We start from the raw sequence: 142,319 nt of genomic DNA on the forward strand, positions 1-142,319 counted from the left end.
GAGCCCTGTGAACATAGTCCTAGATAAATGTCACTGTTTTCCAGGGAGTCCTGGGACCATGGTCCTAGATAAATGTCACTGTTTTCCAGGGAGTCCTGGGACCATGGTCCTAGATAAATGTCACTGTTTTCCAGGGAGTCCTGGGACCATGGTCCTAGATAAATGTCACGGTTTTCCAGGGAGTCCTGGGACCATGGTCCTAGATAAATGTCACTGTTTTCCAGGGAGTCCTGGTACCATGGTCCTAGATAAATGTCACTGTTTTCCAGGGAGTCCTGGGACCATGGTCCTAGATAAATGTCACTGTTTTTCAGGGAGTCCTGGGACCACGGTCCTAGATAAATGTCACTGTTTTCCAGGGAGTCCTGGGACCACAGTCCTAGATAAATGTCACTGTTTTCCAGGGAGTCCTGTGAACATAGTCCTAGATAAATGTCACTGTTTTCCAGGGAGTCCTGGGACCATGGTCCTAGATAAATGTCACTGTTTTCCAGGGAGTCCTGGGACCATGGTCCTAGATAAATGTCACTGTTTTCCAGGGAGTCCTGGGACCATGGTCCTAGATAAATGTCACTGTTTTCCAGGGAGTCCTGGGACCATGGTCCTAGATAAATGTCACTGTTTTCCAGGGAGTCCTGGGACCATAGTCCTAGATAAATGTCACTGTTTTCCAGGGAGTCCTGGGACCATGGTCCTAGATAAATGTCACTGTTTTCCAGGGAGTCCTGGGACCATGGTCCTAGATAAATGCTTTTATTTCTTTAAAGCTGACTGACATTCATCAACTTTCTGTCTCTCGTCCTTTGATCCCAGTTGACCTGGAAATGAACAGCCTTTTCTTCCTGTCTGACCTGTGCGCCAGCCTGGGCGACCCCCATGCCGGCTCCCTCCTCCCGCTCCCTGACCCCCGACCCCAACTTGACCCCAGGTTCTGTTCTGACCTGGTGTCCCGGAGGACCAAGGAGGTGTACCCGTACCCCAGCCCCCTCCATGCCGTGGCCCTCCAGAGCCCCCTCTTCACCTACAGTCAGGACCCCTCTCCCTCCCCTCGCCTCTCGCCGAGTCCGGACTCCTCTACCCAGGCTGAAGAATCTCAGTCCACCTCCCTCTTCCGGCCCCCCCAGCCTCCTCAGCCCTCCACCTTCACCCAGCTGGAGCAGTACATCACCAGGCTGGCTCGCCAGTACCAAAGCCGAATTGCCCCCCCTGACACCACCCTTACCGCCATCCCCAGGCAAGGCTCCCACAGGGGCCCCAGAACCCGTGGCCACGGCTCCACTCAGTCGCTGTCGGCCTTTGAGAGCCGCAGTACACCCTCCAACCTGACAGGGGGCAGTGTGACGCCCTGCAAGTCTTTTCTGGGAAACTCTGCACGGGTCAGCCTCAGCAGTATCGGTAAGAAGGCCAGTAGGAACTCCATCAACCTGGGCCACCTGCCCTCAGTGACAGGAGAAGACCTCAAAATCAACCTCCATCTCAACCTCAGTCTCAACCTCAGCCCCAATCTGAACAAAAACCTGGGTTTGGACTCGAAAAAATCCAAGGAAGGTATTAGCACTAGTGGTGGATTAAGGAGTGACCATGCTACCCCCACTGCCTCCCCCTCTCCTTCCACCTCCTCCCTCTCCACCGCCGCCACTCCCACCCCTGCCCTGAGGGTGAGGCCACGCATCTCAACCTGTCCCTCCAACCTCAATCACCGGAGCTCTCTGGAGGTCACCGGGTCAGGGGCTGGGTCAGGTCTAGGATTCTCCCGCTCACTGGACTGGAGTAGATTGGATTCTTCACCAGGGAAAGTGACAATGAGTCAACCCAGCATCACTGCCCCGGACGCCAGCCCGAGTAAGCTCAGCGAGGACTCAGCGATGGTGAGGGAGATCTCCCGTCTCTCTGGCCTGCCCCGGGCTGTGGTGGTGGGCCTGATGGAGCAGGGTGTGGAGCTGGATGTTGACTGCTTCCAGAGCGACACCGAGAGAAAAGGTCAGGGGTCAGAGTTTAAAGGCCAAAGCTCTTCCCCTTCCTCCCGCCAGACAGCCCGGAATGACCACCAGTCTCATCATCATGATTATTCCAGTGTCCGCCAACTCCACGCCAGTAACGAGACTGACCCCGACCCCCAGAGGCCGATCCATCTGTCCCTCAGTGTCACCAACTCCTCCAGTTCCCATTCCAGTAGCCCCAATCACCCTTACCAGTCCACCTCAACCCATCCACCTACCCATCATCATGTCACCCACCACCACACACATACCTTCCACTGCCAACAAACCCCTTCCCCATCCGACCCCTCCTCCTCTACTGCCTCCTCCCCCTCGTCTCGTGACCGCCCCAGGGTACGCTCCCCACCCCGCCCTCTCCAGCCCTCCCCCCTCGCCACTACTCCATTCTCTGTGTTCCGGCGGGATGACCCATTCCAGTGCTCCCTGCCTCGCGTCAGCAGCTCACCACAAGGGGGCGGCATCCGGCCCAGAGGGGGGTCGCTACGGCAGTGTGCAGGGGGTGGAGGGGGTAGATGGAGGGTAGATGGGGAGGGAGAAGGATGGAAGAGGGTGGATGGGGAGGGGCTCTACCGGGGGAAGCATGTGTCCAGGGAGTTGGTGAGGGCATCGACGGTGAGCAGCTTCCAAAGGAAAGGGAGGTGCTACAGCAGCAACTGGGGAGAGGAAGGCAGTCACAACACGGCCCAGACGCCAAAGAAGGGGGCAGACAAACTCTGGAGGGACTTCGAAGGGCATTCATGGGGGAAAGAAGCTGAGGAGGAGAACAAGGAGAGGTGGAAGAGAGAGGGGATCAGGAGAAAGAAGGAAAATTACCAAAAGGAGAAGCAGCAGGCCAACAAAGAGACAGAGAGGCGACAGAAAGAGAGCAGTGCCTCAAAACGCAAAGGGAAGGGTGGTGGTGGTGGCTGGGAAAAGTGTAGCTCCAGCCTGAGGCTGTCCAGACAGGCTCTGTTCCGCAGTGAGTCCCAGGGGGAAGTGCTGGATCCTCGAGCCCTAAAAGAGGAGCATCTGAGGGGGGCACAGTGGACCTCCTCTCTGGACATCGGCAGAGAGCTCAGCGTGGAGGGGGTTCGTCCGTTGGTGTTCGGAGGAAGAGCAGCAGAAGACAAGCGCCTGTCCTCTACTGCCAGCCTCTTCCACCTCTCTAGCTCTCAGAGCCTAGAGGGTAGCTGTCCCTCCCTCTCTCCTCCTCTCTCCTCCCCATCGTTCTCTCCATCCCCTCCAAGTACGGCACCCCTCACACGCTCACGCTCGCTGAGGGACCTGAGTAGAAGGGTGTTTAGCTCAGTGAGGTCTCTCAGTTTGAAACACAAGACGTCAAGGAAGTGAGAAAATCACAATGAATGAATGTACCCAGAAAGTGTTTTTGCCACTAAGTTAGTCTATATTTAGGCAGTTGTATTTTTGGTGATAAGATGGTGCCAATGTTTTCCCTTTCTAAACTTGATTCTGTTGAACTTGACTCTCAGTAGTACTATGCGACGGTGTGTGACTGTGTGTGTGTGTCTGTGTGAGTGGTCCCCTTTGCATGCAGCTCTGTGACTTATCTCTGTGGACGGTCACAGCTATCCGTAGTCTGTGAGCTTGTTCTCCTCTCTGAGTGTATATCAAATAGAAGTTTATACACTGTATGTTGCCTTTGAAGTACAATCATATTGGCTATAAACACCAAAATCAGCAAACAAAATGTTCTATAAATTAATATTGTGCTCAGGATTTTGAAATGGATATCAATAAAGTAATAATTAAAAATAAAATGTTATTTGAAACAAATGTGTGTATCTTGAATTATTATTAATAAAAGGCAACTAATTCAACTTATTTGACTCTGAATACTTCCATCCACCTCACTGCAGTAACGCCAGTGTACCGCTGCAGTAACGCCAGTGTACCGCTGCAGTAACGCCAGTGTACCGCTGCAGTAACGCCAGTGTACCGCTGCAGTAACGCCAGTGTACCGCTGCAGTAACGCCAGTGTACCGCTGCAGTAACGCCAGTGTACCGCTGCAGTAACGCCAGTGTACCGCTGCAGTAACGGCGATGTACCGCTGCAGTAACGGCGATGTACCGCTGCAGTAACGCCAGTGTACCGCTGCAGTAACGCCAGTGTACCGCTGCAGTAACGCCAGTGTACCGCTGCAGTAACGCCAGTGTACCGCTGCAGTAACGCCAGTGTACCGCTGCAGTAACGCCAGTGTACCGCTGCAGTAACGCCAGTGTACCGCTGCAGTAACGCCAGTGTACCGCTGCAGTAACGCCAGTGTACCGCTGCAGTAACGGCGATGTACCGCTGCAGTAACGGCGATGTACCGCTGCAGTAACGGCGATGTACCGCTGCAGTAACGCCAGTGTACCGCTGCAGTAACGCCAGTGTACCGCTGCAGTAACGCCAGTGTACCGCTGCAGTAACGCCAGTGTACCGCTGCAGTAACGCCAGTGTACCGCTGCAGTAACGCCAGTGTACCGCTGCAGTAACGCCAGTGTACCGCTGCAGTAACGCCAGTGTACCGCTGCAGTAACGCCAGTGTACCGCTGCAGTAACGCCAGTGTACCGCTGCAGTAACGCCAGTGTACCGCTGCAGTAACGCCAGTGTACCGCTGCAGTAACGGCGATGTACCGCTGCAGTAACTCCAGTGTACCGCTGCAGTAACGCCAGTGTACCGCTGCAGTAACGCCAGTGTACCGCTGCAGTAACGCCAGTGTACCGCTGCAGTAACGCCAGTGTACCGCTGCAGTAACGCCAGTGTACCGCTGCAGTAACGCCAGTGTACCGCTGCAGTAACGCCAGTGTACCGCTGCAGTAACGGCGATGTACCGCTGCAGTAACGGCGATGTACCGCTGCAGTAACGCCAGTGTACCGCTGCAGTAACGCCGATGTACCGCTGCAGTAACGCCAGTGTACCGCTGCAGTAACGGCGATGTACCGCTGCAGTAACGGCGATGTACCGCTGCAGTAACGCCAGTGTACCGCTGCAGTAACGGCGATGTACCGCTGCAGTAACGCCAGTGTACCGCTGCAGTAACGCCAGTGTACCGCTGCAGTAACGCCAGTGTACCGCTGCAGTAACGCCAGTGTACCGCTGCAGTAACGCCAGTGTACCGCTGCAGTAACGCCAGTGTACCGCTGCAGTAACGCCAGTGTACCGCTGCAGTAACGGCGATGTACCGCTGCAGTAACGGCGATGTACCGCTGCAGTAACGCCAGTGTACCGCTGCAGTAACGGCGATGTACCGCTGCAGTAACGGCGATGTACCGCTGCAGTAACGGCAATGTACCGCTGCAGTAACGCCAGTGTACCGCTGCAGTAACGCCAGTGTACCGCTGCAGTAACGGCGATGTACCGCTGCAGTAACGCCAGTGTACCGCTGCAGTAACGGCGATGTACCGCTGCAGTAACGGCGATGTACCGCTGCAGTAACGGCGATGTACCGCTGCAGTAACGCCAGTGTACCGCTGCAGTAACGGCGATGTACCGCTGCAGTAACGGCGATGTACCGCTGCAGTAACGGCGATGTACCGCTGCAGTAACGGCGATGTACCGCTGCAGTAACGCCAGTGTACCGCTGCAGTAACGGCGATGTACCGCTGCAGTAACGGCGATGTACCGCTGCAGTAACGGCGATGTACCGCTGCAGTAACGGCGATGTACCGCTGCAGTAACGGCGATGTACCGCTGCAGTAACGGCGATGTACCGCTGCAGTAACGGCGATGTACCGCTGCAGTAACGGCGATGTACCGCTGCAGTAACGGCGATGTACCGCTGCAGTAACGGCGATGTACCGCTGCAGTAACGCCAGTGTACCGCTGCAGTAACGGCGATGTACCGCTGCAGTAACGCCAGTGTACCGCTGCAGTAACTCCAGTGTACCGCTGCAGTAACGCCAGTGTACCGCTGCAGTAACTCCAGTGTACCGCTGCAGTAACGCCAGTGTACCGCTGCAGTAACTCCAGTGTACCGCTGCAGTAACGCCAGTGTACCGCTGCAGTAACGCCAGTGTACCGCTGCAGTAACGCCAGTGTACCGCTGCAGTAACTCCAGTGTACCGCTGCAGTAACGCCAGTGTACCGCTGCAGTAACTCCAGTGTACCGCTGCAGTAACGGCGATGTACCGCTGCAGTAACGGCGATGTACCGCTGCAGTAACGGCGATGTACCGCTGCAGTAACGCCAGTGTACCGCTGCAGTAACGGCGATGTACCGCTGCAGTAACGGCGATGTACCGCTGCAGTAACGGCGATGTACCGCTGCAGTAACGCCAGTGTACCGCTGCAGTAACGGCGATGTACCGCTGCAGTAACGGCGATGTACCGCTGCAGTAACGGCGATGTACCGCTGCAGTAACTCCAGTGTACCGCTGCAGTAACGGCGATGTACCGCTGCAGTAACGGCGATGTACCGCTGCAGTAACGGCGATGTACCGCTGCAGTAACGGCGATGTACCGCTGCAGTAACGCCAGTGTACCGCTGTCATTTCAAAAAATATTTATTAAGTTGAATCAAAAACATTTTGTACACAAAAAGTAACACGACTGATCATTAGACCAGAAACAACCACATTCAGAAGGCATAATAGGACTGAGTTTGAACAGTGCACAAAACAGTCTCTTTAGTACCCTCACTTTGACCTTCAACCCTTTTGAACCTCCAACAACGTAGCTTCATGTTGGTCAGCAGGCAAATATCTACTCATTATGTGATCAATATTAGCCAACCGGCCTTGCTTAGCCCGATTCCCTCTAACGTGCTGTAGCTCTTCTTAGGTGTCCAGTCTAGGTTTGTTTCCTCTTTCTTCTCCAGTGCTCTTCTCAATCCTCAGGGTCAGAACAACAGAACATCCCTCCTGATGGGAACTTATTGCTGGGTGACTCCTCCGCTGGCCCCCTCCCCGGCTCTCTGACTGGAGGAGAACATGCCTCGGTACAGAGCCTTCTCCTTCTGGTACTCTGTGCTCAGCCTATCCTCCGCTTGCTGCAGGTGCCTCCTCACATTAGTGTCTGTCAAAGAGACAGTGACAAATAAAGTTATTCAAATTTCAGTCAACATTAGGGGAATGGGAATAGCATAGAGACACAAAAATAATACAATATATTGTGATCTACTTCATTCTGTTGGGGAATAGAATAGTATGCCTATAACACGCCCTCACAACTCATCAATAAACTGTTTTGTTTTACTCAAAGGCTGTGGTAGGGAGAGCAGTCAAAAAGCTGAGCTACCATTGGGTTGTCCTTTGCTGGCCTGAGTGAGGTATTGCTTGGCACTCTGTGCGTTTCCCAGCTGCAGAGAGGCCACTCCTGCTCTGTACAGGGCCTTGATGTCACCCGGACGCCACTGCAACACCCGCAAGCTGTACTCCTGGACACGCATGTAGTCTACACATTCTCTCTGCAACAGACAGGCTGAGAAAGGGGGGGAGACAGAAAAGGGAGAAATGTAAGTCAAGAAAGAGGGGGGATTGTGCATTGTGTTCAGCATTATACATTACTTTAAAAGGATTATTCACTGCATGCCACGTATCGAGGCTTGTAATACCTGCTAAATTGTTGTAGCAGTCGACCTGTGTGTTCCTAAGTAGTTCTTCTTGTCCTGCGGTGAGTACAGGAACCTCAGGACCAAACCCTTTCACTGCCGCAGTGACATCAGAGTCTAAACTACGCAGAATGAGCAACGAACGGTGGTAACGTCCAATGGCAGACCGAAGGTTTTTCTCTTTGTAGAATTTGTTCCCCTCCATTTTTAGGTGGAGAGCATCTTGGAGCTGGGAGTCTACTTTGGCACCTGAGGGGCCAGGGCTGGTAGAAGAGAAGCCTGAGCAGCTTGTCACTGCAGCCCCGGCCCCCAGCTCCATAATCTCACCACCTGGTGGCTCTGGACTCGCCATGGTACTTGATGGCCAGTGGTGATGGGAACATAAGTACATGAGAAGACACGATATTAGATGACTAGATACATTGTTGTGTTACTTGGGTGGTACACACCAACACTAAATCTTAAGACAAAACTTAGTCACTGTCACTAGCCGACTACCACCCGGTTACTCAACCCTGCACCTTAGAGGCTGCTGCCCTATGTACATAGACATGGAACATTGGTCACTTTAATAATGTTTACATGCTGTTTTACTCACTTCATATGTATATACTGTATTCTACTCACTGCCACTCCGACATTGCTCGTCCTAATATTTATATATTTCTTAATTCCATTGTTTACTTTGAGATGTGTGTACTGTTGTGAACTGTTAGATACTAACGTTACTGCACTGTTGGAGCTAGGAACACAAGTATTTCGCTACACCCGCAATATCATCTGCTAAATATGTGTATGTGACCAATAAAACGTGTGATTTCTTATGAGTAAAGAACTGGAGGTGCTATTGCCCTGAAATCTGAAACCTTTCCTTGATGTTAATCACAATATCTTTTAAATGAAAAACTAGCTAGTCATTTCAACTAATTCACTAAGACGTTATATGGGGTGTCCTACCTAGTACGAGCTAACAAGAAAAAACGTTTTTTGTAATGCTAGCTTGCACGATAGACAAGCATGTGAGTGAACAAGATGCAAAGTAACTTCCAATTGACATGGTCATATGTTGACAGTTATAAAAAATTGTAGTAGCGACTCACCTTACAGTCTATTGATCTTTACACAAAAGACAAATAAAATACTTTAACTTGTCCACCTAGCTACAGCACATCCAAACAATCACAACATTGGTGTTCAGGCAGGCACTTCCTGCTTTTTCTTCTTCCGTGGTGAGAGTAACCCAACCTATTTGACTGCAACGGAACAGATTTTATAGTTTTTTAGCGCCACCTGCTGTAGTAACATGGACATGACTCTGTGATGCATCCATCAATGAAAGAGCGTTCATCAATACTGTAAAGTAAAATGGTGTAATGTTTATGTCTTTGGTGAATTAATGAAGAGTGCTAGAAGTTTGTAGAAGTTTGTTTGGAACAAATAAAATAATTCATAAATTGTAGATGACCTAGGCTGCAGTATGTCTTATTTATATGACATAATCCTATAAATGATTTATAGGACAGACTTTTGCAATTGTTCATTGTTAGGAAGGTTGATCGGATTAATTTGGTCCTACTGACCGAGTTTAAATGACAAGAGGTGGGGGTCGGCTTTGTACCCCCTTTCGATCCTGGCGTACATTCTGTCCCATGCATCTTACATAACTAAAAAAAAAAACATATTTGTCGCTATTATGGATAATGGTTGATTAAAAAGTATCATGATTAAAAAGTACCATGATTAAAAAGTACCACTCAATTGATTGAGTCAAATAATACATTTGCAAAATGATAAGGTTTTGACAGCATTCACTGCATCTCTTAACTAGGAAATGTGTCCAACGCACCAATATGTGTCGTATGCAAGTGCGTCACTGGCACATTTGTAAGGGGAAGGGAGTGTTGTAATGCTAGTTTGCGTGCAGGCTGTTCTTTAAATATCCTGTTTTCTTTCAGAAATATAACACATGGTAGTTTAATAATTCAAGATAATACCGAATAAACGGGACGGTACTGCCTGAAGATATCCTGTATTTAGTTCGTTTTGATCGATCTTTTGGATTTAGGATATGGAGCTTGATCGGCGACTGTTGGTGGCTCACTGCGCAGCCCACACCCTGTCAGTACTGGCCGGGTTGATGGTGGTTGTCCCGCTGGCGCTAAACGGCTCAGCTTTCAAAGGGCGTTGTGCGCTTTTCACCACTGGTTCTTGGAGGACGGACAATCGAACCGACATTTCTATGGAACAGGGTGAGATTTCACACTTGGTGGTACAGCAATGGGGTCCACCGGCTGCATGCCAGTTCGCAACTTTTGTCGGTGTTTTCACGGTGCTGTATGGTGCTGCGCAGGGCTGGCGAAGCATCTTCTATCTCCACGGACGGCTTGACGAGTGAGTAGACTTTCTATGGGCTTTGAAATAGTTATCAATAGTACATAAAGTAGGCCTATATATATATTTAAAAAATAACGATACAAATGGAAACATAAATAGCCTGATAATAATAATAATAATGGCCATTATGAAATATCAAATTGTGCAATGCATTGTTAGTCCTATGTGTCATAGGTAACTGCTATTACATCATTATAACAGTTTGTCAAATTACAATGTTTTCAGTAGTTCACAGTCACCAATGTTATTACTATGTTTATTTTCCAGCACCTTGTTCTCTGCCTTCCTGACCCTGATCCTGAGCCTGTGTGTGTTGTTCCTATCTGGAGGGGCTAGTGTCACCCTCTCCCTGGGGCTGGCCTCCTGGTGCAACACTGTCACAGACGACAACACCAGACCCTACAGGTAATGTTCATATACTGAGGCATACATATCAACAGGTCGTACTTTAGGGTCTTCCAGGCCAGGTCATTTGGTCAGGAAAAACCCTGTGCCCTAGTACTGTGCATCGACCGGTGTGTTGCATACATTGCAGTGAGTGTGAGGGTCAAGCTGCAGTGAGTGTGAGGGTCAAGCTGCAGTGAGTGTGAGGGTCAAGCTGCAGTGAGTGTGAGGGTCAAGCTGCAGGGGTTTGACTGCCGCCTTGTTAAGTATTGACAGTTTCTTGTCTCTGTCTGTTTGCGTGCAGCTGTGCAGAATACCAGTCCGTCCCCATGTACCTGGATGTAGAGACGTCCTCCTTCTACACTGAGCTCACTCTGGCAGAGGTATGTAGTCCCCCATAGCCCATATCTCATGCCAGTGGGCTTTCCCTGCTCAAAATAGAAAGTGTCTGCTTTGCATTAACATGAGTGAGTCAGTGTACTTGTGATTTAGTTTAAGTTTTTCTCTCCCTCTCTGCTCTCTCTATTTCCCCCTACACCCTCTTCTTCTTCTTCTTGTTATTATTATTGTTGCTGTTATTATTACTGTTATTATTATCATTGTTATTATTATTATTATTATTGTTGTTATTATTATTTGTGTTATTATTATTATTATTGTGTAATAACTCTTTCTCTTTTTGTTTCTCTATTCAATCATATTTATAATATATACTTTAACTAATAATAATCTTTCTCTCTCCAGGTTGCTCTGTGGAGTGTGACAGCATTGTGGCTGACCCACTCCATCCTGTCCTTCATGCGTCTCTACCACTCCCACAGCGAGCACATCAGCGGGCCCTGCCTGCCCAGGGAAAAGGAGCATCTCCTCGGTCACTCTTCCTCCTCCTCAGGCTCATCAGGATCAGACCGGGGTTCACCCTCACCCGCACAACCTCTATCAACAGCGCCCAGCATCATCTTTGTCTAAACCCCTAATGCCAATGGAACTCCACACAGCTACACGTTATGAGGGGTGAAAATCTGTATGAAACAAAGAAGCTGAGAATGTATTGATTCAAGAGACTGGACTACAGTTTGTAGTTTAATTGAACCCATGTTTAAACCCATTTGAATTTTTATGAGTTCCATCACTCATAACCCGTCATTACCAACACCCAGTGTTTTTATTGAACCACAAGACCTCTGCTAAATCTCATCACCACCACCATTCACCACTTACTGTTGCCTCTTATGTAACAGGGTTCAACCTCCAACCACAAATTGTCATCTATCAATTATTTTTCAGACCAAAGGGGATTAATTGAACATACGGTAACCAAAAAAGGAATAAATTAAGTAATCTTATTGCATTTATTAATTAGATGTTTAACTAGTACCATCTTATCTTAGAGTCTTAGACATATGGTTTAATATGTGATCACAATCAGTATGATATAAGTGACATTCATCAGTGCATAGCTCACTAACTTCATAACAAGGTAGCTGACTGACTGACCTGTCAGTTACATATAAATACTAAGTTATTATTTTACAGGGTTTTCTGTTTCAACAAAACATGATCTAAATGTGTTTGTTCAATATGTATGACTGCTATATCCAACAGTTCCAAAATTGGCAAATGTACCATTTGCATGTTGTGTGCAATAGCTCTCAAGGCAAAAGTAATTCATTGTTTGAGTAAATGAACATTTGTACTGAGGCGCTTTCATTGAGAAGCAAGAAGCATATAGTATTTTTTGAAAGAGAGACACTATATTCAAATAGGATCACTGTGTGAGCAAGACACATTCAAGTTTTATTGTGTCGCAGAATCACTCTCTTCCTCTAGTGAAGGTTGTCGTATGATGCTATTTGTGTAGATGCAGCTGCTTTCAAGGCATTTGAAGCCTCCAGATTTTTCACAAATATATAGCTTTGATGATAGTAGTATCAGAACAAGTATATGTGTGAACTAGGCTGAGCCATGAAGGTTTAGGGAGGTATAGGATATAGACAGAATACACTCGGGAAAAAACGTATTCCAAAGTGTCTTGACCTTCAAACTCTGAACTCTGACGTCAGTAGTCGTGGTGACACACAGATAGCGGAGAAAGAAACCGGAAGAGAGATAGACTGTCTATAATCTATTGCATTTTGGAGTATTACTGGCAATATTGATGTTTTATACTGGTTATTTATGTTCATGTTTTATTTAGCATCCTGTTTGTGTAATTCAAAAATATCTTCCTATGAATAAAAAAAAGCGTTTCATTTTGGGTGTTGTTACTATGTTTATAACTTGTTGACATTGCGCTGGGCATGGAACTAGAAGTTGGCCTGCAGTGCTGATTTTAGATCAGTTTTGTTTGTTTCTAGATCATTCGTAGACAAACATTTGAATTGGTTGAGCAACTTCAGCTGATCCTAGATCTGCGCTTATTTGGTGAATAAGCGTGAGTGGTCAACCCAGTCCAGCGGAATGTATCGTGTCTATGGGCGGCCCCAATTTACACCAATAGCTGGTAGGGCTTGGATATCAAGGCGGGGTTATTTTCCCGATGGACCAATCAGAGAGTAGAACCGTATATTGAACTTTACAGTACAGCAGTCTCTGGGTGTGTTTTGGTTCGAGCAGTTGCTTTCTTAAGCTAAAGTTTTTACTTTTTTTTTTACAGCAGAACAGTAATTTGGAAGCTCACGAGGTAAAGTAACTTTTTAAACTTGATAAAAGCAACGCACATTTCAGTGGAAAATGAAACTGTCAGAAGTCAAAAAGCTAAAAGTGGCCGAACTACGAGTCATGCTCAAAGAGCGAGCACTGGACATCAAAGGACTCAAGGCAGAACTTGTTGGGCGTTTGATGTCCGCATTCGAAGCTGAATTGCAAGCTCCAGAATCAAGCGATCTTGGACAAGACAAGGGAGTCCCTGGTCTTGGAGAAGAGCCGAAGCCACAAGATGACGAGTCACCCAGAGCATCCACAGTGTTAGCGACCGAGAGAGAAGTCCCTCTACCGGGCGAGGAGGCAAAAGCCACTGTACACGATGGAAACGTTGCAGGCGCAGTAAGTTCAGAGATGATGGTGAGACCTAGAGCTGATTGTTCTCCTACGGGTGCAGACACGGAGGCACCTGCAATTTCAGCAGCCAAACTTGATAACACGTCAACAAGTCAGTTGGAAGACCTGTGTGTAATCAGCACTTTTACCGTGAGCCCGTGTGCAGAAACCACGGCAGACAAAGAAGGGTTGATGGAGCAGACCTCGTTAAATCAACAAGTAGAGCAACAGCAACATGTCACCCAAGAAGAGAGCGCTCAAGAACAGGGTGAGGAGGAACATGCACGTGGAGTCTCCAAACGGACTGCCACACAGGAAGCAGAGGGGGATAAAACGACATCAAATCAACAACTAAACACAACAAGCATGAGCACCAGGCCCATTCAAAACACATTTAATTCATCACAGATATCACTGACAGACATCATGTATCAAGACACGAGTATGTTGATTGTTGGGCAGTCTAAAGAAGATCATGCAGGATCAGCTGTGGAGGACAGAGTTGAGGAGGACAGTCTTTCCATGGTGGCCCAGAGAGGGAGCAGCACTGCTTCCAGCCTCAGCCTGGGATCTGTTTCTGTGACCAGTGACCAGACCAGCCAGGACACAGGTAGATATGATATGACACACACTGAATAATGTCATGATTATTTTTATTGTATCCATCAGGGTTGGGGTCAATTCCATTTGATTTACAGTCAATTCAACAAGTGAAGCAAACTCCAATTAAAAACAAATCCTAATTGAAAAGCATTGAAGAGAATTAGAATTTTAGTGTACTTCCTGAATTGACTGGATTTGAAATGGAGTTGACCCCAACCCTGGTATCCATATGTTACAGGTTTATAACTCATCTTGTACATTGGCCTACACTTTTAGAGTAATCAATCAATCATAATCCCATCCTCCCCCACTCTCGTTGCAGTGTTTCACATGGACAAAGACAAGGAAAATAGGGCTGGAGGTGGAGGGGAGAAGCGTGGGGTAAAGAGGCCTGCTCAGGGTGAGATAACCAGAGGCAGGGCCTACTACGAATTCAAGGAGGAGATCCAGTACAACAGGTATACATACACTACCTTTCCTCCATGACTCAAGCTCTGCAGGGTTTTCTGAGTGAGCCTGGGCAAATGATCCTCTACCCATCAGACAGTGTCTTTAAACATGACCAAACTCTCTCTCCACACAGGGCCAAATCCCCACCGCCTCAGCCTGAGAGTAATGGTGTTGATGCCGAGGAAGACGGAGGGCGGGTCAGACTAGACTCTTGTGAGTTTAATTATGAGGGATCACCTCTCTCTCATTGCCCTGGTTGACCAGTGTGGTGTTAACAGTCAGTTGGGCATCCTCTCTAATCTCCACAGATGGCGGTGACCTGCACTTTGAGGTGGGCCGGGACGGCTGCAGCGGCCAGCCAAGGTTCTGGGAGCGCTTCCCTCTCCTGTGGTCTGGATGCAGACTGACACACGGAACTCACCAGGGGAGGGTGGGCTTCGAGGCCATGTTTGAGAAAAAGCTGGTGTCCCCATCACTGGACTCTGAGGACCCTGAGCACCATGGTCTGAGACTGGGCTGGTCAGTGGAGCGTTGGAACTCCAACCTGATGCTCGGTAAGGACTGAACTTTTCCCCAACAGAATATTGGACAATTATGTGGATATGTTCTGGTTATAAATGTCCCATGGTTTAGCAGAGGTACTTCATTGAGTCTTATGAATTAAATGTTTCTGTATGATTTGTGCTGATTTCTCTCGTTCCCCTCATTCAGGGGATGAGGACTTGTCTTACGGTTACGACGCTAGGGGCAGAAAAGTGACGGCTGGGAAAGAGGAGGAGTTTGGAGAGCCCTTTTCAGAGGGCGATGTCATTGGCTGTTATGCTGTGAGTGACATTAGTTTTTTTTTTACCCCTCCCTCACTTTCTTGAATGCAGTACATGTTGAAATGTCATTTTAATGATAACAGTCCGAATCTAAAAAAGACAAACCTTACTACTGAAGTAATCCCTGCCTCGCTTTGTGTTTATGGGTTTGTTCCTGTCCCTGCATCTTTCCATCCATAGTCTTTCTCTAAGGAGGAAGGAGTTGAGCTCTCCTTCCATAAGAACGGTCGCCTTATGGGAATGGCGTTCCACCTGAGTCCGGCTGCTCTCTGCGGTTCTGTGTTGTACCCCCACGTCCTCTGCAAAAACACCTCTATCACCCTCAACTTGGACCCCACCTCTCCCCCCTGGTACCCCAGCCCTGCAGGGTACACCCCCCTCTCCTCCCTGCCTGCTGGACAAAGGCTCAGTGCCCCAACCCCACCAACCTCCAAACTGCAGTGTGAGGTGAGAGAGCAGAGCAGAGCAATGGCTGCCAGCACTAACATGAACTCTATCCTCTGGCCTGTGTGCACTTTATTCATGCTATACCCCTCTCTCTCTTCTCTCTACCCCTCTCTCTCTTCCCCTCTCTCTCTTCTCTCTACCCCTCTCTCTCTTCCCCTCTCTCTCTTCTCTCTACCCCTCTCTCTCTTCCCCTCTCTCTCTTCTCTCTACCCCTCTCTCTCTTCCCCTCTCTCTCTTCTCTCTACCCCTCTCTCTCTTCCCCTCTCTCTCTTCTCTCTACCCCTCTCTCTCTTCCCCTCTCTCTCTTCTCTCTACCCCTCTCTCTCTTCCCCTCTCTCTCTTCTCTCTACCCCTCTCTCTCTTCCCCTCTCTCTCTTCTCTCTACCCCTCTCTCTTCCCCTCTCTCTCTTCTCTCTACCCCTCTCTCTCTTCCCCTCTCTCTCTTCTCTCTACCCCTCTCTCTCTTCCCCTCTCTCTCTTCTCTCTACCCCTCTCTCTCTTCCCCTCTCTCTCTTCTCTCTACCCCTCTCTCTCTACCCCTCTCTCTCTTCTCTCTACCCCTCTCTCTCTACCCCTCTCTCTCTTCTCTCTACCCTCTCCCTCTTCTCTCTACCCCTCTCCCTCTTCTCTCTACCCTCACCCTCTTCTCTCTACCCCTCTCTCTTCTCTCTACCCCTCTCCCTCTTCTCTCTACCCCTCTCCCTCCTCGCTCTACCCTCTCCCTCTTCTCTCTACCCCTCTCTCTCTTCTCTCTACCCCTCTCTCTCTTCTCTCTACCCCTCTCCCTCTTCTCTCTACCCCTCTCCCTCTTCTCTCTACCCCTCTCCCTCTTCTCTCTACCCCTCTCCCTCTTCTCTCTACCCCTCTCCCTCTACCCTTCTCCCTCTTCTCTCTACCCTCTCTCTCCTTGCTCTACCCCTCTCTCTCCTTGCTCTACCCCTCTCCTCTCTACCTTCTCCCTCTTCTCTCTACCCCTCTCCCTCTTCTCTCTACCCCTCTCCCTCTTCTCTCTACCCCTCTCCCTCTTCTCTCTACCCCTCTCCCTCTTCTCTCTACCCCTCTCCCTCTTCTCTCTACCCCTCTCCCTCTTCTCTCTACCCCTCTCCCTCTTCTCTCTACCCCTCTCTCTCTTCTCTCTACCCATCTCCCTCCTCGCTCTACAACTCTTCCCTTTACCCCTCTCCCTCCTCGCTCTACCCTCTCCCTCTTCTCTCTACCCTCTCCCTCCTTGCTCTACCCCTCTCCCTCTTCTCTCTACCCTCTCCCTCTTCTCTCTACCCCTCTCCCTCTTCTCTCTACCCTCTTCTCTCTGCCCTCTCCCTCTTCTCTCTCCCCCTCTTCTCTCTACACCTTTTCTCTCTACCCCTCTCCCTCTTCTCTCTACACCTGTTCTCTCTACCCCTCTCCCTCCTCTCTCTACCCCTCCTCGCTCTACCCCTCTCCCTCCTCGCTCTACCCCTCTCCCTCCTCAGGTGTTGATGATGGTGGGTCTGCCAGGGGCAGGTAAGACCCACTGGGCCAGGGCTCACATGAAGCAATACCCAGAGAAGAGATACACCCTGCTGGGCACCGCAGGCCTCCTACCCTGCATGAAGGTCAGACCACCAGACACACAACTACCCACTATTACAACACCATTATAACACTATTATAACACCATTATAACACAATAACACTATTATAACAACATTATAACACCATAACACTATTATAACGCCATTATAACACAATACCACTTATAACACCATTATAACACCATTATAACACCATAACACTATTATAACACCATACCACTATTATAGCACCATTATAACACTATTATAACACTATTATAACACAATAACACTAACACCATTATAACACAATAACACTATTATAACACCATAACACTATTCATAGTTTTATTCATCTATTGATTATATCAATTCCAAAGGTGTGTGTCTGTATGTTGTTAGCTGTACCTGTGTGTTCCTCTCCACAGGGGCAGGGTCGTAGAGAGAGCAGGCTGCAGCAGGCCTCTCAGTGTCTCAGTGAGCTGATCAAGGTAGCGGCTCAGACTCCACGCAACTACATCCTGGACCAGGTAGGTAGCTATTTGATAGGACAACCAGGGGAGGCAGGGTCTGCTGATTGGCTAGCTCCCTGAAAGAGGGAGGGTATATTAACTGATAGGCTAGGAATCAAATCTGTTCATAATTAAAGGTGATAGTTTAGACAATCTTTCTCTCCTGCCGCTCCTTCTCTTTGTTTCCTCTCCTCCTCCTGCATACCACCAAGCACAAAATATGAATTTGAGTTCTCTGTAAAGACAATTGGACAATAATGTATTGTTCTTCGTCCCCAGCCCAACGTCCACCCCTCAGCTCAGCGCCAGAGGCTGCTGTGGTTCGCGGGTTTCAGGCGGAGGGCGGTGGTGGTGTTCCCATCTAAAGAGGAGTGGAAGAGGCGTCTGCAGGAGCAACAGGAGGAGGAGGGGGACAAGATCCCTGAAACGGATCTCCACAAGGTCAAAGGTCAGGGAAATACAATACAGAAGATAACCAATGAGCAATGACCTTTTTAAGTATAATTTCGTAAGCATTCACACAATTCAAAAACATCTATAGAGTGGCAGCATATCAATCTTTGAGTTGTTCTGAGTTGCATAATTTTCACACAGATTCAGTTTAATGGAGTAACATACTGTTCAAGCCTATACAGTGAAAGGAGAACCTAACTGAAGGTATGGTTGCTTTTGATGCTGTGTTGATGTCCTCTCCTCCCCAGTGAGCTGCACTCTGCCAGAGCAGGGAGACCTGCTGGAGAAGGTGCTGTTTGTGGAGCTAGCCAGAGAGGAAGCACAGGCTCTCTTGGAGGGGTACAAAAAAGAGGCGAAAAGCCTGCTCCCCCCTGTCCCCTCCGCCCCCAAACAACGGAAGAAACCGCGCGTCCGATACAATAACCCCCATAACCTTGGACTTCAGTCTTATCACCTTAACAAGACCAGATTTGGAAGGATGGCCACGCAAGACTATAACCCCCCTAAACCCCTCATCAAGGGCCGGATGGACCGGGGGTACAATCCAGTGGCGGCTGGTGACTTGAGAGGTCAGGGAGAATGATTGATGGGGGGAAAAACTTGAGTGCCGCTATTACTGTGTAATTATTCCTTAATATGTTTGGTCTGGTAATATGTCACGCCTTGGGGTTCTTCTGGTTATAGTAATAACATTGTTTGTCTGTAGGTTGGGACCGCACATGGTTCAACCAGGAGCAGCCATACCCGTATGGTCATCAGCAGTACTGGACACCACAGCAGCTCAGATATGTGAGTCCTCGTCTATCCAATCAACCTCTGATAAGCATACTTCACCTTTACATAGTTTCCTTATATTCCGCCTTATTAATTCATACATTTTGGGGATTTGTTATTGATTTAAAATGATTAGTTTATTGGATAGGACAGAAAAAGACTGGAATGATATAGTAGAGAGTTGCTGATATAGCAGATTGGAAACCATGCTGCAGGGGTATATGATCTAGAGGCAGGGGTATATGATCTAGAAGCAGGGGTATATAATCTAGAGACAGTGGTATATAACCTAGAAGCAGGGTTACATAATCTAGAGGATAATCTAGAGGCAAGGGTATATAATCTACAGGATAATATAGAGGCAGGGCTATAGGATATAGAGGCAGGGGTATAGGATATAGAGGCAGGGCTATAGGATATAGAGGCAGGGCTATAGGATATAGAGGCAGGGCTATAGGATATAGAGGCAGGGGTATAGGATATAGAGGCAGGGCTATAGGATATAGAGGCAGGGCTATAGGATATAGAGGCAGGGCTATAGGATATAGAGGCAGGGGTATAGGATATAGAGGCAGGGGTATAGGATATAGAGGCAGGGCTATAGGATATAGAGGCAGGGCTATAGGATATAGAGCCTAGGCGACACATTTCTGTGATATTTATCTGGCAGGATGAACCGTTCAATGGAGCAAACTACCAGTACCGCAGCAATGACTTTAACCATGAAGCATACAGGGAGTACAACAGACAGCTAAACTACAACAAACAGCTAGAATGCTACAGACAGGAAGCATGCTACAAACAGGAAGCATGCTACAGACAGGAAGCATGCTACAGACAGGAAGCATTCTACAGACAGGAAGCATGCTACAGACAGGTAGTGGTACACACACGCAAACAGGCATGCACATTGGGTACTTGTCAGGGTTTCCATTAGCGGTAATAGCCGGCTTTTGGCAACAAGAAAAGTTTTTAAAAAGACGATAAATAAAAATGTCCCCGGCCAATTGTCCAGAAGAAAACAAATCCCATTGCGAAAATGTATTTTAGCCTATTGATTTTTTTTAAATACCTGTCAATGTAACATGAGAGCTGCTGCTACAGCTCATCAAACAGCTTGTTTATTGCTGCTGGAGTGAAAAGTGCTTTTATAAGCCCAATCATTGTGCAACAATTCTAAATGCAATTGCGTGTTGAAAACTGTTTTCATGGCCAAGATTAAAAAGAGCTACTATTTTTATTTCTCAACTGGTAATTGAAGTGTGCTTCCCATTCTCCATTCAAGTGCATAGGCAATTTGGCAGGCTTCACACCACTTTGCAATGAGCTGGAGGCAGTATGTATTTTGAAAACATATACTTAACTGTTTGAAACCTGAACATTTTACATTATGAGGCATGTCTTACCTTGCTTCAAAGTAGCTTAGCCAAAACCCAATCAAACTATAAAGACTTCCATATGCCATTGAAAACAGTAGCCTATTTATCTGATGTTTTGTTGTTTTTCAAATGTATTTCATTGTCGAGTAGCCAAAGGCCCAATCCTAGTCATATTAGCAACCCATACTAGTTGTTGCATCTTTTTCTCAACTCTTCCTAAATTTCTAATAGATAAGATCATTTCATCTCGGTCTCATGAAACCGCTCGCGTGTGCAGTGGCTTTTAACGTTCCCCCCCCCACTAAATTGCAATATGGTACGAACATTCACGCGTCGCCTACTGCCTGGAAATAATAGTTGATCAACATTTTAAGCTAATCGTTCTAATCTGTTGCATCAGACTCCTTGCTTTTTAACATTGTTTTGGATGTATCCTAGGCCTAGTGGTTGTATGAATTTGGGATCTATTGTCCCACAACTGTCCCAGAGTCTGTTTGGAATAGGCTAGTTCTTTCTTGACAAGCTGACCAATAGAATAGGTTAACTTTTCTACTATGGGGGATAGTAGATTGACATAGGCTAGTGATGTTGCTGTTCCTTACTGGTCTTCTTGGCTGAGGAAAAGTAAATGTGAACAGTTATTCTAACATCTTTAAATTCTGCATTGGAATTCGGTATGGAGCACGTTGCATCCTCGAGTTTCATGTTCTGTTAAAATGAATTACCATCATCTAAATGTGATTTATTTCATTCTGAGCGCCGTGGGTGGACGCCCCAATCAGGTTACGCACACCCAATGCATATGGGTCAGGTAAATTTCTTAAATGTCTGGTAAATTAAAATGCTGCCGGTCAAATGTCCGGTGCCACATTTTTCTGAGACCCTGGTACCGGTGTGTGTGTGCAAAACAGGTAAATGCTAGACAGGGTAGAGGGTAGGATAGAGAGCATACCTGTGTACAGAGCTCTGAGAGGAAGTGCAGTCCGATTTTGCAGCACCATAGACAGTCTCACATGTTAAAAGTCTCAGTCAATGTCTCTATTGAACAGTATGAATGATGTATTCTATTCCCTCTCTCCCCCTCTCTGTTCAGTGGAATCAGAGTTACCAAGACCAGGACTATTACGGCAACAAGAATCAGGTTTACCAAGACCAGGACTATTACGGCAACAAGAATCAGGTTTACCAAGACCAGGGCTACTATGGTAACAGGAACTACGCTTACAATAGTTACCGTTACCAGGGTTACTGTTAAACATCTAAAGAGATTAGCAAAATCAGCAGGTGGTTTTATAAAGATTTATTATACAGGTTATATTTCTTACATTATCTTACAGCATTTTTATGCAAAGTTGGGAAATATTGTTCCTCCACCAGGTGCCTAAGTGTCAAACATCAAGCAATGTTTGTATGGAGTTATCTTTTTCTGTAATACTGCTTGAACTTTATATTCAGGGAATGTTTCCTTACACATTTTCATAGCAGGGGGCTTAAACGTTCTACAACAGTCTCTTAAAGCAACAACATTAAATCGCTGCTTTTTCGTTGAAGAAAATGTCTATTGTATTAATTTCATCATCTGGAAATTTTATCCGGTGCAGTAGCTGGAGTTTGTGTCCAATTGCTTTTGTCTTCTTGGTCAGGCAGCACTAATTGATAGAGCAGCACTGCACCCTTGGCTGAAGGACACAACTCCGACCACAGGGGGGTGCTCTGGTCTAGCCGTAGCACCTCCTTCAAATCACAAGACACACGTTCAGAGATTCATTACACAAGGTGTTATTAACGTGTAATAAACTGTTTACAAACTATTTGTATGACATTGTTCAATATCTATGTTTCAATGATGAACTTTCCATATGCTTTGTTTTGCTGTGTTCTTAGACATTACATTTTCTTTATGCACAGATTACAGTTTCACAGATAACAGTAACTGTTGTGGCGCTCCTTACTGTTTGGCTCAAGAACACAATATCTGTAGACTCCTGGGCCTCAATGCCCCCCTGCCAGTAAAGCTCTCGAACTTCTGTGGAAGTCAGTGAACAACTGGGGACAGACAACACAACATAGGAATTGTATAATACTGAATGTCTTATCATTTTGTGGTCAGTTATCAAACATGGGCCTGATAATGAAGGGCTCTTTTCTATGATGTCATTTCCTTTGTGAGTACCTGATGTAGAACTCTGCACTGGGTCTGCCTGCACTGGTGTGATTCAGAGCGATGCCCATCAGTACCGGTTCACCCAGAGAACACAGAGGAACATTTACCTGCAGACAGACAGTGGGGTCGTAATGAGAGGAATGAAGACGAACTTAATGAAAGAGATGGAGAAAGAAAATGATAGATGGAGAGAGAGAAAGAAAGGGGATAAACAAACAGACTGTCCTTGAACACTCAGTCTCATGGCCAGCAGCTATGTTTCTTTGTCTCACCTCGTCTCTGATCTCAGCGCACACAGAAGAGAACAGCTCTCTGACCACAGCCTCCTCCCTCCACTGCAGCATCTCCACCCTGATCCTGTCCTCCTCATCGAGGCCTTCAAACACAGCCTGGGGGAGAGGGGGAGGAGGCAGCAAAGGTAATTAGATACCATAAGTAAGTTGCCATAAGTATGGCAAACAATGGAAATAGAATGCAGTTCAACAGTCGTTTTGAATAAGTCATAACTTATTCCAACCAACCTCACAAGTATAGCTGATACAATACCACATTTCATACAGTATTGGTTTAACTTTCACCCTCTTTCTCCCGTCTCACCTTTGGTTCTGGGTGCCCCCCAGGGATGTCCAGTAGCCCCCTTGCCTCCGCCACTTGCTGGCTCCTCCTGATCAGCACCACCTGTCTGTCAGCCGTACACAAGATCCCACCCACCCCCAGCGGCTGGGCCAATAGCGCCAGAGGATCCCCATACTCCACCTCTGCACGCTGGCGTAGCTTCCTTGCTCTCTGAGACCAGTTGGTGCCCAGGAAGTCCCTATAGCAGGTCAGGCCCAACCTCAGGGTCAGGATGGGAGTGGGCCCCTCACCCTTCCCACCCACATCTCTCTGTGGGAAGGGTTGAGCTTCTGCTGCACTGCTTCCCACAGCAGGATGTTGGTCTCTGCACCCTGGGGTGGAGGTTTGCGCGTATCTGAGGTTCCCCTCCCTCTGCTTATAGCTACTCAAATCCTTGTCATTATGCTGTCGTTCACCTATGACTCCGTCTATTTGACCTCTTTGGTGTCTGAGCACCTCTGCTCTTCCAGAGTCAGCGTTCCCCTTTGTCTCATTATGGCCCTCTTCCTCCTTCTGAATGCTACATTGCCTTCCATCTCTGTCTCCTCCAGTCATGTAGGGAGGCTGGGGTGTAGATGGACAGGAGGGCTGGGGTGAGGCCAGACTGAAAGAGTGCAGCCTGAATTTGGCCCCATTGAAAAGCCATGGTTCCATGGTCACCCTCTCTGTCCACACCTCCTCTATGTGACTCTCCAGTGCTGGCTCTGTCTGACGGTTAAACCTTGATGAATAGAAAGAGATGGAGTGAGAGGACAATAGATTCATTGTGTTTGATAACTGGTTTTATAGTTAGTTGGCTGTTAGAAGTAGTCTATCGATTGAAAGTAATGAATTCTGAATTTACCTGGCAGAAAGCTCCACCTGCACTTGTGGTTCCAGGAGACCTCCCCAGGCGGTGCAGTGCAACAGCACAGAGACCTCAGGATCCATTCTGATTAAGCCTGATCAAATCGGAATCATATAAATCAGCTCATGTTTGTGTAGAATAAATGAAGATCATTTTCTAATTGAGGAAGGATAGTTTTACCTAGCCCAATATTGGACTAAAGGAGTCTAACGTTACTCCTTACAGTTCAAGGACCTTACATGTTCTGTTTAAAGGGCGAAGTGGCTCTCAAAGTCAAAACAGCCAAATACTCCATCTAAACGTGAATTCCCAATAATGGTACGGTTCTAGCAACATAAGTCATTGATAAATTAGCTTGTCAGTAACAATGTGCCGGGACCAAACGGTTAAACGAACTTTAGAGAGAAACTTATTGAACTAGCTAGTTACTAGCCCAATATGTACTCTTACGGAGCCTAATGTTACTTCTTAAATCCAAGGACCTTCTAGGTTATTTTCAGAGGTAGACTGGCTCTGGCAGCCAAAACTCCATCTAAACTTGAATCAAGTCTCAATTGCGATACGGTTCCAGAAACATAAAGACACTCTACTTTCATATTACAGGAAAATTATTAAACAAATACAAAATATACACTTACTGTACACTGTTTTAACCGATTTTAACACAGATGCAGCCAACAGTATTTTTCAGTGACTACACATTTGTGGCGTCCATCTCCCGTTTACACACAGGTGTTCGGAGACGCAGATAGCTAATTAGCACAGGTAGTACACTCTGTCTTCGGTCTGTTTTCCGCAAACAAGTGCTCTAACATGGAAATATGTGTGGGAACCCTAACCTTATAAAAGGTTTCTATCAATTTAACCTTTAGTTTTTAGAAAAGTATTTCTCGATGATACGAAAGATTAGGTCCTCATGCTTCCAAAACCGTACCGCAAGAGATGCGTGTTAATGTTCAGACCAAGCGTTGTGACTCTTAACAAAACTCCCCCGTACAGAAGATGCCTTCATCCAATGACTCTTAGGTGGAATGGAATGGAACTGAGAGCCATGATCAAGGGCTAAGTTTTACCATGTGACTAAGCCCAGAAGTAGTAGAGCTGTGTGTTTACAAAAGGGATGCTGGAAAAGTTTTTGAATTAATTTTCAGGCTGAATCATAAAACTGTAGTTATGAAGCTGCTGTAAAGTGAATAGCTGGCAAACTGACACCCATCCACCCCAACCATCTGTCTTAAGTAACCAAACCGAACATGTCACACTAATTTGGGTGTCCCGGATTTACATTTACTATCTTACGTCAAGTCTATGAGACCAGGCTGGGAAGGCAGAGGAACCACCTGTGCTAAATAGCTGTCTAGCATGTTCCAAACATCTGTCTGTAACGGCAGAAGGCCGCCAGAAACGTGTTGTCACTGAAAAATACTGTCAGTTGCAACTGTGATAAAGCCGTCAACACAGTGTACATTAAATATATATTTTGTATTTGTTAAATAACTTTCCTGTTATATGAAAGTAGAGGGCTTAATGTTCCTAGAACCATTTTGTAATGGATTCACGTTTAGATGGAGTTTCGGCTGCCAGAGCCAGTATACCTCTGAAATAACCTAGAAGGTCCTTGGACTTAAGGAGTAACGTTAGGCTCCGTAAGAGTAAATCTTGGGCTAGTAGCTAGCTTCTCGCTAAAATTCGTTTGGCCGTTTGAACCCAGCACCTTGTTCTGACAAGCTAATTTATCAATGACACAAACACATAGTTTGAAAGATTGATCCTTACCAATAGCTTCCTTCCACTGCTATAGCATAAACAAGTCAAGCCTTAACGAACATATAGATTACTTTTATGGAATGGACGCTGACTGAACCAAAGCCTCGAGCGTTTGGTAAAGTCAGAAACATATTTAAAAATTGGTCGTTGAGAGACATAAATGCAAAGATACTAGTAACTGACAGAATGTGTGGTCTTAAACGTCCAGGAAGTGATTTTGTGGACGAGTCATAACAATCAGGTCAGCACCGCCCACTTCTACAGCTGATTGGAGGAGGCGTGAGGTTGGTGAGTACGTGAAGTAAACTGCTGTGTATGCATTGATGAGTAAAATACTATTTTGGGGTGTTGAAGAAAAACTGAAAAGTGTGTGAAATGCATTAAATGTGCGTATTTTTGTTATTAGCCAGAAGAAAAACAATCCAGTTTTAAAGCATTATCTTGTAGAGAATAGAAAGACAAGAAAGGGTTAACCCCAAAACGTGCAGTAGTGTGTGTTCAGTATGAAATAAACGATCTGAAAAGGAGTGAAACTGTGCGCTAACGTCCTGAATTTGTCCACTTAGAACAGATATTTTGTTTTCAGTTGCAAACGGAACGAAATGGGGAGGGACCTACCTGAATTTGTCCAATATAAACTATAGTTTGCGTTTGGAGTAAACGCAACAGACTAAACGTTTTGCAACAGAATCGGTGTAATGATTACACCTCAGCACTCTGCCAGACAATTTTATGCAACAATCCCCAGTATATTTGTTATGATGCGAAGAAAGTACAACATTTCGGTACGTCTATGCTTCTCTACCCTTGCAATTCACCATTGCTTTTTTTTGTTCAAATACTTGTTTTACCACGTGACATCATAGGTCAAAAGCTTAGCCCAGTGTCTTTAGTCGTGTTAGCTAGCAAGCTTATAGCCACCGCTACAATACTGAACAAAAATATAAAATTAACATGCAACAATTTAATGAGGAAATTGAAATACATTCATTAGGCCGTAATCTATGGATTTCTCATGACTGGGAATACAGATATGCATCTCACAATGGGCCTCTGGATCTCGTCTCGGTATTTTTGTGCATTCAAAATGGCACTCTGTTTACAATGTTGACATCGGCAAACCGCTCGCCCACAGGATCCAATACACGGTTGTGAGGCTGGTTGGATGTACTGCCAAATTCCCTAAAACGACGTTGGAGGCAGTTATGTTACAGAATGAACATGCAATTCTCTGCCAACAGCTCTGGTGGACATTCCTGCATGCTAATTGCAGCTCCCTCAACTTGAGACATCTGTGGCATTGTGTTGTGTGACAACTACACATTTTATAGTTGTCTTTTATTGAACCCAGCACAAGGTGCACCTGTGTAATGATCATGCTGTTTGATCAGCTTCTTGATATTCCACACCTGTCAGGTGGATGGATTATCTTGGCATTGGAAAAATGCTCACTAACAGGGATGTAAACAAATTTGGGCACAACATTTTAGAGAAATACGTGTTTGTGCCTATGGAACATGTGTGGGATCTTTTATTTCAGCTCATGAAACATGTGACCAACACTTTACATGTTGTGTTTATATTTTTGTTCAGTATATATGTTTTTTAAATGTCAAAAACACATCAATCCAAATGCCTCATTATTTATATGTGGGAACACTTTTGATTGGAGAACCATCTAATGAGTGAACATGTAGTTCATCTGAAACATTCTTATGAGAGTTTGAAAACAACATGTGTTTCGTTTTGCCCGTATTAAGCACAAGTTTTAAACCAGCAAGGGATTTCTGCATAGCTATAAAATCTGACAGTAGTTTTAACACAGCCAGATCAACAGTTGGGGAAGTAGCATACATAATAGTATCATCCGCATATAGATTAAGTAAAAAAAAAAAAAAAACAGATTGACCAATGGTGTTTATATAAATAGTGAAGAGAAAAGGTCCCAAAATCGACCCCTGTGGTACACCTTGATGTACTTCAAGAAGTTTACAATCACGATGGCCTGTGTTCTGTCACTAAGATAATCATGAAACCAAGAACAGGCGTCAGAGCTCAGGCCTATTGAGGACAACTTACAACTTAATAAAATAGCATGATCAACAGTATCAAAAGCTTTTGACAGGTCCACAAACAAAGCAGCACATTTCAATTTAGTGTCTAAAGCATTGACAAGATCATGAACAACTGAAGTGGTTGATGTAATAGTGGTATGTCCAGGCCTAAACCCTGATTGGTTTACATTCCAAATACATTTTTCAGATAAAAAAGAGCAAAGTTGTACATTTACCAAGGTTTCAAGAATCTTAGCTAGACAAGGAATCCTTGAAATGGGGTGATAATGATGATCACTACTATCTCCGTCCTTATGGAGTGGCAGAACAAGAGCTGATTTCCATACTTTTGGAATATTTCCTGATAACAATGTCAAATAAAAAATGTGAGTTATTGAGCCAACAATGATAGGCAGACCTGGATTCAATTGGTCAGCCTCTGTGGATCTCTTGTTGTCTATTGCCCACAAAGCATCCAGGTCTTCTTTTTCTGTAAATAGCCTAAAAGAAAAGCTGTACCAACTATCATTTCTGTGATCATTCAGCAAGTTTACACTATCAGCATCCAGCCCAATATCATTGTGAATAGGCTTAGAAGTGCTTTCAAAGAGATAGCCCGCTGAAATAAAATGGTGATTAAATGCATCAATGATGTTATTTTCCCCCCGTAATGAGGCCAGTGTCTGATATAATTTGTTGTGGCAGAGAGGAGGAAGTAGAACCCTTAAGAGATTTGACAGTTTTCCAGAATTTTGCCAGGTTCCCATTACAATCCGAATAAGCGGTTACATAATAATCAGATTTAGCCTTTCTGATTTGTCTTACACAATGATTCCTCAGTTGTTTAAAGATTGCCAGTCCAGGCCTGTGATCCCAGCACTGTGTTGTCATTCTGTTTAATTATTATTCATTGTGTCTTATTGCAGAGTGGCAGTAAACTATTACAACCTTCTTGGTGTAAAACCTGATGCCTCACTGGAGCAAATAAAGAATGCATTTTTTGACAAATCAAAAAAGGTACGACAATCTCCTAGCCTGTCATTTAAAATCTTCACATACTTAGTAAATGTAGGAAAGGCACAGTTCAAGCAGCACAGATTTAGGGTTTGCTGCATGATGGTTTATATTGCAGCATCTCTGTCCAACCACACGAGTGCACTCTTGCACAGTATTTTTCCACCTTCTTCCAACAAGGCATTCCCACATTATATTTTGGTGTTGTGAGGATCTCTATGTTAACAGGGCTGTACGGTATGTTTAACAGTATACATCTGTGTTGAATGAGCAGTGGTGATTTTAGCATGTAAATCTTGGTTGGGAAAACGCCCCAAAAAATTTCTTCGATGCATGCCAGCAAAGGCACTACAGGACACAACACTAAACAATATATTAATTGCACTATAACAGTGACAAACGGTGCCCACAAACTGTTAGGGCCTACATAAAGCTGTCCCAATAGCAGATCTTTCTTTTCAGCACCATGGAGTGAATCCTTAACGGTTAACGGTTAATTCAGCCTTTTAAACATTTACTGCCTTTAAAAAAAACTGCTGATATGGCTGACTTGCTTGAACAAATGTGGTTTATACTGACAGTTGAGATGTACAAATTATGGCAAAAGGGACGACGAGCGGATACGAGGCAATCCGTAATTTCGACTAAGATATTAATGAGCGAGCTAGGACGGACATAGTCAATATAACTATTTGTTCAGCACTTTTGAAATGTACAGCAACAGAAATCAGAATATGGGCCGTTCTTACAGTATTCTCCCTGTACACCAAGTCAGAACCGTAGGATAAATAAAGGGGGCATATAAGCAGACAATAAAAGCTCTTACAATATTCAATGATGACATTTCTCTAAAACAGGCTATAGGCTACATATGCACCACCAAGTCAGAACAGTAGGCTAAGTTAGGAGGGAAAAAGGGACCAAATTATTAGGGTATGGCTACTAACCGCTTACTACACAACATACACTTAGTATTACTTTCTTAGCTACGGTATACATATCTCCCTGACATATTACATAATTTATGCAGCAGCATATAATAAAAAAATTTGACTCACCTTGTTGTGCTGTGCTCACTTGAACAGGAAGGTGGCACGGCGGTCCTTAAGGGCACATTTTTGCATCAAAGTCTGGCATTCTCTGGATTTATAGCGCTTTCAAGACAACTGGGAACTGAAAAAAACAAAGTTGAATCAGGAATCAGGAATCAGGAATCTTCAGGTCAGAGCTCTAAAAAGAGGACAGAGTTTCTGAGTTGGATGACCATTCAAGTTCACAGTTGTCTTGAGTTCACTGAAGTCTGAGATTTTCGAGTTTCCAGTTGTTTTGAACGCGGCAGAAGTCATGCTGGACTGACATTATGACCAGTGTTGAATGTTTATCCTTTTAAGCTTGGAAAAGAGACCCTTAAGCCCAGACTTGGACCACACACCCACTCCACTGAATAGCAGGCTAGTGATTGCTTTGCAGCGCTTGCAGTTAGCCACTGATTCCTTCCAAACCACTCATTGTTGAATTTGTGATTTCCAACTTGTTGTGTAATATTTATGTCCAATGGCCGATGAGCACCGATACATTTGATCTGTATTGTGTTTTATCTTTATTTATTTCTCTTCATAATTTCTCTTCATATGACAAGGTTTGAAAGTGATTTGCCAGTAGATTGTCGATTTGATTCATGATAATGACTGCTAGCTAAGTTTGATCAGTCCAATCAAAGCTACGGTAGATATAACATGATTTTATGTCATTTAATCTGTGGCCAATGACCTTGAGCCTTCTTGAATGGGCAATTCTAATGTAACTCTATGGAAGCACCCAAGGGGCTTGAATTTTCGAGCTCTCCCCCCGTAGATTTTGCAGTGACTTGGTGTCCCCATGAGTGACAGAACACTGAGCCAATCACAGCGCAACTAAAGAACATTACCAACCCCTACGCTCCGTATTTTCCGCGGGCTGTCCTACCACCACAGAAAGCACTGAGCTAGGCTGGAACACCTGCATGTTCGAGCTGCCTTAATTAAGAAAGCAAAAAAGCGACCATGTTTGTGTGCGGCTTTATTAACTCAATGATTTATAAAAAAAATGTTTTACATTGTTTGCAAACTGAAATGTGACGTGTATTAAGGCCAAATTAACATGCAAAAATAAATAAATATATACAGTTGAAGTCGGAAGTATACATACACCTACAGCCAAATACATTTAAACTCAGTTTTTCCAGAATTCCTGACATTTAATCAGAGTAAAAATTCCGTCTTAGGTCAGTTAGGATCACCACTTTATTTTAAGAATATGAAATGTCAGCATAATAGTAGAGAGAATTATTTATTTCAGCTTTTATTTCTTTCATCTCATTCCCAGTGGGTCAGAAGTTTACATACACTAAATTAGTATTTGATGGCATTGCCTTTAAATTCTTTAACTTGAGTCAAACGTTTCAGGTAGCCTTCCACAAGCTTCCCACAATAAGGTGGGTGAATTTTGGCCCATTCCTCCTGACAGAGCTGGTGTAACTGAGTCAGGTTTGTAGGCTTTTTGCCTGCACATGCTTTTTCAGTTCTGCCCACAAATTTTCTATATGATTGAGGTCAGGGCTTTGTGATGGCCACTTCAATCCCTTGACTTTGTTGTCCTTAAGCCATTTTGCCACAACTTTGGAAGTATGCTTGGTGTCATTGTCCATTTGGAAGACCAATTTGTGACCAGGCTTTAACTTCCTGACTGATTAAAGCAGGAAGCACCAGTGACTCGGTCTATAAAAAATGGTCAGATGAAGCAGATGGTAAACTACAGGACTGTTTTGCTATCACAGACTGGAACATGTTCCGGGATTCTTCTGATGACATTGAGGAATACACCACATCAGTCACTGGCTTTATCAATAAGTGCATTGAGGACGTCGTCCCCACAGTGACTGTACGTACATACCCCAAACAGAAGCCATGGATTACAGGCAACATTCGTACTGAGCTAAAGGGTAGAGCTGCCGCTTTCAAGGTGCGGGACTCTAACCCGGAAGCTTACAAGAAATCCCGCTATGCCCTGCAACGAACCATCAAACAGGCTAAGCGTCAATACAGGGCTAAGATTGAACCATACTACACCGGCTCCGACGCTCGTCGGATGTGGCAGGGCTTGCAAACTATTACAGACTACAAAGGGAAGTACAGCCGCGAGCTGCCCAGTGACATGAGCCTACCAGACGAGCTAAATCACTTCTATGCTCGCTTCGAGGCAAGCAACACTGAGGCATGCATGAGAGCATCAGCTGTTCCGGACGACTGTGTGATCACGCTCTCCGTAGCCGACGTGAGTAAGACGTTTAAACAGGTCAACATACACAAGGCTGCGGGGCCAGACGGATTACCAGGACGTGTGCTCCGGGCATGTGCTGACCAACTGACAGGTGTCTTCACTGACATTTTCAACATGTCCCTGATTGAGTCTGTAATACCAACATGCTTCAAGCAGACCACCATAGTCCCTGTGCCCAAGAACACAAAGGCAACCTGCCTAAATGACTACAGACCCGTAGCACTCACGTCTGTAGCCATGAAGTGCTTTGAAAGGCTGGTAATGGCTCACATCAACACCATTATCCCAGAAACCCTTGACCCACGCCAATTTGCATACTGCCCAAACAGATCCACAGATGATGCAATCTCTATTGCACTCCACACTGCTCTTTCCCACCTGGACAAAAGGAACACCTATGTGAGAATGCTATTCATTGACTACAGCTCAGCGTTCAACACCATAGTACCCTCAAAGCTCATCACTAAGTTAAGGAACCTGGGACTAAACACCTCCCTCTGCAACTGGATCCTGGACTTCCTGACTGGTCGCCCCCAGGTGGTGAAGGTAGGGAGCAACACATCTGCCACATTGATCCTCAACACTGGAGCTCCCCAGGGGTGCGTGCTCAGTCCCCTCCTGTACTCCCTGTTCACCCACGACTACATGGCCAGGCACGAGTCCAACACCATCATTAAGTTTGCAGAAGGCACAACAGTGGTAGGCCTGATCACCGACAACGACGAGATAGCCTATAGGGAGGAGGTCAGAGACCTGGCCGGGTGGTGCCAGAATAACAACCTATCCCTCAACGTAACCAAGACTAAGGAGATGATTGTGGACTACAGTAAAAGGAGGACCGAGGACGTTCCCATTTTCATCGACGGGGATGTAGTGGAGCAGGTTGAGAGCTTCAAATTCCTTGGTGTCCACATCAACAACAAACTAGAATGGTCCAAATACACCAAGACAGTCGTGAAGAGGGCACGACAAAGCCTATTCCCCCTCAGGAAACTAAAAAGATTTGGCATGGGTCCTGAGATCCTCAAAAGGTTCTACAGCTGCAACATCGAGAGCATCCTGACCGGTTGCATCACTGCCTGGTACGGCAATTGCTCGGCCTCTGACCGCAAGGCACTTCAGAGGGTAGTGCGTACGGCCCAATACATCACTGGAGCAAAGCTGCCTGCCATCCAGGACCTCTACACCAGGCGGTGTCAGAGGAAGGCCCTAAAAATTGTCAAAGACCGCAGCCACCCCAGTCATAGACTGTTCTCTCTACTACCGCATGGCAATCGGTACCGGAGTGCCAAGTCTAGGACAAAAAGGCTTCTCAACAGTTTTTACCCCCAAGCCATAAGACTTCTGAACAGGTTACCTGGACTATTTACATTGTGTGCCCCCCCAACTCCTCTTTTACGCTGCTGCTACTCTCTGTTTATCTTATATGCATGGTCACTTTAACCATACATTCATGTACATACTACCTCAATTGGCCCGACCAACCAGTGCTCCCGCACATTAGCTAACTGGGCTATCTGCATTGTGTCCCACCTCCCGCCAACCCCTCCTTTTACGCTACTGCTACTCTCTGTTCATAATATATGCATAGTCACTTTAACCATACCTACATGTACATACTACCTCAATAAGCCTGACTAATCGGTGTCTGTATATAGCATTGCTGCTCTTATTTTCACATTTATTTTTACTGTTGTTTTATTTCTTTACTTACACACACACACACACACACACACACACACACACACACACACACACACACACCTTTTTTCACACTATTGGTTAGAGCCTGTAAGTAAGCATTTCACTGTAAGGTCTACACCTGTTGTTTTCGGCGCACGTGACAAATAAACTTTGATTTGATGTCTTGAGATGTTGCTTCAATATATCCACATCATTTTCTTTCTCATGACGCCATCTATTTTGTGAAGTGCACTAGAACCTCCTGCAGCAAAGAACCCCCACAACATGATGCTGCCACCCCCATTGTAACGATCGTCCTGGGAAGAAGGAGTGGACCAAAACGCAGCGTGGTAAGTGTCCATGTTAATATTTATTTTAACTCAGAACACTAAGACAAAATAACAAAAATAGACCAACACGAAACAGTTCTGTCTGGTGCAGACACAGAGACAGAAAACAACTACCCACCAACACAGGTGGGAAAAGGCTACCTAAGTATGGTTCTCAATCGGAGACAACGATAGACAGCTGCCTCTGATTGAGAACCACACCTGGCCAAACACATAGAACTAGACAACATAGAACACAACATAGAATGCCCACCCCAACTCACGCCCCGACCAACCAAAATAGAGACATAAAAAGAATCTCTAAGGTCAGGGCGTGACACCCATGCTTCATGGTTGGGATGGTGTTCTTCGGCTTGCAAGCTTCCCCCTTTTTCCTCCAAACATAACGATGGTCATTATGGCCAAACAGTTCTATTTTTGTTTCATCAGACCAGAGGACATTTCTCCAAAAAGTACGATTTTTGTACCCATGTGCAGTTGCAAACCGTAGTCTGGCTTTTCTGTGGCGGTTTTGGAGCAGTGGCTTCTACCTTGCTGAGCGGCCTTTCAGGTTATGTCGATATAGGACACGTTTTACTGTGGATATAGATACTTTTGTACTGGTTTCCTCCAGCATCTTCACAAGGTCCTTTGCTGTTGTTCTGGGATTGATTTGCACTTTTCGCACCAAAGTACGTTCATCTCTAGGAGACAGAATGCGTCTCCTTCCTGAGCGGTATGACGGCTGCGTGGTCCCATGGTGTTTATACTTGCGTACTATTGTTTGTACAGATTAATGTGGTATCTTCACGCGTTTGGAAATTGCTCCCAAGAATGAACCAGACTTGTGGAGGTCTACAATTTAATTTCTGAAGTCTTGGCTGATTTCTTTTGATTTTCCCATGATGTCAAGCAAAGAGGCACTGAGTTTGAAGGTAGGCCTTGAATTACATCCACAGGTACACCTCCAATTGACTCAAATGATGTCAATTAGCCTATCAGAAGCTTCTAAAGCCATGACATCATTTTCTGGAATTTTCCAAGCTGTTTCTAAGCACAGTCAACTTAGTGTATGTAAACTTCTGAGCCACCGGAATTGTGATACAGTGAATTATAAGTGAAATAATCTGTTTGTAAACAATTGTTGGAAAAATTACTTGTGTCATGCACAAAGTAGATGTCCTAACCGACTTGCCAAAACTATAGTTTGTTAACAAGACATTTGTGGAATGGTTGAAAAACTAGTTTTAATGACTCCAACCTAAGTGTATGTAAACTTCTGACTTCAACTGTATATATACAGCACCAGTCAAAAGTTTGTACACACCATTAAAGGGTTTTTCTTTATTTTGACAATTTTCTACATTGTACAGTAATAGTGAAGACATCAAAACTATGAAATAACACATATGGAATTATGTAGTAGCCCAAAAAGTGTTAAACAAATCAAAATATATTTTCGATTCTTCAAAGTAGCCACCCTTTGCCTTGATGACAGCTTTGCACACTCTTGGCATTCTCACAACCAGCATCACCTGGAATGCTTTTCTAACAGTCTTGAAGGAGTTCCCATATATGCTGAGCACTTCTTGGCTGCTTTTCCTTCACTCTGCGGTCCAACTCATCCCAAACCATCTCAATTGGATTGAGGTCGGGTGATTGTGGAGGCCAGGTCACGTGATGCAGCACTCCATCACTCTCCTTCTTGGTCAAATACAGCCTGGAGGTGTGTTGGGTCATTGTCCTGTTAAAAACAAATGATAGTCCCACTAAGCGCAAACCAGATGTGATGGCGTATTGCTGCAGAATGCTGTGGTAGCCATGCTGGTTAAGTGTGCATTGAATTCTAAATAAATCACCCTCAGTGTCACCAGCAAAGCACACCCACTAGGGTTGCACATTTTGGGGAATAGTCAGAGGTGGAAACTTTCTGTGGGAATTAACAGGAATATATGCAAATTAATATTAATACCATTTTAAATGTAGATATTTTTTCTATTGGATATATTTACCATATCATATGGAGACAAACAAACCTTTTACCTTAAGTAAATATAATTGCAAATTATTAAATCCTTCCAATAGAAAAAATATATAAAAAAATTGTTAAGAATTGAACTTTAATTAAATGAGTTGACTCTTCACATGGGATGATTTCACAGAACAACAAAAGAAAGGAAATACTGAATGATCCTCAATGATCCATCGCATCTCCCAAAAACGTTTTAAACAGACATCTGTAAAATGATAGACTAGAAACTAAAGCTTTGGTTGTCTTCCTCTCAGGCTTCCATGTCTTCTCCCTGGATCTCCTCAATGTCCACCTCTTGAACATCAGACTCTGAGGCCTCATCTTCACAGTCACTTTTCAACCTTGTTGAGGATGGCTCGTTGTCAAGCTCAAAAAGCCTAAATTTTGCCCGGATGGCTACCAATTTTTCAACCCTTGTATTGGTCAGCCTGGTGTGTGTGTGTGTTCCCGTGTGTTCCCATGTGTTCCCGTTCCCAAACAAGGACCAGTTGCGCACTGAGGTGGCTGATGTTGGTGGGATTTGGAGGATGATGGAGGCAACAGGGGAAAGAGCCTCAGATCCACAAAGTCCCTTCCACCAGGTGGCTGATGAGATATGTTGGCACGACTGCCATATTGCATCTCCATCCCAAAGCCCTTACTTGGAAGTGTAGACACGGAAGTGTAGAGACACGGAAGTGATGACACCATAGGCCTTGTTGATCTCTGCACCAGACAGGATGCTCTTGCCAGCATACTTGGGGTCCAACATGTACGCTGCGGCGTGTATGGGCTTCAGGCAGAAGTCTTCAGGCTTTTTGATGTATTTCAGAACTGCAGTTTCCTCTGCTTGGAGCAACAGTGAAGTGGGAAGGGCAGTGCGGATTTCTTCTGAACATCAAACAGGATGGCATTGTCTCCCTCAATCCGTGCAATGGCTACTGCTATAGGTTTCAGGAGTTAAAAATATATATTATAAAAATATATATTTTTAAATTTCACCTTTATTTAACCAGGTAGGCAAGTTGAGAACAAGTTCTCATTTACAACTGCGACCTGGCCAAGATAAAGCAAAGCAGTTCGACACATACAACAACACAGAGTTACAAATGGAGTAAAACAAACATACAGTCAATAATACAGTAGAAAAATAAGTCTATATACAATGTGAGCAAATGGGGTGAGATAAGGGAGGTAAAGGCACAAAAAAAGGCCATGGTGGCGAAGTAAATACAATATAGCAAGTAAAACACTGGAATGGTTGATTTGCAGTGGAAGAATGTGCAAAGTAGAGATAGAAATAATGGGGTGCAAAGGAGCTAAATAAATAAATACAGTAGGGAAAGAGGTAGTTGTTTGGGCTAAATTATAGATGGGCTATGTACAGGTGCAGTAATATATGAGCTGCTCTGACAGCTGGTGCTTAAAGCTAGTGAGGGAGATAAGTGTTTCCAGTTTCAGAGATTTTTGTAGTTCGTTCCAGTCATTGGCAGCAGAGAACTGGAAGGAGAGGCGGCCAAAGGAAGAATTGGTTTTGGGGGTGACCAGAGAGAAGTTGTCACAGGAAGTTGGTGACACCTTCATTTGGGAGAACGGGCTTGTGTTAATGACTGGAGCGCCATCAGTGGAATGGTATTAAATACATCAAACACGGGGTTTCCAGGTGTTTGATGCCATTCCATTTGCTCCGTTCCGGCCAGTCTTATCAGCCATCCTCCCCTCAGCAGCCTCCTGTGCTGTCTGTGTGCAGGTACTGTAGTAACCCTGATTTGTCCTAATTTTTATCCTGACTACTCGAAAGTAGTGTGCACACATCCATCTAGCACTGACTGAAACAGCGGGAGCATTCAACAGTGTGCTGGTGTCTATTGTTTTTCATCAGTAATCCTCACTGCTTCTTGTCTCTCTACCAAAGGCACCCAGACAGTGCCCTGTCTAACCCGGGGCTGCATGGCCAGTTTGTGGAGCTGAACGAGGCCTACAGGGTGCTGAGTAAGGAGGTGTCCAGGAGAGAGTACGACCTGTGGCTACAGCACCCTTTTACCGGGGGACAGGCCTTCAGACCCACCTCCACACAACCCCAGGTATGTAAACACACACAGCCCTCCAGAGTTCATACACACTTTTAAAAATAGTTTTATTTACCGTTTATTTATTTCTCTGTCCCTCTCTCTCTCTCTTTCTCTCTCTGTTTCTCTCTCTCTGTTTCTCTCTCTGTTTCTCTCTCTGTTTCTCTCTCTCTCTCTCTCTCTCTCTCTGTTTTTCTCTCTCTCTCTCTCTCTCTCTGTTTTTCTCTCTCTCTCTCTCTCTCTCTCTCTCTGTTTTTCTCTCTCTCTCTCTCTCTCTCTCTCTCTCTGTTTCTCTCTCTCTCTCTCTCTCTCTCTCTGTTTCTCTCTCTGTTTCTCTCTCTGTTTCTCTCTCTGTTTCTCTCTGTTTCTCTCTCTCTCTCTGTTTCTCTCTCTCTCTCTCTCTCTTTGTTTCTCTCTGTTTCTCTCTCTCTCTCTGTTTCTCTCTATGTTTCTCTCTCTCTCTTTCTCTGTATCTCTCTCTCTCTCTTTCTCTGTATCTCTCCCTCTCTCTCTCTCCCCCCTCTCTCTCCATCTTTCTCTGTATCTCTCCCCCTCTCTGTCCCCCCCTCTCTCTCTCTCCCTCCCTCTCTCTGTCTCTCTGTCTCTGTGCCTGTCTCTCTCTCTCAGGAGAGTATGCGCTACTAGGATCCGTTCAAACCCTGTCAACCTGAGGAGTGGGGGAGGAAGATGAACTTTAGAATAATTAGCTACTGTATGCTCATCATGGGACTGAGCATCAGCGCTCACATTCTCTTCAGGTAACATCATGGGGAAAGATCAGAGTGAAATTGATGATTGGACATTGATTCTGTATGTGTGTACACTCTCATAGTTAAATAAGAAATGCAGTAATTTTGTCATGTTCAAGGAACGTAATCTGTCACTCCTAAGACTAAAGCATTTCTGAATTCTGACAAACATCTGTGCCAAAATGTCACAATTGCCTATTACTGCTATTACTATTTTGTTACTCATTCATAGTCTAGACTAAATAGTCTATAAACTCAGATAACTGTCTGTCTGTAGGCACAGGTGCCCCTGGCTCAGACCCAGGTTATGCTGTCATAGATCTGGTAATCTGTGTTTTTGCACGTTGACTTGGCATCACTTTTGTTGATTGTAGAGATTCAACTTTTCCTGGTATATGACTTACATTTGTACTAGTACAGAATAATAAAACCTGAATAATAATCAAAATGCCAATTCAACTGCCAACGATATTCCTCTGTGTGCTGTGTGTATGTCTGTGATGTCTGACAGGTGTCTCTCTCTCTTCCGGTCACACAGACTGTTGGAGTCTGTCCATAACAACTTCACGGACGAGAAGAACAGGGTCATCAAACAGATCTACAATGAGGGCAAGGTGTGTTGCCCTCAAAGAAGTTCTAAACATATTACATGTATTATAACTGTTATTACATGTTTTATTACACTGTTCTAGTTAGGGTCGTAGTAATAATCAACATTGCATGGAATATGTATTAATATGATTTGTTGGTGTGATATACCTGAGTCTGGAACTGATTATATATTTCTTCATTTTGATTCACAGAGTGAACGGGTTTAAGAAGCAGACAGAGATTCTCAGACAGAATTCTCAGGAGAAATACAAAATCACTTGCAACAAGTAGGAGTTTAGTAGAATACGAGCACATCGTAAAACAAGGGGGATTGATTTGGCCAAACGCCTCGGAAGAGGAATGGAGTCATTCAGGAAGGGGAGTGAACGGTTGATTGAGTTAGGAGTAGTTAACGTTTTCAGTGGTTTGTGGCAGACGTTGATGATGTGCACAGCTCACGTTTGCTTGGACCTCGGATACTAAGCCGAGGTGTTAAAAAACAAGTGTGTAATACCTGGGTGAAACGGAAACAGTAATGGGGTACATGTCTTTGTCACAGTAAAGCCTCGCCCCACAGCCATTCTAGGTTTCTCCAGGAGGAGAATACGCTGTGGAGATTTGGTCTGGTATCACAAGACTAACAGCAGTAGGACATGTCATTAGCAGCACATCTCTTCCGCTATTGGATGGAACCAAGACTCCTGTTAGCCAGTTGCTAATTGGTTTGCATACCCGTGACATGCTGTTTCTCCCACGGCCGTTCAGAGGCATGCTCAACAAGATTCATGGGACTGTGTGAATTTGGCATTCCAGATATAGTAAAACTTCAGTGTTCCGTAATGTATGTCGATGGTTGATTAAAGACTTTAATCAAAGGTAGAATCCCTTAATGACAGAAAGGGGGTGCTCTGCACAGCTGCCCTTGAACCACTGGGATTCAGTCATTGTGCCTCTGTGTGTCAATGATATCATGGAACTCTTGACTCTGCTACTGGGCCCAGGGTGGACCCAAATACAGTCATAAAAATATACTGTTTGGGACAGGAGTTTTTCCTGTTACCTACATGCAATATTTAGGACCTTCTGCTTTTCCTGGTTATGTGATGAGGAAAAACTGTCCCTAGATATACTAAATCCTTTCCCATTGAAAGGATATGGAATCAAGAGACATTTTGAAAATTAAGTCATATTAGGACTTTTTAAAATGGTATCTAATTGTACACTTCTCTGATGTTGAAGAATTCATTTTAGGAATGGAAATTATACTATGGAAAGTACTGAAGTGGAAACTGGAAAGCAGGCAGATTCACATTTCTAAGATTAGAAATGTATTTAATTTATTGCTGTGGTCACGGTCAACAGACACTTACCATAAGTCACAGATTGTGTTTCAGTGATGTTTAATGACAGCCTTAACTCTTCACGGTGTCGTGGATTCATGCAATGATTGCACTGTTCCTCTGATCTCAACCAACAACATACAATGTTTCATTTTGAGTTTGTTTCTCACCTGATTCCACTCTCACATGTCAGGTCAGGTTTGGAAGTGAGCGAGTGGTGCAGTGTGTGTTAATGACTCTATGGCCTTCTGTTGTTTCTCAAGCCCTTAGCTGAAACCACAGGAGATAACAGGTCCCCGCATACCGACATCCCCCATGTAGTGCACAAGTGCCCCCTCATAACCAAAACACACCACACTGACAGAGACTCTTCTGTCGATGTAAAGACAAACTGATGGGAGACAGAGTTTACTGTACAGTCTGGGCTGCTGATCAAGGTTTTGTAAGCCTCTGACTGTGACCTAGTGCTGCTGATCAAGGTTTTGTAAGCCTCTGACTGTGACCTAGTGCTGCTGATCAAGGTTTTGTAAGCCTCTGACTGTGACCTAGTGCTGCTGATCAAGGTTTTGTAAGCCTCTGACTGTGACCTAGTGCTGCTGATCAAGGTTTTGTAAGCCTCTGACTGTGATCTAAATTAGTTGTGCAAATGTATTATTCCAATCAAATAAATGATTAATATCAATTCACTGGGGGTGATCAGTTATTGGGCTGTGTGTTTTATGTGTCTGTCTGTGAGAGCTTGAATGTGGATTTGGGTGAATGATATAAAGAGATCTTAGTGCAATAAAATTACCCCCTTTATTGTATCGTTATTAAAAAAATGTATTGTGTGGCTGAGAAAGTGGAGTGGTACATTATTGATTGACCTGCTGAATGACGAATTGAAGGGCGACGTTCACCTGTGTCCAGTCCGCGGGTGCGTCCATGTTATTTTGAAAAAGTTGGCAGTGCAAAGGTTACGCGGAATTCGGAGTGCGTCGAGTGGAGTGCGCCTTTTAATTGTGATCTGAAGGGCAAAGGACATGAGCAACCAATCATAACAGACCAAGAGACGCTGTCAAGGACCCTTCTCTTTGTGGACTGCTCTGGCACCATTAACTTCAATATGTTATTATCAAAGAGGACAAAAGGATAAGTCGCGGCGGCACATGCGTCTTCAACGAAACGTCATCTAGGCTATTTCTCAGAGACACCGCTGTGGATAGGCTACGCAGTGTCATGAAATGTGCGTTCGGCACCGTAGCCTATGTGATTCAAAACATTAGTGTTGGATCGTAAATAAGGTCTTTTTGTCCTTTTTAAACGTTTTTAGAGACAAGGATACAATATCGCAAAATATCTTATCGGGACTATAAATGGACCTGTAGTCACGCTACTACTGACGCTCAACCACGGACCGTTTCATGGGTTTCTGTCCAACAATGGGCGAATGTAACCGGGTTACATACCCGAACCTCTAGCTTTGGAATATTGGTGGCCATCATTCAAAGTTCACACAACTCTCAGTAAAATAGATGCAACCAAACTGTATTGAATTGAACGTGAACGACTGAGATTGATTAAATTAGGCTATTTGTCAATATGCAGGCATCATATGTGTGCGCTTGATTGCCAAGAATGATTAGGTCGATTGATGGCATTGGATTATAAATTGTTTTATTGTAGCCAAATACATTGTGCAATTGTTGATGAATTAAGTTACAATCTCAAGCCACTCATTTGAGTGTTAGCCTACTCATTTGCTATAGACGGATTCATAATGACTTATTTGTATAAATTCATATATTTCACGTTCTTAACAAACGGGAAGGGAATGCCACCCCGGCTGTCAATCCATAACATGGAACCTAAGGACTGCAGATTGAATATTGATTGAGTGGAGTGAAAAGAGAAAAGAAAATCATCAATTCATTTACGGAAAATTAGGCTTTTTGGAGTTCTGCACAATGGGGATTATGCTTCAAGTTATTCTAGGAATGTTTCAGTTCCTCTTGCTCTCCAGAATACCCACGTCCCATGCCAAGGTATGTCAAATAACTAACTACACTCTGGTAGACAATTGTTTGCATGGAAATCTCAGGAGTTTAGATGTTTTGTTGCATAATACAGACAAAGGAATAAAAACATCTGGTTTATTTGAAGGGAAAATAAAGATGGGAATACAGTGACTTTAGGAGCAGTATACAACTGATCTTTGTGTGTTTGGAGCTTACCCCCACGGTCATTGACGCTCTGAGCTTATGAAGGTTTACAGAATTCTGTGGTGCACCTCTCACTAGAGAATGTACCCTGTTGACTAATGGTAGAATCATGTACCATGTATGGATAGGCACAATGTGGCACAACTCTGTCAGAATGACTGACATGTTCTTTTAACACAAGGTAGATGTACTGTACATGAGTGACATATGGGGATGGATAATAATTAGCCAACATAATAGACTCTCAGACACACAACTCTTCACATGGCAGATTGGTTTTATATCAAGAACATGTAGTGACCTGAAGCTGCCCTGATTGAGCTGCGTGGCCGTGGGATATATCAGATTGGAGGTCCTGGGAATCATGTTGCATTGGGGCCCACCTCTCTCTCTCTCTCACACACACACACACACACACACACACACACACACACACACACACACACACACACACACACACACACACACAGTGGTCACAACGGCTTTTTCTACTCGTCCCCCTGGGGGAAAGCTGGGTTAATTGTGGCAGTTAGAGGGTCTAAGACTCTGATGCTGCAGCTGGCACTGTGTTGGCTGGCACTGTTTACATTACTTGTGTGTGTGTCAGAGAGGGAGAGACACAGAGAGAGTGAGACTGTGCCAATGCCAGTGTCAGCCAGGAACAGATGCAACCAGACTGGAGGGGAATAGTCTTCTCTGGGAGCAGTACAACGAACACACACTTGGGGTGACAGTATCAACTCCTCCTAGGGGCCAGTCTGTGGAGCTATATTCCGCCCTACTCCTCTTAGGGGCCAGTCTGTGGAGATATAGCCCACCCTACTCCTCCTAGGGGCCGGTCTGTGGAGCTATTGCCCACCCTACTTCTCCTAGGGGCCAGTCTGTGGAGCTATAGCCCACCCTACTCCTCCTAGAGGCCAGTCTGTGGAGCTATAGCCCACCCTACTCCTCCTAGGGGCCAGTCTGTGGCGCTATAGCCCAACCTACTCCTCCTAGGGGCCAGTCTGGGGAGCTATTGACCACCCTACTTCTCCTAGGGGCCGGTCTGTGGAGCTATAGCCCACCCTACTCCTCCTAGGGACCGGTCTGTGGAGCTATAGCCCACCCTACTCCTCCTAGGGGCCGGTCTGTGGAGCTATAGCCCACCCTACTCCTCCTAGGGGCCAGTCTGTGGAGCTATAGCCCACCCTACTCCTACTAGGTGCCAGTCTGTGGAGCTATAGCCCACCCTACTCCTCCTAGGGGCCAGTCTGTGGAGCTATTGCCCACCCTACTTCTCCTAGGGGCCAGTCTGTGGAGCTATTGCCCACCCTACTCCTCCTAGGGGCCAGTCTGTGGAGCTATTGCCCACCCTACTTCTCCTAGGGGCCAGTCTGTGGAGCTATAGCCCACCCTACTCCTCCTAGGGGCCAGTCTGTGGAAATATTGCCCACCCTACTCCTCCTAGGGGCCGGTATGTGGAGCTATAGCCCTCTATACTCCTCCTAGGGGCCACTCTGTGGAGCTATAGCCCACCCTACTCCTCCTAGGGGTCGGTGTGTGGAGCTATAGCCTGCCATACTCCTCCTAGGGGCTGGTCTGTGGAGCTATAGCCCGCCATACTCCTCCTAGGGGCTGGTCTGTGGAGCTATAGCCCGCCCTACTCCTCCTAGGGGCCAGTCTGTGAAGCTATTGCCCACCCTACTCCTCCTAGGGGCCAGTCTGTGGAAATATTGCCCACCCTACTCCTCCTAGGGGCCAGTCTGTGGAGCTATAGCCCACCCTACTCCTCCTAGGGGCCAGTCTGTGGAGCTATAGCCCACCCTACTCCTCCTAGGGGCCAGTCTGTGGAGCTATAGCCCGCCCTACTCCTCCTAGGGGCCAGTCTGTGGAGCTATAGCCTGCCCTACTCCTCCTAGGGGCCAGTCTGTGGAGCTATTGCCCACCTTACTCCTCCTAGGGGCCAGTCTGTGGAGCTATAGCCCGCCCTACTCCTCCTAGGGGCCAGTCTGTGGAGCTATAGCCCGCCCTACTCCTCCTAGGGGCCAGTCTGTGGAGCTATAGCCCGCCCGACTCCTGGGGATGTTTTGTGCAGATTGATTTGTGGTATGAATGAAACCCCCGTGTGATCTGACATGTTTCTTGTTGCTCAGACACTTGCTCAGACACTACAGTATATGTGTTCACAAAATGGCCACACACACATCGGTGAACTCCAAATGAAATGGGGCCAAACCAGAAACTGTAGAGAGAGCACAGGGGCAGGGTGGGGCGGTTGGGCGAAGTCTACATTCTCTCAGCAGTTGCCCTGGTCCACTCAGATCTAATAATGACGTTGCGTGGGTGGGTGGGTGGGTGTGATGTGTTTGCGTGCGTGCGTGCGTGCGTCTGTGTGTGCTTGAGTTTTGTGTGTGTGTGTAAACTACATAGTATTTTTTTTTGTGTTACTCACCTGGCTAAGGTATTCGGTATCAGTGTAGAGCATGAGAGCGTACGTGGGGCTGTGGGGTACTAGGGGTCGTCTCTCTATATAAGGTTAAAAACATGCAGGGATTTACCACCTGACACACCTCTTCTTCTGCCTCTGCTCTTCCAGCTAGCCCACTGGAGACCTGCGGACACCACCCCCAAATCTAGAGAAGGTATCCCCCTGTGATAATCACACCAGCATATATGAACAGGCTGATGATGAGTAACTGTGTGTGTATGAATAACGGAGTTGAGATTCATAAAGTGAGAATGAATACATTATGACTAGATTTGTGATGTGTTAGTGACCTTGTCAAACCTATTCATCTGACATTTCTCGCTCTCCCTCCCTCCAGTGCGTCGGTGGTTGGAGGTGTACTCTCGGAGTGGTTGTGAGCCCAGAGATACCCTGGTGGAGGTGTGGCAGGAGTTGCCGGGAGAGACGCATCACCTCTTCGTGCCTTCCTGTGTGTCGGTCCGCCGCTGTGATGGGTGCTGCTCCGACGAGGCACTGGAGTGTGTGCCCTCACTCACACACTCTATCACCATGGAGGTACACACTCACACACTCTATCACCATGGAGGTACACACTCTATCACCATGGAGGTACACACTCTATCACCATGGAGGTACACACTCTATCACCATGGAGGTACACACTCTATCACCATGGAGGTACACACTCTATCACCATGGAGGTACACACTCTATCACCATGGAGGTACACACTCTATCACCATGGAGGTACACACTCACACACTCTATCACCATGGAGGTACACACTCTATCACCATGGAGGTACACACTCTATCACCATGGAGGTACACACTCTATCACCATGGAGGTACACACTCACACACTCTATCACCATGGAGGTACACACTCTCACACATGAATGATTTGTAACCGTAGTTTGTGTCTTTGTACTCTGCAGCTAATGAAGACCTCCTTTATGAAGCATGAGCTCATTGAGCTGGACTTCGTTGAGCACAGCCAGTGTGAGTGCAGGTGAGCACACACACACACACACACACACACACACACACACACACACACACACACACACACACACACACACACACACACACACACACACACACACACACACACACACACACACACACGTGGTCTATGCATGACTGCATTCTCTGTGTGTCAAATAACCCGCTCTCTTTCCCTGTAGACTAAAAGAGAATCTTCAATCAGCCCCTACCAGGTACAGTACTGTATGTATGTGGCTGTCTGTGTCCATTTGTGTTTGTCTTTGTGTGTGTCTCTTAGTGTGTGTTTGGGTATCTGTTTCTGTGTACCTCTAGCTTAGTGAGTTAGCGTCTTTTGGATGCTCGAGCACTAGCCTAATATCCCATGGGACAGTTCACATGCCACTGTCTCCATAGAGATATCTTACCCTTTGTGCTGAGTGAGTTCTCTGAGAGCAATTACCAAAGCAGATTGAAGTTTCTATTTCTATACAACATTATTATTATTACACCATGTTATTTTATAGTATTTCTGAGAAGACGCTAAGGCAAGGTTTTTGACCATACAGAGAAGGCTACATGTTTGGAAGCCCCAGCCCACCCCTGACCTAGTGGCAGAGTGACTAGCTAGCCTTAGACCAACAGAGCTGGACAGAGGTCAAGGCCCACAGAGAGGGAATGTTAGGGAAAGAGTGAAAACAGAGGGATAGAGAGAAAGAGAGAGAGTAAAAATAGGTTCTTATTTATTTATTATTTAACCTTTATTTAACTAGGCAAGTCAGTTAAGAACAAATTCTTATTTTACAATGACAGCCTAGGAACAGTGGGTTAACTGCCTTGTTCAGGGGCAGAACAACAGAATTTGACCTTTTCAGCTCGGGGATTCGATCTAGCAACCTTTCAGTTACTGGCCCAAGAGTGAAAGCTTGAAAGGGAGACAGAGGCAGACATTTTATTTTCTAATAAGGCTGTTGGACTTTAAGGGAATCCCACAAATAATGGAATTAGAGGCATTTAACTCAGTCTATAATGTATCTATTTAGATTTTGATCTGCTATTGTGATGTATTGTTGTTTGACACAGATGTATGTCTCTGACTAACAGGCCTGCAAAGCCTCTGAGGAAAGGCAGGAAAAGGGAGAGAGGAAAATCCAAACGAAAGAAAAGTGGAACTATGTAAGTTCAACTAAACATGCTAAATTAACTCCTGAGTTGTTGCTTCTTTATTTACATAAAGCTTTATGCACGAGTCTAAGCAACTATCTGTTTCTCTGTGGGTACGCACAAATAATTCCAAGAAAATCACTCCACACAGCAGAAAAAGTGAATTCAGCCCTTCTTCTTCTTCAATTCTCCACCCATCATGCTGCTGTCAGCTATGTCCTCTTATAGGGGTCAGAGTTCACTCAGTGTCTCTCAGGCCCATCCATCACTCAGATCAGATCCCATTGAGTTACTGGCAGGTGTGTAATCTGCCTAATTTGATGCCAATTTGGTGACTAATTATCTCTGTGGCAACCCAGCCACCACCTCCCTCCCTCTCGGGCCCAGCCACCACCTCCTCCTCCCTCTCTCTCTGTGCCAGCCCAGCCACCACCTCCTCCCTCCCTCTCTGTGGCAACCCAGCTACCACCTTCCCTCCCTCTCAGGGCCAGCCCAGCCACCACCTCCTCCCTCCCTCTCTGTGGCAACCCAGCCACTACCTCCTCCCTCTCTCTCTGTGGCAACTCAGCCACCACCACCTCCCTCCTCTCAGTGCCAGCCCAGCCCAGCCACCACCTCCTCCCCCTCTCTCTATGGCAACCCAGCCGCCACCTCCTCCCTCTCTCTCTGTGGCAACCCAGCCACCACCTCCTCCCTCTCTCTCTGTGGCAACCCAGCCACCACCTCCTCCCTCTCTCTCTGTGGCAACCCAGCCACCACCTCCTCCCTCTCTCTCTGTGGCAACCCAGCCACCACATCCTCCCTCTCTCTCTGTGGCAACCCAGCCACCACATCCTCCCTCTCTCTCTGTGGCAACCCAGCCACCACCTCCTCCCTCTCTCTCTGTGGCAACCCAGCCATGACCACTCAGCCAGGCCCACACAAAGATGGCCTCTCTGTATCTGCTTCATTAATTAAATCACTTCATTGAAGAAGTCCATTAGCCTCCCAGACAGGCCAGGGTGAGTTAACTCAGTCGTGGATGGGCTCACTTAGACAGACTGAGGTTAACTCCCTAATGGGAATCCCAGCCAATGGCACATTAAAGGGCCTCTCAGACAAGAGGAAGTCTACTGCAATGGGCACAGGGACAGCTTTATTCCTCTTGAATCCTATGTGGAACATCAGTTTTGAAAGCCACTGGTGTCTGTTTTAAAGTTGCAGTATTTGTTCTATTCTCCTTACCGCCCCAGACCCTCCTCTCCCCCCACTACGCCCTCTCCTCCCCCGACCACCCCATCTCCCTTGCCAGGCCCTCGATGTACCCCCTGTCCTGGGAGGAAGTGGACACTCGATTTGCATTCGTGTCGGTGTCGCTGCAACGTGACCGCAGAGAACTGCAGTCAGAAAGGGAGGAGACTCAACCAGCACCTCTGCAGGTCAGTGTCCAGTGACAGCAAACCACCTTCAGAACCAGAGCCATAGAAGGAGAGCTTGAACCACTACCAGAGATGTAGTATCAACTGTGACCATGCATCACAACCACATTCAAACATAGCTAAACCACATCCCAACATTACACATTTAATCATTCTGATCTAAACTCTCTCTCTTGTTTCATTTTTGTTTTAGATGTGAGGCCAGGAGGCGGTGATGCTCTTTCTCTCCGTTGGTTCCAGACTCACTCTCATCCATGCTCATCCACTCTCATCCATGCTCAGCAGAAGTCTGGGGAACAAAGAGGAGTGGAGGATGTACCCTTAACTCTCCTCTTCCTTGTCCTCCAGAACCACCAAGTCAGTGCAGTATTACAACGTAAATATATGTACCTGTGTGTAGAGCTGTATATGTGTCGTCAGTCTCATCACACAGCTTCTTCAGGCGCTTAGCTGCTATCGTCCAATCAACATGTATGTAACACTCTCCTTCACAAGAGTAAATGATGGGACCAAATGTAAAGCACAGTTTAGATGTCTGGTAACATGAGGGCGATGTGAGGTAGTGGGTCGCCAGGACGTTAGTTGTGGACTAGACAGAATTCAACACTCACACCTCCAATGCTGTATGGGACATTGGGACTTTGGACACGAAGAGGATTTGAAGACTGATCTCTGATCAGATTTAACAGACGTGTTCATGTTGAGTGTTGTTGTCTTCATAGACATGGTGGGTCAGTTTTGCCCATGAACTGCTATTGGACTGTTTTGCAGAAAGACAATGGCAACAGACATAATGATCCTGATATTGATACGTGTGTTATATTTTGTGTACAGGGAGACCCCGATAGGAGAATGATTCCAGGGTCAAGTCATTAAAGTGCAGTAAGGATATAGAATAGTGAACGGACACACATGCACACACGCACACATGTACACACACACACACATGTACACACACGCATGCACACACGTACCAGCTAGTTGTTGTGTGTATAAAGCCGTCAGGGATACCCCATGGACCTATAGCTAAGTGAGTTGAATAGCTGCATAGACTGTATCTGTGTGGTCTACACACTGAATGGCACAGATGGGTTAACCTGCCACCGTTAGTCTCTCTCATTCACAGCATATGGTCACAGGCTGGATCACTGAGGGGTTTCACATGCTGGATCACTGAGGGGTTTCACAGGCTGGATCACTGAGGGGTTTCACAGGCTGGATCACTGAGGGGTTTCACAGGCTGGATCACTGAGGGGTTTCACAGGCTGGATCACTGAGGGGTTTCACAGGCTGGATCACTGAGGGGTTTCCCAGGCTGGATCACTGAGGGGTTTCCCAGGCTGGATCACTGAGGGGTTTCACAGGCTGGATCACTGAGGGGTTTCACAGGCTGGATCACTGACGGGTTTTACAGGCTGGATCACTGACGGGTTTTACAGGCTGGATCACTGAGGGGTTTCACAGGCTGGATCACTGAGGGGTTTTACAGGCTGGATCATTGAGGGGTTTCACAGGCTGGATCATTGAGGGGTTTCACAGGCTGGATCACTGAGGGGTTTCACAGGCTGGATCACTGAGGGGTTTCACAGGCTGGATCACTGAGGGGTTTCACAGGCTGGATCACTGAGGGGTTTCACAGGCTGGATCATTGAGGGGTTTCACAGGCTGGATCATTGAGGGGTGTTCTGTCATCTGTTTGATTTGGTTTTTGTCTCAATCTCTCCGCTCCGGAGTGAAAGAGCTGTTCACGCCGACAGGGCAGTGAGGGGAATGACAATGATGAGGCTTGGCTATGGTCCAAGGGTTCACACACACATACACACACTTCTGATTAGAAGTGAATGCAATTTAAGAGTCTAAATAAGTCCAAATGTTTGTTTCTGTTTAATTTTCTTTGTATAATTTGTTATATTTTGGCATAATTTTGTACAGTTGACTTATTAGATGTTGTATATTGTGGAATGTTTCTTTGTTTTGTTTTTATTTGTCCATAATCCGTCTACATAAAGAGTCCCTCTGGGTGGCCGACGAAGACCACTATGTAGACATCAGGCATTTAAACATATCGCCACCTGTGTAGAATTTTAAACAGGGAGAGAGTTCTCAATGGCCACAAAATAGGACACAATATACATTCTAATGGGTAACTAAAATAATCACCAGAAAAATAATGTCTAGCAAATACCCATTCCCACTGCAGTAAAAATAAATCATTTAGTTCTCTGTCTGTGTGGGATGCGTAGAGCTGTGGGGTTAGGATACAGCTACAATATTGGTTAGAACCCCATTCAACACTGAAAATAGTTCATTTCTACTTCACATTGTTCAAGCTTCCAATCTGTACCTCTTGTTAGCAGTTCTGGAACCCCCCTAATGTAAATCCTGAGCCTGTGTCACATTCCAAATGTTATTCCTCTGACATTCCTTTTATATTGTTATTTTATTTCGAACTCAGTCTGAAAAGTCTCTTTTCACTAAGCAATAAGTATGGTCTCTGATTCAGAGACTGAGATGAGCATATGAGTACTTTAGCTGAAGTTGTAGCAGATTCCTCTCCAAAATATGAGATAAAACTCTGACAACATATCAGCGATTCGTCTGAACTCTGCCTGTTAACAGATATATAGCTGAGGGATTTGTGAGCTGTATGTGAAAAGTGTGTTTGAATTCAGGCTCTGAGGTTGGTCCTGTGAGGGCAGTCAGACCAGACACAGCTCTACTGAATTTGCCTCCCCTCCCTATAGCTGGAAGCATCTGTGAGCTCCTCTCCTCTGAATGGTGGCCAATGAATGCCAACCCAAAACCCCCGAGGTATATTTCGCAAAGCGTCATTGTCTAGCTGTGTGTTGGTCGACAGGAAACTTGCCAGTTACAGAAAGACACTTCTAGAAGGGACTAAATGCTCTATTCAAGCAATAGTATACTACCCATGTCCATGACATAGTCAAAATGAATGTGCTGGTTGCTCCTCTTGTCTGCACGCACCCAGTCTTCCCTCAACCACCTTGTTGTAGACCCATGAGTTTGACAAAGCGAGTCTAGCACATACCCTATATACTGTAGACTGTCCAGGTAGACCTATTCTAGCCCCCATGGTCTTATACTCAGCTATAGCAGGCAGACCCTGACTAAACATACATAATAATATATTCTGTCTTATAACCAACCACCATCTTGTGTATAATGTAGAGCATACTTTAGAATGTCTTGTAATTCATTCCAACTATACTCCCATGTTATACTTTACAATTACAAATGCGTTGTGATGTGTATATATATCACTGATACTATTTATGCTGCTACACCTTTTGTGCCCAATCTGATGTAAGTGTGCAACTGTCTGTACCATGCAGAGTAGGCCTATATTATGTCTGATTAATCAACTGTCTGTACCATGCAGAGTAGGCCTATATTATGTCTGATTAATCAACTGTCTGTACCATGCAGAGTAGGCCTATATTATGTCTGATTAATCAACTGTCTGTACCATGCAGAGTAGGCCTATATTATGTCTGATTAATCAACTGTCTGTACCATGCAGAGTAGGCCTATATTATGTCTGATTAATCAACTATCTGTACCATGCAGAGTAGGCCTATATTATGTCTGATTAATCAACTGTCTGTACCATGCAGAGTAGGCCTATATTATGTCTGATTAATCAACTGTCTGTACCATGCAGAGTAGGCCTATATTATGTCTGATTAATCAACTGTCTGTACCATGCAGAGTAGGCCTATATTATGTCTGATTAATCAACTGTCTGTACCATGCAGAGTAGGCCTATATTATGTCTGATTAATCAACTGTCTGTACCATGCAGAGTAGGCCTATATTATGTCTGATTAATCAACTCGATGTCTATGTAAACAAAGCATACTGTCCTATTGAAGATGTTAATACCACCAGGAAATGTTCAAAACAACCATGATACAATGTTCCAGATATTATTAAATGAAACGTCTTATTTTTCGTAAAATGTATTGTTATTGGTAGTCTCCAATGCTTCCAATGTCCTTCCCGTAATCACTTTGACGTCATCCCTTTTTGCCAACCTCCCTCCTCCCTTTTCTTCATTCCTCTCTTCTCTTTCATCTCTCTGAACAGTAATGAAAGATAAACAGGCTGATGATTAGAGTGACACCCCGGGAGTGAAGGACGGAGGGATAGAGAGTGTGAGTGACGTGATATGAGAAATAATATTGCCTCCTCCTCACATGAACTGCGCTGAGTCAGCCGCACGGAAGTGTGTGTGTGGGGGGGGGGGGGTCTACGTCACTGTCTGTGTGTGTACTGCTGAGTGATGAATTATTTTCATCTTCAAACGAGTGATGATAATGTGATTTTATGGGAATATACTCAATCGTCCTCATATTGACTTTTCATGTCAGAGGTTGTGAGGCAGTGACAGTGCAATTTCCATTAGCAGATGATATCTTGGAATTGGCTTCTAAGAGGAGTAATGCTTTCCCATCCAGTCTCTCTATCTCTCTCAGTGATGCAGTTCATCTTTTGGGGTCCTCCCCACCCTGAGATAGGCAGCTCTGTCTCTCTCTCTCTCTCTTTTTCTCTTCTCTTCTCTTCTCTTCTCTCTCTCCTCTTCTATCTCTCTCTCTCTCTCCTCTTCTATCTCTCTCTCTCTCTCTCGCTCTCTCTCTCTCCTCTTCTATCTCTCTGTGATGCAGTTCATCTTTTGGGGCCCACACTGAGAGAAAGACAGAGTGGGCTCCAGTGAGAGTGAGCTCAAGGCTGATGCTGCCTGGCCTACCTGTCTCGAAGGGCATCCTGCCAGTGACTAAATATAGACGCCTGCACAAGATTAGGGGAACAGAGGGAGAGAGGGAGGAAGAGAGAGTGACTCATCCATCAGGAGACAAGGATTCATCTCTTTTTTTGTTGTAAAAACGTTGTCTACTCTGAAAATGCCCCAGAACCTTGTTATGTTGGTGAAGAGTAATATTGGAACTTACTGTGTCTGCTACGATGGTGATGCCCCTGAGAACCAATGACTTGTTGTGATGTGTCCCTGAAACTCCTCATCCTCTCTCTGTCTCTGTCTCTGTCTCTGTCTCTGTCTCTGTCTCTGTCTCTCTCTTTCAATTCAAATGGCTTTATTGGCATGGGAAACATGTTTCCAAAGGAATAGAGACATTTCAAATGTCATATTATGACTATATACAGTGTTGTAACGATGTGCAAATAGTTAAATTACAAAAGGGAAAATAAACATTAATATGGGTTGTATTTACAATGGTGTTTGTTCTTCACTGGTTGCCCTTTTCTTGTGGCAACAGGTCACAAATCTTGCTGCTGTGATGGCACACTTGTATTTCACCCAATAGATATGGGAGTTTATCAAAATTGGATTTGTTGGGTCTGTATAATCTGAGGGAAATATGTGTCTTTAATATGGTCATACATTTGGCAGGAGGTTATGAAGTGCAGCTCAGTTTCCACCTCATTTTGTGGACAGTGTACACAAAGCCTGACTTACTTGAGAGCCAGGTCTGCCTATGGCGGACTTTCTCAATAGCAAGGCTATGATCACTGAGTCTGTACATAGTCAAAGCTTTCCTTAATTTTGGGTCACTCACAGTGGTCAGGTATTCTGCCACTGTGTACTCTCTGTTTAGGGCCAAATAGCATTCCAGTTTGCTCAGTTTTTTTTGTAAGTTCCTACCAGTGTGTTAAGTAATTATCTTTTTCTCATGATTTGGTTGGGTCTAATTGTGTTGCTGTCCTGGGGCTCTGTGGGGTCTGTTTGTGAACAGAGCTCCAGGACCAGCTTGCTTAGGGGACTTTTCTCCAGGTTTATTTCTCTCTAGGTGATGGCTTTGTTATGCAAGGTTTGGGAATCGCTTCATTTTAGGTGGTTGTAGAATTTAACGGCTCTTTTCTGGATTTTGATAATTAGCGGTTATCAACCTAATTCTGCTCCACTTGCATTATTTGGTGTTTTGCGTTGTACACAGAGGATATTTTTGCAGAATTCTGCATGCAGAGTCTCATTTTCGTGTTTGTCTCATTTAGTGAATTCCTGGTTGTTGAGTGGACCACAGACCTCACAACCATAAAGGGCTATGGGTTCCTTAACTGATTCAAGTATTTTATCTTCCTTTTGACGGCATAGAAGGCCCTTCTTGCCTTGTCTATCAGATCGTTCAGAGCTTTGTGTAAGTTACCTGTGGCGCAGATGTTTAGGCCGAGGTATGTATAGTGTTTTTTGTTCTCTAGGACAACGGTGTCTAGATGGAATTTGTATTTATGGTCCTGGTAACTGGACCTTTTTTGGAACACCATTATTTTTGTCTTACTGAGATTTACTGTCAGGGCCCAGGTCTGACAGAATCTGTGCAAAAGATCTAGGTGCTGCTTTAGGCCCTCCTTGGTTGGGGACAGAAGCACCAGATCATCAGCAAACAGGTGTCATTTGACTTCAGATTCTAGTAGGTTGAGGCCGGGTGCTGCAGACTGTTTTAGTGCTCTCGCCAATTTGTTGATATATATGTTGAAGAGGGTGGGGCTTAAGCTGCATCCCTGTCTCACCCCATGGCCCTGTGGAAAGAAATGTGTGTGATGTATAATGTTGTATGTTTCTCCCCCAACACTGCTTTCCATCAATTTGTATAGCAGACTCTCATACCAAATTGAGTCAAAAGCTTTTTTGAAATCAACAAATAATGAGAAGACATTGCTTTTGCTCTCTCGCTATCCTTCACTCCCTATCTCACTCCCCTCTCTCTCTCTGTCTCTCTCTCTCTATCCTTCATTCCCTATCTCACTCCCCTCTCTCTCTCTCTATCATTCACTCCCTATTTCACCCCGCTCTCTTTCCCTCTCTCTCTCTGTGAAAGTGGTTTCCTGTATTTTTTCCAATTTTCTCTGTGTGGAGTAGTGCTATATTTTTCTAATGATAAACTTCAGGCTTGTTTTCCTCTGCTTTTGTAGCAGCAGCTGTGTTGAAGCAGGTAGTAGACGGTATCTGAACTGTGTGTGTTGTTAGATGGTATCTGAACTGTGTGTGTTGTTAGATGGTATCTGTGTGTGGGAGAGGGAGTGCATGTCATTGTAGGCCTACAATGTGTGTATGTTCTGTGTGTTGACTATGGCCAACCATGTCTCTCTGACAGGAAGATGAATTATGTTTTTAGTCCCCTGTGACTTTGGTGAACAAAAGAAAATACAATCAGTGTTATCTGTTACGGAAACATGCATCGCTGTGCTGCTTTGACTCATTGTTTAAAAATTATAATTTTAGAGAACATAAAAGCCAAAAGAAGATGAATTACATCAATTTGAGACATTGTAAAATGTATTTACAATATTAATGTACTCAAATGCACAGATATTGTTTAGTTTTTCCCCCTGCATTATCAGAGAACATAGGCTTTTATCACAGAAAAGGTTGAGGCGGGCAGAGAGTCTAGGTTATAGGGAAAGAGAGGAGAGGGTATAGGAGAGGTGCGGGGGAGAAGATATGTGAGGACATAGTTGTGGTCTGAACATGCCAGCTCTTGTTGAGGTATAGATGTGGGAGCCAGTAGGTATAGAATGAGATCTGAGCAAGTCCTGTATGTTATCTCTCTACCTGTATTCATCTGTGTAGCTATATCGCCTTCCCTCTGTTTGTCTCCCTCCCTTCCCCTCTCACATTCTGGAGTTTGGTATTCACTGTTATCTACACTATACCCTGTAAGGGCCACACTATCTTTGCATATCTTTCCTTTCACCATAGTGTTACATTTAACTGGTTCATAACATTTAATTTTCAATTACTGAAATGTTTTCCCTTCCGTATGAAGCAGGTTTCAATTGAATACAGTCTTGGCCCTTGAGGGCAAGAGGAGATGTATGTTAGTAAAAGTGCAATATTATCATAAAGAGACATACTTGGAATATGGAGGAGGAATGGAGGGGGAAAAGAGTCGAAGAGGGAGAGAGAGAGAGAGTGAGGGAGGGAGATAGAAGGTGAGCTTGAGTTGTTTGAAGATGGTGGGAAAAGAGAGATGGTTTGTCGAAGAAGAATGGTGGAAAGTGTAAGCAGAGCAAGCCATACGCCGGATCTACATCTGGAGGAGAAATAGAAGTGAATGAGGGTGAATTATCCAAGGTGGCAGGTGTGTTGAAGTTCTCGAAGCCCGAGGCTTGCACAGATGGTCAGGATAAAGATGAGTCTGTGATGGTAGGATTGAGAGTTTGAGAAAGTGGACCCCTGCCTTTTGGCTGATCCATACAGCACATTCGGTATGTATTCAGACTCCTTGACTTATTCCACATTTTGTTTCGTTACAGGCTTATTCTAAAATGGATTAAATAGTTGTTTTCCCTTATCAATCTACACACAATACCCCATAATGACAAAGCAAAAACAGGTTTTTAGAAATGATTGCTAATTTATAAAAAATTAAAATAAAAATGGTATCACATTTACATAAGTATTCAGACCCTTTTACTCAGCACTTTGTTTCAGCACCTTTGGCAGCGATTACAGCCTTGAGTCTTCTTGGGTATGACGCTAGAAGCTTGGCACACCTGTGTTTGGGGAGTTTCTCCCATTCTTCTCTGCAGATCCTCTCCAGCTCTGTCGGGTTAGATGGGGAGCGTCGCTGCACAGCTATTGTCAGGTCTCTCCAGAGATGTTCGAATGGGTTCAAGTCTGGGTTCTGGCTCGGCCACTCAAGGACATTCAGAGACTTGTCTTGAAGCCACTCCTGCATTGTCTTGGCTGTGTGCCTAGGGTTGTTGTCATGTTGGAAGGTGAACATCAAATTTATTTATATAGCCCTTCGTACATCAGCTGATATCTCAAAGTGCTGTACAGAAACCCAGCCTAAAACCCCAAACAGCAAGCAATGCAGGTGTAGAAGCACAGTGGCTAGGAAAAACTCCCTAGAAAGGCCAAAACCTAGGAAGAAACCTAGAGAGGAACCAGGCTATGAGGGGTGGCCAGTCCTCTTCTGGCTGTGCCGGGTGGAGATTATAATAGAACATGGCCAAGATGTTCAAATGTTCATAAATGACCAGCATGGTCAAATAATAATAATCACAGTAGTTGTCGAGGGTACAACAAGTCAGCACCTCAGGAGTAAATATCAGTTGGCTTTTCATAGCCAATCATTGAGAGTATCTCTACCGCTCCTGCTGTCTCTAGAGAGTTGAAAACAGCAGGTCTGGGACAGGTAGCACATCCGGTGAACAGGTCAGGGTTCCATAGCCGCAGGCAGAACAGTTGAAACTGGACATCAGAAGAGTTACAGGGTGTAGAGTTGTGGTTTCCCGTTCTTCCAGGCCCTTGGCCTGAGGTAGGAGGAGATAGGTTTAAGTAGGGGAATTGGGTGGGTTAGATGGTAAGGTATTTGTTTATGATTAAAATGTTTTCCTTTTCCAAGCCAAGTATAAGGGATTTTATACCCCAGTCTACTCGGTGGCAGTAACGCAACATGTATTGTATGTCAACCGCCTTTAAACCTAGAAGAAACGATAACAAACAGCAAGTTGGCTTGAATACTGCATTAGTTGACATATCTGTTTACAAAACACAACATATGGCGACATCTGGTGGTGTATTTTGGCTGGGGCTCAAGCAGTGGTGGACGTGGCAATGACGTCAGCATCCGGAAATGACCCGGATTCAAACTTTCATTCCATCAGACGGCTTGCTAAAAACATCGAAATATCTGTGAAGTCTTGTGGAAGTTCACTAATAGTAAGTTGAATTTTATAACGTTTATCGAGTAAAACTAGATATATACGTTTGATTTGAGTGGTTATGAGAGAAAGTGTTCGTTCTTCAAACAAAACATTCAAGCCACGTCGCTTAGGGTTAGCAAAACATCATCAGCTGTGATGGAGTCTTTAAATAACGTTAGCTTGGAGTAACGAAATAGCTCAATGCCTAAGAACATGTAAATGACACGTTTTTTTCTAGCTAAGGTTAGCAATAATTTGATATTGTATCACTGTCATGCTAGTGTCTGGTAACGTTTCTGTTTCAGTTTCAGTGGTAATGTTGGCTATGCTAACGTTTGCTAACTTGCTACTAGCTAGCTATTATGTGGGGGGCAAGCTGAATTGCTAAATAAACTGGCTACGCTCAGATTTGTTGGTGAAACCGAGACGTAGTATTGGTAAATATCTAGCTAGATAATTAAGTTATTTAGGCAGCGCGGGGCATCGGTGACCACCTAGCAAAATGTCACTTTACTTGAATTAATTTGTTTCTGTTCCCCCTATCAGTACAGATGTGTGTACATTGAGAATGTATATGTGAGCATCAATGGACACGGATCGACGCCTCGTTGTTAGGAATTGACGTCAGGAGGTGTAGCGACTGTTTCCACGGAGCACGGACCGTCTCCAGGACACTACCAAGATCGTTCAGACCCTTCCTGGTGATATACCTGCTCCAGGATGACGTGCAGGGATCGCACCAATGAGTTTCAGTCCGCTTGCAAATCCCTACAGACCAGACAGGTATGTAGGTATGGGAGACCCAAGGGCAGTGATGTTGAAGTATTCAAATGATCAAGGCCTGGAGATAGTTTCTTATGCATTTTCCCTCATGTAATCAGGAACAATGATCACTATTTTCATGCTTCTCTCTCGTTCTGCAGAATGGTGTTCAGCCCACCAAGCCGGCCCTCAGTGCGCTCAAGCAACGCAGTGACTTCACCCTCATGGCCAAGTGAGTCCAACTACCAGTGCCACTGCCACCAATCTCACCCAAAGAGCCAGCCAACTCATTTACAGTGCACAACCCATTTTCTCAGAGGTGTCGCTGACACTTGTCTGATTTGAAGTTTAGTAAATAGCCAGTTGTTGCTGTTAGTTTCTCCATGGTGATGTGATCACATTGTAGCTCAGTGTGATCTCTTTGGAATGCAGTCTGTTCTTTTCGGTTATCTTACCTTACAAATCAAATTGTATTGGTTGCATACACATATTTAGCAGATGTTATAGCAGGTCCAGTGAAATGCTTATGTTTCTAGCTCCAACAGTGCAGTAATACCTAACAATACAAAACACACAAATCTCAAAAATAAGAAATATCAGAACGACCAAGGTCAGATTCCGGAATATAAATATATATTTATGAATACAATGGTGTGTATGGGCAGCATATGAATAGAAAAAGTGTCAACAGCAGTAGTTATATAGGATGAGCCTTGACTAGAATACAGTATATACATATGAAGTGGGTAAAACAGTATGTGTTCCATGACTATGTACATAGGGCAGAAGTCTCTAAGGTGCAGGGTAAAGTACCTGCACCTTCATGCAGCTATGTACATGCGTTAGCAGATTCCTTTCACTGTTTTCATGTTTTGGCCTATGACTGATGCCAATCTCCTGTTGTTTTGAATCCCTCCAGGAGAATAGGAAAAGACTTGAGTAATACGTTTGCTAAACTAGAGAAACTCACTATATGTAAGTATATGGCAATATTTATGTTTTAACATTTCTCATGAATAACAATTTTGAGTAACTTGTTTTGTCAAGGTTCTGGATATATGACTGTTTTGACCTTTTTCAGTGGCTAAAAGAAAATCTCTATTTGATGACAAGGCAGTGGAGATTGAAGAGTTAACCTACATCATCAAGCAGGTGAGATGTATTTATTTATTTTTTGCATTGACACAGATACCATGAAATCAGTCGGCTGTCTCTCGTCATTAACTATAAATGGCAAACATGATGACCAGTCAGTCAGGTGGAATCTCTAGTCAAGAGGCAAACTTGGCTGTTTTAGTGGGCGCAGTCTGTAACTCTGCTGTGCCCTGTATGACTCTCTTCTGTATGTCTCCCCCATTCCCCTCTCAGGACATTAACAGCCTGAACAAGCAGATAGCCCAGCTGCAGGATCTGATTCGTTCACGTGGAGCTCCCAGCGGCAGACACATCCAGACCCATTCCAACACCATCGTTGTCTCCCTGCAGGTCTGACTGCCAGTGCCTCTCTACTGCATTATGTAACTGATGTGGATGAGTAAAATGATGTAGCCATATGAAACCTGAGGCTTTAATAATCAACAACCAGGTTTTTGTTTTTTGCAGTCCAAACTGGCATCTATGTCCAATGACTTCAAGTCGGTTCTAGAAGTAAGAACAGAGGTAAGATTCACTGGAACTTCCAGCCCCTGGAACTTTCTACCATTGAACCTCAAGAATTCTAATAACGCTAGGTTGCGTTTATCGTTCTCATTCTCTTTCGTTCTCTTTTAATTTAATTGAAGGGCTTTATTGGCATGGGAAACATATGTTAACATTGCCAAAGCAAGTGAAGTAGATAATAAACAATAAAAATGTACAGTAAACATTACACTCTCTGTCCCTCTGTCTCTAGAACCTGAAACAGCAGAAGAGCAGAAGAGAACAGTTCTCTCAGCCTCCTGTCTCCTCTTCTTCTCCTCTCCTCGCCAACAACTTCAGTAAGATACAACACCATGTTTATCTCACCTTCAGCCTCTCATTCCTACACCAGATGGCTTCATAAATGTCTCTTGGAATTTCAATCACAGAACTTTTATTTTCTATCAACTGACTATCTCCTCTGCCAGAGAGTTCAGTGTTGATGCAGGATGAGTCCAGGAGCATGGGGAGTGAGGTGGCCATCGACATGGACAACCAGTCTAACCCTCTACAGCTCCAGCTCATTGATGAGCAGGTACAAACAATTCATTATCACCTGTATTGTGTGTGTGCGTCATTGTGTTAGTATAATGTTGTTTCTCTGTGGTGCAGGACTCGTACATCCAGAGCCGTGCAGACACCATGCAGAACATAGAGAGCACCATCGTAGAGCTGGGCTCCATCTTCCAGCAGCTGGCTCACATGGTGAAGGAGCAGGAGGAGACAGTACAGAGGTGAGGGAGGGAGACGTGGGGGAGGAGGGAAGGAAGAACAGAGGAGGAACTTTGAGATGCTTGAGCACTGCCAGATCTTTCTCTAAAGCCCTATGTGTATGTTCCTGTCCTTCCCTGTAGGATTGATGCTAACGTGGAGGACACTCAGCTCAACGTGGACATGGCTCACACAGAGATCCTAAAGTACTTCCAGTCTGTGTCCTCCAACCGCTGGCTTATGGTCAAGATTTTCCTCGTCCTCATCGTCTTCTTCATCGTCTTTGTGGTCTTCCTCGCCTGAGCAGGGAGAAACGACAGAGAAAGAAGGGAATCATGAAGAAGAGAAGGAAGGGGGGGGGGAAGTCTGAGGTTGTGTCACTCCTAGTGTCTCTTCTGATAGGTTGTCACTCCTATAAAACAGTAGTCGAGCAATAGTTCCGGCGGGGTCATGCTGTCTGAAATAAGACAATGGGAAAGCTTGGACTGAGATGAGGGGTTACCACAGCAACGGGGCAGTGGGAATGGAGTGTTATTGGATGGTTTGGGACTTGAGGTCCAGTAGACCAACAAATTACAGTAGTTCTCCCCCCACAGAGATGAATGAAATACCTGTAATGAAAAGGATATGGTATCGAAACACTTGACCAGAATATGACCAGAATTCTTGTCATTCTGTTCTTTGTTACTTTAGAGACTAAATCATCATAAAACATTTAATCAAAAATTGCTATTTAATGGTTTGATTCTGCAAACTAGTGTTGGTTTTTGGTAAATTTTATTCTATTCCTCGTAGTGTTGATTGGTGGTAAGACAGGAAGGGCTTACTCATTAACTTCCTTTCTGTGAGCACACAAAATACTGGAGTTTTCTTTCTCATATTGTAATTATGTATTCTAGTTTTTGTTCCTCATTATTATCCTCTTATTAAAGAGAGGGACTTTAAGAACTTCTCGCTCTATCATTCACACCACGCATGAGTGAAAACAGTTTTTGTTTTGTTGGGGGGCTTTCAATCTTCCTTATTTGCCAAATGGGTACTTTCAATTTCAAAGAAATGTGACAAGACACCTGTGGTAGGAGCTGTTTTATGAAGTACGGGAGGGTTAAAGTTGGTTTAAACTGAAGAGGACATTCCCTTCATAGATCCAATCATAAACACAATGTGACGAGTCAGACCCAAACAGTTTATAACAAGTTACATAACTCTGCTATTGCAGAATTAACAGTTTAGATGATCTGGTTTACCTGCCAGCAAGTCAGCTGGGGTCAGTTTGAATACTGTTACCTGTTGTGTGTCCCAAATGCCACTTCCTATACAGTGCACTACTTTGATCAGAGCTTTATGGGCCTTGGACAAAAGTAGTGCACTAAATAGGGAATAGGATGGGTCTCAAATGGCACCATATGTCATTACTTTGTATTGTCGCTTGAGAAACCCTTATTAACAGGTTATAACAGCTGTTATTAACAGTTGACATGTTGATGGTTATGACTGGGTATGATGTGCTGAATGTACACTAGTGAAGTGACTTTCTCTACCAAACTTCTCTGCAACTGGTCAGTTTGGGCCTTACTGCTTTATTGGAGACTGTCCTCTTCATTTCCTCTCTATCTCTGAGGACAGACGTCTCTGAGGACAGACGTTTATGTACAGGCGATTATTTAACAACCAGAATTTTGTTAATAAGAAAACACCTATTTCTTCCCTTTTTTTGCCAAATGCCTTGACTTCTACAGTGTATAAAGTGCTAATGTATTGGAAATAAGTGCATATTAAAAATAACTATGGGGAAGTACAAAGGACTCTAATTCTTTACTGAGTAAGAGTATAATAGAAGGTTAATAGAATTAACTTAGAGTAACCATCACAACCAAAGGACTGGAACAGTAGTAATGGACCCACTGTATTGAATCCACACACAAACTCATCAAGGATCTGTTGAAAAATAAGGTTTTATTTTATGCATTCAAAATCTAGTTAATTTTGCATGCATTTCAAGTGTTAACACATTCAGAAAATGTAATTCACAATAAAAACAATGTTAGAAATATTATGGCATACATCTGCTGGCTAAGCTTGCATTTCTACTCTAGTATATGTTTTATATAGCTGCATCTTTTTGTCTAAAGAGTCAGTGGAAATCTGCTGAGGTGTGAGCTGTCCATGTTGCATGTCTCATCTTGAGACATATTTGACTTTCTCTTTTCTCGACATTCCTTTCTTTGTCCCATTCCTCCCTTCCTCAATCAATCAGATGTATTCTATAAAGCCCTTTTTACATCAGCAGTTGTCCCTCCCTCTCTCAGCCAAGTGCACTCTGTTCGATGGGGGTGATATCAGGCATGCTCATGCTCCTCCACTTCCTGGCCGCTCTCGCCACATTCGCTGCTCCCTCCTGCTCCTCCACCTCTTCCTCGTACCAGTTTGACTCCTCCTGCAGGTTGCCGCGCGACCCACCCAGGCCCACGCCCCTGAAGGTTGCGGGGCGGAACTTGGAGCGGAAGGTTACAAAGGAGAGGCTCTTGCTGCGTTGTTTGTCATAGCCGGCTGACCTCGTCCTCATCTCCTCGTTCTCCTCTTCTCCCTCCACACAGTCACGTAGAACCGTGCGGAACAGACGAGCCACCTCGTAAACTTCCGGCTCTGTCTTTGTCACCAGATTCCTGAACCTGGGGAGAGGACAAAGGTAAAAAAGGAGTTTGTTTGATGTTGATAGAGAGATAAAGGTGGACCTGTTGAGAATGATCATTAATCCATCTCCATTATCTACCTGAGACATTCAGGATAAGTGGACAGAAGACGCAGATGTTGAACTACAGGACTGTTTTTCTAGCACAGACTGGAATATGTTCCGGGATTCTTCCCATGGCATTGAGAAGTATGGCATTGATCCCGCTATGCCCTCCGATGAATCATCAAACAGGCAAAGCGTCTACAGGACTAAGATTTAATCTTACTACACCGGCTCCGATGCTCGTCGGATGTTGCAGGGCTTGCAAACAATTACGAACTACAAAGGGAAGCACAGCCATGAGCTGCCCAGTGATACAAGCCTACCAGATGAGCTAAATAACTTCTATACTCGCTTTGAGGCAAATAACACTGAAACATGCATGAGAGCATCAGCTGTTCCGGACAACTGTGTGATCACGCTCTCCGTAGCCGATGTTAGTAAGACCTTTAAACAGGTCAACATTCACAAGGCCGCGGGGCCAGACGGATTACCAGGACGTGTACTCTGAGCATGCGCTGGCCAACTGACAAGTGTCTTCACTGACATTTTCAACCTGTTCCTGATCAAGTCTGTAATACCAACATGTTTTAAGCAGACCACCATAGTCCCTGTGCCCAAGAACACCAAGGTAACCTGCCTAAATGACTACCGACCAGCAGCACTCACGTCTGTAGCCATGAAGTGCTTTGAAAGGCTGGTCATGGCTCACATCAACACCATTATCCCAGAAACCCTAGACCCACTCCAATTTGCATACTGCCCCAACAGATCCACAGATGATGCAATCTCTATCGCACTCCACACTGCTCTTTCCCACCTGGACAAAAGGAACACCTATGTGAGAATTCTATTCATTGACTACAGCTCAGCGTTCAACACCATAGTGCCCTCAAAGCTCATCACTAAGCTAAGGACCCTGGGACTAAACACCTCCCTCTGCAACTGGATCCTGGACTTCCTGACGGGCCGCCCCAGGTGGTAAGGGTAGGTAACAAAGCAACCGCCACGCTGATCCTCAACACGGGGGCCCCTCAGGGGTGCGTGCTCAGTCCCCTCCTGTACTCCCTGTTCACCCATGACTGCATGGCCAAGCACGACTGCAACACCATCATTAAGTTTGCTGACGACACAACAATGGTAGGCCTGATCACCGACAACGATGAGACAGCCTATAGGGAGGAGGTCAGAAACCTGGCAGTGTGGTGCCAGGATAACAACCTCTCCTTCAATGTGATCAAGACAAAGTAGATGATTGTGGACTACAGGAAAAGGAGGACCGAGCACGTCCCCATTCTCATCGACGGGGCTGTAGTGGAGCAGATTGAGAGCTTCAAGTTCCTTGGTGTCAACATCACCAACAAACTAACAAAATAACACACCAAGACAGTCGTGAAGAGGGCACGACAACGCCTATTCCCCCTCAGAAGACTGAAAAGATTTGGCATTGGTCCTCAGATCCTCAAAAAGTTCTACAGATGCACCATCGAGAGCATCCAGACTGGTTGCATCACCACCTGGTATGGCAACTGCTCGGCCTCCGACCGCAAGGCACTATATAGGGTAGTGCGTACGGCCCTGTACATCACTTGGGCTAAGCTTCCTGCCATCCAGGACCTCTATACCAGGCGGTGTCAGAGGAAGGCCCTAAAAATGGTCAAATACTCCAGCCACCCTAGTCATAGACTGTTCTCTCTGCTACCACACGGCAAGCGGTACCGGAGCACCAAGTCTAGGTCCAAAAGGTTTCTAAACAGCTTCTACCCCCAAGCCAAAAGACTCCTGAACAGCTAATCAAATGGCTACCCGGACTATTTGCATTGAACCTCCCCACCCCCATTTGTACGCTGCTGCTACTCTCTATTATCGATGCATAGTCACTTTACTTCTACCTACATGTACATATTACCTCAATTACCTCGACTAACCGATGCCCTCGCACATTGACTCTGTACCGGTACCACCTGTATATAGCCTCACTACTGTTATTTTATTGTTGCTCAATTATTTGCTATTTTCTATTTTTCTTTCTTTTTCTTTCTTTCTTTTTTACTTCAGTTTATTTTAAATACTTATTTTCTTAAAACTGCATTGTTGGTTTAGGGCTGGTAAGTAAGCGTTTCACTGTAAGGTCTACACCTGTTGTATTTGGCGCATGTGACAAATAACATTTGATGTGTAGTGTACATACACCTCTCTGACACTAATAAGGTACGAAGTCCCACCTGACAATGACAGGGCCACACTGAGATGGTGGCACCCTGGCACACAGGTCCTGCAGTTCTATCAGGTCTCGGGGGGTCAGCTCGTAGGGTTGGTGGGTGGGGGCAGTGGCCAGCCATCTGTAGTCAGCAGAGGAGGAGCTGCGTCGGCGCCGGCCCTCTTGTGTCACCCTCTCCAGGCGGATACGTTCAGTGCGCTTCACCATGGCACCCAGCTCCAGCATCAGAGTATTGGTGACTAGTTCTTCTGCCGTACGCTGTCCAGGCACCTTCGGCTCCAGAGAAAAAACTGCTGACCAGGGGAACATCTAGGAATGGGACCAATACAAGTTCTTGAAACTGTTTTCATGCTGCAAATTCATGCTATACGATACAGGATATTAATAGAAAAAACGCGTAAAGTAAATGTTTTATGGATCTTAATTGTTTAAATTTGTTCTTAAATCTTAATCAGATAAGTGCTTCATTAGGTAGAGAAACATACCTGGGGATATGATACTTGATTGAGAGAACTGCAACTACAGGTAATTAGAATCACTGCAACACTGTATTTTTGTCTTAAGATGTCCTGCCCTTTTCAAGACACAATGTAAAAGTACATTTACCTGTAGTCAAACAAAAGTTTGATAGCTTACCTTTACAAAATTCTATGAGTCAATTATTGAATAGTCTCTTTGTTTGTTACAAATCCTCTTATCAATAAGCAGACAATGACATAATTTCACAGTATAAAAAATATGTTTCTGTTGTCTTTGGTATGCAGCTGGAAGAAATGAATTGTTCAAAAGAAAATCTAAAAATCGAAACTCTTTCACACTGCTACACACTCCTAACTGACCACCTTGCTACCTCGAAGGTCCGTGGCAAATAGGCATGTGTGTTTGTTCGGGATTGACAATGAATGTAATCCTGTATTAATATACAGAGTGATTGACAGGTATTTTACCTCACAACAGGACTAACCTCATAAGCATACATGGAGGTGTTGCTAGACATGTGTCAGTCTGTACATATCCAGTCAGCCAACTAGAGCAGCGTAGCAGCAGGGGGGGTCACAGCAGTTTTGTTATGTCATCTGTGAATAAAAACAGAGACACTGGACCTAAAATATACAGTAAAACACAAGCAATATCTTCAACGAGGAATCCCGATTAATGACTCTACTTGGATGCTGGTTGGTAAAGGAATGGTGTGGGTTTTGTCAATGATACTTGCATTTGATTAAGTTGAAATGATAAACCCCAGATAAATATGTATAGAACCCCTAGACCCATAGTGAGCTGAGTGTGACATTGGCAAGGTATTTACACTCTTCCTGGCAGACCTAGGCACATATAGGAAAACTACCTCATTAGTGACAAAATAGTAACATCAAAAACTATTATATTTAGATCATGATCATCGTCCTAATAACTCATACTAATAACTCATCCTAATAACTCCGATGCAGTTCCAGGTATCGTCGTCTGGATTTGAGCATAATCTGAGATTAGGTCTGCGCATGAGGTAAAGCCGCCTCAATGCTGAGTGGTGTGGAAACCAAGGGGGGTTAGAGAAGTAACCACGTCCCCATATATATATATATATAGAGAGAGAGAGAGCTAAAAGAGGGAGTGAGAAAGAAACAGAAAAGGAGAGAGAACGAAAGAGAGAAAAAAGGGGGGGACAGAGAGAGGAAGAGAGAGAAAGAGAGAGTGAGTAAGAGAGAGTGACGGCAGGTGGATGAGTTTGTTGTAGCCTACTAATGAGAGAGACTGAGTTGGATGGGTGGGTGGATGGGGGTAGGGGGGAGCGTCACTCAGATGGCATATACTGGATGACACACTCATGTTATGTAATCGGAACATGATCGTTATAGTCTGAACATTTATTTCAGATGCTTGTGTTTTCATATCAAATGTTCAAAAATGTGTTGTCCTTGACCTTGGCAATTTATCAATATGTATCTGTTTCACAAACCAGTCAGTGGGCCTAATATTACAATATGGACATAACATGGACAGAATTTGTATCAAGAGATAATGAAGGATCTCTTTATATTTTCTGCAACGAGTATAATGTCTGAAATGATTGATAATAGAATAACTTGTGGTCGAAGACTAAAGAAAAGCTTAAGACCCCCTCTTGAAAAGCTTTCTCTCTATTTATAGTTTCATCATACAGTACAATCTTTCATCGCTAGGTGTCATCAAAGAGGTTCATTTCCTCCTCCATTCTGACCACACGTTACTGACCGCCGCCTCGTGTCAAATCGTTTTTTGTTGGCTTGGGCTGCACGAGACTCGCGTTTTTTTTAGCATGCAGTTGTTGAGTTGAAACGCTAGTAGATTTTGAAGCCATCACCAGTCACGCTGCTGCAGAAATACTTCCATTAAACCTATATTCTGCCACCTGTGAATGAACAAATCTGAGTGGATCTGAAGTTGTCGCGTTGGAGCATTTGGATTTTACATCAGTATAAACTGGATCTGGACATAAATGGTAACTCATCCTACCGGTCTAATGGTTAGTCTGGGTTGGATAACTAACTAGTTGGCTGGCAAAATAATCCAGTGTCGAATTGTCAATACTGTCTAGGTGGCTAACGTCCTTTAGTTTCTTTCTACTGTCATTACATATCTAGCTAAAGTAAATATAAGTTGATACTAGCTAGCTAACGTTACTATTTGAATATTCAAAACAATGCCATTGAGTGTTGCATGGTGTGTTTCAGTGAATCAAACAGACAACAATACTGTTTTACTCCACAGTCCTGATTTCATCCAAGTGGTGGTTGAAGACAAGCGTGACAATCCTGGCTAGAGACCGATTCTAAATATTTTCCTGACTTGTTCGTCTGAGGGACGTTGCTTTCTCCTAAACACGTTATTATTTATTGTCATGCAGTATTTCCAAGGAACTTTGTTGCTATGATCAGTTGTAGCTAAATACTGTAAACAGTTTTGAACTTTGAGCTGTGAATTGCACTATGGCCTCTACCTAGCATGAAGGAAGGTTTAAAAGCAGCATGTTACTTGGCATACCTTTCATTCTAACCACAATGTGATTGTTGTCACACTAGAGAAAGACTGAAACAATATTATTGCAGTGCCAGCCATACATTGCCATTCTCAACATTATCACTGTCAGTGCAGGTGACTGTCATGTCGTCATTGTGTAGGATTATACCGTTCTACTCTCTGACCTGTTGTCAGTTCAGTTCAACCCAGCATCTTTTATTTACGTGGCGTTTAATTTACTCATTCTTTACAGACAAACTCTATGCAAACATTGACATAACCATTGGGTAATGACAAGCAGGAAATTCATTGTGCTTTCTCTCTGGATGTCCCCCAAATGGCACCCTATTATAGTGCAGTACTTTGTTTCCCAGGTCAAAAGTATTACTCTAAATAGGGAATAGGGTGCCATTTGGGATGCGATCTTTACCTATCGATTTGTAGCCTGAGCTGCAGTTACAGCATGGTGGCAGCAGGGTGCATAGCTACACACCTTTGCATGGAGGGACTTGATGCAAATGAATTTGATTTGATTTGATTGAGCCTTGATGGGTTCGCTTAGATCAGAGTTTCCCAAACTGTGCACATTTAGTTTTTTTCCTTAACACTACACAGCTGATTCAAATGATCAAAGCTTGATGATTAGTTGAATCAGCTGTGTAGTGCTAAGGCAAAAAACAAAATGTGCACCCCTTGGATTCCCCAGGGCTGAGTTTGGAGAACTCTGGGTTAGATCATGATCCTCAATCATGATTTTCTTCATTCTTCTCGTCTGCCCTCGGCTAAAACCGTCTCTGTGTACCTCAGTGCCTCTGTGCTTGTGTTATTGTCATGGCTATAAGCCAGATGAGCTGTCTCAACCTTAGGCTCCTCCAAAAGTGAAAACATGCACACAGTGTTGTGTAGAAGAATAAACATAAGACTAAACACTCATTTAAGTTGGATTTGAATCCAGCATGCCTCCTGAAAAGTGGCTTGTCCCTGAAGAAGGCTGTCTGTGTTGTGTTAATGTGCTGGTGGAAACTGACAAGCTTGGTTACACGGTTCAAACTAAGGCAAGCTGCAAGATGGATTGAAGCATGTTCAGATGTTTCTTCTTCTTCCTATTTTTCTCTACTTGATTCAGCATCACTGTCTCTTTCTGTTCCAGCCTTAACTTCCTGGGGCGTATCGGTCTTACCAGGCTGGTTCTCCAGTGTACCAACCCTGGTGTCTGAGAGATCTACCCTGATCGGGAGGGGATGAGCTGGGCAGAGGAGGACTGGACAGTGGGCCTGTCTGGCCGGGCCCTGCAGAAGGTCAAGGAGCTGCAGGTCCAGCAGGAGAGGCTGAACAGAGAGAGACAGCAGAAACACCTGCAGCTGGACAGCACACAGACCTCCCTCAACAGACTGTCAAGGTACGAGACCTATGTTAAGTTAACGTATTGTGTTCAGTTCACGAGGTAGACAAAGTTGTCATCTGAGTTAGGAGATTATTACTGTAGAGATAGGATATTGAGCTATAAAACAACAATAACAATGCAGCACTTTGCTCAGCTGGTTTAATACTCTTAACATGCTTTCCCTCTCATGCTGTAGCCTAAACACCTGTCTGTTGTTGCTTTTAGCCAATTGCTATGTTGTTGTCATGCCAAGTTGGTTAAAGCAAAAACAGACTGGCACCCAGACTAGTGTGTACTACTACTATGTCAGGAAGTAAATTGTGTTTTTCCTGGTATTCTTTAAATTGTTATTTCCTGGTTTCCTGACATTATTGAGCTGATATCTACCCTCTCTCTGTTTGCTCTTCCCCCTTGCCTCTTCTCTCCCTCTGCCAATCTCCTTTACCTCTCTCTCTCCTCTCTCTCCTTTCCTTTCTCCTCCTCTCTCCTTCTGCCCATCTCCTCTACCTCTTCTCTCCCCTCCTCTCCGTCTGCCCATCTGCTCTCTACCTCTCCTCTCTCTTCTTCAGTATGAGGAGGTGCGCAGGGAGCTGCAGTGTGTACAGAGGGAGTTACAGGTGGCTCGTGAGGAGGCGCATGCAGGTGTCTGTGTGCGGGAGCGTCTCTCTCAGGATCTCCAAGTGAAACAGGCCCAGGTGTGTTCACTGGAGGGACAGCTGGGCTCGGCACGAACCCTCACACACACCCTCGAAAAGGAGGTCAAAAGGTGAGTAGCAGCAGCTATGGACATTTGACATACAACATTTTAATTTACTGGAACCATATGCATTGGGTCCAGTAACCTGATTAGGGCTTCCACCCACAGTGCTCTGAATGACAGAAATAAGGGTTATAATATGGTAATTCATATTAACAGAACATGCAAGTCGAGGATGCAATGATGTGCGGTCCTTCTTACTGAATTCTGATGTGCACTTTGAACATGTTAGAATAACTGTCCACATTTACTTTTCCTCAGCAACAAGATGAGTAACGAACAGCAAAATCACTAGCCTATCTCAATCTACTATAGTAGCAAAGTTTAGGCTACCTATTCATTTGGTCAGCTTGTTGAGAAAGAACTAGCCTATTCCAAACAGACTCTTCTACAGTTGTGGGACGATAGATCCCAAATTCATACAACAAGTAGGCCTAGGATCCAAAAATACAAATATTGGGATGGAAAAAAGTTTTCAGTGTAAACTTCAGACTAAAACCAGATATAAAGTATGTAGAAAAGATAATGGACCTATACATTTTTAAATAGTATAAACTTTGACAACTAACAATCACCAAAATAAAAGCTAGTCAGGGAGAATTCAAAATTTCAATTATTTAATCAGAAATATTTTTGTCATGGCCATTGATTTTGTTATGTTTGAGTTACTCAGATAGCATAAGCCATAGCAAGATGTGTAGAATTGCAGGAAATTTGCTTTAAAACTGCAAATCTTTATCTCTGCCACATGGCAAAATTGATTTAAAACAGAAAACATTTTATCCAGAAAAAACCCTGTTCTTAGTTTCATATGTTCTCTCTCTCCTTCTGCCTCTTTTCTCTTCTCTCTCTCTCCCAGGTTGGAGGCGGATCTAGAGAAGTTACAGAACACTAGAAGCTCTGGAGAATCCATGTTGTTTTCCACCCCATGCTGGAGTATGACATCACCACGGGACCACAATGGTACAGCACACTCTTCTCACTCGCTTGATTTCCTCCTACACCACCCTTTTTCTCCCTCGCTCTCTCTCTTGCTATCTTCCTTATATTTTCTCCCATGGGACTCCTAGACTTCTCTCCCTTTGGTCCTCAGTCAGGAGAGCTCTTTCTTAGCTGAGTCTGAGTGTTGCTGAGTAAATGAACTATGAATGGTCCTGCAGGTGGGAGACAGGAGGAAAGGCAGGGATACAGCGGCGGCGAGGGGGATACAGCGGCGGCGAGGGGGACAATAAAGCACTAAACGTCAGAGTGAGTTCAATACCTAAAACTGAGGCCTTCTCAGTACAACCAGCCACACATGTTCTGACCACACTGTATTCTCTGTCATCCTACCATATGTGTTCCCGGTTCTATAACCCAGTGTTGTAGCTGTACTCGTTTTCATTCCTCTTTTTCCATCCCACCTTCAGCAACAGCTCAAGTTCTCAGACCCTGGCGTCTCGCCCACGCCCCCACAACAACAAGCCAAGGGCACGCCCCACCGGCGTCCGTCCCACCAATCAGACTCCTCCACTCCCTCGGCTGTGTTTCCGTGGGAACGGGACGACCAAAAGCCTTCCACCAGGGAACGACTCGCTCCTCCTCCATCTCCCTCTCTCCCCTCCAGCAATGTCATCAGACGAGGACAGGATGCTGGGGGTTGTGGGATGGTGGAGGACCTCAGGAGAGAGACAGACAGTACGTGTCACTTTGTCACCTTTGTTATCACTTATTGCCAGTTCAGTCATGTGTTCTGATGTCAGACTCCACTCCAAGCACCTTGGTTTATCATATACTGTATGTCCCAACATCATATATTTGATACATTCTGATGTCTGGCTTCAAATCTCTCTCTAGTATTTCCAAGAATCTGAGGATTTGTTTCCCTTAGTAGGGCAATAATATGGGTTGTATTTGTTTCCCTTAGTAGGGCAATAATATGGGTTGTATTTGTTTCCCTTAGTAGGGCAATAATATGGGTTGTATTTGTTTCCCTTAGTAGGGCAATAATATGGGTTGTATTTGTTTCCCTTAGTAGGGCAATAATATGGGTTGCATTTGTTTCCCTTAGTAGGGCAATAATATGGGTTGCATTTGTTTCCCTTAGTAGGGCAATAATATGGGTTGCATTTGTTTCCCTTAGTAGGGCAATAATATGGGTTGTATTTGTTTCCCTTAGTAGGGCAATAATATGGGTTGTATTTGTTTCCCTTAGTAGGGCAATAATATGGGTATATTAGTTTTTTGAGTGCTGGTTTGGGGCAGGCAGGATGCAGTTAAAGTTAAACCAGTAAAGACAGCTAGCTTCCTTTGACAGCAGGAGGGCAGAGGGAGACACAGTCCAATGTTTGCTTTAGGTGTGAGTCATAGAGAGTGTGTTCTAGCCTGAATACCCCCCATTGTCTTTCCTGCTGGTCGGCTGACAGCTATATGCAGTGATGGGCTTTGTGTCATCCTGTATGGCTCCAGATACATTTAATTACTGGCCTTTCAGTACAGACACTGCGTTCCTCAACAGAGGAGACAAGACTGCTCAAATGTACTGTGAAATGAGCTTAAAATGGATTTCACATGACTTGTGAACCTGGGTCTGTAGTGACACTGTGAAGCAGTGCCTTAGACCAGGGGTTCTTACACTTTTTCAGCCTGCAACCCAAATGAGAAATTCTGTGTTTTCCTGGGAGCCAAGCTTAGAAAAATATGCATCTATACGAAAATATCGGTACATTTCATTGCCTTTATGCCTAAAGAAAATGCAATACAGACAAATAAATAACAATGAAATACCCATAAATATCTTTTCATGTTTATTTTTCCCCATTTAAAAACACTTTTACATACCTGTCTAGGTTGGAACTGTTGCTGTTAAAATACAATAATTTATTTAATTCTGAACTGGAATAAACAGATTGATCACATCCACACAGATGTATATCAGAACACACACACACACAGGCTTTTTGATCGTGCAACACTAAGTAACAGTACAGATAAATTCAGTCCTACTGTACATCTTACTGTATAAATTATTGTTGATAGAAAGTCTAGGTTGGAACTGTTGCTGTTAAAATACATGTTTTATTCTGAACTGGAATAAACTGATTGATCACATCACACAGATGTAGACCAGAAAATACACACATACACACAGTCCTAATGAGAGGTGTGTGGCTGGTTGAAGTTTTCAACAAGCATGTCTATTCTGGGATCTGTTTTTGACCGTGCAACACAGGTCATGCTCAGCATTGACACTGTTTCTGTACTTGAGAACCCTGACTTGCATATAGGTATGTGGTGCCAAACTGGATCAGAACATCTACTGCTTTCTCAGTCAGGCAGAAAACAGCTTCCTGCTGCACATGAGCAACCCAGAACTGTGAGTGTTTGCCTCAAAAAGCATCTTGCTTCAATCAGTTTATTCCAGTTCAGAATAAAATGATGACTTGTATTTTAATAGCAACAGTTCCAACCTAGAAGGGTTTTCAACAATAATTTCTACAGTAAGATGTACAGTGGGCCTGATCATTTTTCATCTTCCTCTGTACTGTTTGTTAGAGTTGCACTATCAGTAGCTAGTTACCTTGCTTTGGCTAACGTTAGCCATTAGCTGTGTAAATTTACAAGGCCAGGGGATTGTTTGAAAGAAACTCACATCTACTGCTATGAGAGATAGTACTCCCTTATTTCTGCTTATCATCTGTTATAAAATGACAACAATTCCTTGCTAGTTGACTGACTTTTCCACTTACGAAGCACTGTTTCCTGAAGCATTCTGCCCTGTTCTGAAAGAACTCCCTGGGTTTACCGTCATGTTGTGCCTGGATGTTTAGTCAGGACGTGTCGTATTCTTAATTTGTTAGTTTTGAGAGACTCATTACTAAGCACTTCCCCACACAAAACACATTGTGGGCGCTCCTCGTTATTTCTCAAAGTTTGTATGAAAGAGACAAAAAGTAATCACTGTATTTGCGTTTCATGACGATTGAGCTCAGTCAGAACTGGTGGCTAGCATGAGTCCATTTCATGACAGCGGTGAGTGATGGCGAGTGGGAATAACAGGTCAGTGGCTTGAACGACAGCGCTGCAGCGTGTGGGTGATGGAGTGATCTTCAAGAAAACTGCAGAAAAAGGGTCCGGTAAACCGCGAAGCACACGGGCATCTACCTCTACCTCTCGCGCAGCTGCCAAACTGAGCAGAGACCGCTGCTAAGCAGAGAGCGCAGTTGGACTTGGCCAAATACATTCCAGTAATTAATTAAATAATTATACACTTACGCCCATACTTTAAGAAACGCTGCCTTAGACCATTGAGCCACTCGGGAGGCTGCTAAAAATCCTTCTGTAACCTGTCTCCTCCCCATCATATACACTGATTTGAAGTGGATTTAACAAGTGACATCAATAAGGGATCATAGCTTTCTTCTGGGTTCACCTGGTCAGTCTATGTCATGGAAAGAGCAGGTTTTCTTAATGTTTTGTACACTCAGTGTATGCCCCCCAGGAAGACCCCCAAGGTCCCTCAAGGTCAATGAACCAATGTCACTCCTCTCTCTCTTTCTTGCCCTAGCTTGTTTTCTTTCTTGCTTTCCGTCTCACTCTGTTTCTTTTCCTCCCCTCTTGGTTTGTCCCAGTGGAGTGTTGAACAGGGAAGGTAATACTGGCGTGACTGACTGTGTTCAGAACCTTTTGACTTGATCTGCTGTTGTCATCTGAGAAACAACTCATCTTGACATAGTCGTCCTTGTCATCCAAGGAGGGGTGGTGGGAGCAGGTGGAGGCATGAGGGATATTTACACTAGAGGCTGGAAGAGCATGTGGAGGTGCATGAAGGTTAAGGAATGGTGTGATGTTTTTGGTGTGCATTTTAAAAATGGCTATACATTACAGTAAAAGAGATGCTTGGTTATTCCAGGCTCACAGGTGCTACTTAATACTTACTGAGAATAATTCCCATCCCCACCTCTACACTGAGAATAATTCCCATCCCCACCTCTACACTGAGAATAATTCCCATCCCCACCTCTACACTGAGAATAATTCCCATCCCCACCTCTACACTGAGAATAATTCCCATCCCCACCTCTACACTGAGAATAATTCCCATCCCCACCTCTACACTGAGAATAATTCCCATCCCCACCTCTACACTGAGAATAATTCCCATCCCCACCTCTACACTGAGAATAATTCCCATCCCCACCTGTACACATGTCTAGCTTTTCAAGCACTAGTTCATGAATGATAAACAATGAATCACTTCCAGTTCCTCCAGTCAGTCACCACAATCTAATGAATCAACCACAGGCCTGACCTCAGTAATATACAGTGCATTCAGAAAGTATTCAGACGCCTTCCCTTTTCCCCCATTTTGTTACGTTACAGAAATATTCTAAAATGGATTAAATAAAGTCTTCATCAGTCCTACACACAATACCCCATAATGAGAAAGTGAAAACAAACAGGTTTTTAGAAATGTTTGCCAATTTATAAAAAATAAGAAACAAAAGACCCTTTGCTATGAGACTCAAAATTTAGCTCAGGTGCATCCTGTTTTCCTTGATCATCCTTGATGTTTCTACAACCTGATTGGAGTCCACTAGTGGTAAAATCAATTGGTTTGTCATGATTTGGAAAGGCACACACCTGTCTATATAAGGTCCCACAGTTGACAGTGCATGTCAGAGTAAAAACCAAGCCATGAGGTCGAAGGAATTGTCCGTAGAGCTACGAGACAGGATTTTGTCGAGGCACAGATCTGGGGAAGGGTTTCCAAAACATTTCTGCAGCATTGAAGTTCTCCAAGAACACAGTGGTCTCCATCATTCTTAAAATGGAAGAAGTTTGGAACCACCAAGACTCTTCCTAGAGCTGGCCGCCCAGCACTGAGCAATCGGGGGAGAAAGGCCTTGGTCAGGGAGGTGACCAAGAACCCAATGTTCTTTATAGTAGAGTGGCCAGACGGAAGCCACTCGTCAGTAAAAGGCACATGACAGCCAGCTTGCAGTTTGCCAAAAGGCACCCAAAGAACTCTGACCTCTTTGGCCTGAATGTTAAGCATCACGTCTGGAGGAAACCTGGCACCATCCCTACGGTGAAGCATGGTGGTGGCAGCATCATGCTGTGGGGATGTTTTTCAACGTCAGAGACTAGTCAGGATCGAGGGAAAGATGAACGGAGCAAAGTACAGAGAGATCCTTGATGAAAACCTGCTCCAGAGCGCTCAGGACCGCCGACTGTTGCGAAGGTTTACCTTCCAACAGGACAACGACCCTAAGCACACAACCAAGACAATGCAGGAATGGCTTCGGAACAAGTCTCTGAATAACCTTGAGTGGCCCAGCCAGAGCCCGGACTTGAACCCCATCGAACATCTCTGGAGAGACCTGAAAATAGCTGTGCAGCGACGCTCCCCAACTAACCTGACAGAGCTTGAGAGGATCTGCATAGAAGAATGGGAGAAGCTCCCCAAATACAGGTGTGCCAAACTTGTTGTGTCATACCCAACAAGACTCAAAGCAGCCAAAGGTGCTTCAACAAAGTACTGAGTAAAGGGTCTGAATGCTTATGTAAATGTGATATTTCAGTTTTTTCTCTTTAATAAATTTGCCACTCATGTAAAGGTACTTTGTCATTATTGGGTATTGTGTGTAGATTGATGAGGGGGAAAAAATAATGTAATCCATTTTAGAACAAGGCTGTAAAGTAAAAAATAAAAAAGTGGAAAAAGTCAAGGGGTCTGAATACTTTCCAAATGCACTATCTAATCTAGTTCAATCTGATAAGGCATTCATTGGTTTCATCCCAAATCGCACCCTATTCCCCTTATAGTGCACTACTTTTGACCAGGGCCCACAGATGGGGAATAGGGTGCCATTTGGGAAGCGTCCATTCTCTTCCTTTCTCTCCAATAGACACTGGACACAATAGAGCTGCAGTACATATGGTTTCGCTAGCTGCCTCAAATCACATTGACATCATGTTTAATTACTGATAAGCTTCTTAATATGCTCTCACGTTGCTTTTAAAGTGGCCACTTTGAGAGTTAAACGTACCAAGCTGGAAGGTCTGTGACTTCAGGGCTTTGGGTTCACAGCATGGAGATAAACAGGGAATAGTTGCTTTAAGACCTGCATGCATGCAACAACAATGACATTGCACAAATTGATTAACCTCAAATTGGTTGATCAATTTGTAGGGGTATTCATCTGTTGTTTTTATCCATGGCATGGAGTATCCAAAGTGTTACCTCATGTAAGCAAAAAAGATTTGATCGTGTTTAATATGTATCTGATGGGTTTGATAGTTTCCCCATCTGTCTCTGCTGTGCAGGTAACTGCATGTGGCATGGCTGTTGATTCATCAGACAGATGTTTTCAGGAGATGTGTTGTTTACGACAGGACCTGTCCTTTAGATAGAGAGGGAGATAGAGACCCTGTTTGTTTACTTCCCTGTGGCTAGCTTTCCCGTGTCTACTCCCCTCCCACCCTTCCCTTTTCTCAAGAGTCCATTTTTCAACTTCCTTTTATATGTAATCTTCTCATAGTCCTCCCCGGTCCCCACCTTTTCCTTAGTGAGTACTTCCTTCCTCCATTATGGAGTAATATTCCTGTCTCTCTCCCAGGTGACCCTTCAGAAGCAGGCGTTGGAGAGGGATATAGATGCTTTGAAAGAGAAAGTCAAATGGACTGAGGGGGAACTGAAGGAGAGCCAGAAGAAAGAGGCCCAAACACAAACCAAACTAACGGTATACACATACAATTATGAGCTACAGACGGACAGACTCTTGTGTCCTTGGTCTGGACATGTCAATCTATTATGCATGAACTATGCTGTGGCCGCATTATGAAGTCACTGAATAATTTAGTCCTTAGGTTATTGCTGTAGAATTGTCTGCTGTTATATAAAGAATAGGTTGGTTATTAAAAGTTGTTTATGTAGTTGATATTGCATAGTTATTACATAGTTATTGACGTCATGCATGTGAATGTGCTGTTTCTCTCCTGTTGCTGTCCTGTAGGAGTCACTGTGTGAGAGGGAGGGGCTGAATGTAACACTGGAGCAGAACAGGAGGAGAGAGACAGGACTGGAGGAGGAGGTGAAGAAGCTGGCTGAGGAGCTGGCAGAGGCCTTCGGATGCATCAAAGAACTAGAAGGTGAGGAGGCGGGAGGAAAGAGGGCTGTTGTTGATAATGGGTTGTTTATCCTTGATGACTAGAGACGATAGACAGTGCTGTTGTCTGTTCAACGTTAGGAAATTTGAACAGGACGTGTTTGACTTAACAAAAGAGTGACATCATTCCTACACTGTTGTCACTCATTTCCTTTGAGCTGCACAAGCTGTTATTCTTGTTACTGCTGCCACCTGTTGACCTTCAGCGGTATTACACCCGGATATTTGGTTGATTATCCAAATGATTAACATTTTGTTGAATTAATATGGCAGTTTGAATGATAATAAGTCATGTGGTTGATCCTTTCTTCTTTCTCTTGTTTGTTTCCCTATTCCTCTTTCCAGACCAGAAGACGGTCCAACCCACTGCTGCTCCAATGGCTCCAGTCCCGTTTAGCCCTGCCGGACAGAGCTTTGCCCCGGTCTCACAACCACAACATGGCCACACCACCCCACGTACATCCTCGGCTCAGACCAACAGACCTGCTAGAGGGGAGCAAGCGAGGGAGGAGCGAGAGGAGAGAGGGAACGAGGGACAGAGAGCAAAGTACCCCACAGAGCGAGAGCCTGGCGAGGGCATCGACTCAGAGCACATCACTCCGTTTGGATCCACAGACTCTGACAAAACAAAGAGGGCTGGAGAAAGGGGGAAAGGGGAGGATAGGAAACGAGAGAATGAGAGACAAGACGAGGTAGAGTCGGTAGTAGATGGCTGCATCCCTGGAAAGGATGCGTCCACCAAGGACAAAAACTCACTCAGCACACAGAGCTCTCTTTCTGACACAGACCACAGTCCCCACCTCAGCAGGTCCGCTAGCTCCGACACAGACTACGAGAGCGAGACCCTGTCCAGCCACTCCAAACCCCGAGCCCAGACCACCGGGGCTGAGGGAGACCTACAAAGGGAGAACCGAGAGCTGTGTTCAGAGCTGCAGGACGTTAAGGATGAGTTACAAAGGAGACTGGAGGATCTGGAGACACAGCGCAGAGCGGAGGCCGAGGCCCGGACCAGACTCAAGCAACTCAGCTGCAAACATGCCTCCCAGGCTGAGACCTCCAGAGAGAAGGAGGAGAGGAGGGGGGAGTTAGAGAGAGCAGAGACAGGGAGGTTGAAGGAGACACTGGCTGAACTTGAGATAAAGGTCAGGAGAGATAGAGAGGACAGGGAGAGGGGGGAGGGAGAGAAGGAGGAAAGGAAAGAGAGGGAGAGAGAGGACAGGGAGTCAGAAAGCATGCTGCTGAACCTCCAGCTAAAAAAGCAGCTGGCTGAGTTGAAGACAGAGCTCTTGGTAGAACGGGAGGAGAGAGAAAGTGAAAAGGAGGAGAGGAGGAGAGGAAGAGATTGAAAAACAAAGGGATAGAAGGAACGATTGACCTGACTGTCAAGCTGGAAGAGCTCCAGGGAGAGTTGAAGGAACTGAAGAACCGTGGACGTCTTGAAGTGAAGAACATGGTAGATAAAAACACCTCACCCTGCACCATGACATCACCTCTAACTCCAACAACAACACCGTTGTCCCTGACTACAAGCTACTACCATCTCCAGACCAGCACCATCTCCTGTGTGAGAATACCAACCCGCAGAACACTGTTGTCTCCCAGGCAACAGCAACAACAGCTGATCTGATCCAGGAATACGGAACTCTGACCAAAGCTCCAGATCTCTCCAGACCTATTGGTGAGGGAGAGACCATTGTGGAGGCCCAGAGGGGTGTGTCTCCCTCAGACCAGGCTGAAACCACCATGGAGCTCCAGAGTGGAGGCCTCTCTGCCTCAGAGCTAGCCCAGGAGGTGGAGCATCTGGGTGGGGAGAGCGCCAAGGAGGCTGGGCGAGCCAGACAGACCCAGGCCAAGCTGGTGGCCAGACAGAGCCAGGTAACCAGGCAGGTGATGAGGGTAGTCAGCTGCCCACTCCACAGAAAAACTGTGTCACAGAATTGTATTATGTAATACACAGCACTACCACTCCGAGCAACCATCCTGTTGAATATGAGGCAGCGAAGATGGTGGATTCTAAGGCTTCTGCTCAGCCAAGCAGGAGTGAAGAGACAGTTGAAAACACAGAGAAATTCAAATCGGACCATTTAACTGTCACACGTTCTGAGGAGCAGATGGAACATCCTGAGGTTTCTGGGCTCCAACAGCAACACGTCCGTAGTGACGGACACACCATGTACAGCCCTGTCTTCAGGAGAGCTACTGAAGAGTCCCAGAGAGACCTGAGTCTAACCAGGACTGAGAATACACGTCTTACTGTAGAGCTGGAGAAAGCTTCTGCTCCTACCAACAACAGTACACCAGTGGACAGGGTCGAGAAGACAGTCTGGCTGAAGAGCTGCGGTCTCTAAAACAGAATAACGAACAACTGAAACTCAAACTTCAAGATGTGGCAACCACAGACATAGAAATGTGTTTTGTCAGTAACACAACACTACCAGCCACCTGTGAAGACCAGGCTGAAAGACAAGCAAAGAGAAGGAAAAGAAAGAACCAGAGGGGAGGACAGAAAGTTATCTCCACCTCTGGAGAGCTAGAGCAAATCAGTGACATCATCACCTCAGGACTGGAGGCCACACTGCAGGATGGAGGGAAACCCAAAGACGAGGAGAGAGGGGAAGTGGAGTCTGAAGGAGAGAGAGGAGCTAGGGATGAGGGGAGAGGGGAAGGGGAGGGGGAGAGAGGAGCTAGGGGTGAGAGGGGAAGGAGAGGGGGAGAGAGGAGCTAGGGGTGATGGGAGCGGGGGAGTAGAGAGGGAGAGAGGAGCTGGATATGAGACTCTACTAGACACTACTCCACTGGCTCCACACCAGATCACCTGCCTAGAGAAGCGGGTAGGTTTCTATACTCTAAATCTTACTGTGAATGTAGTTATCAAAGTTACCATAAATACTTGAACAATTTCCCCCGTATCTTAAGCATGTGGTTGTCCACAAACCCTACTACAGAAGGCTTTATTCAAGCTAGCTATTTTGAATAAATGTATTTTGAATAAATCCTGAATGTTATTTTGTCTCTCTCGCTCTCTCTCCTCCTGTCCAGGTGGTGGCGCTGCAGGCTGAACTGCAGTCTCTCTCTGAGGAGAACCAGAGACAGGCTGAGGAGCTGGCAGTGTGGAGGCTGACGGCCCAGACCCCCTGTCTGGACCCAGAGGACCCCATCGCTGCTACCCTCAGCCCTGCTCCCCTCAGCCCTGTACACAACACTGCTCCCCTCAGCCCTGGACACAACACTGTGACTGTGATCAGGGAGGATGAGCTGCTTCTCTCCTGCACCTCCAATAGACTCTATGGGAGGACCCTGGCCTCAAGGTAATGGTACATTTAGCACTTGTAGGAAACGTGGTGACAATAATGCTTTTCATATACTGCTTATATATAAACAGTGCATTCGGAAAGTATTCAGACCCCTTCACTTTTTCCACATTTTGTTACGTTACAGCCTTATTCTAAAATTGATTAAAATAAAAAGTCCTCATTAATCTACACACAATACCCCATAATAACAAAGTCAACAGGTTTTTAGAAATTTTTGCAACTGTATTAAAAATGATTTACATAAGTATTCAGACCCTTTATGAGACTCGAAATTGAGTTCAAGTGCATCTTGTTTCCATTGATCATCCTTAATATGTTTCTACAACTTGATTGGAGTCCACCTGTGGTAAACTCAATTGATTGGACATGATTTGGAAAGGCACACACCTGTCTATATAAGGTCCCACAGATGACAGTGCATGTCAGAGCAGAAACAAAGCCATGAGGTCGAAGGAATTGTCCGTAGAGACAGGATTGTGTCGAGGCACAGATCTGGGGAAGGGTACCAAACATTTTCTGCAGCATTGAAGGTCCTCAAGAACACAGTGGCCTCCATCATTCTTAAATGGAAGAAGTTTGGAACCACCAAGACTCTTCCTGTAGCGTCATACCCAAGAAGACTTGGCTGTAATTGCTGCCAAAGGTGCGGCGGCAGGTAGCCTAGTGGTTAGAGCGTTGGGCCAGTAACCGGAAGGTTGCTGGATTGAATCCCTGAGCTGACAAGGTAAAAATCTGTCTTTCTGCCCCTGAGCAAGGCAGTTAACCCACTGTTCACCAGGCCTCGAAGACTGTCAACTGTGGGACCTTATATAGATAGACAGGTGTGTGTGCCTTTCCAAGTCATGTCCAATCAATTTAATTTACCACAGGCTGACTCCAATCAAGTTGTAGAAACATCTCAAGGATGATCAATGGAGACAGGATGCACCTGAGATCAATTTCAAGTCTCATAGCAAAGAGTCTGAATACTTGTGAAAATAAAGTATTTCTGTTTTTTATTTTTAATACATTTGCAAAAATGTCTAAACCTGTTTTCGCTTTGTTATTATGGGCTATTGTGTGTAGATAGTTCAGGACTTTTTTTATTGTATCCATTTTAGAATAAGGCTGTAATGTAACAAAATGTGGAAATAGTCATGGAGTCTTCAACAAAGTACTGAGGAAAGGGTCTGAATACTCACAGTACCAGTCAAAAGTTTGGACACACCTACTCATTATTTTTCTATTTTCAACATTGTAGAATAATAGTGAAGACATCAAAACTATGAAATATCACATTTGGAATCATGTAGTAACCAAAAAACTGTTAAACAAATCTAAATATATTTTTTAAATTTGAGATTCTTAAAAGTAGCCACCCTTTGCCTTGATGACAAATTTGCACGCTCTTCATGAGGTAGTCACTTGGAATGCATTTCAATTAACAGGTGTCCCTTGTTAAAAGTACATTTGTGGAATATAAAGAAAAACCCTTGAATGAGTAGGTGTGTCCAAACTTTTCACTGGTACTGTATTTCAAATGTTATCAATTTACCAAAATGTCAAACTGTTTTTGCTTTGTCATTATGGGGTATTGTGTGTAGATTCATTTCATCCATTTTAGAATAAGGCTGTAACGTAACAAAATGTGGAAAAAGTCAAGGGGTCTGAATACTTTCCGAATGCACTGTATAATGATGGTGTGTATGGACAGTATATGATGAGCCTTGACTAGTATGGGTATTCGGACACTGCCAGTGTATATGTCAATACTATTCTCAGAGGCAGCCCGGAACATTTCAGAGTCTGCGTGATTGATCAAAACAATCTTGAAGCATAGATTCCGATTGGTCAGACCAACGTTGAACAGTCCTTACCACGGGTGTGTCCTGATTTACATTTCTGCTTACGGGGGAGGAACAAAATAGAGGCCTGATCTGATTTGCCGAAGGGAGGGCAGGGGAGGGCCATGTAGCTGTCCCAGAAGGGGGAGTAGCAATGGTCAGGAGTGCTCGATGAGCGAGTACCACAGGAGATGTGTTGATAAAACTTCAGTAGAGTTTTCCTAAGATTTTCTTTAGTGAAGTCCCGAGCTACAATAAATGTGTCCTCAGGATATGCGGTTTCCAGTTTGTACGAAGTCCAGTGTAGTTCCTTGAAAGCCATTGCGATGTTGGCTTGGGGTGAACACTGCCATGACAATGACCGAAGAAAATTATCTCGGGAGGTAATGCGGTCAGCATTTGATGAGGTATTCCAAATCGGGAGAACAAAAGGACTTGAGTTCCTGTACGTTACCACAGTCACACCATGAGTAGTTAATCATGAAACATACACCTTCACCTTTTCCTGGAGAGTTCCTTCTATCTGACCAAGCCATGAACGGAGAACCCTGCTGGCTGAATGGACGGCGACAGTATATCCGGAGAACCATGATCCCGTAAAACAGAGTATGTTACACAGCCCCTATGTCTTTCTGGAAGGAGATCCTGCCCAGAGCTCGTCTACTTTATTGTCCAGGGACTCAAAGTTCGCAAGTAGTATTCTTGGAAGCGGTGGATGGCATGCACGCCTCCGGAGTCTAAGAGCCCACTCTTTGTTCCTCTTCCACGGGGACGGTGACATCGAGCAGCCCCCGGGAGGAATGGAATTGCCCCGTGGAGTTCAAACAAAGGATCCAATTCAGGGAATTCTAATTTTTGGTCGAAATGCTGGTGAGTGACCACCGATCTAATACCCCATTTGAATAACTCCCAAACTTGCTATGATAGACGCTCAAAGCATCAACCTCTCTAACCAAACCAAATCTCCATCAGACCCTACAGACACCAAAACAGACATAACAGATCTGAGCTTAACCTGCGGGATGTGAACAACCTATGTCTTCCACCTACCACCACTATTAAACATACCACCTCCCCACTAGCATTGTACAGTGCCTTCAGAAAGTATTCATACCCCTTGACTTACTCCACATTTTGTTCTTGCAGCCTGAATTCAAAAAGTATTTCAAAAATATATTATCACACCCATCTACACACGATACCCCATAATAACAGTGGAAACATGATTTTAGAAATGTTTGCAAATTTATTGTTCTGTATTTACTCATAATTTTCATTCCAGAAAATGTCATAGCTTTAGAAGCTTCTGATAGGCTAATTTACATAATTTGAGTCAATTGGAGGTGTACCTTTGGCTGTATTTCAAGGCCTACCTTCAAACTCAGTGCCTCCATGTCTTGACACCATGGGAAAATCAAAAGAAATCAGCCAAGACCTCAGAAAAAAAATTGTAGACCTCCACAAGTCTAGTTCATCCTTGGGAGAAATTATCAAACGCCTCAAGGTACCACATTCATCTGTACAAACAATAGTACGCAAGTATAAACACCATGGGACCATGCAGCCGTCATACCGCTCTGTCTCCTAGAGATGAATGTGCTTTGGTGCGAAAAGTGCAAAACAATCCCAGAACAACAGCAAAGGACCATGTGAAGATGCTGGAGGAAACAGGTACAAAGTATCTATATCCACAGTAAAACGAGTCCTATAAATCGACATAACCGGAAAGGCCACTCAGCAAGGAAGAAGCCACTGCTCCAAAACTGCCATAAAAAAGCCAGACTACGGTTTGCAACTGCACATGGGGACAAAGATTGTACTTTTTGGAGAAATGTCCTCTGGTCTGATGGGGGGAAAAAATAGAACTGTTTGGCCATAATGACCATTGTTATGTTTGGAGGAAAAAGGGGGATGCTTGCCGTGAACCGTGAAGCACAGGGGTGGCAGCATCATGTTGTGGGGGTGCTTTGCTGCAGGAGAGACTGGTACACTTCACAGAATAGATGGAATCATGAGGAAGTAAAATTATGTGGATATATTGAAGCAACATCTCAAGACATCAGTCAGGAAGTTAAAGCTTGGTCGCAAATGGGTCTTCCAAATGGACAAAGACCCCAAGCACACTTCCAAAGTTGTGGCAAAATGGCTTAAGGACAACAAAGTCAAGGTATTGGAGTGGCCATCACAAAGCCCTGACCTCAATCCTATAGAAAATTTGTTGGCAGAACTGAAAAAGCGTGTGCGAGCAAGGAGGCCTACAAACCTGACTCAGTTACCACAGCTCTGTCAGGAGGAATGGGCCAAAATTCACCCAACTTATTGTTGGAAGCTTGTGGAAGGCTACCTGAAACATTTGACCAAAGTGAAACAATTTAAAGGCAATGCTACCAAATACTAATTGAGTGTATGTAATCTTCTGACCCACTGGGAATGTGATGAAATAAATAAAAGCTGAAATAAATAATTCTCTCTCTTATTCTGACATTTCACATTCTTAAAATAAAGTGGGGATCCTAACTGACCTAAGACAGGGAAATCTTACAAGGATTAAATGTCAGGAATTGTGAAACTGAGTTTTTAAATGTATTTGGCTAAGGTGTATGTAAACTTCCGACTTCAACTGTAGGTTAGTATTGTGGAGTAACTACAATGTTGTTGATCCATCTTCAGTTTTCTCCTATCACAGCCATTAAACTCTAACTTTTTAAAAAGTCACCATTGGCCTCATGGTGAAATCTCTGAGCGGTTTCCTTCCTCTCGGGCAACTGAGTTAGGAAGGACACCTGTCCCTTTGTAGTGACTGGGTGATACACCATCGAAAGTGTAAAAAAGTATATTGATACGCCATCAAAAGTGTAATTAATAACTTCACCATGCTCAAAGGGATATTCAGTGTCTGCTTTTTATTTTTACCCATCTACCAATAGGTGCCTTTCTTTGCTAGGCATTGAATAATCTCCCTGGTCTTTGTAGTTGAATCTGTGTTTGAAATTCACTGCTCGACTGAGGGACCTTACAGATAATTGTATGTGTGGGTACAGAGATGAGGTAGTCCTTAAAAAAATAATGTTAAATACTATTATTGTCCATACAACTTATTATGGGACTTGTTAAGCAAATGTGTACTCTTAAACTTATTTAGGCTTGCCATAGCAAAGGGGCTGAATTGTTATTGATTCAAGACATTTCAGCTTTTCATTTTTCATTAATTAGTAAAAATGTCTAAACATAATTCCACTTTGACATTATGGGGTATTTTGTGTAGGCCAGTGACACAACATCTCAATTTAATCTATTTTAAATTCAGGCTGTAACTCAACAAAATGTGGAAAAAGTCAAGGGGTATGAATACTTTCTGTAGGCTCTGTATGGACAGTACTAAATGTTTACATAGCTTCTTCCCCTCACCCATCTCCAGGTTTTGCTGACATCCCCAGTGGTCCAGCCTGTCCGTACATCGTGAGGAGGTGGCTCCTGGGTACTGATCCTGGCCAGAGGGAGGGGGGGCAGGAGGACCCTGATTAACCCCCAACAGGTGAAGCATTTATCCCCTTAGAACATAACATTACACTAGTGATGCACGGGTTGACTCATAACTCGCAGTCCCTGCGGTTATATCCATGGGGCGGACGGGTTTAGGGTCGTTAAATATTGTGTGGCTGAAGGACGGGTGGGTGTCGGGCGGGTTGAATAAAGGGAAGCAATACCTTTAAAAAAAAAAAAAAATGCAATTTATAAAGTCTACATTGAGGTTTTTCTTTCATTATGTTTAGGCTATCTGGTATTACACATAAGCTTAAGCTTAGGGCTTAACTGTACGAGCGCCAAATAGCCTACACAGCCAATCGCCAAATAATGCTTTTGGGAACAGGCAGAAAAAGTTGATGTCAATCCACGGAGGCAAAACAGACATTGTCGAAATGTAATTCAATATGACAAAAGCTGCGAAAGGAGAGTTGAAGATAAAGAAAAGTAATTTTTGGAAAATATTTGGTAAAGTGGTAAAAGAAAATGATGGTGGCGGTTATTTTAGGTGTGATGATTGTGAGGCGCTATACAAATTTGACAGTCACAAGATGGGACTTCAAATAGGCCGATGGCATATCAATTGAACTGTAGCCTACTGCTTAGATGGGTTAAATGGATACTGAAATTTTAACATATCCAGTGCAAGTTAGGCCTAGCTGTTATCTGAAGACTGGGGGGCATTTAGGACGTCTTCTAATGCATCATCACACACATGACCGCTGCATCATCACACACATGACCGCTGCATCATCACACACCTGACCGCTGCATCATCACACACCTGACCGCTGCATCATCACACACCTGACCGCTGCATCATCACACACCTGACCGCTGCATCATCACACACCTGACCGCTGCATCATCACACACCTGACCGCTGCATCATCACACACCTGACCGCTGCATCATCACACACCTGACCGCTGCATCATCACACACCTGACCGCTGCATCATCACACACCTGACCGCTGCATCATCACACACATGACCGCTGCATCATCACACACCTGACCGCTGCATCATCACACACCTGACCGCTGCATCATCACACACCTGACCGCTGCATCATCACACACCTGACCGCTGCATCATCACACACCTGACCGCTGCATCATCACACACATGACCGCTGCATCATCACACACCTGACCGCTGCATCATCACACACATGACCGCTGCATCATCACACACCTGACCGCTGCATCATCACACACCTGACCGCTGCATCATCACACACCTGATTGCTGCATCATCACACACCTGACCGCTGCATCATCACACACCTGACCGCTGCATCATCACACACCTGACCGCTGCATCATCACACACATGACCGCTGCATCATCACACACCTGACCGCTGCATCATCACACACCTGACCGCTGCATCATCACACACATGACCGCTGCATCATCACACACCTGACCGCTGCATCATCACACACCTGACCGCTGCATCATCACACACCTGACCGCTGCATCATCACACACCTGACCGCTGCATCATCACACACATGACCGCTGCATCATCACACACCTGACCGCTGCATCATCACACACCTGACCTCTGCATCATCACACACCTGACCGCTGCATCATCACACACATGACCGCTGCATCATCACACACCTGACCGCTGCATCATCACACACCTGACCGCTGCATCATCACACACCTGACCGCTGCATCATCACACACCTGACCGCTGCATCATCACACACCTGACCGCTGCATCATCACACACCTGACCGCTGCATCATCACACACCTGACCGCTGCATCATCACACACATGACCGCTGCATCATCACACACCTGACCGCTGCATCATCACACACCTGACCGCTGCATCATCACACACCTGACCGCTGCATCATCACACACCTGACCGCTGCATCATCACACACCTGACCGCTGCATCATCACACACCTGACCGCTGCATCATCACACACCTGACCGCTGCATCATCACACACATGACCGCTGCATCATCACACACCTGACCGCTGCATCATCACACACCTGACCGCTGCATCATCACACACATGACCGCTGCATCATCACACACCTGACCGCTGCATCATCACACACCTGACCGCTGCATCATCACACACCTGACCGCTGCATCATCACACACCTGACCGCTGCATCATCACACACATGACCGCTGCATCATCACACACCTGACCGCTGCATCATCACACACCTGACCGCTGCATCATCACACACCTGACCGCTGCATCATCACACACCTGACCGCTGCATCATCACACACCTGACCGCTGCATCATCACACACCTGACCGCTGCATCATCACACACCTGACCGCTGCATCATCACACACATGACCGCTGCATCATCACACACCTGACCGCTGCATCATCACACACCTGACCGCTGCATCATCACACACCTGACCGCTGCATCATCACACACCTGACCGCTGCATCATCACACACATGACCGCTGCATCATCACACACCTGACCGCTGCATCATCACACACCTGACCGCTGCATCATCACACACCTGACCGCTGCATCATCACACACCTGACCGCTGCATCATCACACACCTGACCGCTGCATCATCACACACCTGACCGCTGCATCATCACACACCTGACCGCTGCATCATCACACACCTGACCGCTGCATCATCACACACCTGACCGCTGCATCATCACACACCTGACCGCTGCATCATCACACACCTGACCGCTGCATCATCACACACATGACCGCTGCATCATCACACACATGACCGCTGCATCATCACACACCTGACCGCTGCATCATCACACACATGACCGCTGCATCATCACACACCTGACCGCTGCATCATCACACACATGACCGCTGCATCATCACACACCTGACCGCTGCATCATCACACACCTGACCGCTGCATCATCACACACATGACCGCTGCATCATCACACACATGACCGCTGCATCATCACACACCTGACCGCTGCATCATCACACACCTGACCGCTGCATCATCACACACCTGACCGCTGCATCATCACACACCTGACCGCTGCATCATCACACACCTGACCGCTGCATCATCACACACCTGACCGCTGCATCATCACACACCTGACCGCTGCATCATCACACACATGACCGCTGCATCATCACACACCTGACCGCTGCATCATCACACACATGACCGCTGCATCATCACACACCTGACCGCTGCATCATCACACACATGACCGCTGCATCATCACACACCTGACCGCTGCATCATCACACACCTGACCGCTGCATCATCACACACCTGACCGCTGCATCATCACACACATGACCGCTGCATCATCACACACATGACCGCTGCATCATCACACACCTGACCGCTGCATCATCACACACATGACCGCTGCATCATCACACACCTGACCGCTGCATCATCACACACCTGACCGCTGCATCATCACACACCTGACCGCTGCATCATCACACACCTGACCGCTGCATCATCACACACCTGACCGCTGCATCATCACACACCTGACCGCTGCATCATCACACACCTGACCGCTGCATCATCACACACATGACCGCTGCATCATCACACACATGACCGCTGCATCATCACACACCTGACCGCTGCATCATCACACACATGACCGCTGCATCATCACACACCTGACCGCTGCATCATCACACACCTGACCGCTGCATCATCACACACCTGACCGCTGCATCATCACACACCTGACCGCTGCATCATCACACACATGACCGCTGCATCATCACTCTGTTTACGTTCGGCACATATTTCACATCGATCACAGAGTCTGTATAGTCATAATGTAAACTCATGTAGCTACTGAACGTGATAGTGGATACAAATTCTGTGTAGTCTTTAGAAAGGACTTCATGTGGAGATGACATTAACCAGTTCCACATAGGACTTGATTTAATCCTCTTGGCCTCCTTGCGAGCGTAGGGGGTCCACAATGGCTCTCCACCTTACGCTCTTCTTAATATTCGTTGTGTGTTTGTACAGATCCACTGGGAGACCGTCAGAGAGAGTCCATTTCACTGGACCTACTGCATACCACCTGATGTACTGACCCTTGGTACTGGAACATAGAGATCAAACAAAACTCTTTTCATCTCTGTCTACTGAAACACCTAGACCTGAAGAGGGACAACAACTTTCACCTACTGACGTTTCAGAAGAGGCCTTTCATTGAGTTTAACCACAGCTCATTGGTTTCTCATCACCCACTATAGTACTGTTCTTAACAAATCTGTTTAACCACGGCTCATTGGTTTCTCAGCACCCACTACAGTACTGTTCTTAACAAATCTGTTTAACCACGGCTCATTGGTTTCTCAGCACCCACTACAGTACTGTTCTTAACAAATCTGTTTAACCACGGCTCATTGGTTTCTCAGCACCCACTACAGTACTGTTCTTAACAAATCTGTTTAACCACGGCTCATTGGTTTCTCAGCACCCACTACAGTACTGTTCTTAACAAATCTGTTTAACCACGGCTCATTGGTTTCTCATCACCCACTACAGTACTGTTCTTAACAAATCTGTTTAACCACGGCTCATTGGTTTCTCAGCACCCACTACAGTACTGTTCTTAACAAATCTGTTTAACCACGGCTCATTGGTTTCTCAGCACCCACTACAGTACTGTTCTTAACAAATCTGTTTAACCACGGCTCATTGGTTTCTCAGCACCCACTACAGTACTGTTCTTAACAAATCTGTTTAACCACGGCTCATTGGTTTCTCAGCACCCACTACAGTACTGTTCTTAACAAATCTGTTTAACCACGGCTCATTGGTTTCTCAGCACCCACTACAGTACTGTTCTTAACAAATCTGTTTAACCACGGCTCATTGGTTTCTCAGCACCCACTACAGTACTGTTCTTAACAAATCTGTTTAACCACGGCTCATTGGTTTCTCAGCACCCACTACAGTACTGTTCTTAACAAATCTGTTTAACCACGGCTCATTGGTTTCTCAGCACCCACTACAGTACTGTTCTTAACAAATCTGTTTAACCACGGCTCATTGGTTTCTCAGCACCCACTACAGTACTGTTCTTAACAAATCTACTGATAAAGATTTCATTGATGTGCTGTTAATTAGAAATTGTGCTTGACGCCAAGGTTATGATTTATCGTATGGGTTAGGCCATGGTCAGTGGTAAGTTGTAAAAACTAAAACTACTGTTTGAGTTGCCTTATTTATAGACTTTTGAATGTGTCAGTGTGTGTGTTCATATCGGCTTTTATAAGCAGTTGGTGTACATTTTTAGGGAGTATGTGTGTTGGTTTGTACAAAACTGTGTGTACAAGGCTGAGTACGTACTGCATGTGTAGGATGATGTGTGGGTCGTTATGTTTCCTCAATGTTAGCGTGTGCCTGTGTATGACTCAACCTAACCTGAGCTTGTTTCCTCTCCTTGTATGGCGATCCACTGGGAGCGCTCCCTCTCTTCCCCTCCCTCTCTTCCCCTCCCTTTCTTCCTCCCCTTTTCTTTCCTTCCACTTAGAAACGTTTTAAAACTCGCACCCTCACACCGTGTTAAGTTTACGCAAGTGCCAGACACTTATGAGGGCTATTTTCTTCTGTTGATACGCTTTATTTAAATTGTGCAGTTTTAGTCTTTAAAATAAAATATGTTTTTGTTTTTTGTAGATTTAATATATTTGAACTTTTTGAGATATTTTTGCCCACGTTAATTATTGTGCCTAAGATTTGTGCCTTAGGCTTCTAGATTTTCAGTTGGAACAAACTGCCCTGGTTTGAAACAATATTCAGTTAAGAGATTGTATATCAGAACAATTTATAGCAAATGTAGTTCTGGTACTGCCACCCTCGATGTGCTTTGAGGAAGTGTGCACTTGTATATGTGAGTGTTTAGTGTGAATGAAACCTTCCTCCATTACAAATCCACTATACTCCAACCACCTTTCAGAGCTGAGGTTTATTACAGTGTTACTTAGATCAATCTGAGTTGTCATTTGTTTTTGTTGTGGTCTAAAAATCTCTCAACCACTCCTATTTGTTTTTAACACAGCTAAATAAATTAACAGGCATTGGAGCTGATAGAAGTAGATTCATGCGTTGTGGAATGATTTTAATTTCTCTCACATTTTGAACTTGATGTACACTGCATTTGGAAAGTATTCAGACCCCTTTTAATGTTTCCACATTTTGTTCTGGAAGGTTCTCCCATCTCCACAGAGGAACTCTGGAGCTCTGTCGGGTTCTTGGTCACCTCCCTGACAAAGGCCCTTCTTCCCCGATTTCTCGGTTTGGCCTACCGGCTAGCTCCAGGAAGAGTCTTGGTGGTTCCAAACTTCTTCCATTTTAAGAATGCTGCAGACATTTTTTGGTACCCTTCCCCAGATCTGTGCCTCGACACAATCCTGTCTCGGAGCTCTACAGACTATTCTTTCGACCTCATGGCTTGGTTTTTGCTCTGACAATCACTGCCAACTTTGGGACCTTATATAGACAGGTGTGTACCTTTCCAAATCATGTCCAATCAATTGAATTTACCACAGCTGGACTCCAATCAAGTTGTAGAAACATCTCAAGGATAATCAATGGAAACAGGATGCACCTGAGCTCAATTTTGAGTCTCATAGCAAAGTGTCTGAATACTTAAGTAAAAATGTAACCTGTTTTCGCTTTGTCATTATGGGGTATTGTGTGTAGATTGATGAGGAAAAAATGTATTTAATCTATTTTAGAATAAGGATGTAATGTAACAAAATGTGGAAAAAGTCAAGAGGGGTCTGAATACGTTCCGAATGCACTGTACATAGTTAGCTACACGTGCTTTCTGTCACTACAGACATAATACATGTAGCCTCTTTCAACAGCCATGTCTTTAGATTCTAGAAGCCTGGAGTGTGTTCTAGAACACACATAACTCTATGGGCTGTTACAGTACCATCAGTGCTTAACTCGGAATGTAATAGGTGCTGGTATTAATTTTGGGTGCTGGTACTGTTTATATTTTGGAGCTCCACAATACTTTTGAGCTAATATTTTATAAGAGGAACACGGGCTCAAGCAGTAGAACATTTTAGGTGCCAGTACTCCGCTCCGATGAGCTCCTGCCCAAGTCAAGCGGTAAGTACCATTCATTAGCCTTCTGAACACACCCCTAGCTGAGTTATCTGTGGGATCTCTGGGTGTCTGGGCAGTGGGACTTGTCCAAGGACTCCAAACAGAACACACTGAATGTGAATTTATCACTGATGTTTTGTGTCACTGTTGAAGATAGGTTGATATAAATCTATCTTGTGACTTCTTTCTCTTTCCAACTGTGTCTCAGTTGTTCTTTCCATCGTGTCTATGATAGCTCTATTTTTTTTAGCTGTATTTCTTTCCATCTCTCTATTCTCTCTAGGTTGGAGTTGCATTCCAAATAGTACCCTCTAGTCTAGATGTCACTAATGGGGTACCCAGTAAGGTAACTGGCAAGACATCAGTCCTGACATCAGAGTCCAGCTGAAATCATTTTTTCCATTCACCGCTTACTTGAAAGTAGCCTGGTCCCAGATCTCTTTGGGCTCTTGCCAATTCGCTTGCTCATTGTCAAGCCAGACATGCTTGGCATGACAATGAATGGCATGATGGCATATACAGACTGGTATACAGGGTAACATGAAATGACTGGAAAAGTGAATTCAATGTCTTAGGTACTCATCCTAGCGTAGTAGTTAGATCTCCTGTTTCTGCTAAACCACAGTCTACCTTCCAGTCACCTCGAGAGACTTGAGTTTGATGACTGGATAAATATGAGTGGATTACATTGTGACAACTTAACGTTGCTCAAGACACCTCTGTCTGTATTCTCATTCAAACTCACTGTAGTTAGGAATGTATGGGTTTAAAAATCTAAGCCCCTCTAAATGGACATCAGGAAACAAACAGGGGCTATGCTCTTACTCCAGCCCATAGCTTTCTCATGCTCACAGTAATGACTATGGTATAGGGCCAGGAGTTCTGGGGTACTGTGCTTCTACCGGTATTTCCAGCATTGTCCACTAGTGTTGCTGCAGGTAGGAAATGTTATATTATTGACGCAAGCTGTGTCCAATCAATCATTTGGTTTTGCAGGGGGATTGCCGAAGCCAAATATCAAATCAACGTTTATTGGTCGCGTACACAGATCTGCAGATGTCGCAGTGACATGCTTGTTTCTGGCGCCAACAGTGTAGTAATACCTAACAATACAAAAAGTTAAATCAGTACGAGCAATGTCAGAGTCCGGAATATATATATACACAAACACACCTACTCAAGAGTTGTTATTTTTACTATTTTCTACATTGTAGAATAATAGTGAAGACATCAAAACTATGAAATAACACATGGAATCATGTAACCAAAAAAGTATTAAACAAATCAAAATAAATGTTAGATTCTTCAAAGTAGCCACCCTTCGCTTTGCACACTTGGCATTCTCTCAACCAGCTTCATGAGGTAGTCACCTGGAATGCATTGCAATTAACAGGGATTCTACAAGTCAAGATGATCCTCAGACTAGGAAGTTGTAATTAAAAATAGGTTAATTAGGGGCAGTGTCAATGAAACCATCCATTGAAGTATATTGTAAAGAATTTGGGGGTAGCCCCGCCTGGGACTCGAACCCAGGTCCAGCCAATACCTTAACCATTACTCCAAGAGGTCCAGGCCTACAGCGGGAAGAAAAAGTATGTGAAACCTTTAGAATTACCTGGATTTCTGTATAAGTTGATCATACAATTTTCTCTGATCTTCATCTAAGTCACCACAATGGACAGTCTGCTTAAACTAATAACAAACAATTGTTTCATGTCTTTATTGAACACACAGTGTAAACATTCACAGTACAGGTTGGAATAAATATGTGAACCCTTGGATTTAATAACAGGTTTATCCTCCTTTGGCAGCAATAACCTCAAACAAATGTTTTCTGTAATTGTGGATCAGACCTGCACAATGGTCAGGAGGAATTTTGGACCATTCCTCTTTACAAAACTTTCAGTTCCACAATATTCTTGGTGTCTGGTGTGAATTGCGCTCTTGAGGTCATGCCACAGCATCTCAATCAGGTGGTGATCAGGACTGACTGGGCCACTCCAGAAGGCGTATTTTCTTCTGTTCAAGCCATTCTGTTGATTTACTTCTGTCTAATGGGTTGGTGTCCTGTTGTTTCACCTAACTTCTGTTGAGCTTCAATTGGCGGACAGCCTTACATTCTCCTGCAAAATGTCTTGATAAACTTGGGAATTCATTTTTCCGTCGATGATATCAAGCTGTCCAGGCCCTGAGGCGCAAAGCAGCCGCAAACCATGATGGTCCCTCCACCATACTTTACAGTTGGGATGAGGTTTTGAGGTTGGTGTGATGTGATGTGTCTTTCCTCCACACATAGTGTTGTGTTTTCCTTCCAAACAACACAACTGTAGTTTCATCTGTCCACAGAATATTTTGCCAGTAGCGCTGTGGAACATCCAGGTGCTCTTTTGCCAACTTCAGACGTGCAGCAGTGTTTTTTTTGGACAGCAGTGGCTTCTTCCGTGGTGGCCTCCCATGAACACCATTCTTGTTTCACATATTGTAGGCTCATCAGCAGAGATGTTAGCATCTTCCAGAAATTTCTGTAAGTCTTTAGCTGACACTCTAGGATTCTTCTTAACCTCATTGAGCATTCTGCGCTGTGCTCTTGCAGTCATCTTTGCAGTACGGCCACTCCTAGGGAGAGTAGGAACAGTGCTGAACTTTCTCCATTTATAGACAATTTGTCTTACCGTCGACCGATGAACATCAAGGCCTTTAGAGATACTTTTGTAACCCTTTCCAGCTTTATGCAAGTCAACAAATCTTAGATCTTCTAAGATCTCTTTATGTTTGAGGCAATGATTCTTGTGAATAGCGAACTCAAAATGTGTGAGTGTTTCTTATAGGGAAAGGCAGCTCTAACCAACATCTCCAGTCTCATCTCATTGATTGGACTCCAGGTTAGCTGACTCCTGACTCCAATTAGCTTTTGGAGAAGTCATTAGCCTAGGGGTTCACATACTTTCCCAACCTAAACTGTGAATGTTTAAATGATGTATTCAATATAGAGAAGAAAAATACAACAGTTTGTGTGTTATTAGTTTAAGCACACTGTGTTTGTCTATTGTTGTGACTTCGATGAAGATCAGATCAAATGTTATGTCAAATCTATGCAGAAATCCAGGTAATTCCAAAGGGTTCACATACTTTTTCTTGCCACTGTATGACCTATTTTTAGCTACAACTTCCGAGTCTGTTGGAGAGGATCAGTTGGAGAGGATCAGATTGAGGTGTAGAATCACTGATCTACAAGTAGTATTCCTTGCCAAATAATAGGTTTTGTGCGATTAAGATTCGCAGAGCTACGCCTCCCCTGGATTAGGCAATTCCCTCTGCCAAACACACACACAACCAGACATTGATTGATTGATTGGAGACAGCTTGTGTCAATTATAGAATAGAATTTCCTACCTGCAGCAACTAATGGACAATGCTGGAAATACTGGTAAAAGCACAGTGCTGCTTGCCGGGCTGACTCCACAGCGAGCTTTGGAGAGGCTGGTGTTAGACTACAGTGCTTAAAAAAGTGCCCCAAAACTCCTGGCCCTAAGATACACATGCACACACACATTCCTCCTAGAATCCCCCCTCTCCTCCATCACAGTGCTGTAGAGTCCTGAGCATGGGGAAACACCTTCCCACCACTGGACACACACTCTTACTCAGTGGACACACACACTCTTCTACTCTTTGAGCGTGTGGACATACACACTCCTACTCACAGAGCGTTTGATGGTGAGAAGAGCCTTGACACCGTGAAGCGCATACCGGTACTTCAGTTTCTCCTGAAATCAGGTAGGACTTAAAGTTAATTGCTTTGTAAATACTTTGTTCAGATGTTTGTTTACCATTTAGTAATATACAGTATTGTCTGAAGATATTTATGTATTTGTTTATGTTGATTGCAAGGGACAACTAACCAGCATCGTTGTATGTATAAAATGTTTTTCTGTGTTCAAGTGTTGGTTCTGGTGGGGTCATCCGTATCTGTTTTTGTGAATTATTGTTTCATTGAATTATTTACTTACTTGCTTGACTGCGTGGTCGATTGTGTTTTTCTCCTCAAATGCTGTTTCATCGCTTTCAGTCAGTGATTTGGATAACAAAATCTAAATTTATCCTTCTAAAGAACATTGGGCAATATCAAATGCTGAGGGAAATGTTGGAAACATTCTTTGATTTAACTTTAATCCCTCAATATAAATTACTCATAACATTACATTTTATTGAATGACAAATGTACCTTAAAATTAACTGTTAGACAAATATAAACTTGGCCATATCTGCAGTCATCTTATGAGCTAGGTGGAGACTGGTTCCAAAGCCAAATCTCTCCTTGGCAGTTCGGTACTCCTTTTTGTTTTTAATTGCAATATTTTGGAAACATGATGATTTATTACAACATATGTCAGACTGTTTGAGCTGGGATATTTCACAACACATCAAACACACGTTTGCTTTTTTGGGGTTAGCTCCGTCATATCTTACAAAAATATCAAAATATGTCAAGATCGGTTTAGACAACGATAACAAATAATACATTTTCAGCCAAGGCAGAGGGTGAGAACGTCCATACAAACCAATGCAGTCCATTAGATCAGAATGCTAACAGAGAACTCTGGGAAATATCAGAACGTTGACACAAGTTCTTTGGAACACCATGGCCATCTTCTGGTTCTCTTCCCCAATTGGCTGCCTTTGAACCGGCACTCTCATGACACAATACCTGTGTAGATGGGAGGTGAATATCATTTAATTAAAGAAAACCGTTTACACTAAATAAAGATAAGCACCCTAAACATAATTAGATTAACAGCGAGACGTATGTTTAGCAGGTTGGCAGAGGTTAATCGTTTAAACTTTAGCCAGCTGATATCCAGGGTAGTCTGGTGTGTGTCTCCATGTGTTATTATGACGGGCCAAACGTGAACGCTGGTCTGAACCCTCCTACTATTCCCCCTTTTAGCCCTGGGCCTGGGAGAGAGAGATCGAGGAGCGAGATCTCTCCATCACCAGATCTTCAGGATGAATAAAACGTGGACAAGTGAGGTGGTTTAGAGCGCAATGTCTTAACGGTAGTAAGGTCATACGTTCCTCTATGGGTATATCTATTTGAATTCAGTTTTTGACAGCACCGCTTTTGATTTGAATAAAACCTTCCATACATATTTGCCTACTGTAGAAGTGCTCCGAAAGTAACTTTTTGGACCTGAATGCGGAAACATTCAAGAGACGGTACTCCTAGTCTGACCATTTCATATTATCCTGTACATAAATCTGAGACACTCCGTTTAGTATGATATGTTACATTTCGTATGGTATGTATTTCTGGATGTCCATCCGTTTAGTATGATATGTTATGAATTTGTGAAATGTACAATGTGTTGTGAATTTGCAAAATGTATGTTACGAATTCCAATTTGTTATAATGTTAGCTAGGCTAAGGGTTAAGGTTCGGAGTTAGGTTGAAGTTAGGGTTAGCAAAAAGGGTTAGGTAACGTGCTAAGTAGCAAAAATGCAGATGAAAAGTTGCTAACTAGCTAAAATGCTACAGTTGTCCATGATGAGATTCAAACACACAACATTTGGGTTGCTAGACATCCTCATTATATGCCCACCCATTCACCGACCAAGCACCCTCTTGCTAATTTGACTCTCGGATTGATTTACTATGTTATGTCTATGAGACAGGGCTGTGTGTTACCAGGCTGTGTGACCAGGCTTTGTTACCATTTTCTTTTTTAACTCTGCATTGTTGGGAAAGGGCTCATAAGTATTTCACGGTAAAGTCTACACCTGTTGTATTAGACTCATGTGACAAATAAAATTAGATTTGATTTAAAATGGGACATTTTGCATACCGTACCATACTATGAGACATCCAGGTCTTCACTGGAAAATATACAATTGAGAATGATATCATTCAAAAAGCTTACGAACAAGTTTGTCAAAATATTTTATAATTGTTTCTAAATAATAATAATAATAATTTTTTTTTTTACCTTAAACGTCAGATCTTAAAACGCTAAACTCAGATTTTTTTCACATTCGCATATGTTGTTGCTTAAACCCTATTTTACGTCATCTGACGTTGTGTTGTGACCGCCATCGTTTGAGCAAAGCTGCTCTTGAATAAAGAATGATTGTCATGTTTTCGCTGTTAATTGGAATTAAATGTATATTTAACTTTCAAATGGTACCACAAAGATGGTTGGAGGTCCACACAGAATGTTGACTTGAATATCTGTTTTAAATTATACTGTCAATCCTCCATAGGAAACCTATTGAAATATAGATACATTACCATTTAATTTTACATTCGACGGCAGGTGGATCGGCGACCATCGTTGTGGTAATAATTAGAAAGCCAGGAGGAGTATGTAGAGTTCGAAAGGTATTCGCACTCATAACCATGAAAAAGAATACGCCAAGGAGACAGAGATAAAAAATAATGCACTTAATTTAATACAAGCTCAAAATAATACAAAAAGTGAAAGGTGCTATAAACGGAGCATATGTTTCGGCCTCGTCTTCATCAGTGCAGTACAAACAAATTAGGAAGATACGTATTTAAGGAGACGTCTGCTGTCCATAACAGGCGCAATAGTTGATTAGATAGCCTACTGGCGAATAGGCAGTCCATGCTTATTAGCAAGGAATATGTAGAAGTATATTCTTAAAAAAACGACAATTAATACGTCACAATTGAAAAAATACAACTTCTAGGCTACATAACTATCAGAAGCAATATATATGAAATACTCGAGTATGCTAAAAAGCTCAGAGTGCGGTGGGAGAGAGACACACGGTCGATGGCACAGAATTTAAGATCAGTCACAGCATGATTAGCCTCATGAAAATGTCTAGCCACTGGTGATTTCGGGTCATTTTTTTGGATGGCACTGCGGTGCTCGTTGATGCGTAACCGTAGTTCTCTTCGCGTAATGCCAGTGTATTGCAAGCCACATGGACAAGAGCATAGATACACTACATTGCTAGATCCACAGGTAATGAATATATTGGTGATTTCTTTATTTGTGACGAAAGATCTGAAACTGTTGCACTTTAGAATACCTGTACAGGCAGCACAATTGCGTCAGGGGAAGAAATCACGCGCTTCATCCGGACGTTCAATGCGTCATAAGTGTCTGCGCGAACCAGCAACATGGAGTGAGTGAACAGGAAAACATCATGAAACGCATCTGAGCCCACAGTTTGCAATACATGCCAGTGTTGTCTAATATTTTTAATGTCAGGTCCGTAATGAGTGTGTGGTACAGCACAAAAGTATTTATTTTTTGTTGCGTTTGCCTTGTAATGTGTCACGTCTGTCCATAGCCTTTATTGAGAGCAGAGTCCAAACTTTCTGTGAAGTAACCTGACGGAAATTCGAGTACAATTTGATTAAATGATCAAATCCTAATTTCGAGTGCAGATTCGTCTGTTGAATCAGAATTGGCTGTACGGCAAGCCCCTACTCGGAGTCAGATGGTAATTTGATGCGTGAAGAAGGCTTTCGGTTTGACAGACGGTAGAACGAATTGTCAAATCATTTGTCTATATAATGTATACTAATGGAACGAGTCCATTTCCGTTTTGGTGCCTGTTCGTGTGATTAAAAACACAAATATAGCGTTTGTTGAACAGTGGTATCAGAAAAAGGATGATTAGAAATGGAATTTATCCTGAGGCCCATACGTGTTGGCATAATCAGGGGCCCATCGAAGTGCCTCGGGATTACAGATAATCCGCTCCAAACAAAACAGTTCTTTGTACCAACTCAGCCATTTGGGTTGGAGGAGTAGAGCCCGCTCTGGAGTCTAAAGAGCAACGTAAAGCCTCCAGTCCAATGTTGTGGGGAATGTTGGTGTACAAACTAGTTGTCCAATGTTACAAGAAAAGTAGGCCTATCATAGTTCAGATAATTGAAGTCGCCTGTCTCTTCGTTAGGATGGTAGTTTAGTAAAGAGGTCTGATGTGGAAATCAATGAAATTAGACAAAGACTCGGGAGGTCATTACTTGCCCAAGTCGGACGTACAGGGGAAACTTCTGGTAATCATTGTGCGTTTTTGGTGAAAATTTACATAACGGCTGTGGTGGGCCGCTTGTTGAGGAGGTAGCCTCGCTCCTTGTCAGTCAGGTAAACTACCTCAGCTAAGAAAAGTACATTTCCGTTTTATATACAGGTAGGGTTACCTTTGAGTTTGCAGTAGGAGTCTGTCAGATAATTGTCTATGGATTTCTATCATAGACAGATATATTCATGCATGCCAAGCCACCTCCCTTATCACAGGTTTGAAGATAAGGTTTTGATTTTTTTTAGATGGAATAAAACATGTCTTGCAACAGTTGAAAGCATATTTTCTTGTCATTACCAACAAACTAATTATCAACATCTCTCGCCACAAGCTTGCAAAGCGTGTCAATCGTGGCGTTATTTACAGGGGGGCAGAATGTCTCTTAGATCTGAATACTCGACGATTATCCTCATTGGCATTACACACCTCGAGGTAGATTGAATGAATGAAAAAACGTTCTACCTTGGTTTGGAAGGGGTTGGGTCTCGGTGTAGGGAAAAAGGAAAGTCCCTTGTTAAGCACATCTGCTTCTTCCTCATTGAGAATATCAGCAAATATGTATTTCATATCTGTTGCTTCTGATATTGCTATATATTTTTATTTATTATTTAACCTTTATTTAACTAGGCAAGTCAGTTAAGAACAAATTCTTATTTACAATGACGGCCTAGAAACAGGGGGTTATTACCTTGTCAGTTCGGGGATTCGATCTTGCTACCTTTCGGTTACTGGCCCAACGCTCTAACCATAAGGCTACCTGTCGCAGCCTAGATCGTTGTCGTTTTTCAATTATATGCGACATTTGAATTGTACATTTCTTTAAAATATTTTTCTACATATTCCTTGCTCATATGCATTGACTCCCTATTCGCCAGAGTCTAATCAACTAGCTGCTTGCGCCTGTTAAGCACAGCAACTGTCTCCCTAAAGGCGCTTCATGGTCAATCTGATGTCTGCATTGGCCGTGCAGGATTTACGGTGATATAGCCTCTGCAGATGTCGGGCCATTCATGCTTGGCCGAGCTGCGCTGAGCTGTTGTGAAGGAAGTTTTCAAGGAAGTGAGTATGTGTTTATACAGGACCTCCCGTCCTTACCTACCGTCAACCAATTATGTCAATGCGGGGCTATACGGAGCCCTCCACATTGTTACAAAATCTGAGGCGCACGGCGATATAGTACAGAGCTCAATTTGGCTGTTTGCGTCCAGAGGCTTCGCAATTGCGTCACACCATGCATTGCGTCTCCGACCACAATTTCAGATCAAGCATAACTTGTCTCTTAAAGTACGTGTCTTCCTAATTTGTTTGTACAGTACTGATGAAGACAAGGCTGAAACGTATGGTCTGTCTTTGCACTTTCACTTTTTGTATTCTTTTGAGCATGAATTACATTAAGTACATAATTTTTTTGCATATTGGCCTCTTATTCCTTTTCATGGTTTTGTGTGCAGTATCTTTTGAAATCTACAATAATTAGAAGTTAAAATGTCAATACAATTACAACATGTCAATGGTGTACCAGCTAAATTGCAGTGGTCTGAAGGGAAAGGTCCATTCCATTAATTCCTATTTCTATGACAACCGCTGGCTGGCTGCTGCTCAACCGCTGGCTGCTCAACCGCTGACTGGCTGCTGCTCAACCGCTGGCTGCTCAACCGCTGACTGGCTGCTGCTCAACCGCTGACTGGCTGCTGCTCAACCGCTGGCTGCTCAACCGCTGACTGGCTGCTGCTCAACCGCTGGCTGCTCAACCGCTGACTGGCTGCTGCTCAACCGCTGACTGGCTGCTGCTCAACCGCTGACTGGCTGCTGCTCAACCGCTGACTGGCTGCTGCTCAACCGCTGACTGGCTGCTGCTCAACCGCTGGCTGGCTGCTGCTCAACCGCTGGCTGGCTGCTGCTCAACCGCTGGCTGGCTGCTGCTCAACCGCTGGCTGGCTGCTGCTCAACCGCTGGCTGGCTGCTGCTCAACCGCTGGCTGGCTGCTGCTCAACCGCTGGCTGGCTGCTGCTCAACCGCTGGCTGGCTGCTGCTCAACCGCTGGCTGGCTGCTGCTCAACCGCTGGATAACTGCTGCTCAACCGCTGGATAACTGCTGCTCAACCGCTGGATAACTGCTGCTCAACCGCTGGATAACTGCTGCTCAACCGATGGCAGACACAAAAATCTCAAACATGAAGTAGGGTCTGAGCCACACCATATGCAAATATGAAGAAAAAAACGGTGTTTTTAGATGAGGTTGAAGGTTAAGACATACATTTTTTTATGCAACTTTTTTTCACCAAGAAATTATCAAGTAGTTTGACAAACCTGTTTGTAAGCGTTTAAATTGTATCAAACTCAACTGCTTATCTTTCCCAGTAATGAAGACGTGTTGCAGGATATGCAAAATGGGTCAACTTTGAGCACCTTTATATCTTGAATGTTTGTGAATTCCGGTCCAAAAAGTCACTTTCCGCCCTCTTCTTTTCTTCCATGGGCAAACGTATGGAAAGTATTGTTTAAATCAAAAGGGATGCTGTCAAAAAGTGATTGAATTCTTATAGGAGATGAGCTTCATATCTTGTCTCACTTACTTTCATGTTCTGGAAATGACCAGAGAACGACCCAGCTCTGTCTTGTTTCCTTGATGTAGCTCCTCAAATAATCTCCATTATCAAAGTTGTTGCTGCGATCTCATTTCCATAAAGGGATCATCATCATTGAATATACACACACGTTAGTGCTGAGCAATTAGTACTTTTTGAGGTCTGTTCGGTATCGGTTCAATTATTTAAAAAATAATCATGGCTTTGGTAAAAAAAATGTTTTTACATTAAATGCACTATACATTAATGTGGGTTGAATGCTGTAATAACACTGAATAAACAAGAAATACAAGTCCAATGATGGTAGTGACTGGAGCGTGGATCAAAAAACCAGTCACTATCTGGTGTGACCACCATTTGACTCATGCAGCGCGACACATCTCCTTCGCATAGAGTTGATTAGGCTGTTGATTGTTGTTCCACTCTTCAATTTCTGTGCGAAGTTGTTGACTATTGGCTGGAAGTGGAACACACTGTGGTACACATTGATCCAGAGCATCCCCAACATGTTCCAATGGGTGACATGTCTGGTGAGTATGCAGGCCATGGAAGAACTGGGACATTTTCAGCTTCAAGGAATTGTGTACAGATCCTTGCGACATGGGGCTGTGCATTACCGTGCTGAAACATGAGGTGATGACTGCGGATTAATGGTACGACAACAGGCCTCCCGATGTCATCATAGTATCTCTGTGCATTCAAATTGCCATCGATAAAATGCAATTGTTCATTGTCCGTAGCTTATGGCTGCCCATACCATAACCCCATTGCCACCATGGGGCACAACGGTGACATCAGCACACCACTCGCCAACACAACACCATACACGCTATCTGTCCAGTATAGTTGAAACTGGGATTCATCCGTGAAGAGAACACTTCTCCAGCATGCCAGTGGCCATCGAAGGTGAGCTTTTTCCCACTGAAATCGGTTCCGACGCCGAACTGCAGTCAGGTCAAGACCCTGGTGAGGACGACGAGCACACAGATGACCTTCCCTGAGACTGTTTCTGACAGTTTATGCAGAAATTCTTCATTGTGCAAACCCACAGTTTGATCAGCTGTCCAGTTGGCTGGTCTCGGACGATCCCGCAGGTGAAGAAGTCAGATGTTGTGGTCCTGGGCTGGCATGGTTACCACGTGGTCTGTGGTTGTGAGACCGGTTGGATGTACTGTCAAATTCTCTAAAACGACATTGGAGGCGGGTTATGGTAGAGAAATTAACATTAAATTATCTGGCAACGGCTCTGGTGGACATTCCTGCAGTCAGTATGCCAATTGCACACTCCCTAAACTTGAGACTTCTGTGGCATTGTGTTGTGAAAAAAAAACTGCACATTTGAGTGGCCTTTTTATTGTCCCCAGTACAAGGTCATGCTGTTTAATCAGCTTCTTGATATGCCTGTCGGGTGAATGGATTATTTTGGCAAAGGAGAAATGCTCACTAACAGGAATGTGAACATAATCTGAGAGAAAGAAGATTTTTGTGGTTATGGATCATTTCTGGTATCTTTTATTTCAGTTCATGAAACATGTGACCAACACTTTACATGTTGCGTTTATATTTTTGTTCAGTATATTTCACACAGTTCAGGCTTGATCTGATTTATCTCTTCAGAAACTGCATATCGAGTGAGCTCGCAGGGGGGGAAAAAATAATGAAATGGAATTCAAATAATTGAACGGATGTTGGTAATTTCGGTTAATCGCTCAGCACTAACACACATTCAAAATCCTATTTTACCTCAATTTAACCCTAATTCTAACCATAATCCTAACCCCTAAAAATAGCCTATTTCCTTGTGGGGACTGGCGAAATGTCCCCACTTGTCTGAATATTCCTTGTTTTACTATCCTTGTGGGGACTTCTGGTCCCCACAAAGATAGCAAAACCCCATACACGCGCACAGTTCTAAGAATGGTGCCTGTGTGTCTAGCTGTGCCACCGTGTGTGTCGTGGAAGAGGCCGTAGAGCAGATTCTGGCGAACCCTAACCCCTGACCCTTGTGGTGTGGGGGGGTAAGTTCGGGGAAATGCGCTGCCCCACCCTGCTGGCCCTGCTGGCGGGGGTCATGCTGTACCTGGTGATGGGGGCGTTGGTGTTCCGGAACTTGGAAAGCCCGAAGGAGAGCAAGGAGCATGAGAAGCTGCTCTGCACCACACGTGACTTCCTCGGAAACCACTCATGTGTCACTGCACAGAACCTCAGCGACCTCATAAAGGTATACCCACACCATAGCACACACACATTTCACAGACCGTGAAAGCATACACTTGAATAGAAAGATGAGTTAAAACACATCTGAGAAGAATCTAAACAGACTAAGATCGGTGTAGAGCCCCACCTGAGAAAGTATAGCCAGGGGTTGGCAACTAGATTCAGCAGCAGGACAACTTTTGTCGACGCGGATGGTAATTTGTAAATTAACCACAACTAAGCACCAAAAGGGTTTTGAAAATTACATTGAGACACGATCACGTCAGTTATTTTGTTTGTTTGTTGAATACTTAGCAGACTTCCTGGTGATTTTAGTATTTTTTTGACCAAAAACTAAAATCCTAAAAAGAACACAGACCCCAGATGTAGACCCAGCCTAAGACGGGTAATGAGCAGGTGTAGATAGACCCAGCCTAAGATGGGTAATGAGCAGGTGTAGATAGACCCAGCCTAAGATGGGTAATGAGCAGGTGTAGATAAAGCCAACCTCTGTTCTGTCTCTGTACTGTCAGAGTGTGGTGAAGGCGGTGGAGGCAGGCCTGGACGTAAAACACAGCTCCACCAACTTCACTAGCAGGTGGGACCTGGCCAGCGCCTTCTTCTTCTGTGGTACCATCATCACCACCATTGGTGAGCCTTTGTTCATTTTTCCCCTCCTGCAAACCCTTTGGTAACAACTTAATCAGCCAGATGTGCATTTGGAATTTGACAGAAAATGAATAATCCCATTTCGGAAAATACAGTAAACCTCAAGAGCACACGCTGGTTGAATCAACGTTGTTTCAATTAAATTACATTGAACCAACATAGAATAGACGTTGAATTGACGTCTGTGCCCAGTGGGTTGCTGGTGAAATTGACTCATTTTAAAATGATATAGATTAACATATAGGTGAATGTATATGGTCTCCCTATGTCCTCAGGGTTTGGTAACCTGTCTCCCAGGACCAAATGGGGCCAGCTGTTCTGCGTCTGTTATGCCCTGGTAGGGATTCCCATGTTTGGTTTCCTGCTGGCTGGTGTCGGGGACCACATGGGGACGGGGCTGAGGAAGGCCGTGTGGAAGATGGAGACACTCTTCCTGGTGAGACTGTCTTGTCTCGGGGCTGCTTCATTTTCAGGATGTCATCTCATTGTACTTGTCTGTCTCAGGGGCTGCTTAAGTGATGCCACTGTGCTGTAAACAGAAGAGGCCGTCTTGGACTCTAGCACTTGAAACATGTTACACACAAGTAGAACAGAATCTGACTTAAACATTCAGTCAGTCGTTAGCTACAGTGGGGCAAAAAAGTATTTAGTCAGCCACCAATTGTGCAAGTTCTCCCACTTAAAAAGATGAGAGAGGCCTGTAATTTTCATCATAGGTACACTTCAACTATGACAGACAAAATGAGAGAAAAAAATCCAGAAAATCACATTGTAGGATTTTTAATGAATTTATTTGCAAATTATGGTGGAAAATAAGTATTTGGTCAATAACAAAAGTTTATCTCAATACTTTGTTATATACCCTTTGTTGGCAATGACAGAGGTCAAACGTTTTCTGTAAGTCTTCGCAAGGTTTTCACACACTGTTGCTGGTATTTTGGCCCATTCCTCCACGCAGATCTCCTCTAGAGCAGTGATGTTTTGGGGCTGTTGCTGGGCAACACGGACTTTCAACTCCCTCCAAAGATTTTCTATGGGGTTGAGATCTGGAGACTGGCTAGGCCACTCCAGGACCTTGAAATGCTTCTTACGAAGCCACTCCTTCGTTGCCCGGGCGGTGTGTTTGGGATCATTGTCATGCTGAAAGACCCAGCCACGTTTCATCTTCAATGCCCTTGCTGATGGAAGGAGGTTTTCACTCAAAATCTCACGATACATGGCCCCATTCATTCTTTCCTTTACACGGATCAGTCGTCCTGGTCCCTTTGCAGAAAAACAGCCCCAAAGCATGATGTTTCCACCCCCATGCTTCACAGTAGGTATGGTGTTCTTTGGATGCAACTCAGCATTCTTTGTCCTCCAAACACAACGAGTTGAGTTTTTACCAAAAAGTTATATTTTGGTTTCATCTGACCATATGACATTCTCCCAATCTTCTTCTGGATCATCCAAATGCTCTCTAGCAAACTTCAGACGGGCCTGGACATGTACTGGCTTAAGCAGGGGGACACGTCTGGCACTGCAGGATTTGAGTCCCTGGCGGCGTAGTGTGTTACTGATGGTAGGCTTTGTTACTTTGGTCCCAGCTCTCTGCAGGTCATTCACTAGGTCCCCCCGTGTGGTTCTGGGATTTTTGCTCACCGTTCTTGTGATCATTTTGACCCCACGGGGTGAGATCTTGCGTGGAGCCCCAGATCGAGGGAGATTATCAGTGGTCTTGTATGTCTTCCATTTCCTAATAATTGCTCCCACAGTTGATTTCTTCAAACCAAGCTGCTTACCTATTGCAGATTCAGTCTTCCCAGCCTGGTGCAGGTCTACAATTTTGTTTCTGGTGTCCTTTGACAGCTCTTTGGTCTTGGCCATAGTGGAGTTTCGAGTGTGACTGTTTGAGGTTGTGGACAGGTGTCTTTTATACTGATAACAAGTTCAAACAGGTGCCATTAATACAGGTAACGAGTGGAGGACAGAGGAGCCTCTTAAAGAAGAAGTTACAGGTCTGTGAGAGCCAGAAATCTTGCTTGTTTGTAGGTGACCAAATACTTATTTTCCACCATAATTTGCAAATAAATTCATTAAAAATCCTACAATGTGATTTTCTGGATTTTTTTCTCTCATTTTGTCTGTCATAGTTGAAGTGTACCTATGATGAAAATTACAGGCCTCTCTCATCTTTTTAAGTGGGAGAACTTGCACAATTGGTGGCTGACTAAATACTTTTTTGCCCCACTGTACTTCCCAATGAAACTTTGCAAGAATATTTTTTTGTATTGTTACTGTTTATCAAAGAAAAGGCACATTATTAGAGTCTTGAGGAAGATCTTACCCTCTCCATCCACCTCTCACTCTTTCCCTTCTTTTGTGTCCCTCTCTCTCTCTGCCCCTCTCTCAGAAGCGGCGGATCAGTCCCACCTATGTACGGATCATGTCTGCTGTTCTGTCCATCCTGATTGGCTGTCTGATCTTCCTCGCCGTGCCAACGCTGGTGTTTAAGGAAGTGGAGGACTGGTCCTTTCTGGAGGCGCTCTACTTTGTGGTCATCACCCTCACCACGGTCGGCTTTGGAGACTACGTAGCAGGTATGAAGTGAAGTGAACTGTACACACTTTGGACAGTATAGAATCTGGAGAGTACATACTCTACACATCCCTTTCAGGATATACGCTGTGAAAGATACAAATCATATTTCATGGGTACCTATCGAAGGTCCTTTGTTTGTGTGTGCACGTGCATTCATCAATGCGTAAATGTCCTTGTGCTTAGGTGCTAACCGGAGGGACGGAGATCTGTTTAAGCCCCTGGTGTGGCTCTGGATAGTGTTTGGCCTGGCTTACTTTGCCTCTATACTCACTATGATCGGGAACTGGCTGAGGGTGCTGTCCAAGAAAACACGTGCTGAGGTGAGTGGTAGTGAGTGTGACACAAACCAAGTGAAGGGCTAGACAAGGATTTACTGGGGGCACTTTGGATTTTAACTGTCAATATTTACTTATCCTTTATCCCTCTGTCTTTCTCTGTCTCTGGGTTTCTTTCACTCTGTCTTTCTCTCTCACACCTCTTTTCTTCTCTCTCTCACCTTTCTCTCTCTCTAAATTCAATTTAAGGGGCTTTATTGGCATGTTTACATTGCCAAAGCAAGTGAAATGGATAAACAAAAGTGAAATAAACGAAATGTGAACAGTAAATATTACTCAAACAAGTTCCAAAATAATAGAGACATTTCAAATGTAATATCATGTCTACATACAGTGTTGCAATGATGTGCAAATTAGTTAAAGTACAAAAGGGAAAATAAATAAACAAATATGGGTTGTATTTACAATGGTGTTTGTTCTTCTGTGGCAACAGGTCACACATCTTGCTGCTGTGATGGCATACTGGTATTTCACCCAATAGATATGGGAGTTTATTCAAATTGGATTTGTTTTCGAATTCTTTGTGGGTCTGTGTAATCTGAGGGAAATATGTGTCTCTAATATGGTCATACATTTGGCAGGAGGTTAGGAAGTGCAGCTCAGTTTCCACCTCATTTTGTGGGCAGTGTGCACATAGCCTGTCTACTCTCTTTTATTTTATTTTTGTAATATATTTATTTAACTAGGCAAGTCAGTTAAGAGCAAATTCTTATTTACAATGACGACCTACCCCGACCAAACCTGCTGAACCTGTGTGCCGCTCTGAGACTCCCAATCACAGCCGGATGTGATACAGCCTGGATTCGAACCAGGGACTGTAGTGACACCTCTTGCACTGAGATGCAGTGCTTTAGACTGCTGCGCCACTCTTGAGAGCCAAGCTTTTGACTCAATTTGGCATGAGGGTCTGCTATACAAATTGATGGAAAGTGGTGTTGGGGGAAAAACATACATGACAAAATCCATGTCCACAAACAACAATTGTGCTGTTAAAATTGGCAAAAAAACACCCATGGCGACCATTCTCAATAGTCTGTACATAGTCAAAGCTTTCCTTAATTTTGGGTCAGTCACAGTGGTCAGGTATTCTTCCACTGTCTCCTCTCTGTTTAGGGCCAAATAGCATTCTAGTTTGCGCAGTTTTTTTGTTAATTTTTTCCAATGTGTCTTTTTGTTTTCTCATGGTTTGGTTGGATCTAATTGTGTTGCTGTCCTGGGGCTGTGTGGGGTCTGTGATATAGCCTGGATTTGAACCAGGGACTGTAGCGATGCCTCTTGCACTGAGATGCATTGCTTTAGACCGCTGCACCACTCTTGAGCCCCAGGACCAGTTTGCTTAGGGGACTCTTCTCCAGGTTCATCTCTCTGTAGGTGATGGCTTTGTTATGGAAGGTTTGGGAATCGCTTCCTTTTAGGTGGTTGTAGAATTTAATGTCTCCTTTCTGGATTTTGATAATTAGCGGGTATCGGTATAATTCTGTTCTCCATGCATTATTTGGTGTTTTACATTGTAAACAAAGGATATTTTTGCAGAATTCTGCATGCAGTCTCAATTTCGTGTTTGTCCCATTTGGTGAATTCTTGGTTGGTGAGCAGACTGTAGACCTCACAACCATAAAGGGCAATGGGTTCTATAACTGGTTCAAGTATTTTTTGCCAGATCCTAATTGGTATGTTGAATTTTATGTTCCCTTTGATGGCATAGAAGGCCCTTCTTGCCTTGTCTCTCAGATCGTTCACAGCTTTGTGGAAGTTTTCTGTGGCGCTGATGTTTAGGCCGAGGTATGTATCGTTTTTTGTGTGCTCTAGGGCAAGCTGGAATTTGTATTGTGGTCCTGGCAACTGGACCTTTTTTGGAACACCATTCATTTTGGCTTACTGAGATTTACTGTCAGGGCCCATGTCTGACAGAATCTTTGCAGAAGATCTAGGTGCTGCTGTAAGGCCCTCCTTGGTTGGGGACAGAAGCACCAGATCATCAGCAAACAGTAGTCCATTTGATTTCAGATTCTAGTAGGGTGAGGCTGGGTGCTGCAGCCTGTTATAGTGCCTTTGCCAATTTGTTGAAGTGGGTGTTTTTTTGCCAATTTTAACAGCACAATTGTTGTTTGTGGACATGGATTTTGTCATGTATGTTTTTCCCCCAACACCACTTTCCATCAATTTGTATAGCAGACCCTCATGCCAAATTGAGTCAAAAGCTTGTTTGAATTCAACAAAGCACAAGAAGACTTTGTCTTTGTTTTGTTTGTTTGTCAATTAGCGTGTGCAGGAGGAATACGTGGTCTGTCTTATGGTCATTTGTTAAAAAGCCATTTTGACATTTGCTCAGTACATTGCTTTCACAAGTCTGCTATTAATGATAATGCAGAGGATTTTCCCAAGGTTGCTGTTAAAGCATATCCCACGGTAGTTATTGGGGTCAAATTTGTCTCCACTTTTGTGGTTTGGGGTGATCAGTCCTTGGTTCCAAATATTGGAGAAGATGCCAAAGTTGAGGATGATGTTAAAGAGTTTAAGTACAGCCAATTGGAGTTTGTGAACTGCATATTTTATCATTTCATTGAGGATACCATCAACCCCACAGGCCTTTTTGTGTTGGAGGGTTTTGTATTTTGTCCTGTAGTTCATTCAATGTAATTGGATAATCCAGTGGGTTCTGGTAGTCTTTAATCGATTATTCTAAAACGTGTAATTGATCATGTATATGTTTTTGCTGTTTGTTCTTTGTTATAGAGCCAAAAAGATTGGAGAAGGGGTTTATCCATACATCTCCATTCTGGATAGATAACTCTTCGTGTTGTTTGTTTAGTGTGTTCCAATTTTCCCAGAAGTGGTTAGATTATTTTGGCTTTGATGCCTCATGATTGAGTATTGCTCTGTTCAAGTAGACTGTGATTTTGCTGTGATCTGATAGGGTTGTCAGTGGGCTGAGACTCTGTGTTGAGGTCAGTGATAAAGTAGTCTACAGTACTACTGCCAAGAGATGAGCTGTAGGTGTACCTACCACAGGAGTCCCCTCGAAGCCTACCATTGACTATGTACATACCCAGCGTGTGACTGAGCTACAGGAGTTGTGACCCATTTTTGGTGGTTATGTTGTCGTAGTTGTGTCTAGGGGGACATATGGAGGAGGGAATGCTGTCACCTCCAGGTAGGTGTTTGTCCCCCTGTGTGCTGAGGGTGTCAGGTTCTTGTCCAGTTCTGGCATTTACAATGGGTTGCCAAAGACTAGTACATGTTCCCGGGCCTGGAAATGATTGATTTCCCCTTCCAGGATAGAGAAGATGTCTTCATTAAATTATGGGTTTTTCTGGTGGGGGGATATAGGTAGTACATGGGGTGTCTATTGATCTGTTGCTCCTGTGTGAAGGATTGGGGCTCAGAGTGGGTGGGGATCCCCTGGGCTTGGGGTTCTTCGGTTCTTCATTTGTCTGTCCTGCTGTGATGTTGACGCTGTGGTCAGTGTCTGGGGTTGACTGTTCTCCTGTGGTGTCAAGACTTTTGTCTGGGGCTGAGATGGGCTGTTCTGCTGTCTTCTCTGCTGGGGTGGCCACCTCCTTTTAATGGGGTGTTCTCTGTCACACTCCATCACCCTCACCCTCTCCTCCAGGACTCTGGTCCTCTCCTAGTGCTATGTTCTTCTCCTGCTCTTTCTCCTGTTCATGTTGTCTCACCACAGTCCAGAGTGCAGATATGTCTCTCTCCACCTCCGTGTCTGGTTGAGGTGTTGAGCTGGACAATTTTGTTGTTGTTGTGCTGACTGGAGTGTGTTCACCTCCTGTTCCAGCTCCACCTGCCTTACCTCCAGCTGGGTGAATGTATCCTTCATTTCAACGAGGGAGTAGTACTCTGTGCTGGGAGGATGACTTTCCGGTCAACCTTTCTGGGTTGCTCATCTGTGGGGTTGTATAATGAAGTGGTCTGGTCTGACATGCTCGGGGTATCTTTCTCAAGAGAGAGCTCAGCAGGATAAGATATCTCTTTGATGTGAAAGTCCAGCTGAAATTGTTTGCCCTGTACCCTTACTGTACAAATCTGGAACAGTAAAAGTTCAGATTGGTTGACTCAGTCTTCATTGTCTATTATCCTGAGTTTCCACCCATCGCTAACCCCCCCTTCTTAACAGAGGGGCAGTGTGTTAATATAGCACTGGATGGTCTGTGTGGAAGATTAAGTTGCTTATACTCCCATTTTGATAATCATCAGCAAAAAGTGTCTCTTGATTTTCCATAAGGAGCTTCACTTTGTACTCTTTTCGTGCCTTGTCATTTTTTACGTACTCAGGGTACTGTATTGTAATGACCTCTGAACAGTGGGAGGGGGCTTCAAAGGCCTCTGTATTTGGGTGGGGTAGGCTGTGTGACTCTCCTGCCATTGTTGGGCTCAAGGGCTTTAACACCTCTCACTTCACACTTCAGTGCTAATTGAAGTTGTATCTGTTCTGTGCTAGCAAGCTTGGTAGCATTAATTTAGCATTCAGTCCTTATAAAGTAAAATATATCATTGTAATGTATTTTTCTTCTTGGCTTTTGAAAATAAAAAGTAGCTTCAGACTAAACATGACTGTCAGTTCCAGGTTGGATGGTGTTTTCAGGTTTCTGTTTGCCAGAGCATTTGCTGTATTGCTTGGAAATAATCATCTTTGGTAGTAGGAATCCTTCCAGGTAATTCCGTCCAAAACCAGGTTGTAGGTTAGGAGTTTTGATTTGGAGTGAAGGTTATGTTGTGGAGGGTAGTATCCTGTATATGTCCCTGCCAAAAAATTCCAAGTTTATCTAACTCTAAATCTACCTTTTAGTAAAACCATGCTGAAAAACGTGGGAGCTCACATGCAGCTGTCTCTCTCTCACACCTCCCTCTGTCTCTCTCTCACACCTCCCTCTGTCTCTCTCTCACACCTCCCTCTGCCTCTCTCTCACACCTCCCTCTGCCTCTCTCTCACACATCTCCCTCTGTCTCTCTCTCACACCTCCCTCTGCCTCTCTCTCACACCTCCCTCTGTCTCTCTCTCACACCTCCCTCTGTCTCTCTCTCACACCTCCCTCTGCCTCTCTCTCACACCTCCCTCTGTCTCTCTCTCACACCTCCCTCTGTCTCTCTCTCACACCTCCCTCTGTCTCTCTCTCACACCTCCCTCTGTCTCTCTCTCACACCTCCCTCTGCCTCTCTCTCACACCTCCCTCTGCCTCTCTCTCACACCTCCCTCTGCCTCTCTCTCACACCTCCCTCTGCCTCTCTCTCACACCTCCCTCTGCCTCTCTCTCACACCTCCCTCTGCCTCTCTCTCACACCTCCCTCTGCCTCTCTCTCACACCTCCCTCTGCCTCTCTCACACCTCCCTCTGCCTCTCTCTCACACCTCCCTCTGCCTCTCTCTCACACCTCCCTCTGTCTCTCTCTCACACCTCCCTCTGTCTCTCTCTCACACCTCCCTCTCTCTCACACCTCCCTCTCTCTCTCACACCTCCCTCTCTCTCTCACACCTCCCTCTCTCTCTCACACCTCCCTCTCTCTCTCACACCTCCCTCTCTCTCTCACACCTCCCTCTCTCTCTCACACCTCCCTCTCTCTCTCACACCTCTCTCTCACACCTCCCTCTGTCTCTCTCACACCTCTCTCTCACACCTCCCTCTGCCTCTCTCTCACACCTCCCTCTGTCTCTCTCTCACATCTCCCTCTGTCTCTCTCTCACATCTCCCTCTGTCTCTCTCTCACACCTCCCTCTGTCTCTCTCTCACACCTCCCTCTGTCTCTCTCTCACACCTCCCTCTGTCTCTCTCACACACCTCCCTCTGTCTCTCTCACACCTCCCTCTGCCTCTCTCTCACACCTCCCTCTGCCTCTCTCTCACACCTCCCTCTGCCTCTCTCTCACACCTCCCTCTGCCTCTCTCTCACACCTCCCTCTCTCTCACACCTCCCTCTCTCTCACACCTCCCTCTCTCTCACACCTCCCTCTCTCTCACACCTCCCTCTCTCTCACACCTCCCTCTCTCTCACACCTCCCTCTCTCTCACACCTCCCTCTCTCTCACACCTCCCTCTCTCTCACACCTCCCTCTCTCTCACACCTCCCTCTCTCTCACACCTCCCTCTCTCTCTCACACCTCCCTCTGTCTCTCTCTCTCACACCTCCCTCTGTCTCTCTCTCTCACACCTCCCTCTGTCTCTCTCTCTCACACCTCCCTCTCTCTCGCACACCTCCCTCTCTCTCGCACACCTCCCTCTCTCTCGCACACCTCCCTCTCTCTCGCACACCTCCCTCTCTCTCGCACACCTCCCTCTGTCTCTCTCTCACACCTCCCTCTGTCTCTCTCTCACACCTCCCTCTGCCTTTCTCTCACACCTCCCTCTGTCTCTCTCTCACACCTCCCTCTGTCTCTCTCACACACCTCCCTCTGTCTCTCTCACACACCTCCCTCTGTCTCTCTCTCTCACACCTCCCTCTGTCTCTCTCTCTCACACCTCCCTCTGTCTCTCTCTCTCACACCTCCCTCTGTCTCTCTCTCTCACACCTCCCTCTGTCTCTCTCTCACACCTCCCTCTGTCTCTCTCTCACACCTCCCTCTGTCTCTCTCTCTCTCACACCTCCCTCTGTCTCTCTCTCTCACACCTCCCTCTGTCTCTCTCTCTCACACCTCCCTCTGTCTCTCTCTCTCACACCTCCCTCTGTCTCTCTCTCACACCTCCCTCTGTCTCTCTCTCTCACACCTCCCTCTGTCTCTCTCTCTCACACCTCCCTCTGTCTCTCTCTCACATCTCCCTCTGTCTCTCTCTCACATCTCCCTCTGTCTCTCTCTCACATCTCCCTCTGTCTCTCTCTCACACCTCCCTCTCTCTCGCACACCTCCCTCTGTCTCTCTCGCACACCTCCCTCTGTCTCTCTCTCACACCTCCCTCTGTCTCTCTCTCTCACACCTCCCTCTATCTCTCTCTCTCACACCTCCCTCTATCTCTCTCTCTCACACCTCCCTCTGTCTCTCTCTCTCACACCTCCCTCTGTCTCTCTCTCTCACACCTCCCTCTGTCTCTCACACCTCCCTCTGTCTCTCTCTCTCACACCTCCCTCTGTCTCTCTCTCTCACACCTCCCTCTGTCTCTCTCTCTCACCTCCCTCTGCCTCTCTCTCTCACCTCCCTCTGTCTCTCTCTCTCACCTCCCTCTGTCTCTCTCTCTCACACCTCCCTCTGTCTCTCTCTCTCACACCTCCCTCTGTCTCTCTCTCTCACACCTCCCTCTGTCTCTCTCTCTCACACCTCCCTCTGTCTCTCTCTCTCACACCTCCCTCTGCCTCTCTCTCACACCTCCCTCTCTCTCTCACACCTCCCTCTCTCTCTCACACCTCCCTCTGTCTCTCTCTCACACCTCCCTCTGTCTCTCTCTCACACCTCCCTCTGTCTCTCTCTCACACCTCCCTCTGTCTCTCTCTCACACCTCCCTCTGTCTCTCTCTCACACCTCCCTCTGTCTCTCTCTCACACCTCCCTCTGCCTCTCTCTCACACCTCCCTCTGCCTCTCACACACCTCTCTTTGCCTCTCACACACCTCTCTTTGCCTCTCACACACCTCTCTTTGCCTCTCACACATCTCTCTTTGCCTCTCTCACATCTCTCTTTGCCTCTCACACATCTCTCTTTGCCTCTCACACATCTCTCTTTGCCTCTCACACACCTCTCTTTGCCTCTCACACACCTCTCTTTGCCTCTCACACACCTCTCTTTGCCTCACACACCTCTCTTTGCCTCTCACACACCTCTCTTTGCCTCTCACACACCTCTCTTTGCCTCTCACACACCTCTCTTTGCCTCTCACACACCTCTCTTTGCCTCTCACACACCTCTCTTTGCCTCTCACACATCTCTCTTTGCCTCTCTCACATCTCTCTTTGCCTCTCTCACATCTCTCTTTGCCTCTCTCACATCTCTCTTTGCCTCTCACACACCTCTCTTTGCCTCTCACACACCTCTCTTTGCCTCTCACACACCTCTCTTTGCCTCTCACACACCTCTCTTTGCCTCTCACACACCTCTCTTTGCCTCTCACACACCTCTCTTTGCCTCTCACACACCTCTCTTTGCCTCTCACACACCTCTCTTTGCCTCTCTCACACCTCTCTTTGCCTCTCTCACACCTCTCTTTGCCTCTCTCACACCTCTTTGCCTCTCTCACTTTTCCTGTCTCCCCCTCTCTCTCAGATGGAGGAGTTGAGGGCCCATGCTACAGACTGGACCCAGAACATCCAGAACATGTCCATGGACTTCCGGATCCCCAACCCTCTGGACCTCAACGACCCCTTCCTGCTGCAGCGGCGCCGCTGGAAACGCAGCACCCGGCGGCGGGTCCGCAGGGGGGCGCTGGGGCACCACGGCAGGCAGGGCGTCATAGGGGAGAATGGACATCTGCCCAATAGGTGGGTCTCCCACACCCGCTCCATGACCCGTCTGGAGGTTGTGAGGTTAGGGGGGGGCGAGGTTAGGAATGAGGGGACGAGGTTAGGACCAGGGGCGGTGCTAGGGGCGGATTCCAGAGTCAGTGCGAGGTCAGAGGGCAGGTCGTTGGGCCGGACGGTGGCGAGGTCGCTGTCGCTGTCGATGCCTGCGGCGCGCTCTGTGATGGAGTTAGATTATGACCTTGATCCTGTTGCTATGATGATGCTGCAAGGGGAGTCTGTGTCACTGTCCGAGTCTCCAGAGTCTGACTCCAGATCAGAAGTCTCCTCCTCTGACTTTCATACCTATGACATGTGTACACCAGGGCAGGGGATAACTTTTGCCAGTTTTGACGCCAGTGGGTCTCTCTGTACTGTGAGGGGAAGCCAGGGAGGATCCAGGCAGGTATTTTTCCAGGAGGATGTCCGGTTCCCTGTGCCTCTCCAGCAGCTCCCCAAGTCCCACAACCCCACCAAGCCCATCCCTATGTCGCCCATATTCTCTGTGAAACCCATGCCGCTCCCCATGCCCACCCCGCCAGGCTGCAAAATGCTAGATTTCTTCGGGGAGAACTTGGCCTACATTGACGAGTCGTCGGACACGTTGAGTGACAGGAACCAGCCGATTGAGGGGGCTGTCAGTCCCCGCCCCCGTAAGCCCCGCAGGAGGAGCATAAGGAGGCAGCTGCCCCACCGGAGCCCCCTGAAGGAGAGGAGGGACAGTGACATGCAGCCCCCCTCCAACCCCCCGACACCTCCCCCTCTCAGAGACTGACACAGTAACATGCAGTCCCCCTCTAACCCCCCCCCCCACCCAACCCCCTCTCTCCCATCTCAGAGACTGACACAGTAACATGCAGTCCCCCTCTAAAACCCCCCACCCAACCCCCTCTCTCCCATCTCAGAGACTGATGAACAAACTGACAGGCACAGGTCATGAAGGGGGATAGTAAGGCTGGTCTTTATTACTAGTGTTCACAGGAGAAGCAGACCCCAAAGCTCAGATGTACTTATATTATGTACTGGGGATAAAGGCCAACAATATACTAGAACTCACTGACTCAGGACCATAGTCGCCATTGAGATATATTTGTATGAAAACCAATGCATGTATTCAGCAGCACAGATATAGAATATATAAACTGTCTAAGCTCAGTCAAGTCAGACTCACTGGGTTGAGAAATAGCACCATCTCCTGGCTGGTAAGTGTAGTACAACATCTCCTCTGAGTAGGTGTAGCCTGCTGTGCTGTCCGCTACTGGAGCTCAGCCCAAACCTCAGCCCTGGTTTTTAAATCACTGACTAAAGGACTGAATAACCATGTTAGATCTGGCTTCAGAGGTCCATTTCTCTGTATATCCCAGTGTCCTTCAGCATGTGGGATATATAGTGCTCTGGTTGAATATGGGCCGTTCCACAACAGGAGTCCCTTTTCGGAAATGTCATTTGGTGCAAAACATTTTATTTGACATCATTTTAATTCTGTCATAAAAAGCACAGAGTTCAACTTAATAAAAACACTTGTCTTTCAAGAGGTTAAATAAAATAAATTACTTTAGTAAGTGCCTATTAATTGCCAAATCAAGTAACAGGGTTGACCATTTCATCTTAAATAACCATAAACCCTCACTGACTGGAGGAGGTATGTACGTTTTTATGTGCAGCAGGCAGGGGCAATTGAATACAAACTTCCCCAAAAAGTTTTATAGATATTTCCACACTAGCATGATAAAGCCCTTTTAGTGTAAGAGCTGTTTGATAATAAATTTGACATTTTTGCCTGTTTTGGTGGGATGGAGTTTTGGTCTGTTTGGTGACAACACCGTCAGTAAATTAGTTAATAGACCAATAAGAAAGAGTTCCAAACCTCTCTACCAATAACGGCTATTTTTCAGTTTTCCCCTCCCCACTCAGAACACTCTGACAGTCCTAGCAAAATTCTTGCTAGGAAAATTGCTCTTTGCTAAAAAGCTGTTTGTTTCTTTTTGACCATTTTGATTGACAACAATCACAATAAGGTACGTAATTGTTACACAGAATCATTTGATATTGAGATAAAAACAGCTGCATTGGGCCTTTTTAAAATATTAAAGCGATTCAAAAGGGACTTATTTCGTGGAATGACCCATAACCTTTGTTTTGATGGCATTCTGTTTCTCGGAATATAAAGGGAAGTCCCATCAAACCTACCTGAGATGACATAATACATGGAGAGGCCTTGGGGAGACGTGGGGTGGAAGGGATGTCAGATCGTACGTGTGCAGCACACACACACACAGCAAACAAACTACAAAAGCACACACACACCCTCTCAAGGTCAATGAGTCAGACACACACACACACCCAGAGGAGTGTTAATGTGGTATAAGTGCAGGTTGAATATAGTAAGGGGTGGTTAGGTGGAAAGGACAAACAGATGCTGGGGGGGAGGGGGACCTCACTGCAGCACCCCTAACGTCCTCCTCCCCCTACAGAGGCCACACGTCCTTTCCCCAGAAAGGCTGAGGGACTGGGGGAGGAGGATGAGAGGCCCAGTTTGGTTACGGTTCAAACTCAATGTCCAACTCTCTAGGCATTATCTTATTTTCATCACCTTTCTGTGTTTGGCACATAAAACGGACCGACTTGGTGGCCGACTGCCGACCCACTCTGTTTCTCACTAGGTTCAGTGTCAACCGCTCAAATATAAGTTGAGCCTCAGGGTGGACTTATTTTGAGTTGAGCCCTCTTATCAAAAGTGGCCAAACTTCGATGACTGGATCAATGTTAACACGACCTAACATATTGTACATACAACAACAATCAAGTAAGACGTAAATGTACATGACAGATAAGTGTGGTTATAGCTGTGAAAAGCCCAATAATGACAGACCTGATTGTTACAAATTTGCTAAGGCTGCAAAACAGCTACCCCCACCCAAAGCTGATGTGTTCCAAATTGGGCCTATGAGCCCACGTCTCTCCCTTCAAAGCCTCTTTCTGTTTTATTCACTCTCTCCTCGGCTCCCACCACAAATGGGTTTGAATTTGGCGTGAATGGTCGCTGTCTGGAAATCTTTCACATCCTGTTTACGGCGGCAGATTTCAGCCCTCGACCGCAGTAGGGACTGCCTGGACACACAACCTCAAAACCTCTACCCTACTTTCTTTCGCTTTCCCTCTTCTCTTCTCTTCCTCTCTGCCTCCTATCTTCTACTCCTTCCCTTCCCCTCCCCCCCTTCTCTTTCTTTCAGACCAAAGGAAAGCTAGTTCAAATCAAAATCATCTCCCTTCAGTAAATATGCACAGATCTTAAGTAACTGAGTTACTGGGCCCTTCAGTCAATTTGGTAGAGATCAGTCTTATGCAACAAGAACACATTGTATTTCCAATCGAAATACTTTAATATCAGATTTTTAAGGAATTCAATATTTACAATATTCTCGACCTTATGAAAGTGGGGAAAAGACCCATTGCTGACGACGATTTTCAGAGTTTCATGCGTGTGAGATAAAAATAATCTGTGCCAGACTGTAAAATGTGTCAGTGAAATGAAGGGTTGAGTATCTAGAGATAGTCAGTCTGTCCTTTTTGTTTGAGGACCGAAAGTGGTAGTTTGTTGTAGTTTTAGTCAAAGTTCCGCCTCCTGGCCCGCCGCTGGGCTCCTGCATCAGCGGCACTTGCAGGACTTGACCACCATGTTGGAGAGCTGCTCTACCTTGGGCGTTCGGCCCATGAAGTAAACAATGGTCAGAGGCTCCAGGTCCTGAGGTACGCAGCACGGAGATGCCGACGCCTCAGGGTTCAGCTTGTTATACAGCGGCAGGATCTGTGTGTGAGGGAAAGAGAAAGTACCACATGAAATATCACATAAACAATGACAAGTACTGAAAACACTACTTAAAGCAATAGCTTAAACAAATTAGTGGTTTCCTTTCCATTGTATGCTGTAGCGTTAAGATTTCCCTTCATTGGAACTAAGGTGCCTAGCCCGAACCATGAAAAACTCCTGTCATCCGCCAAAGCCAGATTCATCAATCGAACTGCCAGATGGTGAAGCGTGATTCAACACTCCAGAGAACGCGTTTCCACTGCTCCAGAATCCAATGGCGGCGAGCTTTACACCACTCCAGCCGACACTTGGCATTGTGCATGGTGATCTTAGGCTTGTGTGTGGCTGCTCGGCCATAGAAACCCATTTCATGAAGCTCCCGATGAACAGTTCTTGTGCTGACGTTGCTTGCAGAGGCAGTTTGGAACTCGGTAATGAGGTTTGCAACCGAGGACAGACGATTTTTATGCACTTCAGTACTTGGCAGTCCCGTTCTGTGAGCTTGTGTGGCCTACCACTTCGCAGGTGAGTCGTTGTTACTCCTAGACGTTTCAACTTCACAATAACAGCACTTACAGTTGACCGGGGCAGCTCTAGCAGGGCAAAAATTTGATGAACTGACTTGTTGGAAAGCTGACATCCTATGACGGTGCCACGTTGAGCTCTTCAGTAAGGCCTTTCTACTGCCAATGTTTGTCTATGGAGATTGCATGGCTGTGTGCACGATTTTATACATCTGTCAGCAACAGGTGCGGCTCAAATAGCCGAATCCACTCATTTGAAGGGGTGTCCACATACGTGTGTGTGTGTATATATAGTGTATTTAACTTGAAAAATACAGCCAGTATGATGCTGTGTTTTGCATCATACCAGCTGTATTTCTGTGTTCTGAAAGTTATAAATCTTAAACTTGATTGCCGACATGCAAAACATTTTGGGACTATATAAACAATGGACTAACGAAACAAATACCAAAATGTTTTTTAGGGTGGAGTTTTCCTTTAACCATACTGTGAGTGTGTGGTAATAAAGCCATAAGACCTGACTGTGACAGAGGTGACACAACATTTATGCCACTGTAGTGGTTGGGGGTTAACTAACCATGTTGTAGTGGTTGGGGGTTAACTAACCATGTTGTAGTGGTTGGGGGTTAACTAACCATGTTGTAGTGGTTGGGGGTTAACTAACCATGTTGTAGTGGTTGGGGGTTAACTAACCATGTTGTAGTGGTTGGGGGTTAACTAACCATGTTGTAGTGGTTGGGGGTTAACTAACCATGTTGTAGTGGTTGGGGGTTAACTAACCATGTTGTAGTGGTTGGGGGTTAACTAACCATGTTGTAGTGGTTGGGGGTTAACTAACCATGTTGTAGTGGTTGGGGGTTAACTAACCATGTTGTAGTGGTTGGGGGTTAACTAACCATGTTGTAGTGGTTGGGGGTTAACTAACCATGTTGTAGTGGTTGGGGGTTAACTAACCATGTTGTAGTGGTTGGGGGTTAACTAACCATGTTGTAGTGGTTGGGGGTTAACTAACCATGTTGTAGTGGTTGGGGGTTAACTAACCATGTTGTAGTGGTTGGGGGTTAACTAACCATGTTGTAGTGGTTGGGGGTTAACTAACCATGTTGTAGTGGTTGGGGGTTAACTAACCATGTTGTAGTGGTTGGGGGTTAACTAACCATGTTGTAGTGGTTGGGGGTTAACTAACCATGTTGTAGTGGTTGGGGGTTAACTAACCATGTTGTAGTGGTTGGGGGTTAACTAACCATGTTGTAGTGGTTGGGGGTTAACTAACCATGTTGTAGTGGTTGGGGGTTAACTAACCATGTTGTAGTGGTTGGGGGTTAACTAACCATGTTGTAGTGGTTGGGGGTTAACTAACCATGTTGTAGTGGTTGGGGGTTAACTAACCATGTTGTAGTGGTTGGGGGTTAACTAACCATGTTGTAGTGGTTGGGGGTTAACTAACCATGTTGTAGTGGTTGGGGGTTAACTAACCATGTTGTAGTGGTTGGGGGTTAACTAACCATGTTGTAGTGGTTGGGGGTTAACTAACCATGTTGTAGTGGTTGGGGGTTAACTAACCATGTTGTAGTGGTTGGGGGTTAACTAACCATGTTGTAGTGGTTGGGGGTTAACTAACCATGTTGTAGTGGTTGGGGGTTAACTAACCATGTTGTAGTGGTTGGGGGTTAACTAACCATGTTGTAGTGGTTGGGGGTTAACTAACCATGTTGTAGTGGTTGGGGGTTAACTAACCATGTTGTAGTGGTTGGGGGTTAACTAACCATGTTGTAGTGGTTGGGGGTTAACTAACCATGTTGTAGTGGTTGGGGGTTAACTAACCATGTTGTAGTGGTTGGGGGTTAACTAACCATGTTGTAGTGGTTGGGGGTTAACTAACCATGTTGTAGTGGTTGGGGGTTAACTAACCATGTTGTAGTGGTTGGGGGTTAACTAACCATGTTGTAGTGGTTGGGGGTTAACTAACCATGTTGTAGTGGTTGGGGGTTAACTAACCATGTTGTAGTGGTTGGGGGTTAACTAACCATGTTGTAGTGGTTGGGGGTTAACTAACCATGTTGTAGTGGTTGGGGGTTAACTAACCATGTTGTAGTGGTTGGGGGTTAACTAACCATGTTGTAGTGGTTGGGGTTAACTAACCATGTTGTAGTGGTTGGGGGTTAACTAACCATGTTGTAGTGGTTGGGGGTTAACTAACCATGTTGTAGTGGTTGGGGGTTAACTAACCATGTTGTAGTGGTTGGGGGTTAACTAACCATGTTGTAGTGGTTGGGGGTTAACTAACCATGTTGTAGTGGTTGGGGGTTAACTAACCATGTTGTAGTGGTTGGGGGTTAACTAACCATGTTGTAGTGGTTGGGGGTTAACTAACCATGTTGTAGTGGTTGGGGGTTAACTAACCATGTTGTAGTGGTTGGGGGTTAACTAACCATGTTGTAGTGGTTGGGGGTTAACTAACCATGTTGTAGTGGTTGTCAGCGCTCCAGAGGTATGGGCAGCTGCCAGAGCAGAAATTGGCCTTGTAGCCCTTCGGCTCGTGGATCCACTTCCAGTTCAGGTCCCGGCGGAAGTCGATGTAGAGAGATCGCAGACAGCAGTCCACGTCGGAGTTCCTAAAACAGGTAGGAGACATGGAGAGAACACACTCTCACATTCTGATCCACACAGGCACTTTATCAGTTTCAGGACTATAAGCCTCAGATTGATTGCAACATTATTGATGATTGTAATATTGTTATGAACAAATGTAGTAATTCTGTATATCAAAGACCAAAATAAAGAGAAACCTCTAAGTATCTTGTATGGTCGTAGATAACATTACGTTTTTGACATCTGGATCTGAGGTGCTTACCCTACCTGGAGCAGGTGGTGGTGTCTGCGGTGGCCCTCTTCTTGCGGGTCTTCTTGCCTGGGTTGTCGACCCTGTCGCTGGGCCGCAAGGTGAGGATGAGGTGGGGGGTCTTGGTACTAAAATCTACCTGGCCCTTAGCCAGCCCTGATCCTGGCTTCCGCAACTGCTGCTGAAGCAGCTCATCATCCAGACCTGAGCAGGAAGAGAGGGAGTAGGACATGGAGGAGGGACAGGGAGAGGAAGTGGGGGGAGAGGAGGAGGGAGGGAGAGAGAAAGGGCCGGTGTTTTTTGCAGTGCGTGGGAAAATTGATCTCATGGAGACACATAATGGGAACATTTGTCAGCCAGAATGCTGTGTCATGACGTTGCACTGTTGGGTGAGGTTTATGATCCCCCATAAATACCTTTCCCCCTTTTCTCTCCACTCTACAGAATGGACTCTTGGAAAGCCCTTTGTTAACATAAAGAGAGTATGGTAACATCAAAAGGTTGGGGAATGGAACAATATTTCCCTTTCTCAACCAGCTGAAAGTGTACTTTAAGAATATGATGTCGGATCAGTTGTTGTCTGGGACATTATATCTGATAATAGGACGACATAAATTGTATCTTGGAAAGTCTACTCATTCTAGTTATCAGATTCACATGGAATTGTGCAATTTAAATGTTTAAATATGAAACTATTTGTGAAAAGTTAATGTAATTTTAGCATCTAAATGAAAGAATTGTTTTCATAAGTAAACTATGCTCACTCAGTGGTCACGCCCAAGTGAACAGACATTGGTTGAGAACTATGAAACACACCCTTCTCTCCCCCAGTACAAAAGCCCGTTGACAGAAGTCAACTCAGGTCCCGATGACGTGAGGACTGGTGTCCACACGTTTAAAAGGGCTAATTTCAACTACAACCTAATGAAATTAACATTTAGTTCCAGAAATGTTAGGACTGCTGTCCAAACGTTTAAAAGGGTGAATTTCAACGTGGAGGTGATGATCACCACGCTGGAATGGTGAATTTCGATTAGACCAGCCAGAATACAGCGCGAGCTGATTATGGCAACTTGGTATGAACTTTGAACGATTATTCACTAAAGAAGAAGTGAAAACTCCTAGACGTCGAGTTATCAACAGCAGCTGTAAACGCACGTGGCCTAGGAAAGGACAGCTAATCTCAGAAGAACGACAGGGTACTTTAATGTATTCGCTCTACAACACTACGATCAGAAAGATTCTTCAAGGACAATGGCAATCACTGCTGGGTAAACCAGTCTTCCATCTTTGACCCATGTATCGAAGTGCAGCTCAGAGTAAATATACAGTTGAAGTCAGAAGTTTACATACACCTTAGCCAAATACATTTAAACTCAGTTTATCACAATTCCTGACATTTAATCCTAGTAAAAATTCCCTGTCTTAGGTCAGTTAGGATCACCACTTTATTTTAAGAATGTGAAATGTCAGAATAATAGTTATTTCAGCTTTTATTTCTTTCATCACATTCCCAGTGGGTCAGAAGTTTACATGCTACCAAATACTAATTGTGTATTGCCTTTAAATTGTTTAACTTGGGTCAAACATTTCAAGTAGCCTTCCACATGCTACCCACAATAAGTTGGGTGAATTTTGGCCCATTCCTACTGACAGAGCTGGTGTAACTGATTGTGCAAAGTAATTGGTAACTTGGTAAACAATTTTCAGTCCAGCTTTCCAAACACTGAGAAGGGAGAATTATTATTTATATAAATATCAGGTTTGTTGTAACGGCTGTCTAATGCCTCCTCCTCGGATGAGGAGGAGGAGTAAGGGTCGGACCAAAACGCAGCGTTGAATGTAGACATAATGAATTTATTTGACAAGACGAACACTGACACGAACTACACTTGATAATTAACAAAATAACAAACCAACGACGTAGACTGACCTGAACATAAGAACTTACATATAGACACGAAGAACGCACGAACAGGAAAGACTAGCCAAACGAATGAACAAACGAAACAGTCCCGTGTGGTGCAACGGACACAGACACAGGAACAATCACCCACAAACAAACAGTGAGAACAGCCTACCTTAATATGGTTCTCAATCAGAGGAAACGTCAAACACCTGCCTCTAATTGAGAACCATATCAGGCAACACGCTTAACCCAACATAGAAACACATAACATAGACTACCCACCCAGCTCATGTCCTGACCAACTAAACAAAGTAAAACAAAGGCAAATAAGGTCAGGAACGTGACATTTGTAGGCCTCCTTGCTCGCACATGCTTTTTTAGTTCTGCCAACAACTTTTCTATGGGATTGAGGTCAGGGCTTTGTGATGGCCACTCCAATACCTTGACTTTGTTGTCCTTAAGCCATTTTGCCACAACTTTGGGAGTATGCTTGGGGTTATTGTCCATTTAGAAGACCCATTTGCGACCAAGCTTTAACTTCCTGACTGATGTCTTGAGATGTTGCTTCAATATATCCACATAATTTTCCTCCCTCGTGATGCCATCTATTTAAGTGCACCAGTCCCTCCTGCAGCAAAGCACCCCCACAACATGATGCTGCCACCCCTGTGCTTCACGGTTGGGATGGTGTTCTTCGGCTTGCAAGCGTCCCTCTTTCTCCTCCAAACATAACGATGGTCATTATGGCCAGTTATATTTTTGTTTCAACAGACAAGAGGACATTTCTCCAAAAAGTACGATCTTTGTCCTCATGTGCAGTTGCAAACCGTAGTCTGGCTTTTTTATGGCGGTTTTGGAGCAGTGGCTTCTTCCTTGCTGAGTGGCCTTTCCGGTTATGTCGATTATAGGACTCATTTTACTGTGGATATAGATACCTTTGTACCTGTTTCCTCCAGCATCTTCACAAGGTCCTTTGCTGTTCTGGGATTGATTTGCACTTTTCGTACCAAAGTACACTCATCTCTAGGAGACAGAACGCGTCTCCTTCCTGAGCAGTATGATGGCTGCGTGGTCCCATGGTGTTTATACTTGCGTACTATTGTTTGTACAGATGAACGTGGTACCTTCAGGTGTTTGGAAATTGCTCCCAAGGATGAACTAGACTTGTGGAGGTCTACAATTTTTTCTGAGGTCTTGGCTGATTTCTTTTGATTTTCCCATGATGTCAAGCAAAGAGGAACTGAGTTTGAAGGTAGGCCTTGAAATATATCCACAGGTACACCTCCAATTGACTCCAATTATGTTAATAAGCCTATCAGAAGCTTCTAAAGCCATGACATTTTCTGGACTTTTCCAAGCTGTTTAAAGGCACAGTCAACTTAGTGTATGTAAACTTCTGACCCACTGGAATTGTGATACAGTGAAATAATCTGTCTATAAACCATTGTTGGAAAAATGACATGTGTTATGCACAAAGTAGATGTCCTAACAGACTTGCCAAAACTATAGTTTGCTAACAAAAAATTTGTGGAGTGGTTGAAAAACAAGTTTTAATGACTCCAACCTAAGTGTATGTAAACTTCCGACTTCAACTGTATATATATATTGCATTTTTCTTTTCCGAATGGGCGGTTATTAGAATGCATAAGACTCTGTATTTACGGTAGCATAGCTTCAAGGTCCGATAGATTCAATCCCTTTGTCCCTCAGTCTTCCCGCTCTTTCATTCATACCCAACCCCCTTCCTTTATGTAACCAGCCGTCATATCTGGTTAGCCCACTAGGGGCTTTTCATGACATGATTAGTAACCGATGTGTGATCTATCCTGTGTGTGTATATATATATATATATATGTGTAATTCTGTGTGAGTATTTAGTAAATAAATAAAGCCAAATTGTGTATTGCTGATACAACTTATTAGCTAGTGTTCGTGCAGATAACCAAGTACCTACGACAATCAGAATGAGAACGATCGAGGTGACGATTAATAATTGACTGCTATTGATATTAAAGATCTTCAGATCTTTAAGAGAGTGGATTCGGGAGATAACTACTCTATTTAAATGAATGCTTCCGTGGTGCCCCAGGTTATTAATGGTTTAATTGTTGCATGGTTTAATTCAATCACGTAATCAATTAAGTTAAGTAATCGATAAAATAATTTAATAATCAATAAAATAATTTGATAAAATAGCATGTCATAATTTAATAATAGTCAGAGACACGACAGCTGTGTGTGAGTTGAGAAGTTCAATCATTAATTAAGAGGTATGTGTCTCTTTACATAACATAAACAGGTTCTACAACAAGCAGACCAGCGAAGCGCGCCTCCAGCTCCTCGCTCTTATTGAACACGATGCTGTTGGTGGAGGGAACGAAGGTGCAGCACGGACAGTGAACACCCAGCTTCAAACCCAGGTTCCTCTCTGAAAGAGTGATATGGAGGATGAGATGACGGAGTAGGGGTACAGAGATGGTGAGAGGAGAAAACAGATACAGTATTAACCTGTCTAGGACTGGGGTGCCGCTAGCGGCACCCCCCCCCCCCCCCACTGAAAAGCCAGGGCGCGAAATTCAAAAAAAATATATTTTTTAAAATATTTAACTTTCACACATTAACAAGTCCAATACAGCTAATGAAAGATACAGATCGTGTGAATCCAGCCAACATGTCCGATTTTTAAAATGTTTTACAGGGAAGACACTATGTAAATCTATTAGGTAAACACCTTAGCAAAAGAGACCATTTTTTCTTTGTCCACCAACACCACTAGCTATCACCAATTCGGCTAAACTAAGATATTGATAGCCACTAACCAAGAAAAAACCTCCTCAGATGACAGTCTGATAACATATTTATGGTATAGGATAGGTTTTGTTAGAAAAATGTGAATATTTCAGGTAGATATCATAGTTTACAATTGCACCCACCGTCACAAATCGACTAGAATAAATAGATAGAGCAACGTGTCTTACCTAATTACTAATCATAAAACATTTCGTAAAAATACACAGCATACACTAATCGAAAGACACAGATCCTGTGAATACAGACAATATTTCAGATTTTCTAAGTGTCTTACAGCGAAAACACAATAAATCGTTATATTAGCATACCACATATGCAAACGTTACCCCAGCATTGATTCTAGCCAAAGAGCGCGATAACGTCAACATCGCCAAAAGATATTAATTTTTTCACTAACCTTCTCAGAATTCTTCAGATGACACTCCTGTAACATCATATTACAACATACATATACAGTTTGTTCGAAAATGTGGATATTTAGCCACCAAAATCGTGGTTATACAATGAGAAAAGTAGCCGAGCTGGTCAGAAAATGCCGTGTGCCATATTAGACAGTGATCTAGTCGTATACATAAATACTCATAAACGTGACTAAAAAATATAGGGTGGACAGCGATTGATAGACAATTTAATTCTTAATACAATCGCGGAATTACATTTTTTAAATTATCCTTACTTTTCAATACAGTTTGCGCCAAGCGAAGCTACGTCAAAAAAGATGGCGTCCTAAGCCACTAACATTTTTCGACAAACACGATTTATCATAATAAATTGTTCCTACTTTGAGCTGTTCTTCCATCAGTATCTTGGGCAAAGGATCCTTTCTTGGGTCTAATCGTCTTTTGGTGGAAAGCTGTCCTCTTGCCATGTGGAAATGCCAACTGCGTTCGGCATGAACTGGAAGCGTGCCCAGAGATTCACAGCGTCTCAGAAATAAATGTCCCAAAATCGCACTAAACGGATATAAATTGCTATAAAACGCTTTAAATTAACTACCTTATGATGTTTTTAACTCCTATAACGAGTAGAAACATGACCAGAGTAATATTACTCCCTACACTAATGCTTGGAACAAGTGCGGGTCGGTGGCCGCCACGCGCATGACGCAGCAAGAAAAGAGTTCCTAGCTACAGGGTTTTTTTATTTATAGTGCCTGTGATTGCGCAATCGACCCCATTCAAATCGTCATCACGTAAAGGCATCCAGGGGAAGACGTAAGCAGTGTCCGTATACTCATAGGAATAACATTGGCCTTAAAACTGACTCCAGAACAGGGGCCAACATTTCTGAAATCTGACTCCATGTCAGGGAAATTGCTGTAGAATGACTTCTGTTCCACTTAGAGACAAAATTTCAACTCCTATAGAAACTATAGACTGTTTTCTATCCAATAATAATAATAATATGCATATTGTACGATCAAGAATTTTGTAGGAAGCCGTTTCAAAAATTACACGATTTCCATAAATAGTGACAACAGCACCCCCTAGCCTTAATTAACCTCTAAATCATGTGTAGAGCAAAATCTGAAACATTCATTCAATTTACACCTCAAATGTTAAGTTTGAAGTTAAGTTTGACACCTTGAATGCTGTTAAGTAGATAAAGGGTTATAGAGCCGTGTGATTGGCTTGTCAACTTACCTCTATGCGCCAGCCAGTCCGTCACAGTGTCTGTGACATCCACCGAGAGCCACGCTCCCTTGGTCTGTGGGCGAACCGTTCTGGAGTTGATGTATCTCTGCGAGGGACCTGTTGCCTCTTCTGGTTTTATCACCTGTCAGAGGGAGAACCGGAGAGAAGCATCAGTTCACAGCTCCAGCAAACTGTGATACCAGTGAAGTTCTGAGATATTGTAACAACAAATTGATTGATTCTGACATGGGTTCATGAAGTATATGATGTTGTAACCCTTTGTACAGGAAAGTAATATTGTAATACCTGGTACAGGTAATACTGTAATATGATATACCATACAGTACCGGTGAGTGGGTTAAATCACTGGGGAAGCCAATCCAGAAAAAAATGCCATATTACAACCTATGTTGTTCTGACAATTGCATTGTTTGCTCTATTTGCTTCATATGCTTTGAAACCGTGATATATACAGTGCATTCGGAAAGTATTCAGACCCCTTGACTTTTTCCACATTGTTAGGTTACAACCTTATTCTAAAATTGATTAAATAATTTCCCCCCTCATATACACACAATAACCCATAATGAGAAAGTAAAAACGTTGCACATTTATTACAAAGAAAAAAAACTAAATATAACATTTACATAAGTATTCAGACCTGGGCTCTGGCTGGGCCACTCAAGGACATTCAGAAACTTGTCCCGAAGCCACTCCTGCATTGTCTTGGCTGTGTGCTTAGGGTCGTTGTCCTGTTGGAAGGTGAACCTTCGCACCAGTCAGAGGTCCAGAGTGCTCTGGATCAGGTTTTCATCAAGGATCTCTCTATACTTTGCTCCGTTCATCTTTCCCTCGATCCTGACTAGTCTCCCAGTCCCTGCTGCTGAAAAACATCCCCACAGCATGATTCTACCACAACCGCTTGGCATTCAGGCCAAAGAGTTCAATCTTGGTTTCATCAGACCAGAGAATCTTGTTTCTCATGGTCTGAGATTCTTTAGGGGCCTTTTGGCAAACTCCAAGTGGGCTGTCATGTGCCTTTTACTGAGGAGTGGCTTCTGAGGAGTGGCGTCACCTACCTGACCAAGGCCTTTCTCCCCCGATTGCTCAGTTTGGCCAGTTCTAGGAAGAGTCATGGTGATTCCATACTTCTTCCATTTAAGAATGATGGAGGCCACTGTGTTCTTGGGGACCTTCAATGCTGCAGACATTTTTTGGTACCCTTCCCCAGATCTGTGCCTTGACACAATCCTGTCTCGGAGCTCTACAGAAAATTCCTTCAACCTCATGGCTTGGTTTTTGCTCTGACATGCACTGTGAACTGTGGGACCTTATATAGACAGGTGTGTACCTTTCCAAATCATGTCCAATCAATTGAATTTACCACAGGTGTACTCCAATCAAGTTGTAGAAACATCTCAAGGATGATCAATGGAAACAGGATGCACCTGAGCTGTATTTGGAGTCTCATAGCAAAGGGTCTGAATACTTACATAAATAAGTTATTAAATAAATTCGCAAACATTTCTAAAAAGCTGTTATTTGCATTGTCATTATGAGGTATTGTTTGTAGATTGAGGATTTTATTTTATGTAATACATTTTAGAACAAGGCTGTAATATAACAATGTGAAAAAAAGTCAGGGGGTCTGAATACTTTCCGAATGCACTGTAGGCCTAAGGCCGAGACAATAAAACAGTGGCAGATTTTTTTTTAACAGTTACATGGCCTACAGCATGGTCAAGCAAGGCAATGCTTGACATTTTCGGACTACTAAACAACTACTGATTTAGATCCACGGAGAGTTACCTCAAGTCACAAAGAAAACAGGAGCTGCCTCCACTATTCCGGCACCATTTCAACATCAACATCATTTAATCTTAGTCTAATACAGTGACAACTAAAAAGATATTTAAAAAAAGGTAATACAATAACGAGGCAATAGACAGGGGGTACCGGTAACAAGTCAAATAAAATTGTATTTGCCACGTGCCGAATACAACAGGTGAAATGCTTACTTGCAAGCCCTTAACCAACAGTGCAGTTAAAGAAATAAAATATTTACTAAATAAACTCAAGTTTAAAAAAATTAAATCAAAAAGTAACACAAGAAATGTACACAACAATAACGAGGCTATATACAGGGGGTACCGGTACTGAGTCAATGTGGGGGGGTACAGGATAGTCGAGGTAATTTGGAGTGGGGGGGGGGGGGGTCAATATAGATTGTTTGGGTGGCCATTTGATTGCTGAACAACTAGTCTTATGGCTTGGGGGTAGAAGCTGTTAAGGAGCATTTTGGTCCTAGACTTGGTGCTCCGGTGCCACTTGCCATGCAGTAGCAGAAAGAACAGTCTATGACCTGGGTGACTAGAGTCTTTGACAACTTTTTTGCTTTCCTCTGACACCGCCTGATGTAGAGGTCCTGGATGGCAGGAATCTTGGCTCCAGTGATGTACTGGTCCGTATGCACTACCCTCTGCAGCACCTTATGGTCAGATGCCGAGCAGTTGCCATGCCATGCAGTGATGCAACCGGTCAGGATGCTCTCGATGGTGCAGATGTAGAACTTTTTGAGGATCTGGGGACCCAGGCCAAAAATGTTCTGTCTCCTGAGGGGGAAAAGGTGTTGTCGTGCCCTCTTCACAACTGTCTTGGTGTGTTTGGACCATGATAGTTTGTTGGTGATGAGGACACCAAGGAACTTGAAACCCTTGACCCACTCCACTACAGCCCTGTCGATTGTGAATAGGGGCGTGGTAGGCCCTCCTTTTCCTATAGGTCACGATCAGCTCCTTTTGTCTTGCTCACACAGAGAGGTTGTTGTCCTGGTACCACACTGCCAGGTCTCTGACCTCGTCCCTGTAGGCTGTCTCATCGTTGTTGGTGATCAGGCCTACCACTTGTTGTTACGGAGTCTAGTTGATAGGTATTCGACTAGCCGGACTGTTCCCCGGACTCCACGTGTAGGGATTTGTACAATGCTTAACAAGGCTATTGAACTTGACATTGGTGTCGGTCTTTATTCCTTTATCCAACATATCATACTGAAACATGGTATCAGAAGTGGCTCGGAAAACACACGTTTGTTATTTTTGTAGCTAAGTACAGTATAGGCGCAGTCACGTTCCATATGCGAACACACGCCGTTTCCTACTCACAACACTGATCATCAACTCGTTGTTAGCTGGCTAGCTAGCATCACTACCTACCTCGATGACTGAAGGCAAAGAAATCTCCTATTCCATTGCTATGGCAGCGAAGATTCCGCCACCAAATCCCATGGTTCTCACAGGGGACTGGAATACTAATTGGGACAACTTCAGGGATGAATGAGGACTATGCGCCTGCGACCGGTCTACATGAGAAACCCAACGAGGTACAAGCGGCAACTCTGAGGAGTTTAATGGGCAGCGAATGCAGGCATATCTACCGGCACAATCTCACCCTCACAGCACGACAACAGTGTGATGCAAAGGCTATATTGGATGCATTGGAGAATTACTTCAAACCCGCCAGAAACGTAATTTACGAGCGGTTCGTTTTCGGAAGCTGCAAACAGGAAGAGGGTGAGTCAGTACACAACTTTGTAACCCGTTTGAGAGAAAAATCCGCTACTTGTGAATACGGGGGATTGAAAGATGAATTGATTCGTGACAAAAAGAGTACTGGGAATTGCAAATAAAGATACGCACCGGAATCCACAGAGAGAGAGGCTTAACATCGAAATGTGCCGCACTGCTGAAGTCACTGACATGAGAATGAGAGCAATGGAAATCGAAACCCCACGCTCCAATGTTGATACTGTTCACGCTGTTGCTAGGCAGACATTCAGACAAAACCAATCGAGGCAGAGTAATTCACCACGAACGGTGAACACAGAGAGCCCCGTAGCATGTAAATACTGTGGGAATACACACACACGTGGCAAAGAGCACTGCCCTGCCTGTGTTGATGTCACTCAATGTCCAGAGCGGAACAGTGAAAGTGACATTCACATGCATGAATCCATTGGGGCTGTACACTCAAGAGGGAAGAAATGGTTTGTGACACTACGATTACACAACAAGCAACAACGTCAACTGGATTCCGGTGCTACATGCAACGTAATGAGCTACAAAGACAAAATCAATCTGGCACCTGACACACATCCATTGCCCAGCGATACTAGACTAAAGCTGTACTCAGGAGAGCTAATGAGCTCTATGGGCACCTTTGAGACCGAATGTGTTATTCGGGGATGCAAACACAAGCTAAAGTTTGAGATTGTGAAAACCAGTCAACATCCTCTCCTCTCAGGCTCTACATGCGAACGCTTGGGACTGATGCAGTTCACTGTACCAAATGACCTGCACATTGTGGATCGTGTCCAGCATGGACCTCTGTCCAGAGAACAACTACTCAGCAGATATGACGATGTAGTCAACATGCCCGTTGAATCAGTGCCTGGGAGGTACACTTTGAAGTGGTTGAGAGCATCACTCCAGTCCAGTGTGCTCCTCGCAATGTGCCCATTGCAATGAAAGTGGCTGTGAAGGCCCAGCTGGACAAGTATGAGGCCGATGACCACATGACATCTGTGACTGAACCAACTGACTGGATCAGCAATATGGTCATAGTGAAAAAAAGAGAAGCTGAGGGTCTGCATCGACCCAAAGCATCTGAACCAAGCACTGAACCGATCCCACTACATCATGCCGACACTAGAGGATGTCCTCTATAAGCTTCCCAAGGCCAGCATTTTCACCTTGGTGGATGCCCGAGATGCATTCCTTCAATGCAAGCTGGACAAAGGAAGCAGCTTCATGACTACCTTCTGGACCCCCTGGGGTTGGAAACGCTGGCTCAAGCTCCTGTTTGGTGTCTGTGGTGCCTGAGGTATACCAACGCAAGCAGCACGAGTTACTGGCTGGGCTCAAGGGCATTGAACCCATCACCGATGATGTCCTGATCGTAGGCTGTGGTGACACAGACGAAGAAGCAGAACGCGACCACGATGTGAAGCTCCTGGCACTGATGGAGCGCTGCCGATCAGTTAAGCTTCGTCTTGGCCTGAAGAAGCTGCAGTTCCAGGTGAAAGACGTCCACTTCCATGGCCACATTCTCTCAGCAAAAGGCCTGAAGCTGGACCCAGACAAGGTCACAGCGATCCTCGACATGCCAAACCCGTCTGATGCAAAAGGAGTACAGCGTCTCATCGGTTTTGCAAACTATCTTGCAAAGTTCATGCCACACCTATCAGCAGTCTGTGAGCCTCTGCGCCGGTTGCTGGACAAAGACACACCATGGAACTGGCTACCCAAGCACGAGGCCGCAGTGCAGGAGATGAAATCTCTGGCTTCATACATGCCAGTGTTGCACTACTACAACGTCACGAAGACTGTCACAATCCAGAGCGATTCCAGCCAAAGGGGACTTGGATGCTGCCTTATGCAGGAAGGCCAGCCCGTTGCGTTTGCCTCGAGAGCGCTCACCCCCACCGAACAAAACTATTGCCAAATTGAGATAGTGCCTCAGCATCGTCTTCTCCTGCCAGCGATTTCATCACTACTTATATGGTCGAGAGCTGGTCACCGCTGAAACTGACCACAAACCACTCATTGCCATATTCAGTAAACCTCTCCTCAACGCGCCCAAGAGGCTTTAAAGCATGCTCCTGACTCTGCAAAACTACAGCCTGAAGGTCATTTACAAGCCAGGTCCAGAGATGTACATCAGTGACACACTGAGCAGGGCAACAGCACAATGTACAGGCAGAGGCACTGTCTATCAGCGGCAGGCCATCTGTTCGCTACAGCAGGAACAACAAGATGTTCAACAGATCAATCAGGCAGACTACTTAAACGTCACAGATCACCGCCTAGCCCAGATCAGGCAACACACTGACAAGGACGAACACCTACAGTCACTGAAGTCCATGGCTCTCGCAGGTTGGCCATACCTGAAAGAGGAGACACCTTTCACAGTGAGAGAATACTGGACCTTTCGAGATGAGATCAGCGTGCAAAATGGCATCTTGTTCAGAGGTCAGAAGGTCATTATTCCCAAATCACTACGTCCAGAGATGCTTACCCGCATACACTCCAGTCACGTTGGAGGTGACGCATGCTACCGCCAGGCTCGTGAAACATTATACTGGCCAAACATGCAAGCAGAAATTAAAGACTGTCAGCAACTGTACCACATGCAACGAGTACGCTCATGAACAGCAAAAGGAAACCATGATGTCACACGAACTGCCCACAAGGGCCTGGAAAATCGTCAGCATGGACTTAGTCCTTTTGTCTGTGGCTGAATATCGTCTCATCGTTGATCACTACTCTGACTTTTGGGAAATTTAACTGCTCCCTGACTTGTCTGCAGAGACGGTCATAAAGCGCTGCAAGGCGCAGTTTGCAAGGCAAGGTCAGCCTGACAAGGTAATCACGGACAATGGCCCACAATTCACTGCACAGTTCAAGCGTTTCGCCTCAGAATGGGAGTTTGACCACGTGACCTCCTCTCCAAGACACCCAAAAGCAAATGGCAAGGCAGAGTCAGCTGTCAAGATTTAAAAAACCTGTTAAGCAGGGCCTTGCGTGACAGCAACGACCCATGGAAAGCGATCTTACAGTTGAGGAACACACCCACCGAAAACATGGACAGCAGCCCAGCACAACGCCTTCTGTCCAGACGTCTGAAGACTACCATCCCCGTAGCTAACAAGCTACTTGAGCCCTGCGTCATGGTTGGCGTCACAGAAAGCAGCTCGCTAAGTGCTTCTACGACCGGACTGCTTGAGACCTACCAGAGCTGGAGGTGGGTGAAATGATAAGGATGAAACCGCTGCCGGGAGACCACACAGGACTTTGGAGGCTGGGCACATGCCTACAGAGAGTTGCACCACGTTCTTACCTGGTGGATGTTGGTGGCTCCCGCTATCGTTGCAATCGGGTGGATCTGCGCGTAGCAGAGCAGACAAACCAGAACATGCCATACACTCACCTAGATGAGCTGGATCACAGTCCAGGCCTAAGGGTAAGGGGTGCAGAATTGAGAGCCAACTGAAGGTGAGGCTTCTACCCCACCAAGCTCTCCAGCTCGTGGCCCTAATCCTACCCCTGTCAGAGCCAATACTTACTCACGGGTGGGTCGGCTGTGCAAGCCACCGGACAGGCTTACTCTGTAAGCAAGAGACTGTTAACTTGTCCTCTGTTAAAAAAATATTAAAAAGGAAGATGACAACTGAAGTAAAAAGAAAATGTCATGCTTTTTCAATTGTTATGACTTGACTGTTAAGAACTTAATGTCATGCCGTTATGTTTGCACTTTCTATTGAAAAGGATGATGTTACGGAGTCTAGTTGATAGGTATTCGACTAGCCGGACTGTTCCCCAGACTCCACGTGAAGGGATTTGTACAATGCTTAACAAGGCTATTGAACTTGACATTGGTGTCTGTCTTTATTCCTTTATCTAACATATCATACTGAAACACTTGTGAGGTCGGCAAACTTAATGATGGTGTTGGAGTCATGCGTGGCCACACAGTCGTGAGTGAACAGGAATTACAGGAGGGGACTGAGCACGCACCCCTGAGGGGCCCCCGTGTTGAGGATCAGTGTGGCAGATGTGTTATTACCTACCCTTACTACCTGGTGGCAGCCCATCAGGAAGTCCAGGATCCAGATGCAGAGTGAGGTGTTTAGACCCAGGGTCCTTAGCTTAGTGATGAGCTTTGGGGGCACTATGGTGTTGAATGCTGAGCTGTAGTCAATGAACAGCATTCTGACATAGGTGTTCCGTATATCTAGGTGGGAAAGGGCAGTGTGGAGTGCAATGGAGATTGTGCCATCTGTGGATCTGCTGGGGTAGTATAAAAATCAGAGTGGGTCTAGGGTTTCTGGGATGATGGTGTTGATGTGAGCTGTGACCAGACATGAGTGCTACAAAGCGGTAGTCGTTTAGG

At 44.8% G+C, this 142,319-nt stretch overlaps 10 protein-coding genes and 1 long non-coding RNA gene across 11 annotated transcripts in view; 7 read left to right on the forward strand and 4 right to left on the reverse strand.

The window, feature by feature from the left end:
• Positions 1–6,471: 6,471 nt before the first annotated feature.
• Positions 6,472–8,746, reverse strand: LOC120062439 (tetratricopeptide repeat protein 9C-like). The gene is made up of 4 exons (XM_039012416.1): positions 8,634–8,746; positions 7,537–7,889; positions 7,221–7,403; positions 6,472–6,998 (listed from the first exon to the last, which is right to left on the reverse strand). The coding sequence occupies exons 2-4, from the start codon at positions 7,883–7,885 to the stop codon at positions 6,856–6,858; spliced, it is 675 nt and encodes a 224-aa protein (XP_038868344.1). The 5' UTR covers positions 7,886–7,889; positions 8,634–8,746; the 3' UTR covers positions 6,472–6,855.
• A 664-nt stretch (positions 8,747–9,410) lies between these two features.
• LOC120062440 (transmembrane protein 179-like) lies at positions 9,411–12,563 on the forward strand. Its single transcript, XM_039012417.1, has 4 exons — positions 9,411–9,924; positions 10,195–10,332; positions 10,616–10,694; positions 11,056–12,563. The coding sequence occupies exons 1-4, from the start codon at positions 9,602–9,604 to the stop codon at positions 11,278–11,280; spliced, it is 765 nt and encodes a 254-aa protein (XP_038868345.1). The 5' UTR covers positions 9,411–9,601; the 3' UTR covers positions 11,281–12,563.
• A 325-nt stretch (positions 12,564–12,888) lies between these two features.
• On the forward strand, positions 12,889–22,156 carry si:ch211-107m4.1 (heterogeneous nuclear ribonucleoprotein U-like protein 2). The gene is made up of 12 exons (XM_039012418.1): positions 12,889–13,960; positions 14,276–14,411; positions 14,537–14,616; positions 14,712–14,957; positions 15,115–15,227; positions 15,408–15,674; positions 17,147–17,269; positions 17,656–17,757; positions 18,019–18,187; positions 18,441–18,761; positions 18,899–18,981; positions 21,439–22,156. Exons 1-12 carry the CDS (start codon positions 13,045–13,047, stop codon positions 21,598–21,600), a joined length of 2,718 nt encoding a protein of 905 aa, XP_038868346.1. The 5' UTR covers positions 12,889–13,044; the 3' UTR covers positions 21,601–22,156.
• nudt22 (nudix (nucleoside diphosphate linked moiety X)-type motif 22) lies at positions 21,877–25,960 on the reverse strand. Its single transcript, XM_039012419.1, has 7 exons — positions 25,748–25,960; positions 23,969–24,065; positions 23,107–23,845; positions 22,782–22,898; positions 22,519–22,616; positions 22,298–22,391; positions 21,877–22,079 (listed from the first exon to the last, which is right to left on the reverse strand). Exons 2-7 carry the CDS (start codon positions 24,052–24,054, stop codon positions 21,921–21,923), a joined length of 1,293 nt encoding a protein of 430 aa, XP_038868347.1. The 5' UTR covers positions 24,055–24,065; positions 25,748–25,960; the 3' UTR covers positions 21,877–21,920.
• A 15,990-nt stretch (positions 25,961–41,950) lies between these two features.
• LOC120062443 (vascular endothelial growth factor A-like) lies at positions 41,951–54,194 on the forward strand. Its single transcript, XM_039012420.1, has 8 exons — positions 41,951–42,920; positions 45,673–45,718; positions 45,902–46,098; positions 46,481–46,554; positions 46,730–46,762; positions 47,631–47,702; positions 48,923–49,108; positions 49,302–54,194. The coding sequence occupies exons 1-8, from the start codon at positions 42,843–42,845 to the stop codon at positions 49,321–49,323; spliced, it is 708 nt and encodes a 235-aa protein (XP_038868348.1). The 5' UTR covers positions 41,951–42,842; the 3' UTR covers positions 49,324–54,194.
• Positions 54,195–58,725: 4,531 nt separating this feature from the next.
• On the forward strand, positions 58,726–63,746 carry LOC120062445 (syntaxin-5-like). Its single transcript, XM_039012421.1, has 11 exons — positions 58,726–58,814; positions 59,345–59,581; positions 59,722–59,792; positions 60,480–60,535; positions 60,642–60,712; positions 60,929–61,045; positions 61,163–61,219; positions 61,452–61,536; positions 61,666–61,772; positions 61,850–61,971; positions 62,092–63,746. Exons 2-11 carry the CDS (start codon positions 59,519–59,521, stop codon positions 62,249–62,251), a joined length of 909 nt encoding a protein of 302 aa, XP_038868349.1. The 5' UTR covers positions 58,726–58,814; positions 59,345–59,518; the 3' UTR covers positions 62,252–63,746.
• Positions 63,747–64,253: 507 nt separating this feature from the next.
• LOC120062146 (protein RD3-like) lies at positions 64,254–67,212 on the reverse strand. Its single transcript, XM_039011952.1, has 2 exons — positions 66,908–67,212; positions 64,254–64,620 (listed from the first exon to the last, which is right to left on the reverse strand). Exons 1-2 carry the CDS (start codon positions 67,210–67,212, stop codon positions 64,254–64,256), a joined length of 672 nt encoding a protein of 223 aa, XP_038867880.1.
• Positions 67,213–69,184: 1,972 nt separating this feature from the next.
• Positions 69,185–82,542, forward strand: LOC120062148 (myosin-11-like). The gene is made up of 11 exons (XM_039011953.1): positions 69,185–69,385; positions 71,054–71,302; positions 71,857–72,053; positions 72,904–73,007; positions 73,205–73,292; positions 73,454–73,721; positions 79,646–79,768; positions 80,042–80,177; positions 80,540–81,336; positions 81,797–82,069; positions 82,339–82,542. The coding sequence occupies exons 6-11, from the start codon at positions 73,653–73,655 to the stop codon at positions 82,540–82,542; spliced, it is 1,602 nt and encodes a 533-aa protein (XP_038867881.1). The 5' UTR covers positions 69,185–69,385; positions 71,054–71,302; positions 71,857–72,053; positions 72,904–73,007; positions 73,205–73,292; positions 73,454–73,652.
• A 377-nt stretch (positions 82,543–82,919) lies between these two features.
• LOC120062052 lies at positions 82,920–94,934 on the forward strand. The gene is made up of 4 exons (XR_005478380.1): positions 82,920–83,025; positions 83,234–83,502; positions 88,750–88,866; positions 92,880–94,934. It is a non-coding gene; the product is annotated as an uncharacterized LOC120062052 (long non-coding RNA).
• Positions 94,935–108,537: 13,603 nt separating this feature from the next.
• LOC120062053 (potassium channel subfamily K member 4-like) lies at positions 108,538–122,355 on the forward strand. Its single transcript, XM_039011860.1, has 6 exons — positions 108,538–108,854; positions 109,363–109,480; positions 109,774–109,934; positions 111,891–112,077; positions 112,262–112,398; positions 120,609–122,355. The coding sequence occupies exons 1-6, from the start codon at positions 108,666–108,668 to the stop codon at positions 121,614–121,616; spliced, it is 1,800 nt and encodes a 599-aa protein (XP_038867788.1). The 5' UTR covers positions 108,538–108,665; the 3' UTR covers positions 121,617–122,355.
• A 1,919-nt stretch (positions 122,356–124,274) lies between these two features.
• The window catches only part of LOC120062054 (transforming growth factor beta-2 proprotein-like), a 19,830-nt gene continuing 1,785 nt past the window's right edge, over positions 124,275–142,319 (reverse strand). The window contains exons 3-7 of the mRNA XM_039011861.1: positions 134,382–134,514; positions 132,245–132,355; positions 128,036–128,222; positions 127,638–127,791; positions 124,275–124,649 (exon numbers count right to left, since the gene is read on the reverse strand). Coding sequence (XP_038867789.1) covers positions 124,491–124,649; positions 127,638–127,791; positions 128,036–128,222; positions 132,245–132,355; positions 134,382–134,514 — 744 coding nt within the window. The 3' untranslated portion in view covers positions 124,275–124,490. The remainder of the gene's footprint in view (positions 124,650–127,637; positions 127,792–128,035; positions 128,223–132,244; positions 132,356–134,381; positions 134,515–142,319) is intronic.

Source organism: Salvelinus namaycush, chromosome 17, assembly GCF_016432855.1.
Source record: "Salvelinus namaycush isolate Seneca chromosome 17, SaNama_1.0, whole genome shotgun sequence".
Classification (NCBI taxonomy): domain Eukaryota; kingdom Metazoa; phylum Chordata; class Actinopteri; order Salmoniformes; family Salmonidae; genus Salvelinus; species Salvelinus namaycush.

Excerpts from the sequence above, each read along its gene's own strand:
- LOC120062443 (XM_039012420.1), top strand. The coding sequence starts at position 42,843 with ATGGGGATTATGCTTCAAGTTATTCTAGGAATGTTTCAGTTCCTCTTG. Across the intron at positions 42,921-45,672 it reads TACCCACGTCCCATGCCAAG|CTAGCCCACTGGAGACCTGC; the intron begins GTATGTCAAATA and ends CTGCTCTTCCAG. Across the intron at positions 46,763-47,630 it reads CTTCAATCAGCCCCTACCAG|GCCTGCAAAGCCTCTGAGGA; the intron begins GTACAGTACTGT and ends TCTGACTAACAG.
- LOC120062439 (XM_039012416.1), bottom strand. The coding sequence starts at position 7,885 with ATGGCGAGTCCAGAGCCACCAGGTGGTGAGATTATGGAGCTGGGGGCC. Across the intron at positions 7,404-7,536 it reads CTGCTACAACAATTTAGCAG|CCTGTCTGTTGCAGAGAGAA; the intron begins GTATTACAAGCC and ends CCCCTTTCTCAG. Across the intron at positions 6,999-7,220 it reads CAGCAAAGGACAACCCAATG|ACACTAATGTGAGGAGGCAC; the intron begins GTAGCTCAGCTT and ends TCTCTTTGACAG.
- LOC120062053 (XM_039011860.1), top strand. The coding sequence starts at position 108,666 with ATGCGCTGCCCCACCCTGCTGGCCCTGCTGGCGGGGGTCATGCTGTAC. Across the intron at positions 108,855-109,362 it reads ACCTCAGCGACCTCATAAAG|AGTGTGGTGAAGGCGGTGGA; the intron begins GTATACCCACAC and ends CTGTACTGTCAG. Across the intron at positions 112,399-120,608 it reads CCAAGAAAACACGTGCTGAG|ATGGAGGAGTTGAGGGCCCA; the intron begins GTGAGTGGTAGT and ends CCTCTCTCTCAG.
- si:ch211-107m4.1 (XM_039012418.1), top strand. The coding sequence starts at position 13,045 with ATGAAACTGTCAGAAGTCAAAAAGCTAAAAGTGGCCGAACTACGAGTC. Across the intron at positions 15,228-15,407 it reads ATGTCATTGGCTGTTATGCT|TCTTTCTCTAAGGAGGAAGG; the intron begins GTGAGTGACATT and ends TTCCATCCATAG. Across the intron at positions 17,270-17,655 it reads GCCTCCTACCCTGCATGAAG|GGGCAGGGTCGTAGAGAGAG; the intron begins GTCAGACCACCA and ends TCCTCTCCACAG.
- nudt22 (XM_039012419.1), bottom strand. The coding sequence starts at position 24,054 with ATGGATCCTGAGGTCTCTGTGCTGTTGCACTGCACCGCCTGGGGAGGT. Across the intron at positions 23,846-23,968 it reads CAGGTGGAGCTTTCTGCCAG|GTTTAACCGTCAGACAGAGC; the intron begins GTAAATTCAGAA and ends CTATTCATCAAG. Across the intron at positions 22,080-22,297 it reads TTGTGTTCTTGAGCCAAACA|GAGGTGCTACGGCTAGACCA; the intron begins GTAAGGAGCGCC and ends TGTGATTTGAAG.
- LOC120062148 (XM_039011953.1), top strand. The coding sequence starts at position 73,653 with ATGTCATCAGACGAGGACAGGATGCTGGGGGTTGTGGGATGGTGGAGG. Across the intron at positions 80,178-80,539 it reads ATGCATCAAAGAACTAGAAG|ACCAGAAGACGGTCCAACCC; the intron begins GTGAGGAGGCGG and ends TCCTCTTTCCAG. Across the intron at positions 82,070-82,338 it reads TGGTGGCCAGACAGAGCCAG|CAACACGTCCGTAGTGACGG; the intron begins GTAACCAGGCAG and ends GGGCTCCAACAG.
- LOC120062445 (XM_039012421.1), top strand. The coding sequence starts at position 59,519 with ATGACGTGCAGGGATCGCACCAATGAGTTTCAGTCCGCTTGCAAATCC. Across the intron at positions 60,536-60,641 it reads ACTAGAGAAACTCACTATAT|TGGCTAAAAGAAAATCTCTA; the intron begins GTAAGTATATGG and ends GACCTTTTTCAG. Across the intron at positions 61,537-61,665 it reads TCTCCTCGCCAACAACTTCA|AGAGTTCAGTGTTGATGCAG; the intron begins GTAAGATACAAC and ends CTCCTCTGCCAG.
- LOC120062146 (XM_039011952.1), bottom strand. The coding sequence starts at position 67,212 with ATGTTCCCCTGGTCAGCAGTTTTTTCTCTGGAGCCGAAGGTGCCTGGA. Across the intron at positions 64,621-66,907 it reads TGTGGCCCTGTCATTGTCAG|GTTCAGGAATCTGGTGACAA; the intron begins GTGGGACTTCGT and ends TCCTCTCCCCAG.
- LOC120062440 (XM_039012417.1), top strand. The coding sequence starts at position 9,602 with ATGGAGCTTGATCGGCGACTGTTGGTGGCTCACTGCGCAGCCCACACC. Across the intron at positions 9,925-10,194 it reads CTCCACGGACGGCTTGACGA|CACCTTGTTCTCTGCCTTCC; the intron begins GTGAGTAGACTT and ends TTTATTTTCCAG. Across the intron at positions 10,695-11,055 it reads CTGAGCTCACTCTGGCAGAG|GTTGCTCTGTGGAGTGTGAC; the intron begins GTATGTAGTCCC and ends TTCTCTCTCCAG.